Raw genomic sequence first — 121896 nt, forward strand, 5'->3', positions numbered from 1 at the left:
GGAGAAGAGAAGGTTAAGGGGTGATATGATAGCCATGTTCAAGTATATAAAAGGATGTCATATAGAAGAGAGTGAAAGGTTGTTTTCTGCTGCTCCAGAGAAGCGGACACGGAGCAGTGGATTCAAGCTACAAGAAAGAAGATTCCACCTAAACATTAGGAAGAACTTCCTGACAGTTAGAGCTGTGGAACAGTGGAATTTTCTGCCAAGGAGTGTGGTGGAGTCTCCTTTTTTGGAGGTCTTTAAGTGGAGGCTTGACAGTCATCTGTCAGGAATGCTTTGATGGTGTTTCCTGCTTGGCAGGGGGTTGGACTGGATGGCCCTTGTGATCTCTTCCAACTCTATGATTCTATGATTCTATTGCAGGCATGGAGAAACAGGTGATGTGCATCAGGTGAAAACATCCCTGACTGTCCCTGGTGCATACAGCAGCATAAAAATGTGACTTGAAATGCAATAAGACACTTCCCCCTTTCTCACTCTCTCACACATATACATACACACGCACAAAGCACCTTACTATGTTTTAAGCCAGTGATGTGTACATAGCCTACAATTCAGTTGAAATTATATTAAGTGGTAAAAGGGATTGTGTTTGGTTTTGACTACCTAACATTAAATTTTAGCAGGTTTTACAGGAAGCATATTTGCTTTGTTAAATTAAACACTATAAAATCTTCTTCTTCAATAAGAGAGAAAGAAATTCTGCCCTTGCAAAGTCTAACCCTTTCTAATTCTAAACATGCTTCATGCCCTCCACATATTTCTCCATGAAGTTCCATGGAACCCGTTCAGACATAGCACTGTACATCTGCTGACCTTTGTAAATGCCAGCCATAGAGACACGCTGTTCTATTGCTGTGAGTGTGAAGATCATGGTGAGGATGTGGGGGGGGGGGGATGGATCAGTGTTGCTACTTAACAAGAACCCTTAATAAAGCACATCTGAATACATGAGTGAAAGCATTCTGCATACTCTACTACATTCCACCAGGAGAAAACTGGCTGGTATTATACATCATAGCAAAAGTCAAACAAAATTTACAGATGGAACTCACCCATCAAAACTGTACATACATACTGTACATACATTGCTGCACAAGCAAAGGAACCCGTCGTTTCAATTATATGCTTGCTTCTGCTTATCAACAAAAACAAACTTGCTTTTTGTCTAATTAGTAATCAATACCATAAACCAGGCTCCAGATATTGTGACTTATCTTCCTCATAAATACGAAAAATCAAGAAGCGGTGAGCTAAATCAGGTATTTCCCCCCCCCCATATAATACAACCACAAAACCTCAAATTAAATACAATATTTAAGTGTCATGCCAAAACTGCAGAAGGCAGCTGCTGAAGACATAAACCTGGCCACAGTTATCCAAGCTCTGGTAGCATCCCATTTGAGTTACTGAAAAGTGTTGTACATGGGGCTGCCTTGAGTGACTGGACATTATATATAGTAGAAAACACATCGGAGAACATATTGAGAATGTATCTCACCAGTCTTAAAACAGCTGTACTGGCTTCCAGTATGTTACCAAGTGCAAATTAAAATGCTGATTTTGACATTCACATTACAGTCCTATAACATCCTGACTCAGCAGCAATCTCATTGAGTTCAATATGTCCTTCTTCCATGAAAGGGGATATAGGACTGCAGCCTCAAAATTTATAAGACTTGGAGTGAGACCTAAATTTCTTATGGAAGCCTTTATTCAATATGAGCACCCCACATAAGATTTTCCTCAAATGTCTCTTTCTGAGTTCCACTACTCTCTGAGACCAGGCATGTAGTGATCAGAGAGGGCCTTTCCAGTGGTGGCCCCTCACTGTGAAATTTTCTTCTCGGGGAGTTTTGCCTAGTGTCAAGTCAAGTTTTGTTTGCATAATCATTTGCACTCATCTCTGAACATTGGAAACAGAAGCCCTCATTTTTCAGTTGCATTTATTACTATTGCTATTATTATTTATTGTGTTTATATACTGTCCTTCGTCTGAAGTTTTCATTCCTGCATTTTAATTCTTTGATATGTATATAATGTATTTCATAGACTCACGGAGTTGGAAGGGAGCCTGAGGATCATCTAGTCCAGGCATTCCCAAACTGCGGCCCTCCAGATGTTTTGGCCTACAACTCCCATGATCCCTGGCTAACAGGACCAGTGGTCAGGGATGATGGGAACTGTAGTCCAAAACATCTGGAGGGCCGAAGTTTGGGTATGCCTGGTCTAGTCCAACCCCTTGCAATGCAGGAACATGCAGCTGTCCCTTACAGGGATCGAACCTGCAACCTTGGCTTTATCAGCACCATGGTCTAACTATGTTTCCTATAGATATCACTGAACACCACCTCAAGGGTTGAAGTTGATCACAACATAGAAATGCTGTTAATAGCAGTAATAAATATGAAGGACATTCTAAATCATCATATTTGTAATTTTTCTCCGAAGACTCCAGAAGTCAGATTCTGTACATCGAAATTCAGATGTAATGGGAGCTTGTTCTCATATAAGTGTGGACAGGACTGTAGCCTAAATGTGCCTGCATTTCCCCACCTCTTCAGTTGTGGTACCAAAAATGTTGATGATGTGTCAGTCTAGGCTTCTCTGTTGAGAAGAAGAACGCTATTAAATCCTATGTTAATTTTTAAGATGACCCAGAAACATTTGTTTCTATGCTGCGTGACATACTTCATTATGAATTGCTATTTCCCTTACTCTTTCCAAGTGACAACTACTGCTACTATAACAGGTGATTATTAGGTGAAGAGGATCAACCCTGAAACAAGGAATGGCACAGAGTGAGTTTTGCAAGCCAGAAATGGGGAAAACTGGAAAACTGAATGGGAGAAACAAGCTGCCAAGAGTCAAGAACAGAATTATGAACAACCTCTGCTCCTATGCAGCTTGGGAAATGAGCTGCAAGAACAATCTTGGCATTATATCACCCACCGAAACGGGGTTTTTTTTTGGGGGGGGTCCCTCCTGCTCTGTGATGCCGTTGTTGATAATGTACAGTCGAGGCACCCCTGTTCAAGGCTGAACTGTGCGTTCCTGAAAACCCAAACTAAAAAAATAAAAATAAAATAAACTTTCAAAGAACAGTCAAGTGCGTTCCTAGCAGCGCAGGGAACATGCGAGGCTCGTTCAATTCTCCATAAACGGCCCGGGGAGGCAGGGCAGCCGAGCATCTATAGCGAGAAGCCAGGAATCCCAGGAGGCAGGTGCTCCGTTCCTCTCCTTTCTTTTAGTTCTCGCTTTCCAACGTCCAGCAGCCGGAGCACCGGGCGCCAACGCTGCAATGCCCCTTCGGAGCAACCCTGAGTGGGTCGGCTCCCTCCCGCCGCTTGCTGGCCCGGCTGCCTCTCGGACTGGGACCTCCCCTCACGACGACCGGCTGGACGCTACTCCGGAGCGCTCGTCGCGCGCGCTACTCCCTGGACCTGCCGCCGCTTCCCCCAAGTCAGTAGTACTGGAAGCCCATCCCACCCTCGGAGGGGTTAAGCACCGCCCACCTTGCCCTCCCCGCGCGCCTCTCTTCTCCTCGCCTCTTCTCCCCCCCCCCACCCCCGCTGATTCTGTGTCTCTCTCTTTCTCTCTTTCACCCCGGCTCTTTCCTTTCCGTCCCTTGGCATTGCCACACAGCGGGCACGGCACCCTCGGCTTTCCAGTCAACGACACCCCACCCCACCCCCACTTCGCGCGCGCGCAGGACTCTTCCCAACCGGCCGGGCGCTGGTGGTGGTAGCACCGTCTGTTCCCCGGTCGTGCCTGGGCTGCTGAGGCGAGCGAGCTAGGGGGGTGAAGAGCGAGCTAGAGAGACGACTCCCGGCCCTCGCGCGCCCGCGCGCGCCCTCGCCCTCGCGCATACACACGCACGCGCGAGTGAGGAAGAAGAGAGCGCTCTGGTGTCGTCCTCGGTGCCCTCTGCAGCCTCTTTCTTGCCGCCGCCGCCGCCGCCGCCGCTGACGCCTTTCAGGGAAGCAGGAGGAGGAAGGTCTGCGCTCAGCCGAGGAAGGAGGAGCCCCGCAGCTACCGCCGCCAGGAAGAAAGAAGCCGAGCCAGGGACATTTGGAGGGAGCGGGAGAGCGCGCGCGCAAGGGAGAGCAAGCGAGAGAGAGAGAGAGAGGCTCTCCCCCCTCCCGCGCCTTCCTTTCTCCGTCTCCTTCTCTTTCCTCTCGCTCTCTCACCCCCCCTCCTTCCCCTCCCCTTGTCAAGTGCCCTCCCTCATCCCTGCGCTGCGGGCTCCCTTATTCCAGCTTCATGGGCAAAGTGTGGAAACAGCAGATGTACCCCCAGTACACCACCTACTACTACCCCCAGTATCTGCAGGCTAAGGTACGGTACTGCCGCCGGGCTGCTCTCCCTCTCTCCTCCGCCTTCTTCTTCTTCTTTTCCCTTGCCAGGGAAGGGCACAGGGGGGCGGCAGGGCAGGGCTGGGCTGCAGTTTTGCAGGCTTGCTAACTATAGCCGGGAAGGAGGAGGGAGGGAGGGAGGGGGCGCTCTGGGGGAAGGGGGAGGGGGAAGGCTCTTGGGGGTGGCATCAGGTTACAGTCACACACACACACACACACACACACACACACACACACACACACACACAAACAGAGGAAAGAGCCTGCAGCCCCTTTCCTGGCTCTGCCTATTCTCTGCTCCCTCTCAGGATATATATATTTGTGTGTGTTTGGGAGAGAAAGAAAGAAATGAGTGTCAGGCTTTCCCCTCTGAATCTGACTGGGTCACTGAACCGCAAGAGCTGCCTCTCTGTGCCCATCTCTTGCCTTGCTGCCATCTCCCAGGCTTCCCTCCTTTCTCATGTCTATCAGCGACTCTTGACCCTTCTCCTCCTCTGTTTTCTCCTTGTCTTCAGCTGTCTACTCTCTCCCCTCCTCTTCATCCCTCCCTATTTCCTCACTCTGTCTTCCTTCATCCAGGAAACATTCCTTCTTCTTTTCTTCTTCTTTTCTTTTCTTTTTTCTTTTTTTGCCTCCTCCTGAGATGTATCCTCAGCTGACAACCCTCTTTTCTCCCCTTCCACAATGTTAAATAGAGATCAGTGCAGGGATGGGCATTTCGCTGCCCCTGGGCTTTGGGGCTTCCCTTGGGGATTTAAGTGAAGCCTTCCCCATTTCCGCTCCTTCCATCTCTGTTTTGTGCAGTAACAAAATGGGATCAAGTTTAGCCAGCCCTCATCCCCATTCGGTTGCCTCCCCCCCCCCCCGTTATAAGCACATTGTAACTTGCAACTGACCTTAAAGATACTTTCAAGTCTGGAAACAGCTGGATTGCAACTGAAAACCCTTTTTAAAATGACGGTCATGGTGTGCATTTGAAAGTTTGCTTTTAGAAATTTAAAATGTTAGCCAGACTGTTTAAAATACTGTTTAAAATGAAATCAGTTGTCAGTATCTGTGGTTTACATTTTAACGAAGCTCAGATTTATCTCTCATTTATCTCTCATCACTGGATGATGAGAGTCAGAGGAATCTCTTTCAGTGAAAGTACAGCACTCGAAGCTAGTTTGATTGCAGATGGATTTGTTGTTTGCTGTTTTGTTTTGTTTTTCTGTTCAAGTGCATTTGACATCTCTTGTTATGCTCATGTCTGTGACTATGGATGCCTGTGGAATCCCTAAGGCCAGTCGGTACATCATGCTGCAAACTGGCAAATTCAGGGCTGGTTGCATCAACTGTCTGGAATATTTGGCATCCCAGATGTTCTCTAGCTACCAGCATTGCACACAATACACAAATTGTATCATATGTGAACTTTGGCAATCATTATACAGTAATGGATTTCTAGCTAACAGACCATCCAAAATGTGGTGAATGTGAAAATTCAGTTGTGAACATTGACAGTATCGGACAAATTGTCTTAAAACTTACATATAGGCAGGTGAATGTTGACAATCAATCACCTACTAATTTTTTGTGTGTGTCTATTTACATATGTTCTCAGAAATTAATTAAATTAATCTGAGACTTCTAGTGTTCACATGGGTATCCCCAAAGTCCACAAATCTTAGCATTTGTTTTATACAAACTAGAAGAGTTCACATGCTAGTTACCTAAATAGTATCTTGCTTCTCAGAGGGAAGCCACCTAAGCCTGTAAATTATAAAATGGAGCAGTGACCAGGCTGTGGCTAGTAGGCAAGAGTGCTGAGCCTATGATAAGAGAGAATGGGAAGGAACTCACACTTCTCCTAGCAACTATATTGGGAACCCTTGGCCTCCTGCTTTGAGAAACATGGATCTCTGAACTCTCTCTGGCTTGGTGTCTTTGGCAGCAGCAGTTTGAGCTTGGCAAATTCTTATCTGTTAGCAATCACACTATTTCACATCAAGTTGCTACAGATTAGCTGCATTTCATAAAAAGTAACCTCAAGTTGTTGTTGTCTTACTAAATGTATCAGCACTTTTGGATATTTTGAATTGAAACCATAGTAGGCTTTGGAATACTGTTGGTGCTTAGAAGCTCTGTGTCGACTCAGGTTTAAGCCAACGCATGCATATGAGACAACAGAATCATTTATTACCAAGTGTTATGGTTTATGACTGAAGTGCAACCTTCATTATTTCAGTAATGCAGAGTAGAAGCCTAAAGGGTTTGGTGTGTTTTTCTTTTCTGCACATAACAATATGAATAATAAATGAATGAGCTCAGGTGGGGGAAGCACGCTTTTGCACGGGAATATTTGCCTGAGCTTTTTTTTGTATGTTATTAATAATAGAGAAACAAAGCACACAATATTTTAATATAGCTAATGCAGTACCTCTTCCCTTTTTTGCCCTGTAAATAATTGAAGGGAGAGATAAACCGTAATAAGCTTGCACTTGTAATTAGGATATCATCTAGAGAAAAGCCTCAAGGACCATCTTCTGAAAGTATGCTTCCTGTATAAAGTATTTAATATTGATTTATTCTATAGTCAGTGACTTCTTCAAAACATGTCTTGCAGTTATTCCTATGAAATTATGGTCTGAAATCACATTAGTCTTTGTTTCATAAGGGAAGCTCACACGTCAATTTGACCTACATATATGAACTGCTAGATTTGATGATTATATCCAAATTTCCCGATTTAGTGACATCCTGCTCTTTGTTTTCTTTTTTCTTTTTTCTTTTTTTTGGGGGGGGGGAGGAGGGAGAAAATAAAAACAAATTATAGATGGTTCCAATTGAAAAAGGGCAGACAGCTACTGTACTTTGTATAATTCAGTGGAATAAGTAAGCAATTTCTTGTCTGTACATATATCTGGTCAGGACATGTAGGCAAATTGTTTCCATACACAAAAGCTCATTTGCCCTGTAATTTAGCTTAAAAGCGCACACTCACCCAAATAGGTTTAAATACTCCAGTAGTTCAAGTGGCTTCAGGTTTTGTTACACGGCAGCAATAGAAGTGCTCCACAGGTTTTATATAGCACATTTAGATATAATGCGATATAATAGGATTTTCCTTTAAAGCAGATTTAAATAAAAATTACACAGCCATCAAAAGAAGTGAATTGACAGGCTACTGGAATTAGTTTAAAGATCCCCATCTTTAAGCTAGCAAAAATGTTCATTATAAAAATTAAAAAAAACACCACTCCAAATGGGGTTGTAAGGTCAAATATCCCTATATGATATTTTAATGACTGTAAATGAATTCATCAGATTCAAAATGCATGAAGCAATTTAAACGACCCAATCTTCATTTTTAATGTGTTCATTGCAGTTAGTCATGAAACATTCTCATTATTTCTGCAATATAGTCAAATGATGAAAGCACAGAGTAGTGCAAGTAGCTGTGATTCCATCTCTTTTCTCTTCTCCACATTTAGATGGTAAATTTTGTGGATCAAGGACACAATGACTCTTCCCAAAATAGAAAGAGCTATCATGTATAGAATAGGTTTTGAATAAGAATTCTCCTCTGTCTATTACTATAAATAGAGACAATTTATTTTGTAATAAGTTATTGGGTAGGTTTCATAGGTGGTCATTCAGCCGAAGTTAAACTCTTTTAAGTACTACATATTTCCATGGGAAAAACCTAATATCTGTATCACTTAGCTTTGGCTGGACCCTGCCCATACCATTTTAATCCCTGCAGAATAAATGATCTGGTTTTACAATGGAGACATGATTAGCAGGTGATAACTGCAACATTAAGGCTGTGTCCACATTCATATAAAACAGAGGCCATTTTAACATGCATATTTGCACAGCTGACCTGTTCTACTAAGCAAAAGTTGTAATACAATGCAAGTGCAGAAATACTGTCTCCTTGCATTTTGTTGAATTCAGAGCTTCACGACAGTGGCTAAACGAGGCACCCCCAAACTGCGGCCCTCCAGATGTTTTGGCCTACAACTCTCATGATCCCTAGCTAACAGGACCAGTGGTCAGGGATGATGGGAATTATAGTCCAAAACATCTGGAGGGCCGAAGTTTTGGGGATGCTTGGGCTAAACCATCTGGAATGCAGGCAAACACAATAGCTTTTTACCTAAAGTATTGACCGTGTTTCTTAATATAGCTTCTCCTGGTTGAAAGTATTACAAAATGTTGGCATGTGCTTTATGAAACTTTAATTTTACCCTTATCTCCAGATCATGAATGGTACATAAACAAACTCTACTGGTTATGCTATAACATTTTGCTTTGAGAACACTTTAAATATAGTTGTTCATTCCTATTAATGCTGTGAAGTACCTGATACCTGGAATAAGGAGGCACATTCAAACACAGTAACTTCAAATACAAACACTCTTCTTCTTTAGTGTGCTTGCTTGGTGGTATAATAAACTTTGGAACAGCAAGACTGAATTTTGTTCCAGAATTCCTATAAGAATGCACTTGTAGCATTTGAATGATATGTGCAAAATTCAAGAATTATTACACATGCAGCTTTGTGAGTTTGATGCTAGACCTATATTAAGATTTTTCCAAGGAAAACCCACAATTCATATTAGTGGCTGGAAGCCCAACTGTATACCACAAATATTATTTGAATATGTTCCAACTGCAGCCATGTGCATACTATTTAAGTATTACAAAAATGGATATGGCCCTGTGATAACAGATTGTAAAGATACCAGAATGTATTTTTCTCTCATGGTCATTATTGTGGGTGGAGGTAGTGAAATAGCTATGTCAAGATATTATATATACCAGAATGAACAACAGTGGTTGACTTAGCCCAGGTTTGACCAACCTTTGTATATTGACAGCCTAAGCTGTATTCTATACAGTGGCCTGAAAAAAATAAGTGGATGAAACAAACAAATAAATAAACCAAATCCTCTTGTGGGTAGTTAGACCATGCAATCTTGGTTGATGGTCCGTCCACCAAGAGAATGGTATTCAACCTGTTTTGGAAGGGGTTGCTGTCTTCCTAAAACACCAGGTTCACAGTTTTCAGGGACTTTCAAATCCCATTGAATAAGTGAATAAATGATATGCTCTACCTCAATTTAAGACATGCATATTTAGTTATTTAACATTGATGAAACTGATGGGCCTGAAAATGGAAGTCTGCTTTCTTAAAATGTTCTCCAAAACACTTCCTAAAATCTGAGACATTTTCAAAGTGTCAGTGTATGCAACTAAATAGCTACTAGGTTATCATGTATAATTTCCATAGCAAGCTGGCTTTGCTTATCCACAGTTCCCATAGTAGCGTAATATCCACTTTTCCAGGATAAGAACTGCAAAAACCTAATTAGTGTCATGCAACAAGGGAATTCACAGACATACATTGATGGCAGCGTTCTCCAATGGCTCACTGTGTAAAGCACAGACTTGGAAAGCAGCAGGTGGAAGAGGGGAATTGCCCCACTTTACATTTGCATACCTGCATATCTTTCTATACTATGCTTCAATACTGGTTTCAAGGCAAGTTTAGAAATACAGCGATACATTATGCAAGATTTTTTTAAAAAAAAAACAGTAAAGAGAGCAAATTCTAAGGTTAAGCAACATTTTGAACAAGGTGCTTCCTGTGAGTTAACAATGTTTAGGGAGCTGGTGTGTGCAAAAAGGTGTATATATTTCAATTTATGTGTAAAATCCTACTTCTACCTTACTCTTTAAAAGGGGAAGAAAACTGGCTTAGGATAAACGCCCTTTAATTTAAAAAAAGCTTCATTTTTGTTATTTTCCGTCTCTAAATGTATTTATTTATTCTGTTAAAGAGAAATTATACTCTGGACTCCAATTGCAGGCACGACACTCAGGGTGATTTACAACACTGTAAAAACATTCTGAACATGTAGTTATAGTGGTCCTCCCCACCCCATCTTAGGTTAATAACAAAACAAAATTGTGAAACAAAGATGCTGTGCGAATGCAGCTTTTTTAAAGCTGGCTGTTGCATACTGTAAAATGAATATAGGATATAAATTATATCCTGCCTTTGGCCAGCCAAAACATAAAACTTGAGCTTCCCACACAACTGTCAGATTTGAAGTAACTAGACTACCAAGTTTTAGCCAAACTCTTTGGTTCTGGGAAGTGTTAGAGTGATAGGATTTCACAACAATGATGCCTAGTTCAGGACCACTTACCTCTGCATGGTATCTGTTTTCTTCTGTAAGGATGAATCAAACTTTCAGGCTAATCATAGTTTATTGTGAACGAGCAACTTGCTAAGTGCACACTGCTAAATCACTCCCACTTTGCTTATAACATTTGCACTAGTGGAGGAGCAAACCCAGAAGACTTAGCTTCTCATTATATCTAAACCAGGAAGAGTGATATATTGCTCTCTAGCAAGCCACGATGAGTAGCTGACCTTAAGCCATGGTTTGTTGTTGGCTAGCTGGTCATATGTGAATGTTATTTGGTGATTCCAAACAAATGTTGATTGTTATATCATATCAGTATGCAAAATCCATGTATCATTTTTTCTTAATTCGTTTTGGTAGGAAATTAAGAACTGCTAGGACATATTTTATCATTATGATATATAAACCAATAACGTTGATACAGGCCCAGATACAAGAGCCAGAAAACATATACATTGTAAGAGATTCAAGAAATTTATCATCCAGGACTGAATGGTTGAAAACAGCACTTCTCTGCTGTTTCTCTAGAAACTTGGAACAATTGAAATGATGCAGCTATAGGAGCTGACGGCCACCTATAATACTGCAAACACTTAGAACGGTCACACTGTACTTACGGGACCATCTCTCCCAGTATGCCCCACGGAGGACCTTAAGGTCCATGAACAGTAATACCTTAGAGATCCCGGGCCCGAAGGAAATCAGATTAGCCTCTACTACGGTAGAACCAGGGCTTCTCAACACTGGGCCTGACCTGGTGCAATGCTCTGTCTCCTGAGACCAGGGCCCTGCGGGACCTGATTTCTTTCCGCAGGGCCTGTAAGGCAGAGTTGTTCCACCTGGCATTTGGCCTGGAGCCAACCTAATTCCCTCCCCCATTTCCCCTTTCTTTTTCCCTTTTGTATTAGGCTGCATTTTTAATTTTTAATTTAATTTTGATGTATTTAGTCTTATTGTTTAGTTTTATTTTAACCAGTTGTTTTATATTTGGTGTTAGCCGCTCTGAGCCCGGCTTTGGCTGGGGAGGGCGGGGTATGAATAAAAAATTATTATTATTATTATTGTTATTATTATTATTATTATTAACTTAACATAAGCCATATTCACACCATACATCTGATACTACTTTAAACAGTCAATGTTTCCCCTAAAGAACTTTAGCAATGACTGTTTTAACCATTGTCCTTCGTAGACTTAATTCCGTCCCCCGAAGTAAATATTCCTCCTCATGGATAGGAATATTGTTTCCTCATTGAAAAAAAATAAAATGCTGTATAAAAGGCAAACCCCATTGGTAATATTACTCTGTTGCAGTGCAGGGAAACTTACGCATTTTCCTCAGTGGACACATAGCATTCGTAGTGTGTAGGGATTTGAATTTGAAGAATGACATGAGGAATAGATTACTGACCCCTTCAGTACCACAGAACAAAATCTGATAGAAATGTCAGGAGGGCTGACCATGGATCTTTTGTGTCTTTTCTACTTTGGTCCCCTAATATATCTTGTGTTATTCCTGTGATAAGTTTGAGAAAACAGGCATTGATTGTTCTTGGGTTGTTCTTTTATTTTAAATGAGACATTCAGTTCTATGTGAGCTCTCTCGATTTCATGTTGTTGTGGAGCTGCTCTACCCTTCTCACACGTCTTACGGAGCTATGAAGAGTGCTGTATCCATGATCTGAACCTGCATGTACAGCTTTAAGCTCCCTCTGGATGAATTTCCTATCCATGGTATGATGACTACACACTGGGGGACCTTAATGCAGCCTACCCCAAACTTGCTCCCCTCAATAAGTTTTGGACTACAATTCCCATCAGTCCCAGCTAGCATTTATTTCAAAGCAACCACACAGAGATCAGGCTTGAGTACAGCTAGCCAGCACACCAGTTCCATCCATCTTTCTATAATTCTGTCAATTATTATTATTATTGGGAGGGCGTTCCACAGGGAGGGTGCCACTACCAAGAAGGCCTTCTGCCTGGTTCCCTGTAACTTCATTTCTCACAGCGAGGGGACTGCCAGAAGACCCTCGGAGGAGGACCTCAGTGTCCCGGCTAAGCAATGGGGGTGGAGACGCTTCTTCAGGTATACTGACACCCTTCACCAACCTAGTATCCTCCAGATGTTTTGGACTACAAATCTTATCATCACTGGCCATTGACCATGCTGGCTGATGCTGATGGGAGTTGTAGTACAACAACATCTGGAAGACATCAGATTGGTGAAGGCAGCCTTTAGAGCTGGTGTAGTGCATTTTTATTTGTTTGTTTATTGAATTAATATACTGCCCTACACCCACAGGTCTCAGGGCGATTCACACAACCCCTCAAATTGGTTCTGGAGGGTAGATGAGAAATCCCAGAACAAATTGAGAGTGTGTGTGGAGGACTGAGGTGGTAGATTGTTCCATTGCATCAGGAGAAATCCTTGCACTGATATAACCGCAGTTCCCATTTATGGTATATGTTGACTTCGTGAACTTTTTCTCCCATTATCCTCTCAATTTTTATTGGGTTGTCTTGTAGTGTTTTTAAATGGTTTTTAATGCTTTAAATCAGGAACAACCTATCCTCTTAATGTAGAGAAAAAGTAAACTCCATGTAACTGAAGGGAACTTGGGCATAGCTGCCAAGTTATCCCTTTTTAAAAGGGATTTTCCCTTATGCTGAATAGGCCTCCTCGCGAGAAAAGGGAAAACTTGGCAGCTATGAACTTGGGATGCTTAAGATCCTGCTATAAGGATGGAAGCCCATGTTCTGAGTATGTTGGCTAGATAGCTGTATGTCTGGGTCTTGATGTTACATCACTATTAGCAGGCTGCAAGCACAGCAGGAGCACTAAATTGATATGGCCATTGATTACTATTCTAGAATTATATTTTTTTTCCTGTTTTATTTATATCTGAGAGATTGCTGGCCCTCTAGTCACAGTGATTTGAGGGAATAAATTTTATGGGAAATTTTCCAGGGCTTCGTTTTCATGCGGAACTTTTTTTGTTTGTTTCATAAATTCATTAGTAGCTATGAATCAATGCCAACTGCAAGGACAGCAATATGCAAATTTGGCAGTTTCAACGTTTTCAGCTTTGTTTTCTAAATACAAGTAAAATAAACCTGCTAAATTAGATCACTCTGTAGGCTCTGGACTCTAGAGTCTAGGGCCTATTTCATCTCACCACGGAATATATTTGCTCTGTCTGCTGCATAGTGTCTTGAGAAGGACTTCATGCCTAAATATAAGGGTAGAGGGAGACATGCTCCTTCAGCTACCTAGATCCCATGTTGTTTTGGGATTTCTAGGTCAATACCAGTACCTTCAATGCAGTCAGGACATTTATAGGCACCCAATGGTGTTATACGATCCCAGCTACTGCCCCAGGCAACATCCTCACAGCTGTATTTTGCATTAATTTTAGCATCCAGACCATTTTCAACAGCAGCCTAAAGTGTATACAGTAATACAGTACAGAGAGCAGATAACCAAGACCTACAGCTCTGGTAATCTCTGTTTAGGAAGATCAATCAGACCTGGACAAAGGTAACCTGTGGAACTGAAGCCATTTGAGCCTCCAGTAACAGAGTTGAATCAAGGAGTACCACCAGACAATGTACATGTTTTTTCAGGGGAGTGTGTCCCCATCCAGAACAGTCTGCCTACCTGACAATCACTCACCTACATGTCTTCCCTCTAGAGATTCATATTTAGTTTACTAGCCCTCATTCAGCCCATCCCTGCCTCTAAGTACTAGTTTAGCACCTATAAAACAGGGACCTTTTCTGTTTTAAAACCAACGCTGTTTTTAAAAGATCTATGACTATCAAGGGTAACACAACGAAATAAGGATAGTCATTACTGTATCTACAGGACTGGCTTTTCCAATATTGCTCCTAATTTCTTGTAGCAGTGCAGATCAAAGAGGGTTCCAAGCTTGCCACAGTTTTTTAAACAATGTTCTTTTTATGCCCCTACAGCAGGCATGTCCAACAGGTAGATCGTGATCTACCGGTAGATCACTGGATGTTTGTGGTAGATCACTGGCAGATCACTGGCTCCCCCCAAAGAAGCTCAACAACTTTGGCTCCCCTAAAAAAAAGCTCAACATTTTTGCCCTGCACCCCCTAAAAATGTGGCTTTCTTCCTCCCTAAAAGAAGCTCAACAACTGTGACCTGAACCCCTAAAAACAGGGCTTTCCTTCATAAAAAAAGCTCAACAACTTTTACCTGAACCCCCAGTTTTTAACTCTGTGAGTAGATCTCAGTCTCTTGGGAGTTGGCCACCCCTGCCCTACAGTATACCTAATCTTCATGGGTGGGAGTGGGATTATGATTCTCTTTTGTGTGGTTCTAATGCACAATGGAACAGCTCATCTGCCAGCAACCTTCCACACAGTGCCTTAAAGTATGTTGCTGTTGCAGCCACTGTTTTTATTGTTTAGTGAGAACAAATTTGGTTTATACCTGCCAAATAGGTCGGTCACTATCTAGTGCTGGAGTTTGTCACCTGATTCTGCCAAGGTGAAGTGTCTCCTTGCCCCAGAGAAAGAAAGAAAGAAAGAAAGAAAGAAAGAAAGAAAGAAAGAAAGAAAGAAAGAAAGAAAGAAAGAAAGAAAGAATCATAGCTAGTGCACACAAAGGCAACACTCCTGTGTTTGTCATGTTTTCTGTTTAAAAACAAGGAAGCTGAAGCAGGGTTTAAAATAATAAATAAATGAAACTTCAGAAGAGTGGCACAGAATGAAAAACCTGTATTTAGGGATATTTTAAACTTAAATAATGGAAAACACAATTTAGTGAATATGTAAATGAAAATGAAAACAGAAGGGTTCTAACAGCGTACTAATATTGCTTCTCTATAACTACCGGTGTATATTGGGTGGGAATGCAATCCCAAGGAGCTACGGATCATACCTTTCTAGTTTGATTAAACAGATGGTCAGTAAACAGTTACCTAGCACAGCAACAGTATATTTCTGGAAGTTAAATTAACTCCATTAAGCACTTTTCATACAATTTTGAAAGTGCAGCACTGGCCACCCACCCTCCATATATTCAGTTTCCAACTTGACACAATGCATTTGCAAACAGACAAGAGGGAACAAATATCTCAGCTAAGGTGTCATAATAGTAACTTGGATTTTTGGCTCCATTTGCACAATTCACAATATGTACAATATTCATAATATGCACAATATTCACACTTGCTGCCACAAGGGAATGGCAGTAGGTCAGTAGGTAGATCAGTTGCTCTCATGCAGAAGTCCTCCAGTTCAGTCTCTAGCATCTCTAGCTGGGATAGACCTTGGAAAGCCACTGCTAGGCATTTCTGACAATAGGAGACCAGATGGTCTGACACAGTATAAGGCAGCATCCTATGATTTTAAGTGGACAGGGCTATGTAAAAGTTATACCTTTGCAGCAATCCAGTTTGCACTGAAGTATTTAAGGAGTGTCTCCACCCCCAACATTCAGTCCAGACACTGAGATCCAGCGCCGAGGGCCTTCTTGCAGTTCCCTCCCTGCGGGAAGTGAGGTTACAGGGAACCAGGCAAAGGGTCTTCTCGGTGGTGGAACGCCCTCCCATCAGGTGTCAAGGAAATAAACAACTATCTGACTTTTAGAAGACACCTGAAGGCAGCCCTGTTTAGGGACATTTTTGATGTTTGATGGTTTATTGTGCTTTTAATTCTGTTGGGAGCCACCCAGAGTGGCTGGGGAAATCCAGCCAGATGGATGGGGTATAAATATATTATTATTATTATTATTATTATTATTATTATTATTATTATTATTAGATGGTGGTTCCTTTCTGAGTAAGAAAACCTCCAAGAAATATATTCTGTTACTGATTTTCATAGTCTCGGTGTATCCCATTGACAACAATGCAGCTACTGATAGTTTGTATCCGCAGTAAGGTATGCATTCTGAGGTGCTTTGGGGTGCAGAACTGCAGGCCTGCAGTTCCTGATCCAATAAGTGACTTGCAAGGATAAATCTGGGTCGATGTTTTGTGGAAGTTCATGGAATGTCTTGGGGGCTTCAGCATCTTGTGTTGTGATTCAGCGGAGCTTGTAAAAACATATTTTATTTGATTACGCCATTCTTAGGTTTTTCTCTAAGAAAGAGACATCTTAGTATCCAGAAGGTGTTTCATGTTGCCGGTGCATGACAGGAAAAGTATGCTCCCGTTGCCAAAATATATTGATTTGTTTTCTTTCATTTATACCCTGCATTACTTCCATCATGGACCCTTCTTTTCTCATTAGTAGTCCTGTATTGGAATGTCACTTGTATTATTTGGGTCCTTTTTACTTCAGTGGGCAGGGATCCTTTGTGAATCAGAGCTCCCTCAGATAGCATGCTGAACTTTGAAAGGGTTTTTGAACTGAGTGTGCTGGGTCAATCCACTACATATGGCTTCTTCAACTTCTTAGTTATTTCTCCCTGTGGATCACACCTGCCTGGAGCTCTAAACTCTCCTAAAAAGACCAGCCAGTGATCTTCATAACCTATTCCAAAAGGACTGTCCTCTGATAGCCCTTCAGATAGAGGGTTATCCTCTGTAAAGTAGGTTGAGCAAATGGAAATGGCAAGGAACATATCAGTGGGGCAGCACCACCAATGTACGTGAATAATCAAAGGTACAATATTAGCCACATATGAACAATATTGAGTATACTGTAATTTATTTGAAAGGACAGGATTCATCATGATGCTAGGAAGCACACATTTTTCTTCAAGAAAGCACGTCATAAGAATGGAATGTGTCTCGTGACGAACATGTTAAAGGGAATTCAAATCAAACGATGCAGTGGGAATGATTTAAACAGTCCTTTTCAAGGAAACATATTGCACTATGTGAATAATGAATGCTCTCTAGTTCTTTCTTCTGAAAGTCATATACTTAATGGGAAGCTTAGGTTGCAAGGATGAGCGAAATGAGTAAGTACATGGCATGATTAATACGGAGTGTTACAATTTTAGTTGTACTGCCAGTAAAAAAGATGCCTTTAAAGTAAACTTCCTTCAGAAACAAAATGAATCCTTCTCATTTTTAATTGGCATTAGCATTCACCCATCAACTTGGAAAGACATCGTATCATTTATTGTATTTTATTTTTTGCTATGAGATCAGCAAATCTAATATATCAATGTAACCCATAACAGGAGGTTACTGACAAGAAGAATCCTGTTACTAGTCCATCTTGTTTGTTGTCTTGGTAGACCAGATTCATGCATGGAAAGTTTTTGACAGATGGCTACTATTGTCTTTATCAAGTGGGGTACAAGTCAAATCTCAAAATATGACAGAGTGCCACTGCCAAGCATACTATTTAGCCCCTTCCTTCCCATGCTTTGGAATGATTTTGCCTATTGAGCCAATGGGCAGAACAGCACAAAGGATTCAGGCAGGAATGCAGGCCTGGGTTTGTTTGTTGCTGTTCCTAGGTCTACAGACTCTTCAGCACCTGTCCAGGTATGAAACAGAGCCTTAACATTTGGGATACATGGGTTACATATTGGCCAATGACAATGCTTCTCCAGCTGATAGGATTTCCTAAGAGCTGAACCAGACAATCAATGTTGGATGCCCATAATAGCTTATTTTTCTCCCACTCTCATGGTGGCTTTTTACAGATGGAAAACTCGTCATGTGAAAAGTTTGCTCTAAAGCTGCAGTTTTGCCCAGTACAACTCTACCCGTGTCTTAAAGGCTTGCAGTGGCACATAAGGCAGAACAAAATTACCAAAGGAAGACTCTGTGAACCTAAAGTGTCCTGCAGTTCAAAAGGTTTATAGATATTCCCAGATAAATTATAACATGGGGCAGAGAATTATCAAATGTAAATGTTTTAGATGCTGATATATTAAGCATATGATAACAGGGGGTTATGAACATTGTGTCTTTTGTCAAATTGATAGTTCTTACCAATGTTGCATAAATCATTCATCTAATGGCACACTTAAAGGAATGGTGGATGAAAGCCAACAGGACTGGTCTCAAAGCACAACATGGAATGTTGAAAGTCAGCTGGAAAAAGAAAACAAAAAAACTGGGGTGAGGAAGACAAGTGAATTGGCTTGCCTGAGTCTCTGTATCCCTGATGAAGACTACATGGCTGGAACCCAGAACACAAACACTCCTGTTTAGAGGTGATGGTACACTATACGGTAGCAATATTTCACTGCAAATACCATTTGTTATAAAGAAGTCTTGCTTTCATTTAATCATCAATATATATAATCAGTTATCTTTCTTGAGGTAGCCAAAATGGGCACACCTGCTCTTTGGTGAATGGTTCTGGCTTTTCGGCAATGGACTTCTTGAATCAGACAGAAATAATGCATGAGTTGTTTGCTGAAAGAGGAGGGAAGAATGATATGTCAAAACCAGAGACTGGTGCCAATGAAAAATTTGGCTTTCTCAGTTTTGGTTTTAAAAGAAGATACTGCACTGCAAAATCTAAGATATGCAAACATTTTTTGACCTGGTTGGGAACAACTTTTTACCAGTTGGGTGCTTTCTCTTGTTGTTTCTTTATAAATTGCCAGTCAACCACGTGACTCTAAAACATTTAATTGAGAGAATAGCTGCAGATCATAGATAGATAGTAGATATTTTGGGGTACTAGCTTCACTAGATGATGATGATGATGATGATGATGATGATGATGATTTTCTGTAGTTAACAGAGCAACTATACAATGGAAATTTGAACTATATAAATCACATTCTTTGAACAGTAAATTGTCTCTGTTATTTCTGCACTATTCTCTTTGTCCCATAACACCGTAACTATAAACCACTGTAGTTAATAGTGATAATATTCAAATGTGGGTAAACACTAGTTAAAAATACAGCAAACAAACACTTTGAGAAAGAATTGCACATTTTTGACTGCAGTAGAAATGTGCACAAAATGATTGCAAAATATGCATGTTTGCCTTTAATCTATTGCTTGTTGTCACATATTACCATACAAATGAATATTTTGGGGGAGTAAAAAGGCAGCCAATCCCAATATAACTATGAGTGCTTCTGTATTATTATTATTATTATTATTATTATTATTATTATTATTATTAGGTATTAAAAATATTCCAGTACATGAGCTTGGTATGAGGCTGGAGCTGTAAATGGCAGGTTTTAATCATGTCCATGGAAAGGTCAGTCAAAGGCATAAAGTCACAATCTGCAATCCAGAGTAAGAGAAATGTAAATGCTAAAGAAGAAGTAACTGTCACTTTTGGTTAGGCATATAAAGGCATGAGTTCCATTATTGTGCTGATCCTGGCAAATCTTATACAATGTTTACAATAAGGTTTTGGAGAGTTGCCTAGCACTGGAGAATACACAATTAAACAACATAGTTCCATGACTCTCTCGTGTCAGCACACTGCTAAAAGACCTCCATTGTACTCATATTATAGCCATTCTTGGAACTTTTCACATAAACAGGAGCAGAAAACAGTAATCTGTAACTGTTTCCTATGCTTCCTGAGTACACAGAGAATAAAGTTTTAGATATGATGGAACAGAAGCTAGAAATCAAGTAATGCAGAATAATGCAATTCTATGCACAATAATATGAAATGCTAATGGATTTATATGCCAGGCTTGTGGGTGTATGGCTGCATTTGTTAGCTGATCTGTAGGTCTGCAGGCAATATTCATCTACTACATATATTGCAAAATTAATGCTTTATTCTTTTGCTCCACCCCACCAGACCTTATCAAGTATAATTAAATGTTCAGCACATTTTTCCTTTATTCCCAAGAGTTCCTCAGTAATATAAAATGCAGGACTATTGGGGCAAAGTATTAATGTTCTATTCAAGATGTTTTAATTAAGTTCTTTTCCAGTAGTGTTGACAGCTGACAGTCCTATTGATATCTATTTTGTGACGTGTCAGAATTCCTATACAAACCCCCAGAAGTAGAGTTGTAAATCAAACCAGGATATGAGAACATTAAGTCTTAGGCATATTAGCCACTGGCTGTTTATAAAGAGGAAATGGCAGATTCTGCACAAAAATGAATGGTGAGGTTATACCCTATAATTCTTCTTCCTCATTTCTATGAGATTGAATTGATTTTAATGGAAAATGCATGAGCTGGTGACAGAACTATGACTTTTGAATTGAATTATACAAGCAATTCAGAATATTGAGAATTAAATCCTCATGGTTTGTGAGCTTTTCTGAAGGGCTGAACTGAGATTAAATATGTTCCCCAAAGAACAAATATATAGCCTGTGAACCAGAGGAGAATCAATTATAAACAAAATTCATTAATTAATATTATGGTCTGTTTGGCCCTAGAGATCAAAATGAGAATTATTAATTAATTAATTTCAAATAATTACCTATTTCACCAGTTATTGCGCTAGGATGTGCTAGAGCCACATTACATGTTTATCTATCTATCTATCTATCTATTCATTTATTATTAAATTTATATCCCAAAGGAGCCCAAGGCAGAAAAGAAGAATTGATAAAACAATAATGACATCTCAAACTCAATTCCTGTACAGATGCAGACTGAGAAATATTTCTACTTAAAAGTCTTGTTGGATAGAATTGAAATACCAAGAGAAAGCAACATGCAGATGAACAATGGCATGAATTTGGAAAATAAAACTACTTACTACTGGCAGTGCCATACTCTAAAACAGGCATCCCCAAACTTCGGCCCTCCAGATGTTTTGGACTACAATTCCCATCTTCCCTGACCACTGGTCCTGTTAGCTAGGGATCATGGGAGTTGTAGGCCAAAACATCTGGAGGGCCACAGTTTGGGGATGCCTGCTCTAAAATGATGATACTCCACCTTTCATCTTTCTTAATGAAGTCTCTCACCAGAAGTCTTTTATTTAAGAGACTTACAGCGCAACATTCCTACCCAGGCCCGCACAGAACTAATTCCCACTGAGTTCAAAGATACTGACTTCCGGATAAGTGTGTTTAGGATTGCATCCTAAATGACACTCGCTGGTATCTGCACAGCAGCACTCCTTTGCATTATTATCCTTCATCCTGTGTAGATAAGAAGCTGCCTTGTTTCCGTAATTAATCCCTATTAGCAAACGTAGGAGTGGAACCTTTTGAGGGATGCAACTCAGGAAAGCAGAAACCAGGTTGAAGAAAGAGTTACAAAAGTTAGGGAAATGTTTTGTTGTGTCTTAGTTAATAGATTGGACATGACTAGATGAAATGATTTTCAATATTCATTTGAGGGGGCAGAACCATAATACAGTAACTTTAAACAATGCTAGTTTTAATTAATGTGCCCAAACCTTTCTTAGTGGAAGACTAAGTTTATCTGAGAGATGGTGCGTAGTTTGTATCAGAATACAATACAGTGGGGAAAACCAACTTTCTTTCTCAGGTTGCAGGGAACTCTTTTTATGTGTTATCTGCCTATTCCCCACCTCTCTGAATTTACTCCATCAAAGCAAAGTCTAATCCTAGTCTAATGATCACTATCTAGTCTTTGAGCACCCAATATTAAGAATCAGGTGGGAAGATTTAAAAAATGCCTAGACTTTTAATTGTAATTCATTTCTTACTTGCTCTCAGCTTTAGGTATGTTGTCTTTTATTCTGCTATTTTACTGATGTTTTGTGGGTTGTGGTTTTTTATTTTTTTATTTTTGTTTTTAATTGTTCTTATTGCTATGTTGCAAGCTTTTGGTTGCAAATTTTTAGCATGAAAGTGGGATGTAATAAGTTATATATGTGTTTGAGAGAGTGTGTGTATCCATGTCCAACATACTAAACCAAGAAAGAAAATCATTAAAGCAAGGATAGAAGAGTTGAGTTGCACAAAAATAATGTGGACTCTTTAGGGTGCATAGCAAAGTAAGATATATATATAAACTTATAGTGTTCTTAGCCTACAGTAAAATGAATGAAAACCTCAGTTCTATCACATAAAATGTTTTTCTTCGTATGTCTGTTAACATGAAAGTAAGTCTAACCAAATTCAGAGTAATTCATTTCCAATTAATGAAACTGGGAGCAGTTTTCCATCTTTTTAATAAGAGGCAAAATCTTGTGAACAACCTGAGTATTATTTATTTACTTCTTAAGCTGGTGAAGATGATAACTGCAACTGTGTGCTTAAATCCGCTATTGTAAATGTGGATGGGGACTCAGTTTCTTGGTCTTAGAATGTTTCTAATATAGTGGGGAAATTGCCAGAAGATTTTGAAAATGAAAAGAAACAGATAGCAACTCTTCTTCTCCATCATCCTTTATCCTTCTCAGCAAAGGCGGATCTAGGGGAGTGCAACCAGTTTGGTTGCACCAGGCTCTAAGCTTCTGGGGCACTGCAGCTGGTGCTGCAGCAATGACGCCCAATGGAAGGCGAGAGGCAGGGGCTGCCAGATTCTGGCATCGCACAGGGTGCCACTGAAATTTGAGATGCCAAGATCCATCACTGTTCTAGGTTAAAAACACATTCTTTGAGTGTCAAGATATAATGCATATCTATTTATCTATCTGTCTATCTATCTATATCTATCTATTTATCTGTCTATCTATCTATCTATCTATCTATCTATCTATCTATCTAATCACCTTTCATTCAAAGATTATAAGGAGTACAGAACCAGTGGTCAGAGATTATGGTAGTTGCAGTTGCTGTTGCTGTTGCTGTTGCTGTTTTGTAAACTGCTTTGAGGGTTTTAAAAATAATCAAGTGATGTATCAATTTAAATGAATGAATGTCCAACAAGAGGGACACAGCCTTCCCAACTCTGGAATATATCATTTGCCTGCTGTTGTTTATCTTTCTAGTACTGAATCAGACCACAGGTCTCAAAGCCTATATTTTGACTGGCAGCATTTCTCCAAGGTCTCTCCTAGACTGGCTAATCTCAGAACCCTTAAAGTGGAGGTGCTACAGAATAAACCCAGGACGTTGTGCATACAGATTGTGTTTCTCTTCCATTATGGCCTGTGGGCAAAGGAGGGTCACTTGCTTTTTGGCAGCAGAAGCAAGTAAGTCTGTATAGAGTCTGACGTGGATCTGTTCTATACCGAAAAAAGACGTAATTGAAAATCCACACCAGAAGCATTTGTAAATTTCTTTTTTGGTTTAATGGAAATGCAGCCTAGAATGCTGAGCTTCATATCTGCAGTTACTATTTAGAAAGGCTATGGCAGACTCTGTGGCTGTGTGAGATATTGGTCTGCTTTGGGTACACAGTGGGGCACAGTGCCAAAGGAAGGGTTCCTTTCCTCCTACACTCAAGGTTGTTTGTTGTTTAGTCGTTTAGTCGTGACCCCATGGACCATAGCACGCCAGGCACTCCTGTCTTGCACTGCCTCCCGCAGTTTGGTCAAACTCATGTTCGTAGCTTCGAGAACACTGTCCAACCATCCCATCCTCTGTCGTCCCCTTCTCCTTGTGCCCTCAATCTTTCCCAACATCAGGGTCTTTTCCAGGGAGTCTTCTCTTCTCATGAGGTGGCCAAAGTATTGGAGCCTCAGCTTCACGACCTGTCCTTCCAGGGAGCACTCGGGGCTGATTTCCTTCAGAATGGATAGGTTTGATCTTCTTGCAGTCCATGGGACTCTCAAGAGTCTCCTCCAGCACCATAATTCAAAAGCATCAATTCTTCGGCGATCAGCCTTCTTTATGATCCAGCTCTCACTTCCATACATCACTACTTGCCAACCTTTCCTGCAATGGTGCATTCTTCAGAAGCTTTGAAAAAAAAACCAAACACCACTGCAAAATAGATCTTAGCATCAAGATTAGAGTTGATTGAATTTAGGTTTTAATACATTTGCTAGCAATTGAAAAGACAGACATTTTTAACAATAAAGAAAAACAGCAGTAGAAGTTGTACAGTTTAACATATTTATGTACCTATTTATTATATTATTTTAAGATCCAACTGTTCATCTTAGCAGGATCACAAGGTGACTAACACCATAAAACATGCACAATTGAATTAAACCAATTTTTAAAACAACCACAAAATTATTATTATTATTTTTAAAAAAACTCAGATCGGCAGCACTAATCAACCAACAGACCATATTGTTAATGGAACTTTTCAGATGTTATTACCAAGTCAACCTCATTGTCTTCCAGTTTAGTGTACACCCACATTCCCACCCATCATAGCTGCCAAGTTATCCCTTTTTTAAAGGGATTTTCCATTATGCTGAATAGGCTTCCTCACGAGAAAAGGGAAAACTTGGCAGCTATGCCACCCATTCCTTTATGTAACTATGAATAACACAATAAAGTTTACCCATAACAGCCAAAGTAATGCCTTGAGGGGTAATCCTAACCTTTTTATTTGCTTAATAAGAACTTAATAAAAAAGCATGCATCCTCCACTCTTACATTGCTAAATAAGAGCACTCTTTGGCCAAGTTTAGATGTCATCCTGGCTGAGGAACAGGAAGCATAACTGGACAGTTTTTTCCAATGGAGGGAAGTAGAAAGAAGATTCTCCCAAAGATCAGTATTGGGACAAACACGAGCTTTTAAACTTGTTCATGAATGATCTAGGAGGGGAGCCGTGAGGTAGCCAAGGTTACTGAGGATGCCAAATTCCCATAGCTGCCAAGTTTTCCCTTTTCTCGCGAGGAAGCCTATTCAGCATAAGGGAAAATCCCTTAAAAAAAGGGATAACTTGGCAGCTATGCAAATTCCCCAGGATTGTTAAGACAAAAAAAAAAGGAGTGTGGGGATCTCCAAAAAGATCTCTGAAACCTACTGTAGATAAATAAGCAGGAAAATGGCAAATGTGCTTCAATGTAAGCAGCAAATGTAAAATTATGCACATTGGAGCAGCCCTCCCCTTTATCATATACATTAATGGGGTCTAAACCTTGGGATTCTAGTAGATAGCTCCATGAAGATGTAAACCCCATGAGTGGCAGCTGTAAGAAGCCAAATTCAATGCTATGGATCATCAGGAAAGGGATTGAAAATCACACTGCCAAAAGTATGATGCCATTATACAAATATATGGTCATCAACACTTGAAATTGTGTGTACAATTTGGATCACCACATCTCAACATGATTATTGTAGAGCTGGAAAAGTTTCATAAAAGGATAACCAAAATGTTTAAGGGAGTGAAGCAAGTCCGCTATGAGGAAAGGTAACAACCATTGAGGATTTTTAGGGGGCGTTAGGGAGAGGCACATAATGGGGGGGCATGGTAGAATTGAATAAGTTTGTGCATGATGTGGAGAAAGTTGGCAGAAGTTTTCTCCCTTTTTTATAATGCTAGTATTCAGAACCATCCAATTAAGCTGAATGTTGGAAGATTTGGGACAGACAAAAGGAAGTACTTCACGGAGCTAAGCAGGTTGTAGGAAATACCACCATTTTGGATGGCTGTAAGTGAGAATTAGCAAATTTGTGGAAGATAGGGGTATCAATGGCTACTAGCTGTGATGGCTTTGTTCTGCCTCTAGTCTCTGAATACCTATTGCTGGAATCATAAGTGGGAAGAGTGCTGTTGCACTCAGGCCATGCATGAGTCTTCCCATAGGTATCTGGGTGGCTTCTGTAAGAACAATATGCTTAACTAGATAGACCTTTGGAATCATGGGATAATGTATGTGCCCCTTAACATTTTCTACCATGGGAGTTACCCTGTTTTCCAAAAGTACAATGTATTGTATTCCTGCAACACATAAATTGAGTGCTGGCACTGGTTTCGCAGGAGAATAAAGAGAAGGGAAATGTTTCTCTAGGTGCCTTGGATGGCACACATGGTGCTGCTGCTGGCTGCTTCTAATGTTACTATTTTTGTCCACAGAAGTGTTCTTGCAAGTGACCACTGTAATCAAAATAGTAACACTGAGCTTATACTTGACCCTTTAAAAACCATGGAAAGGGTTGGCATTCCCTGAAACTATAAGCATTTTCATCAGTTTATTAAACCCTTCACACCGTTTAACTTAGCTGCCTAACAATACTTAGTACATAAATTGAAATTGCTCCTGACTTCTTGGTTCTTATAATTGTTACAAGAGCAGCATTGTTCCAACTTTTCCTATGGTGTCCCTGCCTACTATAAAGGGAAGAGTGATTTCCTCTCTTTGGAGCACAGCACTCTTGTGGTAACTCTGCCTAGTTTAAGGGGCTGAAATGGGTGGGGATTTAGAATAATAGAATTATAGAATTGTCAAGCTGAAAGGTACCAAGGGTCATCTAGTCCAACCCCCATCCAAACTCTGCTTTAAAATCTCCAAGGAAAGAGACTCCCCCACCTATTGTGGGAGTCTGTTTTGCTGTCAAACAGCTCTTACTTTCAGAAAGTTCTTCCTGAAATTTAGTTGGAAATATCATTTCTTGTAACTTGAACCCATTGGATGCCTACTGTCACAGTCTTTAGGTGACTTATAATAAAATTTTAAGAACAACCCATTACAGTGCAATAAGAATAGCACAGCAAGATAAGTGACTAAATACCTCCCTCTCCTCCAGTACCAGAGGAGGAATCGCCATCTGTTTATAGGAGAGAAACCCCAATATGACCATCCTGGTGGCTTTAAAAATGAAAATGCAAGAATTATTTAAATCATTGCATTAATAAATCATGTCACCTGAATGGTACACAATTCTAAAATGACAAAATACAAATACAGCCAAAAATTAGCACACCACAGCCTTCTGAGTGACCCTTTCCATAGTACCTAACATTGCTGTATTTTGGTTGGTAATGAACACAGATCGGCTTGCTTGTTAAAAGTGGTATGGGATTTTCTGATGTTACTGATTGCATCATATGAGTTATTGGCAGAGGCCCTCCACAAACAAAATGGTTACATCAGAAATGGCTTGTAAGGGCTGATCCCACATTGCCCTTCCTCAGAGAACAAATGCTTTAAGCTCATTTCTCATGTTGAGAAATCCCATAGGAGGGAGCAAACTCTGCATATCCTAACCAAGGGTAGGCATACTTCAGGCTTATGGCATCTACTTAGTTTCTACTAGAACCCTGAAATCCACTAAACAAAGGAGCCAGGTGCAAATGATACCCGGTATACACTTAGAATTTTTTTTAAAAAAATCTGAGCCCAGGGATTTGTTTGTAGTTCCTTTCAAACAAAAAACAACAACACCCCACTTCTGGTCCCCACCCTTCTTCCTTTCAGTAGCATAATTTGGTGGGGGAACATTTTGTTGCCATTGTTCATCAACTGGGAGCTACAAATCCTTGCTAATTGACTTCCAATCACCAACCGATCTACCTGTAAATCCTGGTCTGCCTTCTGTTGACCTCTCCTTAATATATTGAGGGGTTGTGGGAGGAAAGAGGAAAGGAAAGTCCTGTTGTGCAAGCAAGCTGACTTAGAGGAATGGTGGTACCATGAGATTATTTATTCACACTGAGAACCAGCATAGCATAGTCACAGTAGATGGATTTTTGGGCTTCAACTGGTTGAAATCCCTATTCTGCCATAAACTCAGTGGGGAGTTAACAATCTTTCAGCCTAGCCTGCTTGTCTGGATAAAGAGAATATTATATGTATTCCTTGATAGAAAGAGCAAGACACAAAACTGATGAATAAAGACATTTATCTAAGTCCTTGTTTGTAAACTATTTAGAGGGACAAAGGTGGTGCTGTGCTGTGGGTTAAACCAATGAGCCTAGGGCTTGCCGATCATAAGGCCGGTGGTTCGAATCCCTGCGATGGGGTGAGCTCCCGTTGCTCGGTCCCAGCTCCTGCCAACCTAGCAGTTCAAAAGCACGTCAAAGTGCAAGTAGATAAATAGGTACCTCTCCAAGCAGGAAGGTAAATGGTGTTTCCTTGTGCTGCTCTGGTTCACCAGAAGTGGCTTTGTCATGCTGGCCACATGACCTGGAAACTGTACGCTGGCTCCCTCGGCCAATAATGCGAGATGAGCACCGCAACCCCAGAGTCGGTCACGACAGGACCTAATGGTCAGGGGTCCCTTTACCTTTATACTATTTATATGTAGTACACCTGCTCATGTACTCTTTATATACTCTGCTTAAAAGAGGCAAGTATGGGAAAACTTTCTTCACCAGTGGCTGTCTGTCACCATATGAATTTGTTGAAGGGGTCAGGTGGTATTTTTCTAAGGTGCGATCTGTGAGTCCTCCACACTTTGCTATTGACTAAGATGGAGGTTGAAGGGGCTGTCCCCCCACCCCCCCAACAAGGAATCCCAAACCAGCACCCACCAGCACCTCCTCCTTGGAACTATCCAGCAGCTAGAATAACTGAACCATTGCCTGCCGACTTGGTGGCATTTTCCTTGGCTGTGCCTTGCCAAGCTTTTCATTGTATATAAACCAAGAGCTATGTATGCATTGGTTTCCCTTGTTCAGCAGCAGTGCTAACTTCTTGCAGGGGTGGGATGTCTTGGAATCTTTCATAGTGCAAACAAACAGAACATAACAAGCCAGGTTCAAGATCCCTGTATTAATGGACAAAGCCCTGGACAACTTGGGTCCAGGGTACCCCAGGGAATGCCTGAACCCTTATAGCTCAGCTTGATCACTGAGATCATCTGCAGCAATGTCATTCCTCTTTTGACGACAACAATAAATGGAGCCTTTTTTGGCACGGACCCAGTATTGTGGAATACTTTGCCAATGGAAATTCAGCAAGTGCCTCCTGTTTCAACTTTCAAATGCTATCTGAAAACTTTTCTATTCTGCCAGACCTAGGCGGGCCATTAAAAATACATATTTCTGCAATAGTTAGCCGATTTCATATTTTACTTTTCTTATGCGGTTTTTACTATAAGGTTTTATTATTGCTATAGTAAACCTCTCTGAATTTTTTTATGAATAGGATTATATACATATTTTAAATACATAAATGAATGAATGAATGAATGAATGTATTTTTGGTTTAAGGAACCATGATCAAATGGAAACAAATCACAACAAGGGAAGCACAGAAATGTAAAATGTATGCTATGTTGCTGTGTCATTTGATAAGAGGTGCTCATAAACTTTTTAATCATACACTTTATGGCCTTTTGCCCAAAGTCAATATTTTAATTACTAAGATAGCTGTGTGCCAGGTTTGAAGCAAATCTTTGGCTAACAAAGTTTATGTTTAACTTCCTCCACTCTTTTTTAAAAAAAACACTGGGGTTGCAGCACTGTGGCAATTTCCCCCCCAGCAGCTCATGATGCATGCACTGAAAACAGGGTGATAACGCACATCAAGCTTTTTATATCATGGAAGAAAACATGATGCTGCATTAACTGCTGCATTAACTAATGCATGAACCTTCTCCTCCCCCTTTTTTGAGGTGGAAATCAAGGTTCCTACAAAAGCCTTGTGTTTTACCCCTTAAACACTCAATCAAAACCTTTCTATGTTGCTATGCCCATGCAGGCAATAAAGAAAGCGCATTTCCCTAGTTGGTCTGTGATGTTAACATTTTTACGTGGTTTTTATTGCATATATATTGTTGCCGTAAACCACTTTGATATTTTTTTTATGATGACATGGCAATATATAAATAAGTGACTTAAATATAAGTTATAGTTTTTAAGGTCCAGTAGAATCATCGACGGCCTGTGAATTGTAATGTATTTGACAGCTAGGTGAGTCTGGCACAATGCCTGTATGTGGGAGGTTAATTAGGAGAACATTGATCTTTAGTGGGCCCATTCCTACAGTATATGCAGGGTTGATTTTAGTGAACAGTACTGGGGGGCCTTCCTGTTGTCCCCTGGCAACTATGCTGTGGGATTCCATTGGGTACCATCTGGTCCCCACTGCTGTTTAACCAGCAATTTGTTGTTGGGTGTGCTAATTGGGAGACCTGGACAAAGTGTTGTTGGTAAGGTACTGACACTGAACTCTGCTTCTCTGAGGCAAGTGAATTAAGGGTGGTTGCAGAAGCCCAGATTTTCAGATTCTCATTTTCCCAGCACAACAAGATTTCTAGGAAGATAAAGTACAAGACTGGCTTTACTATGCAGTAAGGTGAACACTGTGGTGTAGTGTTGGACGCGGGTGGCACTGTGGGTGAAACCACTGAGCCTAGGGCTTGCCGATCAGAAGGTCAGTGGTTCAAATCCCCACGACGGGGAACGCTCCCATTGCTCAGTCCCAGCTCCTGCCAACCTAGCAGTTTGAAAGCACATCAAAGTGCAAGTAGATAAATAGGTACTGCTACAACGGGAAGGTAAACAGCATTTCTGTGTGCTGCTCTGGTTCGCCAGAAGCAGCTTTGTCATGCTGGCCACATGACCTGGAAGCTGTACGCCGGCTCCCTCGGCCAATAACACAAGATGAGCACCACAACCCCAGAGTCGGTGACGACTGGACCTAATAGTCAGGGGTCCCTTTACCTTTACCTTAAGGTGAACTGGTCACTTTGGGCATTGGATTCTAAAGAGGATACTGCTTCCTTGTATCCAGTCAGTATACCTTTAAAATAAAAATAAAAACCAGCCCTGGTCCAAACAGGATGGTGCAGAGGGACTATTACAAAAATCTAGGCCAGCAGAAATGACTAGATGTCACACAGACCTACAATATGTATTTGTGTATCATTAGAACAAGAGTATGAGATTATTTTAATTGTTTCAATGAAACAACCAGAGTGTTGGGTCCCCCACCCCACCCCATACTCAACAGTTAAAACAGTGTGTGTGTCTCTTGTGGTCTCAATTACATCCTGTGTTAGTAATTGGCAGCATTTCCTCTCTGAAGGCCCTGGTCTTTGCCAGGGTGCATTTGTACACACATTAAGAGAACACATAATGGTGTGTTTTTTTAAGGGTACTAGAATAAGAGGCAAAGCAATAAATATATCTATATCTACCAGGTGAGGGGAGCTGATGGGTCTCTGGCTGGTTGAGCAGACAAGACCTCTAGTGGGTCCAATGGTCAAGAAGGCGGTTTCTGCACATACCATAGTGGGAAGTGTGGGGCAGGTGGGGCTCATCAACCTGGGAAGCTTGCCCATCTAGGAGAAGGAAAACTCTGGTTCTAAACCTCCACTGCCTTGTGGGGTATCTTTGGGAGAAGAAAAGACTAAGGAGTAAACCCTACACAAATCCAGAGTCAAGTCCTTAAGACAGTTGGATGGCACCTTGTACGATACCTTCCAGCAACTCCTGCAGCCAAGCTACTGCCAAACATTGCTCGGTTCTCTGTGCGAGGTTGGGGGGGGTCTTGTCATCTGGGCAGCTCAGGACCTCCATACACACTGCCCAGGCTTGCTCCACTTCAGTGCTGGTGATGCAGCAGCTTGACTTCACCCCCAGAGGCGCACACTCCATTGTCTCTCAAGACAGATGGATGCCAACAACAACATACATCTCCCCATTATTCTGGATCTCTTTGGAGTTAGAAAACAACATGAAAGATAGCTGGTGAAAAACATTTTTAAAAAACAAAAACAATAACCTTTTATGGTAGTTGTATTATTTCTTTGGAAAGGTAATGAATTTTCTGCAGCCCTCATAAGAATGGGATTCTAAGGTTCTTTTAGAAATATATTATTATTCTCTCTGTTAGTACATGTGCTGGTGGTGTGTGCATGTTTCACAGAAGGAAGCATTGGCTGCTTGTGAAACATTTTCGGGCTATATTTATTAACAATGACAAATCCTTCAATCTGGACAAAAATGATTTCCTGGAAAGAGTGAAATCCATTCAAGACACGAATTTATTTCTGCCATATTTGGACAATATAAAACATGGACAATAACAGCACCACTTCCTGCCTGCAACAAAGATGGAAGAGGGGAGTACTAGCACGCTGGGAGAGAAGATTCTGGATGGTGAGAAGAAAGGCATACAGTGGGACTTGTTGATTTTGACAACAATTTTGGAAATGACAGAGGAGATTCGTAATTCTAAACTTGATATAAGGTGCATGGATGGGAGGATTCAGGGATTACCAGGAATTACCAGAACTGAACTGAACTTTGAAACAGATGAATCATTTGAATCTAGAGAGGAAGAAAAGGGAGAAGAGGAACGCCCAGAAGAAGACGCATGTTGTGATGTGACTTTTGGGAAATCTTCAGAAAGAGTAGAGGATAACCATAATTTTGAAGGACAGGTTGCTGAAATAACAGAATTGATTTTTGAGACAGAAGAGGTTGAAGAAGAAACTACTGTTCCACCGGTGGGAGAGGTGAAACAGGGAAGGGTTGGGATTCAAAAGCCCCCCAAAAAGGGGAAAAATAAAAAGGTTGTTACCCCAGTGAGAGAGGGGGAGAAGGAAGTTGAAGGGGGGCAGAAAGAGAAGGAAATTGGAAATAAAGTGTTGGAAATACAGCAGAGGGGGGGAAAGGGTTCAGCAAAATTTAGATTGGGACAGAGTAGGAGTGGGGTGAGGGAGAATTGTATTAATCTTTATTGACTGGTAAAAAATGGTCTGAACTTGGAATGTATTAAGGAGATGGCTGAACTCTCTGGAGACACCGACTCCAAGGAAAGGGGGGTAGATTTAGCTTTGTGGGTGGGAATAAAAAGGGGGTAAAAGAGTTTGCTAGTTAAGTTTGAACATTTTTGGGTAAAAGGGTAGAGAATATTGGGTTAAAAAGGCAATGTGAAGTGTGAAGTGTTAACAGTTAAGAAGAAGTTATAATCTAGAAGAAAGAATGTGTGTCTAGAGTTGGAAACTGCAATAATTAGTGAATTATTGAGAACTCAAGAAGGGGGAATGAGGAAGTCCGATAGGTTTAGATTTGAAGTTGAAAAGTATGATTATATTTCTTCTATTATCAATATGGGTTCTTTCTTTTTTATTTTCTTTGTATATGTGAAGAATATTCAAGAACAAGATTTGATGACATTGTTTTATATTTTTTGTATTTTCTTTTTCTATATGTAAAATCCAATAAAAAATATTTTTTAAAAAAGAGAGTGAAATTCAACTTAGTATGCAAACTTCTTTGGAATATAATACTGTAGAGTAGGGGAGCCTGTTTATGAAAATCAACATGTGCACCCTGCTGAGGTAATTTCTTATAAACAGTTCACTGTGGGAATACTTAATGTCACCATTTTTAGAGCTAAAGATTCACACATTTTAAACATGCTTCCCATTTTTCTTCCTTCCTAGACATGCACTTAAAAAAAACACCTTTCAAAAACAAGGTTTTTTTGGTGTATTCAATGAAGGCATTCAAACACCAACATTCCAAATGCAAGCTCCAATCCTAAGCATGTTCACTAAGGAGTAAGCCTAACTGAATACAGTGGGGAAAACATGCATACTGTAGGATTGCTCTGGCATTGTATTAAAACATCATGCTGCATCTCCAGCCAGCTACAGATTTTAGGTTGATTTTTGTGGTGTGGATGGTTTTTTGTTTTGTTTTTTAAGTAGTCAATCTGTCATAAGTAAGTAGTTTGCAAAACTGTAATAGTTTACAGATTTAAAGCATAATCCTGGTGGAGATTTGATGGAAGCTCCACTATACTAGCGGAAGACTGGATGCGCCATTAAAAATTTGCTTGCAGAAAATGTGGGGACATGTATGATGAACCAGTAAAGATATGCTGGTGGGTTGCCTGAAATGGTTCAGTTATGAGTGGGACTGAACTCAAGGGAGTAATAAGACTTAGTTCTCAGTATTAGTATTGTATTATAAAACTAATACATTTACTAGATGTAACATAGAATCATAGAGTTGGAAGAGACCACAAGGGCCATCCAGTCCAACCCATAAAAGGTTCTAGTGCAGGCACCCCCAAACTGCGGCCCTCCAGGTGTTTTGACCTACAACTCCCATGATCCCTAGCTAACAGGACCAGTGAATTGTAGTCCAAAACATCTGGAGGGCCGAAGTTTGGGGATGCCTGATCTAGTGCTTTATTGCAATAAATATAAAAGAAATAACTAAGGATTAACATTTTTTGTATTGATAGTTTTCATGGTTTATTTGTTGTGGTACACTGCTTTGAGTTTTTATTGCATTCAAGTGATATATACCTTTGGTTAGTAAATAAATTAAGAGAATTTTAAAAATGACTATGGAACTGGCCTTGTTGAAAAGTGAAACAGGTGTAAAAATACTGCTTACTCCCCAAGACTCATAGAAAAGGACCATCTACACAGAAAAAGAATTTATGATCTAGCCTGTTGCTTAATGGCTCCTCTATTGCCATTGTTTTATTAATGTGCTCTTTAGAATGTGCTTTAATCCTTGACAGATGTAGGGAGCAATTCATATTCCACTGCTGCAGTGCAACCTCCATTTATTTTGCTGAGGCTTGAATAGAACTGCAACAAACAGGGTTGTAATGCAACAGTTATTGATGTCTGGTAAATTGCATCAGTACTCAGTGCCTTTTAAGATCCACCGTGGGGGGGGGATAAAAACTACTGAATTTGCTCAAAAACTAGTCCATATTATTTATATTGTAAATTTATGAAATATACCAGAAGCTGAAAATAATAAACACGCTTACCTATGAGTTAAGATGCATTAAAATGCAATTGAATTAAGCCCATATATGATTCTGGAACGGAGGTTTACAGAACATGAGAAAGCAGTTTTGTGTTCCTCAAGTACCAGTAACAATTCTTCAAGTTTTGCTTTTATCTTAAACAATAAACTCAGGAAGATTAGGGCCAGCAGAACCATCCTAACTCCATTGCAATGGAGGGATTAGGATGCGGTGAAGACTCCTGAAAAGCAGGGTGATGATGGTGCCACTCATAATATCACCTCTAGTGACAGCCAGTGTAAACCTCTGCCTCACTATAAAATGGAAAAGGACTCATCCTGATCCTTGCTCACTGGCCCCACTCTTGCACCTTATAACACCAGCCTGACCCACATAAATTAAATTCCTTTATCCACAGTTCATAAAAATTTCACTTCAGTTTCTTTGGGCAGGATTCACCTAATGAACTCCATCAGCGGAAGGGCTTCCACTTGCACAACAAGGCTTCCCCCCCCCCCCCCCGGCTTGTTCTGTCTGGCAAGCTGATATGCTTGTGCAGACAGAACATTCAACATAGCACAATATTGAATTCCACTCTATGTATATAACTTCTCTTTTTTATTATTAAAGGCACAACAGCAGGACCAAAAAAAAAAAGTTGTGAGACTTAATGAAGCTTCTTTTTCCTATCTGCTCATTGGAATTGTTTCTTAGGGGGTCTTGAAAACCACAAGTAGATTATTCTCTATTCATTGAACAAGCTGGCATTTCTTGGATTTCAAAATTATTTTTCACTTTAGCTTTATAAAACCCGGCCGACATGATACAACATGATTTTTATGCATTCTGCTCCCTCTGTAGTACAATCTACAGCGGCGAGATGTAGCTGCTTGGAATAAGCTGTATAAGAAGTAGATATTATCGTCATCTACTTATAGAAAGTAAAACGAGAATTCTGATTCGGACAGGTTCAACCCTTACTCATTCAACTTATTTTAACCCAAGCTTTACCTGGATAATAATAGGAAGAGATGTTACAATTTTATTAATCTCTCTACCTTAAAAGCAACAGTGGCTCAGTGCAGGGGGCAAATGCCAAGGCAACCCAAACCTCTCTAAAGTTTGAGTTTCAAGGCCAGGCATAGGCAAACTCGGCCTTCCAGATATTTTGGGACTACAACTCCCATCATCCCTGACCACTGGTCCTGTTAGCTAGGGATGATGTGAATTGTAGTCCCAAAACATCTGGAGGGCCGAGTTTGCCTTTGCCTATTCGAGGCATACAAGATTGTACCCAATGAAGTGGCCCTATTTGTACAAGCACTTCAGCTTGTGCAGTGGGACCTCCATTCTCTCCCCCCCCCTCACATCCTGCAAATCTGTTCTGGAGGGTTGGAGGGGACACCCAGCACAGATTTTGTGATACCTCAGGGTAAGAACAGTTTCAGGTTAAGAACAGACCTCCAGAACAAATTAAGTTCGTAAACAGAGATACCACTGTATCTCAAAGCAGTATGAGAGTACATTTAAAAACCTTGAAAAGAGAACACTCAGCAAGATTAATTGTTTGTTAAAAGTACTTACACCTCTGTTGAAATAAAACACCCAATACATATTTATTTTGTTAAATAGCTACCCTGAGAGACAGTCAGGTAAATTTTTGTCACCTCTCTGGATATTAATGGAAGATTATTATTATTAGTCTATAATTAATGCAATGTTAATGATAGATGTGATCCATGATGATGCACCAAATTACAACAAAACTGAATGGGTGCAAGCCTATTGAAGTATTCCTTTTGTTGCCTTTTGTTATTTGTTTCTTTATTTAAAACACTGCTGTACTGCCTTGTTCAGAGCAAGGATGGCTTACATATATAAATAAAACACAAAAACTAAATAAACTCATTCTAATAAAACTGAACACTGAATACAGCAGTTGAAAAACATTTCATGGACTGGCACAATGCTAAAATCCAAAGTTGGAAAGCCAAATACAGTTGCAGAAAAATGTCCCTATGTTTTTGTTCCAATAGCATTATGCAGCTGCCCTCTGGAGTGTCTTTGCTTTCAGCTGTAGTGAACGTTTTATAGGTTTTAGGAGCCATCTGGAAACATTATTGCCATTGTAAAAAGTACCATTAATTAATGTTGATAGAACCGCTGTTTTTAACATAACTTGTAGTTTTTGTGCACAATCATGCAATTTTTAAATTTGCATAATGGTGACACAAATTACAATCACAGAGAGTATCAAATCTGTATCCATAAGTTGGGGTGTTTTTTTTTCATTTCAAGCGTTATCCCTTCAGTGATGTTCTTTACACAAAGAATCTCAAAATTAGTTTTTACTCATACTTCTTGCCAGCTATTATCAAGCATCAATGTTCATATCATGCACCCCTTTTCTTCACAATTTTTTTGAGGGGGGGGGGTCTGTCTGAAAACTTAGTCTACATTTGGCATTATACAAGGTAAAGCACTGGGATCCCAACCCCATGTTTCTCTTGTAATTCTGAGTGTGTAAGACGTTTACAGAGAACTGAAAGTAAAACACTTAAACCTTTTCCTGCAGTGCTCTCCCCCCCCCCCCCCAAGATGGGATCCAAAAGTGAAAGTGAGTGGTTGCCAATTGATTATCTTCCAAGTGCTCCACTAAGTGCAATCTTAGTCCCACCATTTCAGCAAATGTGACACTAGAAACAGGCATTTGCTGAGATCAGATCAGGTTTGGACATTAAGGTTTATAAACTTTCTGTAGTAAGAATAGCTCAACTACACTCTCACTTTACAATAGAGCAAAATGTCATCATGGACCATAGTGTTGCCAACTGAATAATAAATACAGGCAAAATCCGCATGATGGGATTGCTTCTCTGCAGTAGCTGTATATGACAGGCTGTTATAAACAAAACTGAGTGAAGCCAAGGATGATGACGGGTATTTAAAATTCTACAATTCACAATTTCTCCTCAAAACGACATGAGATATTATTGTTAAATGCCATGGTGATTTTTAAAAATGCATAAAATTAACACTGAAAAACTTTTGCAATAACTGAACTTTGTAAACCTTTTGTGGCTTGGGCAGGCCTGGAACTAGTTCCCATGTCTTGTTCCTCTCTAAGGAATCAAATTCAGCCTTCATGGCATTTAACCATGGCTCAGCATCCTCTGAGATTAAACTTTAGACCTCTTGGAAGCATAGAATTTTTTTTTTGCAGCTTAAAAAAAATAGGCAAAACCTCTGTATTGTAAATACGAATGCAGCTGTTTGTAGAATATGGAACAGAATGTCTGTGTATGAAGCATAAGCCACACAGACCTGCTGCACTACAAATTTCAATCAGTTTGGAAATAATGTGAGCATATATTTTGACTAGCATGTGAACCCCAAAGAAGCCTGGGAGCTGCACTTTTGAGGTCAATAGCAGTTCTTGAGGCTCTTCAAAGAGCTGCAAGTTTAAATAAACCGTGATTAGCTGAGTCTGCAGTGCAGATGTGTAGCTTAATTTGCAACACAGATATGCCTGCAGAATTGGTAGCATGTCAAGCAATGGAGCAGTTGTTCTATTTGTTACATAATATGGGACTATTCCTGGGTTCCAGGTTTCTTACTGGAGTCATAATGGCTTCTGTAGCTAGGAATGTTTATGCACAGTTTAGACTGGTTTGGCAGCTACAGCTGTTCCTGCTTGGCCTTAGCTGTCCATGTCCTCATGATCTCCCACTTGGACTACTGCAGTGCACTCTGTGTGGGACGTCCCTTGAAGGTGGTCTGGAGGCTGCAGCTAGTGCAGAATGTGACTGCTAGGTTGGTAAGAGGGGCAGTCTGATAGGACCATGTACCACCGACCATGAAAGCTGCCAATGAGTTACTGGGGCCAATACTAGCATACAAAGCCCTAAAAGACTTGGGACCCAAGTACCTAAAAGATTGCCTTCCTCAGTATCACATAATATCAAGCTAATATTTATTATCTTGGTACCCATATTCCTCTTTCCTCTATGGAGGAAGGGCAGTGTATAAACCGAATGAATGAAAGAAATAAAATAAATTATTCCAAGTTGTTGAACCAACTTGTTCAGTGGGTATAAGGCTCTGCAGCATGTCTAGGCCAATGGTTGGCTAGTGGAGTGTTGGCTTTCAGTGAAAGTTTAGTTGCCAAAATAATCTGAAGAAGTGTCCTAGACTTTTAACAGGCTAACAGATTGAGGTTGAAACCTGACAAGACAGAAGTACTGTTTGTGGGGGACAGGAGGCGGGCAGGTATGGGGGACTCCCTGGTCCTGAATGGGGTAACTGTGCCCCTGAAGGACCAGGTGCGCAGCCTGGGAGTCATTTTGGACTCACAGCTGTCCATGGAGGCCCAGGTTAATTCTGTATCCAGGGCAGCTGTTTATCAGCTCCATCTGGTACGCAGGCTGAGACCCTACCTGCCTGCGGACTGTCTCGCCAGTGTTGCATGCTCTAGTTATCTCTCTCTTAGACTACTGCAATGCGCTCTACGTGGGGCAACCTTTGAAGGTGACCCGGAAACTACAATTAATCCAGAATGTGGCAGCTAGACTAGTGACTGGGAGCAGCCGCCGAGACCATATAACACCGGTCTTGAAAGACCTGCATTGGCTCCCAGTACGTTTCCAAGCACAATTCAAAGTGTTGGTGCTCACCTTTAAAGCCCTAAATGGCCTCAGTCCAGTATACCTGAAGGAGCGTCTCCACCTCCATCGCTCTGCCCATACACTGAGGTCCAGTGCCGAGGGCCTTCTGGCAGTTCCCTCGCTGCGAGAAGCCAAGTTACAGGGAACTAGGCAGAGGGCCTTCTCGGTAGTGGCACCCGCCCTGTGGAACACCCTCCCACCAGATGTCAAAAAGAAAAATAACTACCAGACTTTTAGAGGACATCTGAAGGCAGCCCTGTTTAGGGAAGCTTTTAATCTTTAAGAAATTAGTGTATTCTAATATTTATGTTGGAAGCTGCCCAGAGTGGCTGGGGAAACCCAGCCAGATGGACAGGGTATAAATAATAAATTATTAATTAATTATTATTATTATTATTATTATTATTATTAACTTGATCTGCAGGCATGGTTTTTAATGGTGTGGAGATAAAATGATTTGTCTTGCTTGCAACAAACCATGAGCTGTAGCTGCATTTTTCCAAATGGGAAAAGCAGCAAAATGTGTTTCTTTACTTTTTTGTATTAATTTCAAATATGTATATACTGCCTCTGATTCACATAATACTAAGGTAGCATGCAACAAAATAATTCAGTTCTAAACAACAATTATAAGCGATTCAACACAGAATACAAACCATTCATGAAAAACAATGTATCACAATTCACAGTAACCAAGAACATTCAACTAGTGTCAGGTCACAGATTGTACCATACAGTACTGTAAATAAGCCACAATTAATACTCTTAGAAAGCTTTTTAAAAATAAAATAAAATAAAAATCACACACTTGAAGCCTAGGGCTATGCAATTTACAAAATGAGACAAGAGTGCTGGCAGCATGTGGGATTAGGAACCAAACACCGCTTTCAATTTAAATCTTCTTGTAACACCATCCTACCAAATATTAGATTAGTAAAGGTTACCCTGATGTCCTGAATTACTTTTAGATATTATGCAGGTTCACTCTTTATGAGGACTTCCTCGTTGTGGCCTCATCCCATCTTTCTCTTTCCCTTATTTCAGTGATGAGAAAAGAGGTGTATAAAACTTTGCATCTGTTGATGTCGAAGGCTAAGTGCCGTGCTAATGTGTCAGCATTGCTTGGCTTGCCAGTGTAGTAGACGAAACCATGACATGATGCAACAACTGCTTAGGGTTGTGCAGGAAAACTCTATTTCCTTTTCTGTCTCACTGGAAATGCATCTACCGGCTCAGGTCATCTGTATGTGATACTATAATAAAATTAAGGTGTGGAGACTTTTTCCATAAGGGCATATAGTCATTGTTTAGAAGTAAGCAGATGATGTGCTACATTGTCATTCAAAGGTCAAGTTTAATTTTAGAACAGAAGTGTAAATTCCATATTTAGGAGTTCTTCATTTATTTGCTGTTTAGTTGTGGCATGTTTTCAGTTGCACAGATAGCACGTTAAACGGGAGCCAGGGCTTGTGACTCTTCATTGTTCATGGTAACTGGCAAATGAGTGGACAGTTCCCAAGTTGTCAAAACCTGGAAGTTTCCATAATTGCTCAGTTGTGTAATATATAGGATAGTTGTGATGAGGAAAACCTAGGTTCCCTCCACCCAAGATGGGCATAAATCTGGCAGCTCATCTACCGGTAAGTACCAGCATGGTACTCTTGTGCACACTTAAAATGTGGAGTGAGTACCATTGAAAACAGTGTCTTACATCCCAGTAAACACATATAGGGTCAGGTGGTTAAAATGCAGTTTTTATTCTTGTAAAGCCAATATGCTTTAAAAAACTGGTTTGTTTCCTTCTACGGTACATTTCCATGCTAGAAAGACTTTTGGGCCACAGGGTTACTATGTTGAAACAAAGTAATGTTCCTGTGTAACATTTAAGTCTAGACTTTGCAGCCATAGTCAAATCAGTGCCCCCAGAGAAAAGAAGCGAAACAAGGTTGCAACCTATGGCCCTCTTACTCTGCAGAATCGTATTCACGTTTGTGGTTGTCTGCAGTCTAATCATCTAATTTTGTAGCCATTACAAACATACAACCCCATACTACTGTTGTTGTTTTTTGTTGGGAGTTAATTTTAGAGGGAAGATACAAGTAGATTTTTAAACTTCCTACTCCCAAGTTAAGATTCCAGAGTATCTCTCATTTTCGTTGTGCATTCAACGAATCAAATCCACCGCAAAGCAACTTAAGGGGGCATAAAAACCAGTGCGTCTACTTTACAGGTATCCATCCTTTTATTGGGCTGGCTGTTGTTGGCCGCCTGACTGCTATTGGGCGGGCCGCTCTGTATATGAAAATTAGGTCATTTTTAAAAAGTTTATCTCGTGGTTAATAAGAACGCATTTACTTGAAGAACGGGGTTTGGCGCTTTAATAGCAGTTTCACAATCTCTGTACGCGCCTGTGTCGGGAATCATATTACTGGAGATCACAAGGCTTTGGCACAAGCTTTGGAGTCCTCTGTCAAGTTTTTACGCACGCACATTCTTTCCTCTGCCACTAGGGTAGCTTGCAGTCTCCCCGGGGACAGCGGGGTAGGGAGGTGGGGTGGAGAGAGACGCGTTTTAGTTTCGTCCCTTGATGTGGCACGAGTCGAAAAGTTCATGCCAAACTCTGCAGTGAGTGGAGCGCGGTATTCGCGCCACCGCGAATTAATTCTCTGGCTTCTGAACCTGTTGATAAAAGTAGCTTTCTCCCTGTGACCTAAAGCGTTTGGGAAGACGTGAAGTGTCCTGGCTGCGCCCGCATGAAGGCTGGGCCCTTTCCAAGCCATCTGCAAGAAGCTGGAGTCGGCCACTGTATAAGAGACACAACTGGGCCTCTCCTTGAACGCAGAAACTAAAATGGTGCGCGGCTTTCCGCGCCCACTACGGGGCTCGGCGGCAAAAACGCAACGCGAGAGGCTTGGGAGGGTGAACTCCTTTGGCAGTTTCTCTCGTTTCCCTCTCAAACAGACCCGCATACACTTCGAGCTTTCCCCGTGAGATTTACAGCGTGAAAGAGCTCGAGTCCTTTGGCCAAGTTTGGGCTTCTTTGTTCTCCAAGGTAGACGAAGATGTCGGCGGGGGGCTCTCTGGGTTCCCCTTCCCACACACTCGCTCGCTCCATTCTCCCCCGCCCGCCACCGGAGAGCTCTTGGGCCAGCACGTAGAGAGCAGTGCTGCTGCTGCCGCCGCCGCTAGTGCGCGCAAAGAGGCGAGGGGTGGCCGAGCGCGCCGACTGACTGGCTGCCCCGAGGAATGCGCGGTATGCAGGAGGCAGAACCAACCATTCGGCGGGACGGGCAGGGGGGAAGGGAGCGGCCGACGCCTCCTGCCGGCGCAGAACCCCGCGCACTCGGGGGAGCAGCCCGCCCCTCGGGGGACAAAGGCAAGCGGCGCCGAGTGCCGAAGACTTCACTGTCGCCGCTGCAGCTTGGAGGCGTGTAGGCGGCGCGGTGCCTGCACTGGGCTGTTCCTTCCCCCCACCTCCTCCCTCCTCTTCGGTTGCGCGCTCTCAGCCTCTGTGTGTGTGTTTCTCTCTCCTTCTCTGGGCGGTGGTTGAGGCCGATAGTAGGTGGAGAAGTCGCCGCCGCGGATCGTAGTAGATCGATCAATGAAGTGACTTTTATGGCTGGCAGGCTGGGTTGATAGTCTGCGTTCAGCCTGGCTTTGCAGCCGCCAGTGATCCCTGGAGAGGAGGAGGAGGACGCGCGGCAGCAGCAGCAGCAGCGTTGCATGAGAGACTCAGCCAAGGGAGAAGAAGAGGGTGGAGGCGGCGGCGGCGGCAGAGGCGTCGAGCCAGCCAGCGGCAGGAGAAGAGGAGCCCAGTCCCAGCAGCCGGCGAGGGAGAGGCACTTCCCCGCGGCCACCTCCCTGAATCGCGCGCCGGCCAAGTTGCCTCCAAAGTTGCTTCCCGGGCGGAGGGGAGGCTCGCTGTTTGGCTGGGCGATGATTTTCCCCAACAGCAGCAGCAGCAACTCTGCGGGCGGCGGCAGGACTCCTTATAGAAAGCAGGTAAACGGGGGTGGGGGTGGGGAATCGCGTTATAATATTTGTGGGTGGGTATGGCAGGGGGAGAGGCGGAGGAGGTCTCGGGGAGAGGAAGAGGGGTGGGGACTTGGAGGCGTTGGGGCTTGCTCTTGAACAGTCTGCGGAGGAAGCGTCTTCGGGCCACCCCACCCCCAGCGCCCGGGGGGAGGGGGGCTACTATAGACAAGAAGTCTGTGTCTCTTTTACTCTTAAGTTTATGTCACGTGCGATCCTCTTTAACCTTCTCTCTCCTTCCCACCCCACCCCCGGAGAATTAAGAAAGGACATCTTTTGCCTCGTCGTAATTAGGTTGAGCAGGAGGTGCCAGATTGGGCAACTTTCCTAGGTTGTACAACCACTGCAGCCCAGGGGAAACTCCCTATCAGGCTCCGAGCAACAAGTTGGGGGGTTTTTTCCAAACCTTTGGCTCCCCCCCCTTCTTTCTTTTTTTCCTTTTGGCTTTCTACAGCCTGCGACGACATGATTTGGAAATCGAAACTTTGAGACCGACCGTTTCCGTTTTTACTGAAACAGCCAAGAAGGAGTGGGAACCCCTTAACGCGAAGCGACTCCACTTATATCCTTAAAATAAAATTAAAAGCCACCCCCAAAATAGTGCGGTCGCGGGGCTTGATGGCCCGTACTTGTGGGAAATATCCCCCCAGGTTAAAAAAAAAACGCACACATTTTGGATAAGACATCCCTTTCGTATAATAATAATAATAATAATAATAATAATAATGGCATGTAAGGTAAAAACATGTGTAATTACTCCCCTTGCCATTCTTTAATCTTAAGGAATAATGCTTAAACCGTGTTAAGGGGTAACTAGATGCAAAATTCTTACGGATTTGTTTCCCGCCCACTTCCTTCTCCATCCTGTCTCAGACTGTAGGAAAATTGGATTCTAATAAATAGGATGAATCTGCCTCAGTCTGACATGTTGATTTAATTATGCCGAAAAAGGACATTGTAGTAGGCAGAGTTTGTACAATGGTTGTACCAATAACCTGCTTTTATAAATAAGACGCCTCCTCCAACAATATTCTGAGCGCTACGCTGTTCATTATGAAGCAGTTGTGGGTTCATTCATTTTTTTACTTTGCCGCCTTCCACAAAGTTCTTTTGCTGTTGGATGTTTCTTTGTTTGGGTATGCATGTATTATTGTGTGTGAGTGTTTGAGAATCCTCTGTTAGAGGTGATCAGGAAGAAATTGGGTTACAAAATAAGAATCCCATGGTTTTCTTGTGGTGGGGAGTTGGGCCTGTTCTCAGTAACTTAAAGGAAGTGAATCAGTGGCTGTGATCACTTCAGTGAGATTACACCAATGTAAGTGGTTAAATAAGTTAATTATTGTAACTTTACAGGCATGGGGGGTATTGTTTTGCTGTTTTGTTTTACTTATTTACAGGTTTTTGTCCTGTATTTTATTCTGTGAACCACCCTCATAGCTTACAATGAAGAGTGGCATATAAATTTAATACAATAAATAAATAAATAAATTAGCAGAATTGGACTGTCTTTGACTTTATTGTTAGGCAGAGAATAGTTACTGTGCAATATATACTTCTGCCAATGATTTCATGGAGTACTGATTTAATTTTTAAAGCCACCTCACCAATAGTTTTTGAGGATATTGTGAATTCCATAAAGTACTTTGAATGATGAAAACCCTATCTTATTTTGTTTCATGTTTTACCAAGTTTTAAAGCCTTAATTTGTAAGTGTTGGTAAATTTTATTAGTTGGCATAGTTAGTGGATACTTTTGCTTAGCTGGTATCCTCTCGCTTTTTAATAGAGAGCTATTACTGTGTGGATGATACAGTAAAGGATAGCATTATTTGGTCTGCAAATACTATGTAAACAAATACTTAGGGAGTGTTGGGGTCTGAAAAGCTAGTTAATTAAGCCAGGCACTTTTTGGAGTCTTGTGTGTTCATTGATTTGTCAGTGGCACCATGGGCTGTTGGTGATGAAAGGCGGGGTGGGGGGTGGGGAGTGCAGAGGGCAAGCCTTTCACTTGGAAGGGGTGTATGTTTTGCATGCGGATGTGAGTCGGCCTGCTGGTCTGGAACACACTGATAAGATGCTCTTCTTTTCACAGTGCACTCCTTGAATTCAAAGACCCAAAAGGGCTGACTGAATCAGAAAAACAAACAGACTTCTTTTTCAATGGGGAGCGGAAAAAACGAATGTGTGGTCATTATGTGGTCCTAAGACCCTGGGTACCAAAGATTCCTTTTATTGGTGTCAAGCCATTCTTTGGTGAAACACTTCCCACACAGGGCAGGCTGAGTGTGCCTGCATTCTTGCCTGCCTAAGCTCCTATTGATTTTAATTGGGGACAACTGTGGCTCCTTGTCACTCAAAAGTGCTTTTTGTGATGTCATTTTCACAGATGTCTTTATGGGTGATAAAATAAAAGTGGTTGTCTGCTTTTTAATGTGCAGATAGTCTTATTTCACCCTAAAATTCTCCTAATATTTTTAAATAGAAAATTTAATGACCCATGTTAAGCTTTTCAGCACAGGTTCCACACACACACACACACACACACACACACACACACACACACACAACACTCCAGTATGTTTCCCAGCTTTTTCGTTAAGTTAGAAAAATCCAATTAAATTAAATACATTATTGTCACATTATATCCCCCTTTAAATAACTATAAGTCATAATAGAACATAAATGTGCCTTTTCATGAAGCATATATCATAAAAACACATATGCTTTTGTTGTTGATCAGACAAAATAATAGAATCCAAACAAAAAACAAAGCTTATATGTTAGTATGATATCATTCTACTGCACAAGATAATAAAGTCTGGGTTCCAAAATCTCTTGAACTGTCATCGAAGCGCTCTTAGTATATGTCACTGGGTAGTCCCATACCTGTCTACTCGAAATGAAGTTCCATTCAGCTCAGGGGGCTTACTCCCACCGAAGAGGTAGAGAAGGATGGGCTGTCCTAGGTCATAGAGCCTGGACAACCTTGGGACAATGCATAAGGCAAAGGGAAGACACTTTCTTGACAACTTTTGTAGAAAGAAATTGTGCATTAATTTCAAAACATTGAAAAAATGTTCATGTGTCTCCCATATGCGCATGAGTGTATTGCTACTTAAATAACCTGTTCACGTTACAGAAGAATATATAATTACAGTACTTTGAGTAAAGACCAGGTATACTGCTTTCTGCTTCTCGTTAGTCATAGGAACCAGTCAGCTAGCTCTCTCTTTTTTCAGGTCAGAAAGAGATAGGTGGTGCCTAATCTTTTTCCTGAGTCTACTGTTATGGTGAACAGTGAACACTGATCTCTGAAGTCATCTGTTTAAACAAGATTTTCCTGCATCGTGGTCAGAATGGAGCATGCTAAAGTCCCCTTTTGCTCAGGTCAGAATTACTTTGGAAACTGTGGCTAGGTACAGTAGTTGAAATGCGCAAGTGTTCTTTTTCTAGAATACTGTATCCAGATACAAATAATAATCTTCCAAGCAAGAGCAGTGATGTCTTTAAAAGTTATTGACGCTTTAGACAATATTTAAAATTAAAAGGCTGTTTTACCAACAAAGAGGCTATCATGGAGCACTATCAAATTTTAACTCTTACAAAATACATTTTTTTGTCTTAACTGTTTCAGAAACCTGTTTATGCAGTCTGGTTTTTCCTTCTCACTTTGTATAAATCAGAGACATTTCTTTGAGACTCATGGGTATTGCTATATGAATAGAGAATTGGGGTGTTTTCACAGGTGATGCAAATTTAGCCTGGAATTTTGTCTCTTGTGAATCTTAGTGTGAGACAGAGAGCGGCTTCTCAAATGCATTTGAATTGCAGATGTGAAAGCAAAAGCTGATTTAAGCTTTCCTTAGGAAAGCATGGTTTGCTGTCCATTCTGTATGCAGTTTGTGCCTCTGCAGAGCTGGTGGAGAAACTTGACTAGGGGAGGAAGTTGGTGTGTGTGTGTGTGTGTGTGTGTGTGTGTGTGTTGCCAGTCAGTACTGCTTGAAAATGAGTTGGTTGTAAGACAACCTGTTTTGTGAGGTGTTTGCTCCACTCCCAAACATCCACTTTTGCCAAGTAACAGTCATTCTTGTTGCAGGTTGTTACATTTTTGATGACTGTAATGTTTATCTCACCAGCATAAGTAGATTTACATAGTTTGCTGCTTTCAAGCAGATTAACTGGGCGTAGCTGCATGTGAGGAATTTAACACTGATTCAGTGCTTGGCCTTGTTTAGTGGATGACACACAAAACTCTTGATCCCGCGTCTTAAATTTTTTTAAAAAAGAAATTAAAATTGGCAAAAACTGGCTTTTTTGCTTAGAAGTGGTAAAAAGAAAAAAGCTATATGGGGATCCAAGTGTAAAATGTATGGTGTATGATTCTCAACATTTTGATTTTAAAGTACAGTGGAACCTCGGTTTATGAACACCTCGGTTTACGAATTTTCGGTTTACGAACGCTGCAGACCTATCTGGAACGGATTAATTCACTTTCCATTACTTTCAATGGGAAAGTTCGCTTCAGTTTATGAACGCTTCAGTTTTTGAACAGACTTCCGGAACCAATTACACCTATGCTTTGGGTTAAGTACAGGGCCGGCCCTACGGCCAGGCTGGGTGGCGCAGGGCACCACGGCGCCGGCCTGCCGCGCAGCTGCGCCCACGGCAACCGCGCTGTGCCTGCCCACCCGCTGTGCAGCAGCGCCTGTGGCAGCCGCGCTGCGCCCGCCCGCCCACCGCGCTGGGAAGCGGGGCGGGGGGTGCCGGAGGGATCCATTACACCACGGCGCCAGGGGCGCTTAAGACGGCCCTGGTTAAGTACGCTTCAGGTTGAGTACTCCACGGACCCGTCTGGAACAGATTAATCCACTTTCCATTACTTTCAATGGGAAAGTTTGCTTCAGTTTATGAACGCTTCAGTTTAAGTACTCCGCAGACCGTCTGGAACAGATTAATCCACTTTCCATTACTTTCAATGGGAAAGTTCGCTTCAGTTTAAAAACGCTTCAGTTTATGAACAGACTTCCGGAACCAATTGTGTTCATAAACCCAAGGTACCACTGTATAGCATCAAAGCATCACATCTGTTTGCCATTGTAAAATTTTGATATATTTTTTCTAATGTGGGTAGATAGTGATGGCATAGAGATTTGAAAGGTAAAGCCTTATTACAAGGGAGAGGAAAAAGCTTGGTGATGCATTTTATTTAGCTCAGTAATTTGCAGGAAACTAAAAACAATCAAAAGCACCCCACCAGCACACTTTGATCCTAAAAACTCTTAATATATTTAGATTTTTATTGTTGCATTTGAACTTGGAAAAGCATTGTATACAAATGCCTTCTGGATTAACATTTAGGCATCAGTCCACAATTAATTTACTCAGGAATAATCCTATTAAAAATGGGATTTGTGGAGTAAGAGATACTTCAGATATCAATTTTCTGCACACAGAGTAGTTCTAGGTACAGAATAATGTTTCTTATGGCTTGCAATACTGTAATTGCATACGCATGTGTTTCTGCATATGTACATGAAGTGCTTTGCACTTGAAGCTATGGCCTGTTGTAGTTAATGTGAGCATGAAGTGAAATGTATGTGTCACCATCTGCTTGCAATTCTTTTTTCTTTTTTAAATATAAAAAGTAACCTTCATGATAGTTTTCCTAAAGCCCAGACTGGAGAAGTAGATGAAAAAAATATCTAAAAATGAATCCTTTATAATTCACAGATATTGAACTTCTTGCAGTTCTAATACTCTATCCTGAATGCCTATGTAGGTAATTTAGAATGTGGCACTCCTCTCCATTCTAAGGAACAGATCTAAACATATTATTGTTCCAAATCTTAACTGAATTAAGTTGCTTTAAATCAAGTCAGGCTGTTTTGTCCATCTATATCCCATTATTGTCTAGTCTTACTGGCAATGGGTTACTGGCAAAAGACTTCAGTCAAAAGTCAGAAAGAGAACTGTGCCAAAGGAAAATGTCAAGATGGACTATTTCTCGTTTTGAAATGTATCTGATATATCAGACATTTCTCCTTTTTTATGTGGCAGAAGGTTCTATACACTACTTTCTCTTTCCTTTTATATTCAGTGACGTATTAGGCAGAAGTATAAAATCATGATGTGGGAAAAGTGGATAGAGAGAAGTGTTTCTCCTCCTCTCATTTTATTGATCAGTCAATGAATTCCAGAGAAACAAAAGGAAAGTACTTTCTCACACAGTGCAAAGTTTATAGCTATGGAATGCACTTCCATGAGATGGGGTGATGATGGTTTTAAAAGGAAATTAAACAAATTAAAGGAGGACAAGGCTTTCAGTGGCCCTACTCAGGATGGCTAAATTATCTCCAGTTTTGGGGGTAGTATGCATCTGAATATCAGTTGCTATCCACAGTGGGTAGGGGAATATTGCTGCACTCTGCTACTAAACTGTAAACGTACTTGAATTGCTTTATTTTCCACCATGTACTGGTTTGTCTTATGGCTGATAATATGATTTCAGCAGCCTCTCATATCATATCTTTAGTATACAGTAATTGCAGAAAAACGTTACATTTAGAAAATACTTTTATCTGGGCATACTGATTTAGCTCCACTTATTCCCCACTTATTTTTGATTAGTGGAAAAATGTGTTGCACGTTTTAGTATAATGATATATTGATGAAGCATAACAACCAATTAGTCACACACATTGTTACGGTTGATGAACATATTAAACTTGGCACTGAAATCCCACCAAACACACACAACAAATGACCCCTATCCCATCTGTAACATTTAAGCATGATGCATGTGGATCACAGTTGGTCTTCATACCCATGACATACATTTCTGGCAACAGCATAAAATACATTAAAAGATTCAATAAATTCATATTTCTTTTGAACAGCTGAATGTGGCAAAAGAGCTCTCTGTCCTTGACAGGACAACTACCATTGGTCTAAAGTGTGCACTTTTGCCGTAAGTTATAGTGGTGGTCCTTTTTTCAGTCACTGCTTGCTTTCCTCCCTATTTTTAATACATTGAGTTAGTAGCTCCCTTGCTTGAAATTCTTCCAGTTCTTCAGGTAGATTGTAAATTGTCATTCTCTTCAGGAGATGCTCAACATTTGTTTTCCTCTATGAGCATCTGTCCAAACATCTTTATTGTAGACTATTTCTGACACTACTTTATTCACACTTAATAAGGCATGAATCTTAACATGTGTGCAAATGTACTTAGAAAGATTGTTTTGCTAGCAAACCATAAATCTGGCTGACCAGCTTCCATAGGCTTGCCAAACATAGCAGTGAAATACATATATCATGAAGTGCCCTCTCCTTGCATTTCTTTGGACAGGCATTGGGAGGAGAAAACGGAATAATGTTGGCATTCATTTTTAGTGGTTTGAAATCAATATATTAAATCCAAGCAAGGTGACCTAATGTACATTGTAACACTGTGATTACTCATGGATGGAACTGAATCCTGCTGAGTTCTTTAGCACTTACTTCTAGACAAGCAAGTTTAGGGTTGCAGCCTAAATCACCCTTGTACCTGTATTAGAAGCATGTTAGCAAAAACTGCTGCTTAGTCATTTTCCTGTTTGTTTGGCATGCCATTATTTGAAACACCAAGATTTTAAAAATATGGAGATTAAGAACTATATAGTTCTTAGAAAATTCAGCATGCCTTCTTGTTCTTCCTCCCCCCCCCCTTCCCCCAGTTACCAAGGGATCCTACATCTGTGCTGGTGGTATATCTTTATGGATGGTAAATGCAGTTGCATGGCAAAGAGGATTGTAACTGGTGACAAGAGAGCAGTAACTGAGGCTGCTAAAAATGTGTAGAACTTCATACAAGTCAACTTGAAGGACAGTGGTACCTCGGGTTACAAACGCTTCGGGTTACACATTTTCAGGTTGCAGACTGCGGGAAGCATACTTCCGGGTTTCGCCACTCGCACATGTGCAGAAGCGCTAAATCATGCTTTGTGCATGTGCAAAAGCACCAAATCGTGTCACGTGCATGCGCAGACGTGGCACTGCAGGTTACGAACGCTGTGGGCTGCGGACATGCCTCTGTCATGGATTACATCCACAACCCGAGGTTCCACTGTACTGTAATTAGTTGTGCATAGCCCTAGCTTGGTAGGAGATCTCATGCATTGCATGTGGAAAGTCCCAGGCTCAATACATACCTGATATTTCTAGGTAACAGATGGGCAAAATCCCTGCCAGAGACCCTGGCAAACTGCTATGAATCACAATAATACTGAGCTAAGTGGATAAATAGACTGCTCTTGTATGAAGCAAATCCCAATGTATCTAAGGATGTGTACCATAATGTGAAATACAGCCATAGCTAACAACAGTCAATAAAGTTTTCATGTATAGGAGGCCTCTGTCTTGCTCTCTCAAGCAGCTGTTTTCACTTTATGAAGGGAGATTCTCCAGAGAAAAAAAATCTCAAAACAAAAGAATGTATTTCCAAATGAATTTCTCTCTCTCTCCACAATAACGAATGTTTTCTCCTTAAGGAAATTTGCCTGGGGTTTTGCACTTGACCAGATTCAAAGAAGAGGTTGAAGCCATTGCCATAGGGGAAGGATAAGTTAGATGCTTGCATTGCAGTGTGGTAAATTTAACTGCACCCTGCAGAAGCATCTCAATTTGCAGTTTCCTGATGCAACAGGAAAGGGAAGGGATGTGCTGCAGACAGATGAGAGAAGTGGGTGGAGAACCATTTGTTAATTCAGCAGGGAGTGTAAGACTGGCACTGTCTATTAACTAGAATGCTGCAAGCCTAGTACAGGTTTAATTAGTGTTGTTCTACAGCTGCATTTATGCTTACGCTATCCTCTCCTCCAAAAAAACCTACTCAGTCTTGTTCTGGTGAGATGTAGGAAAAGATAGCAAGGAGCCAGATTAAAATATATGCTTAAATTGCTTTAAGAACACCTGAACAATTTGGCAATTTTAGACAGTGCAAACTGTTTGTTGAGTCTGAGCTAGGTGTTCGCCAATATTGACTTTATTCTGCTTCACATAAAAACTGTAACTTTTAAAAGCCAGTTTAACATGGAACCTCAATATCCTAACAAAACGAAGACTCAGCTAAAATACATAATGCCCTTAACATTTGCAGTGTTTGGAAAGCCAGAAGGAGATGATGTTCACAAGTGCAGAGCAGTAATCGGCACACTCATTCATTATGACTTAATTGAATCATTGCCAATATGCCAACAAAAGTTGCCATGCCATAAATAATAATTACTAACCTGTCTGCAAACACAAAATTCTGTTAGCAATTTTGTGGTGGATTTGAAGGCCTGTTTTGTTTGGGCAGGGTGGCAGGGAACCGTGTCTCCTTCCAGATTACAAAAGCTCCTTCAGAGTTAAAAGGTAAAGGTAAAGGACCCCTGACAGTTATGTCCAGTCACGAACGACTCTGGGGTTGCGGCGCTCATCTCACTTTACTGGCTGAGGGAGCTGACATTTGTCTGCAGACAGTTTTTCCAGGTCATGTGGCCAGCATGACTAAGCTGCTTCTGGTGAAACCAGAACAGCGCATGGAAACACTGTTTACCTTCCTGCCAGAGAACTGCTAGGTTGGCAGGAGCTGGGACTGAGCAACGGGAGCTCACCCCATCGCGGGGATTCGAACCGCCAAACTTCTGATCCACAAGCCCTAGGCTCAGTGGTTTAGACCACAGCACCACCCGCATCCCCCTTCAGGGTTACCTGATGGCAATCCTTTCTTGGTACTAGTTGCCAGGCTAGTCTAGTGTACATCTTCAGCTCTTTTGGAGGAAGGCAAGTTGCTTTGCCTTCTGGAGATTCCCAGTACACTCTCTCTCTCTCTCTCTCTCTCTCTCTCTCTCTCTCTCTCTCTCTGTGTGTGTGTGTGTGTGTGTAGACTTGTTAGTGTAGTACTTTTAACTTGGTGACATATAAGCTTTCTCTTGTATAGTTACAATTTCACTCACAATGTATTATGCTTGACAATTGACACCCTTCATTCTCCCCCTTTACAACACTGTCACTTTTTGGACTACTTCCTTTATTGGTAATGTTAAGAGCTCTGTTGGGTTGCAAAACAGAAGACAGGACAGTCCTGGACTATGATGTATTCACTACACATGTGAGGAAACCTTCAGCCTCCTGCCAGCGAAAACTTCTCTTCAGACTGAGGTCTGAAAGTGGTGTTTTGTTTTGTTTTTGTTCAGGAAATTTGCAGCATGAAGTATGTGTTTTCCAAGACCAGTTCATCTCTCCCCAAAGCACATCCTTTATGCTTAGCAGGTGGCATATGGCATACATAACTGATTTCCATGGCCCCTGACTCCTGCAATGGCCTGTTATAGAAGCCTTGCTTATATTACCATCTTTTAGCCTGTCAAAAAAGACCTGTAACAGGGATGGTGAACCTTTGCCTTCTAGACGTTGGTGGGCAACAACTCCCATTATCCCTCACCATTGACCATGCTGACTGGTGTTAGAGTTGGAGTCTGACAACTTCTGGGAGCCCACATATAGTTGTTGAGGTGCTTTAATGGAAAACATGGCACAATTACATAATTAGATTTGCAACTGTTGATGGACATAGTTGTGTTGTTACTGGAAGATGGGCAGGAGCAGCAGGTATGGTAATTTCTGCAATGGTAAAAGGGCACTAATTCATTCTTTGGAAGACTACACGTATACCCTTTGATTAGGTGACAAAGCTGTCCTTGTACATTTATAATACGTTGGCTAATCAATGTTGGAGTAGCTAAATGTTCCAATGAAGGTTGAGGTAACCTAGAAACTGCACTTATTGAAAGGATTTATGAGGCTGACTTGGTTTCAATATGGTATTCTAGAATTTCTGGTTTTGTTTATTTGCATCAGATGATGTAAAGCTTCAAACCACAATTGACCACAGTTTTGAGGCAAGTGATGGGATCGTGTGGATTGTCTGACACACCAGCTTCTTACTGAATATTTGTATCTAGAGCTTGTTTTGTGATTCTGGCTGCTTATTCCTGAGCAGCTACGTCCCCTGTGTGGCTTGGCCAAAGTATGAACCCAGCCACTTCAGAGTAATTGCTTCCTTGTACCTAGTTAATTGAGGGACAAGTTGATCTCACTGAGAATTGCTTCTGGTCTGTTTGTATTACATATACATTATATTAGAATTTCTTGTTCATTGTAGCAAGCGCTTCTGTTTGATTAATTAATCAAAATATTTTAAATTTTATTTTTAGTCTGCCTTGCTAAAGAGCAGTGAGAAATAAGAATGATAAACTGCCAGTGTAAAAGGACCAAAGATATATGGTACTACCCATCTTCATTAGTAATCATTGTCCTCTAATCCTTTTCGCGGGTATTTTGAAACTTTTTGGTAGAGAATTTCCAAGTTAATTAACACTGAATACATTTTTGCTGAAACTGTCTCCTTTTACTAAATATTGATTGAAAAATCTGTTGCCCATAAATGAAGGTCATGTTGCCTAAGAGTTTTGGCACATGTATTTTTAACTGGATGTGTATATTGGATCGAATCCACAGGTTCTGGTCCTCCAGGGGGAAAGAATCTATTCCACAGGAAAGGAGCCTCTGGAGGTTACCTGCTGAGGGGCCAGAGGACAAAGAAACCACAACCCATTTCTTGAGGCTTATTTATAACGTTTCATGATAAGGAGATGCTTACTTCTAAACAAGTCGCAATATCTAAACAAGTTACTTTCCCTCCTACCCATTGTTTCTTTCATAAATTCCTTAACATATATTGGTGAAGCTGTAGATGGTGCCTACAGTTTAATGATACTTGGCTTTATCCCAATGTTCTCTCAGGTAGCACTGCACTGTCGGGAAAGAGACAGGGAAAATGTGTCCTTGTTAATTCTCCTCGACCTCTAGGAGGCTTTTGATACCATCATCCATGGTATCCTTCTGGAGTGGTTGTCAATGAGTTAGGGGTGGGTGGCATAGCTGCCAGGTTTTCCCTTTTCTCGCGAGGAAGCCTATTCAGCATAAGGGAAAATCCCTTTAAAAAAGGGATAACTTGGCAGCTATGGTGGGTGGCACCAATTTGCAGTGGTTCTGGTCTGTCTTGGGTGGGCGTTTCCAGAGGGTGGTGCTTGGGTGGTGCTTTTCGGTTTCGTGGAGCCTTCAGTGTGGGGTTCCTCAGGGATTGATTTTATCCCCTATAGTGTTTAACATCTACATGAAACCACTGAGTGGGGTTGTCTTGCTTCAGTAATGGACTAGATGAGAGCTGGTAAACCGAAGATAAATCCAGATAAGACTGAGGCACTGTTAGTCAGTAGTTCCCTAGACTGCATGGATGGGAGGATGCCTGTTATTGATGGGGTTGCAGTCCCTCTGAAGAACCAGGTACACAGCTTGAGGGTACTTCTGGATCTATTGCTGTCGCTTGAGGCTCAAGTAGCATCAATGGTGCAGGGTGCCTTACATCAGTTTTTGGCTGGTGGCCCAGCTGTGCCCATTTCTAGACAGGGAGAGCCTAACCTATGTAGTCTATGCTCTAGCAACCACTAGGTTAGTTTACTGCAATGTGTTATACATGGGGCTGCCTCTGAAGATGGTTCAGAAATTTTATCTGGTGCAGAATTCACTAGCCAGGTTGCTCACTGGGGCAAGATGGTTTAAGCATGGAATGCCAACCATGGTCCGACTGCACTGGCTGCCAATTATTTTTCAGGCCCAATACAAAGTGCTGATTTTGACCTACAAAGCCATAAACAACTCAGGACCACAATACTTCAAGGACCACCTCTTCTCATATGCACCTTTCCAGACCCTGTGATCATCATCTGAGACCCTTCTTTGTGTACCTCCTCCCCAAGAGGTCCAGAAAGCACCACCAACATGAGAGTGGGCCTTTCTTGCCGTGGATTCCCACGTGGAATGCTCTCCCCAGAGATGCTCGCTGGTGCTTTCATTACATATCTTTAGGAGCCAGGCTAAAACATTCCTATTTTCCCAGGCTTTAGGCTAATTTAACAATTTATGGCCTTTAAAACCATGTGGCAGGGGGTATTGTTTTTGTTTGTTATTATGCTATATATTTTTTGTGTTTTTATATTCTAAACCGTTCTGTGATCTTTGGGTGATGGGCAGTATAGAAATTTAATAAAAAGTAAAATAAAATATAGTTTTATTGATTTGTGATAAGTATAGGCACAGTGATATAGCAAGCTGAAGCAGCATGCAGTGCTTGGGAGATGGCAGATGCCAAGACTACTGTGATTACAGGGAAACTCTGGTTGCTACATCATTTCCCCTCCTAATACATCTGGGAATCACAATTTGCATCCGTGTGCAGTTCACAGATGTATACAAGACTTGTTTGGTGCTAATAAGATCACAACATCCCCATCTGCTTCTACTCAGCTGATTGCTTAGTGTGGTTTTGCTTCAGGTAATGCATTTTCAAATCACATGCACAAGATCTAGGAACCAAAGTAACTATTCTATGACTTTCCAAGTGTTTCTTGAAATTTGAATACTAAATAATTTATTCAAGTGAATGATAAATTTCAAGCAATCTGTGCTCATATGCAGGACATGTTGAGATATAATCACCTAAACAATGTCTTTAGAACATTGTTCTAAAGCATTTCTGAAAACTGGATAATAACTGGAACAATTACTAAATAGTGGCTGACATAACAAAATTGGGGGTAACTTTTCAACTAACGTGGTTCAGGTTGCCACTAATATGTGGCAAGGTTCTTCTGATTTGATGGTGCATTCCATCAATGACTTATTCTCTCACAAAACCCATTCATTAAAAAAAAGGAGTTGGTGCATGGCTGATGCTGTTTGGAATGGTATATTTGTGCAGAATTTGAAGCTGTTTTGCAGTTTGTGGTTCATGATTTCAGAGGAAAGAGGAATTGTTGCAATGTTGGAAAACAAGACATCACCAAGGGAGGAGAGGTCAAAAAATTTGGAATTTTTAGTTAGTACCAAAAAACAAAACAAAAGTCAGACCGAAAAGTAATAGTACCACATCCAGTCATATCACATTTTGAAAGCTAAATGATTTCATTTAAGAAATTTATAGTATTTGTAAGTAGACACGGGTGGCGCTGTGGGTTAAACCACAGAGCTTAGGGCTTGCTGATCAGAAGGTTGGTGGTTCGAATCCCCGCGACAGGGTGAGCTCCTGTTGCTCGGTCCCAGCTCCTGCCAACCTAGCAGTTCGAAAGCACGTCAAAGTGCAAGAGATAAATAGGTACCGCTACAGCAGGAAGGTAAACAGTGTTTCTGTGTGCTGCTCTGGTTCGCCAGAAGCAGCTTGTCATGCTGGTCACATGACCCGGAAGCTGTATGCCGGCTCCCTCGGCCAATAACGCGAGATGAGCGCCACAACCCCAGAGCCGGTCACGACTGGACCCAATGGTCAGGGGTCCTTTAAGTAGAGCAAAGATTCCAAGCTTTGCAAACCCTTTTGAGCAACCAGCTTTCCCAGAAAAACAGTACACTGCCAGTGAAATGATGGATAATTTTTTGTAATACATGACTAACATAACTATTAAAGCCTTTATTTAAAATACATCTGCCAAAAAGTGTTGGAGACATCTCTGACATGTTGTCTACAATTTTTCATGTTCTTTGTGTTTGACTCTGGATCCAAAATGTAAATGTAAATGGAACAAAATATAATGCTCCACCATCTTTTAAGAGAATGGAAGTTGGAGAAAACTATTTTAGCACCAGGAAGGCATGTTTAATTTGACAAAAAAAAAATTGGTTCAGGCACTCTGCTGTAGAACCAATGACAGTTTTGCTAAAGTGAAAATCTTGTTACAGCTGCCTAATGTGAAATTCAGCACAAATATTTACCATTCCCTAATAGTTCCGAGTAACTGGAACAGATTTGCTTTCAGAAAAATGGCAAAAGTCTAATAGCCTTTTCTGTGCCCATCAGGAGGAGGCAAAGGTTCCATGTTCAGTACAAACAAACATGATTGATTCAGAGTATTTTATCTGTGAAGTTTGTGTTGGAATTGTCTCTGAAAGAATTCAGATAGCATGAGCCACACTGTACAAGTCATTAGTGGGAAAGCTATAGGACAACTACAAATAGTCCTGCATTAGTGTACTTTTTTTTAGTACATTTTCTATGAATGACTGGCCTCCTCAAACTTCATGTACATCCTGTTGTTCTTCTCTTTCCTCTTAAAACAGCCATTATGAAGCAAAAATTGTGTGCCAAGGATATCTATTATAAGATGCATCTGCTTCTTTGGCAAACCCAGCCTATAGTATTGGTGGCGGTAGGATTGTTGCTAGGTTGTTTTGTCACAGGATTAGACCACAGATGGATTTTTCTGGCTGACACAGGATCTGGCTTGTTTCTATTTTGTTCATGCTTGGAGGTGGAAAACTTCGTTAAATTGTATTAATTGTTTTGACGAATTTGTTGTTGTTTGCTTTATGCTGTTTTTGATATTACAGTGATTGCAATGTTTGTTTTTTAATGCTATTGTGAGCTGCTTTGAGCTCAACATAGCTCAGTTGGTAGAGCATGCAATATTCAATCCCAGGGGCCATGGTTTCAAGCCCCATGTTGGGCAAAAAGATTCCTGCATTGCAGAGGATTGGACAAGATGACCCTTGTGGTCCCTTCCAACTCTACAATACTGTTGTTAATCTGCACTATCTGAAGGACCACCTAGATCTATACAGCTTACTTGATTATTAAGATCTGCATCCAAGGCCCTCCTGGAAGTGTTGTCACCTGCAAAAATGACAACCACCCTGGTCGTACCATCCCCAGGGACCCTCAGGTGGCACCAAATTTGGTGGCGCAGTAAGGACTATTTAAGGCATATTTATTTTCTCCTTTAATGAATACTTTATTTCTGCTGTTTGTCTTCTGTTGTGGTGCTTTCCTTCTTGTTTTTATCTGTTGTTTTTATTGTTGGAGTTAGTTTTCAAATGATATTTGATGTTAGCATTTTAAGATTAGTTTTATTTGTGTTTTGCTAGCCATCTTACAGGGAAATCCTAACCATTTCTTTTCAGAAACATATCTACTTAATTCAGTGGGACGTACTCCCAGGTAATTGGAGATAGAATTGCAGCCTTAGAATCAATCTCTTTAAATAAACACTCAAGGCTGGCAAAAGTCCCTTCTGTGAACAGACGAGGTTGAGATCCAGCAGCAGCTTCCCGGGGAAGAAGACAAGAGAGGCCATTAACACCACACACACACACACCATACCCGCCCTGCAGTCCTGTACACCATCTCTCACTCTGTTCCTAAGAGTTGCTCAACCCTCTGGATAATAAGGTATTACAGGGTACTGCAAGAGGAATCACCGAAAATCTTCTCCCCCATCCTTCTCCAGCAGCATTCCACAAGCAAAGTTCTACTCATCAGGAACTCTGTATCCAAGCCATACAATTCCTTTGAAATTTTGAACATTCTGTTTTTCTATTAGGTACTACTCTGTTCATCTCTTCCTGGTTTCCCCTTCATAATTATGAGCCATAGTTACCAGCACGGCACGCAAACCTCCGCTTTCTTGGTGACCAATGAATTTGCAACACCTGCCAAATGGAGAGTGCTTCAAATTGCTTCCAGTAGCAGTGGGAATTCTACAAGTAGACTCTAGTCCACAAAAGCTTCTGCCATAATAAATCCATTAGTCTTTAAGATATAACAAGGCTGAAGCAGACTAATGTGACTACTATGCCCTCTAGAAGCTGGTCAATTAGAATATTTGGTGATGTGTTTTGTTTTTTTAAAAAAAAAACTTTGCTAATTGTATCTGTTGGTGGTGTTTTATATTATTTTATGTACACAGCTTAGGTTTTATTATTATTAAATGGTTTACACCTTTTTTCTATTTTTTTGGATTTTAAAAAAGCTTTATTTAAATTTAGTTTAAAATACATTCAGGACATACTCAAAAAGAACACAAACATACCAAATAATAATATACAAAATCATATGTAAGAAATAATAATAAAATAGTCTAAACACAAGGATAATCATCTGATGATGTAAATAATCAGAAACAGAACCATAAGTGTTCTCAACAATACTTAAACACTAAAAAAAAAAGAGGGGAAAAGAAAAAGGGAGACAGAAAAGAAAAGAAAATAAGAAAGAGAAAGAAAAACAAGAAAAAAGAAAAACAAGAAAAAACATACATTCATTCCATCATTCATATCCACAAATCTGATATTAATATCCTGTTGATTAATCAGAAATCCCAATCCCATATCTATAATCCTCCCACTAAAGACTTCCACTTATCTCTACCTCAGATTTCTTTAGATATTTTCCTCTAAGCACTGCATTCCCAGTTCTGTATAATTAACTAGACATCTCCAACAGTCATCCAGCAGGATAAATTCATATAACATCCAAATTACAAAATAAAACATCCTAAAATAATATAATAAATTATCATTTTTCTAAATGAGCCAAATACAAATAAAATCAATTCTAATAACTTGAAGCTGTGCTAGGTGACAACTTAATAAAGCATGGACTGTGAGGTACAGGGGGCAACTGAACTGGAATCCTATGACCCACGAGTGGCTTTTAACTCACAACACAGGGATTTTCTCTACTCTGCACTCACATATGAGGCTGCTGCTGCTGCAGGGAGAGGAGACTTGAGCCTATGAAAATCAGGAAAAGAACATGAAAAACTTGAACAAATAAATAAAACACAGGAGTGCTTTCTGCTCTCACAGGTACCTCTTAGCTCCATACTAGCAAGTATCTAGTGTGGGAGTCTGTCCTTGGACAACGATGGAAGGGGAGGGTGCTTGGCATATCTGTGGTTAAGGATTTAGTTGGTTTATCTTTAAACGTGTTAAACCTTTCAGCCCTAATGTAAACACTGCCTCATAAGTAGAAGCTAAAGGTGAGGGGGGCTGCTCCTCCTCTATTTTTAAAACAAACAACAACCCCAAAATGGTTTTTTAAAAAACATTTGAAATCTGCATCAAAACAATTGGACAAAAAGTTACTAGAGTAAAGTTGTTACTGCTTCTTTCAGTTCTTAAAAATGCTTTCTAGCAAGAAGTAGTTACCGTGAATTGTAGTGGTTAGAGTGCAGGATGAAGTGTGGGGCAACCCAAGCTTTAGGTCTCACTTTGCCATGAAGCTTTTGAAAGACCACACCTCTGCTGCCCACGTGTTAAGCTATATATGAAAACCCTTAGTTTCATACCAAACGGTGTAAACTGATGAAGTGATCTGGCAGCATTTAAGTGAAGGGCAATTACTACTTTACTTCAGACATTTGTTCTCAAATTCAGGGGCATTTTGGACATGCAGACACTCACACTAATTTAGGTATCTTCGGCAAAACACTTCATCTCATCTTATATTTTAAAACTACACCTGCTGGTCTTTGTACGTCAAGACACTGGCTTAATGAAAGGCACAGAAGTTAAGTGGATTAAAGCTGATACTTCACGTTTAATTCCTTGTCGCAAGCTGAATGCCAATGGCAAGATTGTTCAGACCATCCAAATATTTAGCTAGTACTTCATTCTGAGACGATTTCCCCATAGTGCAGACTCTCCTTCAACCAAATCATATATTAGATTACTTGGATACTGAAAACAATCTCCTTACCAAAGTTAAGAAAATACAATTAGCCTTTATATCCAGCTTATTAAATGTAATAAACTAGCATTTGCTTTTGGAGAATGGTAGATTACTATCTATCCATGCTACTACGCAACATTTCAGATTTAATTCCCTAGTAAGGGGCAGGAGTCATAAATCATTAGCTAATTAACTTGGCTAACTTAGTGAATCTATTACATCTGGACATCTAACATTGCCTTCTTTCTTTCTGGAAGAGGGTGGCCTTGCTCTAGCGACAAGTTAAGTCTGGTGCATCCTCCTAACATCTATTGCAGGTTAGGTATACAGAGCATAATTGTGTCTGAGGTCTTAGCTTTACTACAAATGCGTGATGGTTTTCTTACATTTTTAACTGCTGTGGCTTTAAAATCCTGGAAATGAATGGCATACTGTGAAGCATGCTGAGAATATTGTTAGACCTCTAGACCACGGTTCAGGGTACAGAGTGGCAACCTTGTGCACCCTATGTAGGAAGCAGTGCTAGAAACTAGCCCAGGCACCAGGCACATTTTGTGACTGGCATTGGTCCAATTGCAATCATGTGGCGATCTCTGGATGCCAAGTTGGCGACCAGGGGAAGCAAAAATTCACTTAGAGAAGGATCTGAAATATTTACCTTGACGCTTGAATTTCTTTTGTTCTGGGTTGTTTTATTTGCTATTTTAATGTTTTCTAAAGATTTGTTCTTTGAGATTTGCTTTTTTAAAGTACAAAGCAGTATAGAAATGAAATTTAAAATACAGTGGTACCTCGGGTTACAAACACCTCGGGTTACAAACACTTCGGGTTACAGACTATGCTAACCCGGAAGTAGTACCTTGGGTCCGCCACGCAGCTGCACCCATGGCAACCGCGCTGTGCCTGCCTGCCCGTCGCGCAGCAGCACCTGTGGCAGCCGCGCTATGCCCGCCCGCCCACCGCGCTGGGAAATGGGGCGAGGGGGCGCCGGAGGGATCCGGCGCACCACGGCGCCAGGGGCGCTTAAGACGGCCCTGGTGTTTAAGCATAACATGGTCCTCCTCAATGGTTTAAAAGGGGGCATGTGTCTTAAGCAAAAGGGTTATCAAATCAGGAGAACTGAACCATCCCCCTCCTGAGGTTTATGTCACTGCAGCTCTGCTGTCTTAATCATTTTTCTCTCAACCAGGATCACTTTTGGCATCTGATTCCCTGCTAGGAGGAGAAAAATGAAGGGAGATGAGCCACAGCATAGTTGAAGAAGGGTGTGTCCTCCCTGGGTGCATGACTCTAAAATCCAGCCAACCCATTCCACAACAGGATCTGGCAATCTTTGCTGTGGGTCATGCTACTTCTGATAGAATCTGTTGGAGACTCTGTTGGGCAGAGTCAAAAGCCGTTTCTCTCTTCTGTCATCCCCCTCCCCCCTTTTTCCTCAATGACCTGCATAAATATAATAATAAAATAAGGTTTGAGGGCCACAGGTTACCTATGCTTTGGGGGGGGGAGGTCTGTGTTTAAAAACTATACAGCTGCCTTCCTATCTTCTTTGGCCTCTGTGTAAAAGGAGTAGCTTTCTTTTTCTCTTCAGATGCTAAAGGGTTGTATCTTGATTTCAGTAAGGCATTTGACAAAATCCCCCATGGTATTATTTTAGGGAAGCCAGTAAAATGTGGACTAGACAAGATAACTGTAAGGAAGAGGAAGGAGCTGCATTGATCCCAACCCGCCAGGGCACAAAGGGATTTGCCCCAGTGTCATACAGCTTGTTCTTCTGTGTGCTGGACACCGGTGGTGGAGCGAGTTCCTCTACTAGCAGTGCCCGGCGGTGGTTAGGGGACTCTTGCTACAGTACCAAGGAGTTGCTGCACCATGCAGATGAGTCCATTTCCTTGATTATGCAGTTCACCAGTATTACCTAGGCGCTTTCCACAAAGAGGGAGCTGGAATAATATAGGATAATCTTGACAGAGTCTTCCCACTTCTGCCCTATTGTGTGTCCTAATGCTCCCATCCTGAAACTTATTGCACATGTTATTTTGAATAAGGGACTTTTCTGCAAATCGGCCTCACTAGTGTTGAAACAGGACTCAGGTTTTTTACTTTGTGTTGACCAAAAATATCTTTGTCTGTAGATGATTTTTGGGAACAAAATTCTTTCATCTTAATGAAACCGTGTTATGACAGTCCAACCACCCTCCCATGGTTACAATTTTTTTTTTGAGATATTTAAAAATGAAATGTATGGCTGACTGCTGTGCTGTGGAAGCATATATATAGAGGGGGGAGAGATGTGTCTGCAGTATTAGAAATTTCCATGCCCACTTCAACAATTGAGTAGGGCTACAGTAGAAACTGGTTCTAATTTCTTATTCTTCATCCTACTTACTTGGGTTCAATTATCAAAGTAATTGGCTTTCAGCTGCTACAGTGGTACCTCGGGTTACATACGCTTCAAGTTACAGACTCCACAAACCCAGAAATAGTACCTCGGGTTAAGAATTTTGCTTCAGGATGAGAACAGAAATTGTGCGCCACAGAGGTGTCCTAGCCCACTTGGTACCGGGGGTGGCACATGTGTGGCAGCCCATGCTGATTGTGCATGCGAGGCATCCCGCGCATGTGCACTCACGGGGCGTGGCACATGCGCAGTCCATATGTTTGGAGTGCACACGCGCAGGATGCTGCACATGTGCAGTCCGTGCAGGGTGCAGCTGGCACACAGCAACAGCCCAGGTCAAAAGGCCAGCAACAGCCCGTACGGACCGTGTATGTATGTACAGCGCTTGCGGGCGGAGGTGAGGAGCGGGGAGGGGCACGCCAAGTGTCACCCTCCCCAGGCTGGAACCCAGGGCACCCCGCCCCCCCATTGCCCCTTGCTACGCCCCTGGTGCTCCGGTGGCGCAGCAGCAGCAGGAGGAGGCCCCATTGGCTAAAGTGGTGTCTCAGGTTAAGAACAGTTTCAGGTTAAGAACGGACCTCTGGAACGAATTAAGTTCTTAACCCGGGGTACCACTGTCTTTGTATATGCCATAGAAATGTCCATAGGGCTTTTGAACTTTAGGTGTTTCTCAAATTTTAAGTAGTCATGGGAGAAATTCAGCATAGCAGTTAGGACAGTCGTTCTGTCAGCACACACTTTTCAGCTTGCCAGATGGAATGAGCCCCCATTCCAACATACACTACTCTGAGAGTTCTCCCAAGCCAATTTTTTTTTGGGGGGGGCATCTTGGGTACAAGTTGAGAAGACCAGGGGAAGCCCCATTGCACTAATGGAAGCCCTTGTGCAGGCTTCCACCCGTGGAACTTTTCTGCCCATAGTGTCCATAAGCATTGCGCTGAAATATGTCATTTTTAACACAAATTATAGTCTCTTCTCTTAGGGCAAAGCACTAAGCCACTAGGTCTTTTCAGGGTTCAGACAGTACCTACTGGCTTTCAGGGTGAACAATTTTTGCATGTCTAAAAACATTGTTTAAAACAGTACTTACGAACAATTTGGAACTCTTGGAATTAAGACTTTCAATTTTTCCATTGCCAAACTTTCATGCTTTGTCTGTGCAGCTGGCTTAGACTTTCAAGCACCAGTGTTTTTGAAGATCTCAAGTCTAGGGCACAGTCCAACGCAAGTCAAACTCTTGGTTTCATTCATTTAAGTTGGAGTGATTTATGCATCTTCTTTACTCTTTCCTTTGAGCTTAAAACTGCTTAATTTTGGTTGGAACATTTGGCTTGTCCTCTAAACATTTTCCCTCATTTGGTAATATAAATATTTGCTGTAGAAATAGTGGTTGCTTTTAATATGCTGAGTGGTTTATATATACATTCTTTGTTTCAACATGAAAAATCCAAGTTAATTTTATAACTAGGAACACATGCAGAAAATATGACCTAATTTGATGCCTGCTCTTCTTGTCTATGGGTGTGAAGATCATTCACATTCATATTGCATTGTATATTTTATTCAACTGTTTAAAAATATAGGTATCCTAAAAAGGGCAGGAAAGCAAACATCACTGGGACTATAAAAATGTTGGCCAATAATATAATTGTGTAGTGATGCTTATATACATCATAACAGAATATTAGAAATATGACACTATGAAAACTGTAACTATATAGTTAAGGTCCAGTACAGCCTATGACCTGATTTTATGCATTTAACATATTATGTGCATTTGGGGGAGGAAAGTCACTCTAGTATTACTTGAACCCAGACCTTGAGGATATGTGTGGTAACAGTCAAAAACAAGGGAATCAGTTCTTATATCAGGGTTTTCACTTACCAGCTAATATATTTGTTAACAGAGAGGTTGTTCTTTTTGGCTTTGCAGCTGGGATGATTATTCTGGCCAGAGAAAACATAGAAGAAGCATATTACTAACTTTGAAGCTTAAACTTTTTTTTGGAGTAAACAGACTATGAGGTCTAGAATCCAACAGAAGAAAACAACATAAACATTTGCTAACTAGCTTACCCCATAACTTTGGCTAGCTGTTGCTGATCCAAGAAGAATGTTCTCCATATCCAGGAGGCAGGGCAGATTACCCTTGCAAGAGCCATGCTGGTTTTGCTTCAGCAAGACTTGTTATTCTATATGGTTGGTAATCCAGTACACTTATGATAATGGATGCCATAAATGCACATAGTACATTGCAACAGAACTAAAAATGTCAACTCTTGCTTCAAGGAGCTTACAGCTAGATCTTGGCGGGTGGGTGAGGAAGCAGAAGAGCAGTAACAAAAAGGAGAAGTAAATTAATAAAGAATAATTGTTGTAAATAATTAGTGTATCTGAAGAAGTGTGCATGCACACGAAAGCTCATACCAATGACAAACTTAGTTGGTCTCTAAGGTGCTACTGGAAGAAGAAGAAAATTATGTTGTAAATTCAGTTATGTATGTATTTCCAATGAGGACTAAGCCATTCAGTGGGTTTGAACTTAAATAATATATCATCAAGCATGTACATCGCCTCTACCTGAAAAATTTCTTCTTGCTTCCCCCTGCACAAAGGAGTGGATAACTTTCCATGATGTGACATAGAATCATAGAGTTGGAAGAGACCACAAGGGCCATCCAGTCCAACCCCCTGCTAAGCAGGAAACACCATCAAAGCATTCTTGACATATGGCTGTCAAGCCTCTGCTTAAAGACCTCCAAAAAAAGGAGACTCCACCACACTTCTTGGCAGCAAATTCCACTGTTGAACAGCTCTTACTGTCAGGAAGTTCTTCCTAATAGTGCACCACATAGTGCAGGATGTCTAGGGTAGACAAGTGCTGTAGATATAGTCAGCTCATGCTGATTCGACAGCCTTATTTCAAGTTGGAGGCTTAAGCCTGGTCAAAGAGAGACATGCCAATAATAATAGGTTTATGTTCTCTACATCTTCCGTTGTGCTTGTCTGCTTAAAGAGAAACATTCTACTTTGTACTACATGCCATCCTGTGAAAGGGCAATGTCATGTATTTGCACCATAATATGTGTGTCATCTACTTGCGTGCTCTGAGTGACTTGCTCTGTAGGCTTCCAAAGTGTTGTGCAAGCAGGGATATTTGTACCACGGAGTAATTCTCAGGATGAATCAAGGTGCTGTGCAGTTCATATTGTATGTCCTAAATGAGCTCCTCTGCTCTTACTTTCTTTTTCAGCAGCCCATCGTGCCTGCCCATCCAATGGCTCCTCCTAGCCCCATCATCACCAGCAGCAATAGCAACAACAGCAGCAGCAGCAACTCAGGATGGGATCAATTAAGCAAAACAAATCTTTATATCCGAGGTCTGCCACCAAACACCACTGACCAGGACTTAGTAAAACTATGCCAACCGTAAGTATACATTTTGAAAATTATGTCGTTAAAGTGAGAACGTGCTTTAAGTGATTTTGTGCAGGGCATGCAGACAACTCCTAAATAAATAAATACCAAAGCGTAGCACTATATGTTCAAGTTCTTGGATGCGCATTTGTGGAGCAGTGCTAGTGGCGGTTTTCCTTCCACTCACAATTATTTGGATCAAACCCATTAAGTTTATAACTGAATCAAGTGGCAACTATGTAGATAGAACAGGCCCAGATTTCTCTAACAAAAGATATCCAGATAGGGTGCATGAGGCTTGAGTCACTGCAGGCAACATATGTGGGTCTGTGAAAGTTAACTTCTTTCAACATAGTCCTTAACATTTAGAAGCAAATGGTTCAAGAAGATAAAAACTAGCTGGCCTTTGCCAAGTTGACACTGTATTAATTTTATAGATTGTGGAAAGTTAAGCACAAGCCAAGTTCTTCCCGTTTAATTTCTCTTTGGACAATGTTGTTCCCTGCTAAATTTCTCTCTCAGACAACACTGCCTTATTAATGTGCTTTTAGCAGCAATAACATACAAAGTGGTTTGATACCACAGCAGCAAATGTTGCACCCTGTACTTGGCAAGAGGGGCAAAGTGATACAAATCTCCCCAGTTTGACTTTAAAAATTACACCTAAACTGTTAATTTGTATTTCTGTTCTGAATTCTTCGGATATCATGGCCGCGGACTGTTCTGGTGGTGTGTGTAGTTGGCAGGTTCTGTGAAAGGCATGAGGTCCAAAGGGACACTATTACATTTTTCAGCAGAACGTGGGACTACTATGTGTGATCTTTGAATATAAGGATCAGAATTTATATTAAATATTTCAATTTACTCTCCCCTTTGAGCAAATCTTTTCAATGCTGTAAAAGTTACTTATATTTCTAAATAGATCTTCAACTGAATACAAAACTCTACTGAGACTATTCCGTTTTCAGTCCTGTATGTAGAGTGACACATTTTCTTGTCTTGTATAATGATTGCATGGCAGCAATAACCAATTTAATGATACTTGGAAAACAAGAGAGCTCTGTGGCTCCATGTAGACTGACTGGTGCATTATCACATGAGTTATTGCCTTGTGAAAACTTGTGTCACAATAAGGTACTCACAGCACAATCCCAACCGTGCCTACTCAGAAGTCAATCCTACTGAAAACCTTGTGGTTTACTCCCAGATAAGTTAGGATTGCAGCCTTGGTCTCCAAGGTAGGAAAGCAACACTGCTGCAAAGCTTCTAAAGAGATTTTCGTGCTTTGATTCAAAGGCTCTCATTACTGCCCAGCTTCGGGATAGTAGTAAAACAGTGATTGGAGTTTCAAGCTGCTAGTTTTGGAATGGTGTACATTAACGATGCTTTCTCAACTTGCTAGCTCACCTGCTAAGGCAGGTTTCACACAGTGCCATGCAGACTTTCCCATAATTTTAGTAATGTATGCTGTGCTTCATGAAAATAAGTTACCTATTTCATCTCCCAAAAGCCTAAAGTGTACAGCATTGGATTCTGCGACCATAATCTAATAGAAATAAGCAGCTAATAATAAAATAACAGTTGACCAGAACCAGGCTGGTTTTAAGAAGGAGCTTTTGCTATATTTGTGTAGCTCTTATTTCTGTGTCTATTTGTTTCTGCCCCTTATTGTTTTGTCCACTGCATTCAGCTCGGTTTTGGCATAGTGCTACTGGCAGTGATAAACTTGAACATGTTTGTATTCTTTTGGTTATTTTCTTCTTTTGGGAAGTTGCTTGAGAGAGCTCTTATCTAATTACAGGCATGTTGTGTTTTTTACCTCCTTATTTGTAGCAGTACAGTTATAATGTTTGCATTCTTTTTTGTACTGCTTTGGGTGCTTTTTAAACAGATTAATGTGGAGAAAGTACTTTTGCTGGGGAGACCATTTCTTGTTGCCAGTATGTTTCCTCTTTGGGTATCTTCTATTCCTCACCTCTATTCATCTGTTCTTTCTAACGGGTGTACAGCTTGTGCTTTTCCTGCCAGATTGGAACAGACTTCTGTATAGTGTATGTCAAACACTCGCTTGGGAGAGCAGGTGTTTTCAGATGGCATTAGTGGAGCTCTCATTGAAAGTGGGGGGACAGGACTCTGTTTTCAATAGGTTGCCCTATTTTGAAACACAAATGCACCAGTGTTGTTTTGCTTTAGGACAGCCAAGTCCTCCCTCTGCTCTTTGAGAGACTGTGGAATGATTTGAGGATTGTGCTCAATCGGACTTTTTGTTGAGGTGATTTGCAGCCAGTGCTTTGTATTTTCACATTATCATACAAATGCTTCTCAAGGGAAAAATATTACTGAACTATGAGCATCTCACTGAAGCAAAAGATGGATGAGGTGAATACCTATATAAGCCCCATGGTTCAGAACTTAAGAACATGTTGTACTTTGATCCAAGGATAGGAATTCTTATGCATAGCACTTTTTTGTGATGGTGGCCTTTTCTTGGCCGCCCCCCATTCATTCTATAGTTGGGTATTATAGAATAGAGATGGTGATGTTGAACTTTAGCTCCCACCATCCCTGACAATCCTTGCTGGGGCTGATGGGAGTTGGAGTCCAACAATATCTGGAGAGCCACAGGTTCACCACCAGTCATAGAGCAAAACCGTTTGTGGTAAGAACACCAGGCTGCTGCTAAGAAGCAGTGTAACTTACCAATGCCTGTGTCAGGAGTCCATTGGTTGGAGATATTCCAAGATAAAACTCTCTCTTTTTTGCACATTTATCTTTTTTTAGTATTAAGTGGTGTTCTGTTCTTAAGTGGCCCTCTTGCTGCTGAAACATGATTGACATATCTAGCTTTGAATATTCTATTCAAAATCTATTTTGATTTGTTTCTTTTTAAAAATCCTGTCAAGCATATATAATAAAATATCAGAAATAAAGCTTTGCTCAAGTTCTTCCTCTTCCTATAATGTTGCTGTTATGGCTGCCACACATAGACATTAAACTGAACTACAATTAGAAAAGCAGCTGTTCTTATGATAATAAAATTAGTGATATAATTACGGCCACAGATCACAGTGCTCTTCCAGGATTGATGTAATAATGGACCACAGTCTCTTAAAGACTAGCTTTGTGATACATGAACCAGAGAGACTGTAAATCTTTTGGATTTATGCCTTTATAACCCTACTTGAACTTCAGAAGATGCACATCTGGCCTTAGAAAGTTGAACACTTTAGCACCAAGGAAGCAAAACTCTTTTTTTGTAGGCAGGTAGTTTCAGCATAATCCAAGAGGTAGCTGAGTTGATGGCTTTAGGCGCAAAACATTTAGATGTAACAGTCCAGCAATAAGCTTTTCTGCTACACATGTAGCCTATTTCTGTATATTTGAGTATCACCAGCAAGCTTGCAGGTATTTCTACATCATTGTGTAGTTAGATGAATTGTCTTCATTTCTGCATGGGTAACTAAATTAATGAGGGACGCGGGTGGCGCTGTGGTCTAAACCACAGAGCCTAGGGCTTGCCGATTGGAAGGTCGGCAGTTCGAATCCCCGTGATGGGGTTGAGTGCCCATTGTTCGGTCCCAGCTCCTGCCCACCTAGCAGTTCAAAAGCACATCAAGTGCAAGTAGATAAATAGGTACTGCTCCAGCGGGAAGGTAAATGGTGTTTCCGTGCACTGCTCTGGTTCGCCAGAAGCGGCTTAGTCTGGCTGGCCACATGACCCAGAAGCTGTCTGCAGACAAACGCCGGCCCCCTCGGCCTATAGAGCGAGATGAGCACGCAACCCCAGAGTCGTCTGCGACTGGACCCAATGATCAGGGGTACCTTTACCTTTACTAACTAAATTAATAACCTTAGGTTTTCCTCATTTGCTTCCCAATTTCATGAATGCATAGTTCTGAGATAGTAGTTACTATGAAATGGTGTATCCTGAAAGAAGGCCTTGTTGCTTGACTACCTAGAACCCTCATGAAGAGCACTTCACATTCCCATTGTTACAGGTCTCTCTTGCCATCTGTAATTCAAGTAGGAGGCTTTGTTGGTGGTGGTGCCAAAGAGGGCCTTATCCCTAGTAATTTTCAGATTATGAAACACATTGCTCTTGATTATGGTTTGGCTCCTACTATCGCAGTGAAAACTGGTTTGTATCAGCAGGCTTATATGCCCAGCTGTTGTTTGTCAATGTACTTTGTTTTCCCATTTCTTCTTTGGAATATTATACATGCTGCACTGGTTCTTACCTGCTTATCATTATTACATTCAAATAGTTTAGTTCTAAGCTGATTTTGGCCACTCATAACAGCTGAAAAAGTGGGATGTAAAAAGTTAAAGTAAACAAAATTAAGATAAACACTTGAGTATTTGTTACAAACTTAGCCATAAGTATGGAAAACCAGCAAAGCAGGTTTTAAAATGTATGCCAAAAACAATGGCACCTTGACTTGGTACCACTGATTTTTTAGTTGATATGAGGAAAGTTGCATGTAGCAAGATTTAAATGCTTTATTGGCAAGAACACAGAAGACCTGACTGACAGTTTCCTCCGCTTTCTCCGCTGTTTCCATTCTTGTGAACCCCATCAATAAGATCTTGTTCCTTCAAGTCATGACTGAGTATTTTGTGTTGAGGAGATCATGGTGCAGAGCATGTGCATTCCATTCAGGCTAACATGTTGCTAGTTTCAACTAAGTAACCCTAATCATAATGATCACTATTGCCAATCTTACTACTGTTCTTAACTGAGTGGTGTAGTAATGCTGCACCATTAGTGGCATGGCACTCACCTCTTCTTACTCAAGAAGTATGCACATGTCTCTGAACTGGCAAGATCCTCATTCTATCAGAAGAACACTGGGAAGAAAGTTTTCAGTGTTGAGTTTTATGCACAAATGCATCGCTCATTCCCACTAGAACAGACATTTGCTTTAACAGCTTCTTCTCACTGCACCATGTCTCCCGCTAGCTGTCCTTAAAAAAGGAGGACTTGCATGCGGTTGGGAATTAAACTCCTTTGTCTCCTGCCTCCAAACAACAGCCACTGATGGGCAGGGCTGCGGATCTATGAATCTTCTTCTTGCTTGATCTTGGATTACTGAAGGGCCACAAAGAGATCGGTGTGCATCAGTGAATCAATCACACTTTCTTACTTTCTGGGTGGCAAAAAAAGATACTACAGTGGTACCTCTACTTACGAATTTTATGCGTTCTGAATGCACATTCGTAAGTTGAAAAAAATTGTAAGTCAAATCCCATAGGAATGCATTGGGAGAAAAAATTTGTAAGTCGAAGCAACCCTATCTAAAAATTCGTAAGTAGAAAAAATCCTATCTAAACCGCATCCAAGATGGCGGATGGAGCTCCGTTCTTAAGTAGAAACATTCGTAAGTAGAGTTATTCGTAAGTAGAGGTACCACTGTAGTTAGAAATTGAGGTACCTCAGCTGATTAGCAGATCTGTGTGCACTTATCCTATTCTCTGGTCTGGGAAATGGAGATATAGAAAGATCCTTCCCTTTGTGCCTAAGTTATTTTTTTTAATGCATTACCAAACAAGAAATAATAAAATCTTTCTGCATAAATATCTGAACATGTTCCCTGGCATACTCTTTGCCATACATTAGCATGCCTTGTACATCAAAAGGAAAATATGCAAACTGCTATGTTGTAGGAACATAGGAAGAAGCTGCCTTAAAGAGAATGCATCTACCTTAACTACCTTTTACTACTAGAGCAATCTTGCTCAGTGTAGTCTACAGCAACAGGCAGCTTCTCTGCTGCTATGCAGCATTTGAGACAGGAGTTTTCCACAATCCCATCTAGAGATGCCAAGGATTGAATCTGGGACCTTCTGTGCTCTGCTGCTAAGCCACACTCTTTAAGCAATGCACATTTGCATCATTTTATTTTTTAAAAAAATATCCTACACAGCAGGAGTAGCCCACATGGCACTTTCCAGATGTTGTTGGACTGCAGCTCTCATCAGGTGATCCGGGATAATGGGACCCAAGAGCATAATGGCTATGCTTGCTGAACAAAGATGGTAAGCAGTGTTGTGGGAATGAGACTCCACTGTTTGATGGTCATTAACTATTTCGGAAACCTAACCATTGATTCAGTCTTTAGAGGAAGGATTTATTTAAATTATCCCAGTACTTTTAATTTTATCATTCTTATTAAGCATCTTTAATGCCTTCAGTTTAATAATAACAATAATTTCTCTTCTCCCCCCCCCCCCCAATTTAATGACAGCTCTTTCTAATTCTGGAATCAGAGGAGGAAATGCTGATCTTTTTCAATTCAAGGAATTCCTTTGTGGTGTAAATTGTTACCACTTTGGCAAGGATCCTGTTTTGATCTTGATTAATGTATTTCAATATAGTCTTATCCAGTGTTGCAGCTAATATTGAAGTACTTGTTTTGAAGTCTTGGCTGAGTGATTATACTGGGCAGTAAGATTCAAGAGAGAAGCAACCTCTTGTTGCTCTCTCCTCTCCTCTGAAATTACTTTGGCCTTTTCCCAGTAGGGTGCTCCGAACTGGGCTTATCAATTAAGGTTGTTTGTTTGTTGCTTCATTTTGATATGTTATGGTTAGGCACCACCCCAGAAGTCCCTGGGCAAAACAGCTTCAGGTATCACTCCAATTCTCAGAAAGGTAATGCTTCCTATTAGGCCTGGTGGGAGAAGGGGAGGCTAGCTAGCAGTCTTAAATGGACATAGCGTTAGACCTGGAGTGACCAACATGGGAGGACTCACCTCTGAGATGAGGAAGCCAAGATAAGAATAAAGCCAACTGGGAGCATAATAAGTTTTTGTTCTGAAGATAAACGTTTTCCTTCTCTCTATTATCAGGGAGTTGGGGTTGGTAGGCACATTAAACCTGGCTTGTTTCTGAGGCCAAGCTTACTGTTCAGTTCAGTATTGGTGGAGGCTTGGGAATTCCCCTTGCAGAAGGGAAGCACTCTCCACACATCAGGGTGGGAAACTGTGACCCTCCATATATTTTTTGGATTGCAATTCCCATCATCCTTGACCATTACCTGTGTGGATTAAGATTGATGGGAGTTGGGGGTCCAACAATATCTGGAGGGCCATAGGCTCCCCACACCTGCTATATACATATTAATACTGTATATATTTGTAATATATTTGTAATCTTTAGTTATCTTGTCCTGGTGAGCTACTGTTCTTTAATTTTTAATACCTTTTGATGGGGCAGGCAGAATACTGGGATTCTAATAACTTAGCCTTTTAAAAGGGGGGAATGACATACTTTAAAAAGATAGTCACATACGTGTGTTCAGGCACTTCTGTGTTTTCCCTCGTGGTTTCCCTCATGTTTTATGCTAGCCTTAGTTTCTCCTGTTGAATCAGAGGCACTCTCCAAGTTTGAGGAAGGACCATAAGTCTGTGATACAGCAACCACTTGCATAAGGCTCCATGATCAATCCCTGGCATCTCTAAGGTAGGGCTGGGAATGTCCCCAATAGAGCCAGTCCCAACAAGTATAGACTGTACTGACCTAGATGGACAGCTTCCCATGTTCCTCCAACCAGCAACAACTTGCCAGATTAGTCTGTTGCACAGCTTTTGGGGGGGGGTGTTGCTACTAGATAGAAAGGCACAGCTTGGCTTAGTAGTTCTTGTTACTTCATTGGAATACTGTATGTGTAAATAATGTTAAAGACAATGCATTAGTGTGCAGTTAGATTTTAAGAGAAAAATGAAGCTATGAAAAAAGAATTACAACTTTGATTTTTAGATACAGTATCTTTTCTATTTGCTCAGTTTGTATTGTGTGTATAATGTTAGTGTGATCAGTTTTAAAGGTGAAATATTTTCCTATGGAAAACTACAATAATGGAAAAGTTTCTACACCATATAATGGATTCCAGACCATTGTTTTGGAGGGTAATTGACAAATTTACAATAGTTAAATAGAAGAGCATGGGAATATAAGGGCATCAATTACTCTTCTGTCCCAATTAAGCCTATTCATGTTCTTTCTTGTATGTTTCAAGACCAATAGTAATGAGAGGTAGAAGAAGAGCACATGTGTTGCTCTCAGATGAGATGATCCCAGTCTCCTAAACATGGTTAGGCAACAAGAACATTGCACCATCACCAGACCAAAGTAATCAAATTTTGAGATTAGTGATTGCTACACTCTCCTCTTGCTAAATCACAAAAAGCAAACTATGAATTTTGCTTGTATGAATGCCACATTAATTTTTCACAATTCACTGTTCAGTGTAATTGGCTCTCTTTAGGTGTCTGTCTATACTATTGATCTTGCTATGCCTATTCATTACCAGAGATCCTTGGTCAGTAAAGGGTCGCCTGCAAGCTTGGATTTTATTTATTTTATTGGATTTTTCATTCGTTTGTGTTCTGCACATTGCTGTGAAACACAGTAAATACTTGATTAGCTTAACCTTTTGGCCTTGCTTTATAAAGAAAACAAAATTATTTCTGTTCCCACAGGAAGTGTGTGTGCTTGTTCTTGGTGTATACATGGCAATATTCCTATGGCTTGTGGCATCCCACAGTTGGACAGAGTTCTTTCCTATCACCTGTTACCTGAGCCTTATAACCAGTGCTATTTTTCTAGAAAAAGAGGTGTTGGAACTCAACGTGAATGCCTCTCTTGTTCTCTTATAATGGGAATGATGCCCACCTGAGAGGTGCCAGAACTCAGTTCTGGTGAGTTCCCTGCTTATAACTCTAAATGCTGGGGATTCAACTTGGGATATTCTACTTGTAGAGCATGCACTGTGCCACTGAGCCATAGTTGCTCCCACTTTGTGATCTGTTTGAGTGTTGCAGAACAGAGCCAATGACTATTTTCTTTCCACTCATAGTTCTTTGGATCCAGCCCAATGACTAGAGCATGGTGTTGTATCACATGTTTTCATGGAATACCATATTCTTAAAATTAAAGGATGCTTTGATGTGTCTTGCCAGGCTCTGTCATCTGTTTGGTGGAAACTTTCACATTGAAACTTCTGTAACAAAAACGGTTGCTTTCCTCTCTGTAAACTAGTAACAGATCTTATAGTCATGATTAGGAAATGCACTTTGATGTGTTTATTCAAAATGTCCTAGAGATGACACAGCCATAATACACTTAATTCCCTATTCTTCTATTAGTATACCAAAATGCATTCCCCATAATGAAACAACTGAGTTTAATTTTGACCAAAAAATGCCTGTTCAAGGCTAGAAGAATGTGTGGGTTACTGCACTTCCAGTTGGATTTTGGACTACACAGGCTGGTACCCAGTCTCTACAAACAGGAGGAAAGAAACATTTCCTGACTTCTGAAGCATTTCCCTCCTTTCCTCTTGTTTGCATAGCCTTCATTTCATTTCCTATGCCAAAATTATTGCACAGCTGAACTTTTCCATAGCAAGCTTTGCATACACAAGACAATTTAAATGTCATGGGTTGGATCCAAAGATGTGCCAGCAAAAGAAATGTGGCGCTGACACAAATTGTTATGAAACAACCAGAAAAAGGCATTGGCTGCATCCACACATCACAGTAAGCCTTAAACCATGATTGGTAAGCCAATTTTTGTTCTTTGATCAAGGTTTGTTTGAATTTAGGCATACTGCTAAGCCAGACTTTGTTTCCTTTGCAAGCTAATAGGAAGGAGCAAAGTGGACACAATTCACTTGTATGCATTAAGTCATGGTGTATGACTTCCCATGGTGTGCAAACATGGCCATTGGGTGATACAATGCAAGAGAATTCATTCTTCTAAATTATAAATCTTAATATGGCTGATTTTGGGGTTTTTTGTATATTTTGTGTTTTTATGTTGTGAACTGCTCTGTGGTCTTCGGATGAAGGGCTGTATACACATTTAATAACTGAATTAAATTATTATTATGCATAAGTACTTCATAGAAAACAACCATGAACTTTCTTTGAAACTGTGAAGCATAAAGTTATATTTACCTGGTCCCAGAAGGGTCAAGCTTCATAGCAACATGGAAGTACAATTCAAAACATTTGTTAAAAGAATATAATTATTTTTATGTTGTGAAAATAATTTGGCCCTCTTCTATCTTTGAACAAAGTCATCTCACAGGTACATGCAAGCATATGTCAAAACACTCCAGAATAAAATCCTAAATTGGTTTGAAGTTCTACTAATGCTGCTGGCCACCAGGCGATGTGGACATTCCTATCACAGTGGGATGCACATCTTGCTGTAACCCTTCCCTACAGCACTACAGAGCCTCTTGGGAAAACACATGCAGGGTCATGCTTTGACACTGATGTCAGTACTTTGAAGGAGACTGAACTTCTGTCTTTGCTTCTGCTCCTCCTTTGCTTCCAGAATGCTTTGTTCACTTTCCCTAAAGGTATATAGCATCCCCATTATCCATAGTTATAGGCCTAGTCCATTTCTCTGTCCTAAATTAACAGTGAAGTAAGTCCTATTATATTCAGTGGGGTTTATTCCCTCATAAGAGTGCACAGAGTGTGACTCTCCTCTGCCTTTTCCTGAAAAGGGGGGGGGCATACTTATGAAAGGCCATTGACATTGGTGAAAGTAATTGAGAATGACAGACTTACAAAATGTAGTTTGAAAGTGAATAGAATAAATTGAACACTGCATAAACAAAATAGGGTTGAGTTCTGTCCATTTTATCACATGAGGCTGATAGCAAAAAGGTGAAGAGTGAGAGTTGAGTCTTTAGAGTTGCCTACATTTCTTACGTGTTCCTTGAAATACTTTGTGCAACAGAACCAGCTTCTACGTATGCTGCAGTGGTTAGAGTTTGTTGTTTTGTAGCTCAGATGAAATTCTTGCTTGAGCTATCAAGCTCACTGGGTGGCCTTGGATAAATTGCAGCGACTTGCCTCATAGGGTAGTTGCTGTGGTTAACAAGAGAGAACCCCCAACTACATCACATGGAACTTCTTAGAAGAAAGGTGGGGTGATAATGTGCCATAGTATTCCAGCCACATGCTACATACACCTGACTTGACAAAATGTTTCCCTTGGAGGATTTGGGAATGATTTATTGAAGTATGCATTTGTTGTTCTTGACTTGTCTAGATGCTTCCATTGTAAAAGGAATAGTGCAGGGATGTGGCTTCCCATTCACTTTTTTTATGTGATGTGAAACTGGTTTGACTTGTATTTCTTGTGTGATTAACACATTCCAAGACACTATGCTTATTAAAGTATTTAATTTAAAGTAAAGTACCTTGAGTGATGTTACTTAAAAGTAATCTGGACTTGAAAACAGCAGAAAGAGTTGCATATGCTGCTGTTCTATTGTGTTACATGCAGTAGAAAGTATGCTTACATATACAGCCTTCCCTTCCCCTTTTTTATTGAAAGGGTTGTAGAATGTGAAACAATCCATAAAGATTTATAGAGAGAAAAATATAAAATTATGAAGCTCAAGAAGAGGTGTGAAAATGTTAGCTATAGGGGAATAAATGAAAGAGCAGATAGAGAATGCATATGTAATAAACCCTTATTTACATTATATATGTACACACACACAAACACACACACCTCGGTTGTGTGATAAATCGCCATACTGTTGGATACCGGCACTGTATTGAAATAACATTGTGATAAGTGTTTTGACAAGGCAATATACCTTTGAACAAAAGGTGGAGACTTGACAGCTTCCCAGGGGGCAGCTCAGCTGAACAGAAGTGTGCATGCACACGAAAGCTCATACCAAAATAAAAACTTAGTTGGTCTTTAAGGTGCTACTGAAGGAATTTTTTTATTTTACTTCGACCCAGACCAACACGGCTACCTACCTGTAACCAGATATTTTGCAGATAATTTGCAGATAATTTTCAGGCACCTTGTCTCCTGCTTTGTTTGCACTCTCCCTCCTCCCTTCCTAACTGGAAGTGATTGTTCTGGTTTGCAAATGTTCTTTGGGAACCCCCAGCATCCGATGGGGCTTCTGCAGCTTCTGATTGGCTGCAGGACCTTCCTGCAGCCAATCAGAAGCCACGATTTGGTTTTTGAACGTTTTCGGAGTCGAATAGACTTTCAGAACGGATTCCATTCAACTTCCAAGGTAAGACTGTAATCATGGTTGACTGTTAAGGATCCACATCACCGTAAAATATTTCATGATGCTGATTTTTATTTTTTTATTTTTTTGGTATTTGTATAAAGCTGCTTCAAGACTGAATGTGCCCAATTAAATAAAAGTATTGCTGTGATGATTGGGAATGTGGTTTGTATAATACTCTTTAATAGATGTTGATTATGTTTTCCTTCCAATTTATTTAAAAAAAAAACAACTGAAGAGAGAGGTGGGGTGTAATCATGCTTGTTTATGGTAGCAGGGAACTTATGAAAAATACTAGAGGTTGGAGGAAATTCCAAGTGTCTAGGAGTGGGAAAACAAACAGGGCTGTCTTAAGCGCCCCTGGCGCCGTGGTGCGCTGGATCTCTCCGGCGCCCTCCCGCCCCGTTTCCCAGCGCGGTGGGCGGGTGGGCACAGCACAGGTGCAGCTGCGCGGTGGACCAGCCAGCCAGCGGGCCAGTGCCGTGGTGCCCTGCGCCACCCAGCCTGGCCGTAGGGCCGGCCCTGAAAACAAAATGCATGGATCTTCTGCTCTTCTCATAATCAACACATTCTGTGCAGAGAAGATAGATGATAGTGATAGAATCTTCCAAAGAAATTGACTGTTAATTTTATTGGGAACAAATGTACAACTATCTGTAAAAAAAAAAAGATGCTGGCCATATATTTGATTTGATTTATTGTATAGGTTTGTGGAGTTTCAACAAAGCCATTTAAAAATATATTTAAAACATCACTTCTGAGCGACATTGAACAGTCAGATTCCTCTGGTCTGCACCAGTTCTATGCCAGCTGCTAGGCACCAGCCATGGTTGGAGGCAGAATGCTTCTGAAAATCGGATGCTGGAAACCAAAGGGAGGGGGTGGAGGAGGTCTCTCCTGCTTGAATCCTGCTTGCAGGTTTCCAACAAGCATCTGTTTGCTTGCTGTACAAACAACATGCGGGACTAGATGGGCCATTGGCCTGATCCAGCAGGGCTTTTCTTATGCGAGATAATGTTAGCAGAAATGAGAGGTGGTAGCTGACGACATGGACATGACATTACCAGTTGGTGACTTGAGCAGTGTGAGGGCAGATAGGTCACCGTAGTGCAGGCACACAGCTGCTTATTGGCCAGCAGCATCCCATGTGGGCATGGAGCTATGACATAATAAGTCCACGTCCATGTGGGGTACATTGAGCTAGTCAGCAGCTGCTGCTGACCTGGCACCTCTTGCCTCCAGTCCCCCACCCACCAGAAAGGGCACAATTTCCTCTTGCAGGAATGTGCGCTGCTCCTTTGAAGAATTTATTTTTGAAGCAAGAAGTATGTGTAAGTCCAAAAAGTGTTTCAGAATGATCCATCTCCTCCCTAGTTCATTCATCATCCCCAGATATATATGCACCAAATGGCACCATAAACAGTCGCCAAAATGGAATGTCTAGGTGCCGTTTTTGTTTGTTTGTTTTTTCATGTGGTCTTTATTATTATTATTATTATTCACTTCATTTCTATACTGCTTTATATTTCAAAGAACAAATCTCAAAACAGTTTACAACACATTAAAACATGAAATAGAACAATCCAGAATAAAACCCTATTTTTATTGCAATGAAAGCTTTATGTCTGCTTGGCACTGTGGAGACTGTGTATTCCAATCATTATGTATTCCAAAATACATAATAATTTGTTTTAATGTAGGGATAAAATTGAGGAATTTAAATTGTAAGTATTGTATAAATGAACTGTACTTTTACTTTCCAAACATGATAATTATATGACAAACCTAGTGGCTTTTGATCTGTAAAAGGTGTTAAAAATGCATATTTTCCTATTTTCTCTAAGATTTCCATTCCTTCCCCCCCACAAACCAGGAGGGGAAATGCCCCCCTGGTTTCAAAATTTCTATAAATTTTATACATCTGCACCTAGCATCTGAAAGGAGACTACCACCCCTGTATTACTGGCCTGCATCTTCCTTGGAAAACTTGAAAGTGGGCATTATTATGCCACTAGATAAAAGATTTTAAAAAAAATGTTTATTCGCTCGTAGCCCTGAAAACACAGGTTTTCTGTTGCAGCAATGCAATGGAAGGGTTCCTACTGTGAGTTTATATTTTTAGTCTGCCTATTTCTTGATAAATTTATCAGGAAATAAAGGACAATTTTATGCTGTGTTTATTACTGTACCTTATTGCAGTGTACTATAAACCTGAAGTGCAGCTTTCATGCAACAGCCGCATGAAGCACATGTCTTAGAGCACATAAAACTAAGCAGGCTTCACTGTGATCAGAGCCCAGATCTTGAGTCTAATTGATGGAACATAAGAAGGACTTTTCCTTCTATCAAGTCGGATCATTTTTCCATCTAGCTACATAATGTCTATACCAGGAGTGGACATTCCCTCCAAATGTTGTGGACTGCACCTTCTCTCTACTACCCTCAAGTATCAAAAATGGGAACAAAAAAAATCCAAAATGTAATGCTTTGGAGTACTACAGATAAAATTTAAGGACAAAGGATGGAATCCAGCTGTTCTGGTCCACAAATGCAGTATTACATAATATAAAGGAGTTGAAGCATGTCCCCCCACCTTATGTTTAATAGAAAGTAGGCACAGTGAGTGCCACTATTGCTGGTCTGATCCAAAGCCCTGTTGTGTACTCAGGCCACTGCAGCCATGGGTAGGATTGGGTTGTTGGGCAGTACTGTTTTTCTATCTTTTTTTGGAGGTTAAAGCAATTGAGTAAATGTATTTTCACAAGTGCAGGGTTGCACAGTAGTACTGCAGTTTCATTCTTAGTACTGGAATTTTGTAAGTGTAACTTCTGCTTTCTTCCTTTTATGAAAAAAATTTTTAGATATGGGAAAATTGTGTCTACGAAAGCTATTTTGGATAAAACGACAAACAAATGCAAAGGTATGTTCCTTGTTAATTCTTTTTCAATTTTTGATTTAATATCCTTTAAAATTTGCTTTAAACACACCACACACACACACACACACACACACACACACACACGGTCTTGCCATGCATTACTCTGAAGCATTTGTTCCCTAGTAGATCTGGAATGTACCCAGCCCTACAAAGAGAGTGCCAAAACTTCAGATGACTTCAGTCAAATTTAACATACATGGCACTGTTTGCCATTTAGCCTCAGCTTCAAAGAAGAAAGGGAGGTTTGAAATGCTTCCACTCCCCCTTAGCCTGCCGAGATGAGAACTCTTTACAAAGGACCATTTGAAGGCAGAAAGTATCTGAAAAGATTACATATTGTGTAAATTGGCTTTATTAATTAGGACGAAGTAGTGTTAAGCAGTTCTTAATTGCATGTTCCAATCCTCTAATTGTATTTGTGTTCTGTTTCTTTTTGAATATAATGGAGCAGAGGGGGGGAAGGGTTTCATTTTCACTGACATAATTATAGCTGGGGGGGAAACAATAAACTTCTTTCTGAGACACCGGGTGCATTAATTTAGTTTGGTGACCTTCAGTGTAATTATGATTAGATCATTTCCTAACAGAATGAGTGGTGGGTGGAACGTAATGGCAAACACTGACATATCAGGTTGCAGCCCCTCTTTCCAAAAGGGGAGGAACACCACTCTAAGCACAGGAAAAACATCTGCCAACTTAGCAAGGCTAATATTTACTCCCTCCACTATTAGGGACAAAGTTGACAAGCAAGAACAAAGAAAGTGAAAGCTCATCATTAACCGAACCCAAACATTTTACTCAAAGGCTGGTGGTAAAAAGCCAGTTATTTCAGAACACATACAGAGGATTTTAATCTCAAAAGAGATTCTATTAATTGGATTTGTCCACATTATTTTCATGCTGATGCTAAACTTGATGCTCAGATGTATCCAGTGTTTGAAAACAGGAATTACTTAAACTGAATTAGGCTGCAGTCCTATACCCATTTGTGGGAGTGTCCCACTGAATTCAGTGGGACTTCACCTGAATAAACATGTATAGGATTGCAGTGTTAGGATGACAAAGTACCTTCCCACCTACATACAGCAGGCAACTGTAGTGAGCTTACTCAAGCTTCCGCTGGCCTTTGATACTAGTCAAATGAGTCCTGCTTACTGTAATTGTCATATGTTATCCTTCTTCTTTATTGGATAGTTTTGTACTAAATTGTTGTGCAGCAATCCTTCACTTCATGTGAGGGGTCTCTTCCCAGGAGGTTGTGTGGACCATCCAGAACAGTGTGGAAGATACGTGCAGATGGAAGGTGGAATCTGCACAAACCATCTCTCTTGCTCTTTCATTAACAAAGGCATGTGCTAGAACAAAGACTCTTCTGCGAATGGAAAGACTCCTTCCATTTGCAGAAGGCCACTACAGTCGTACCTTGGAAGTTGGACGGAATCCATTCTGGAAGTCCGTTCAACTTCCAAAACATTTGGAAAACAAAGCACGGCTTCTGATTGGCTGCAGGAAGCTCCTGCAGACAATCGGAAGCCTCAGGAGCCCTGCCGTACGTTCTGCTTCTGATAATAGTTCGCAAACCGGAACAGTCACTTCTGGGTTTGCAGCATTTAGAAGCCAAAACGTTCGAGAACTAAGCTGTTCAAAAACCAAGGTTGCAACTGTAGTGGAAACAGCATAGTATCTTCATTTTTCTTAAGAGAATAAAACTTAATCTTACAATATCTAAATATATTAAATATATATATATTTATTATATTATATATTATTTAGAATATATATACCATGTTTCTCATATTATAAGACATGTCTTATATTTATTTTTTCCTCAAAAAAACACACTATGGCTTATTTTCAAGGGATGTCTTATTTTTTTCCTCCTCCTCCTGCCGCAGCTGGCATTGCTACTGCGCCTATCACTATGTCTTATTTTCGGGGTATGGCTTATATTCCTTGAATGCTTAAAAATCCTGCTATGGCTTATTTTATGGGTATGTCTTAAAATATGAGAAACAGGGTATATATATATATATATATATATATATATATATATATATATATATATACACACACACACACACACACACACACACACACACACACACACATTCTAAATATTGGGGAAGTAGCTCTGTAATCACAAGGACTTTGGACTGCACAGTGAAAATTCACCTCCTGCTCTTAGCCCTGTATACTCAAGAGCAAAGTTGGGAATGTTACCCTAGGAGAAGAGATGGAGGGAAAGTTCCATTGAACAAATGGAAATCTTTGCACTAATGGAACTACTTTGTTGGATGCTATCTACTGTGATTTTTTTTAAAAAAAATCAAAGTATAGCTTTGCATTTCTTTAAATGTCATATTTGAGGCGTATAAAAAGGGCTTTGTTGACTTTCTCCCTTTTAATCAAATACTTAATTTCAAACATTTCTGATAGTTGGGAAAATGCACTACAGTAAAAAAAAAACACCAACAACAATGTACAATAAAATTAAAATCCAAAACACAACCTATATTCCAAATAGATTTAAACTTGTAACAATGGACATCAAGGGCCAACAAAGGCAAAAGTAAATAAAAGGGTATTCAGCAACTTATTGCTCAGGGAAGGGTATGGGTTCCACCATCGAAAAGACTGCTTAATCCCCTCTGTTTTACCATCACGAACTTCATCAATAAAGAACATATAATAAGTTGCAAAACAAGTCTCTTTAATATAGTATATGGGGGCACTCCCAGTTGCCATCTAATTCTTGACTGGGTTTAATAAAGATTTCCAAATTCCCATCTAGGATGACTGCACTGAGTGTGTCCACCCAAGCAGACAGCGTGCATTCCTCCTTTTAATTTAACTGCATGTAGTGAAAATCTGCTGGTCTGCACAAAGCACTCAAAACCATGAGCAAGCTTTAATGAGCTCGGACACATCCACTTCCTCACATCTTCCTGCATGGCTGCATCTTCCTAATTTACTTTTCGTTTCAAAGAATATCTGCTTCGTATTACACCCCGGTTTACAACAACCAATGATTAGTTGCTAAATAAGCCCACTTCAAACCATGGTTTATGAAGCTGGCTTGTTGTAACCGCCTGTTGCTTGTTTTAAACCAGGATTCTTGGTTCATGCATGTTGCTCACCCATGGTTCTTTCAAACTAGTCTTTGCCATGTGGGTGATGGGGAGCATGCAGGCCCTACTCCTTGCTAAATCTCTCAGAAGCTTGCCAACATAAGCACTAAACCATGAATACATGGTGCAAGTATGAACCAGCCCAAGAATAGCATGTTTATTTTTTTATTTAAAAAAATCTCGATAAGCAGATTGTTGTATTTAGTGATATTGCAGTCATATTTCGGTGCAAATAAGGGTTAGCAACAAATATGGGCTAAATACATTTGGGCATTGTCTTCATGATGAGATATCACCATTCATGGATGAATGCCCATTGTATATTGTATATTCAGTAGATGTGCGAATAATGTGCATATACAATTTTTGTAAAAGGCTACAAGTGATAGCCTTATATATGGCACTGAACAAGGAATCATTATAGGCAGTAAATGGAGCATGTGCCAATAAACAACCAAATCCAAACAAATGTCTCAGATATTTGTTTTTTGCAATATGAAATGTTTCAAACTAAGACAACATCTCTTTTCTAGTGAATTGTACAGTAGAAACTGTTAAAGGGAAAAAAAGCCTTCTGGAAGCTCAGGAAAACGATGCAGTGTGTGCTTTCATAGACACTATTTCCTCATCCTAATTTTTCAGGGGGTGGTTATGAGGATGAAATAAAACATGCACATTATAAGCCACTGCCCTTAAGCTTTCAGATGAAATTGAAAGTGAAGATTTAGGCTTTTCTCACCCAATAAATAAGCGATGTTTTAAATTCCAGGTTATGGTTTTGTAGACTTTGACAGTCCAGCCGCAGCTCAGAAAGCAGTATCCGCTCTGAAGGCCACTGGAGTCCAAGCACAGATGGCAAAGGTAAGATAAATGCATTTGGACCACTTTTAGAGTAACCCCAGAAACTTCTGGCCTCCAGTTATTGTTGGACTTTTGAACTCCCATCATCCCTCACTGCTGACCATATTGGCTGGGGATGATAAAAGAGTTGTAGTCCAGCAACACCTGGAGGGCAACAGATTCCTCACCCCTGCTCTACACTCTGGTGATAGTGGATCCTTCCTGGCATGAAATTAATGTCTTCTCATCATGGACCTACTCATGTGTACTTGAAGTCCTCCATCATTTTAAAAACAAAACATGCTCATGGGGCAAGGTCTTAAACCATCGCCTAGGATGACTTTTGACAGGACTACTCCTGGGGTAGTTAGATTTTGATACCATAGATCTATAGTGATGACAATTTGTCACTTGAAGAGAAACTAAACACTTTACTCAGGAAGTAGTCACCACTTTTGGCTACCTTACAGAGCATGCCTGGAATCTTTCCCTCTAATTCCACTCTTCAGGCATGAGTGTTGTTGCTTAATGTAGCCAAAACAGCACAACAACGCAGAGAAAGGAGGTATCAGTAGAGGAGGGGAAACCCCAAGGTTTGCAACAACAAACCTTTAGGAAGAAAAGTAAGGGAAGATGAAATCTCCAAACAGCCCAGTGAAGACAGACTGCTCAGCAGGTGCCACTTGTAATACTAAGCTAACCATCAAGACAAAAATTATGTCACTACCAGGCACATATTCTCAGCAGCTTGTTATGACAATGAAACATGCGTTGTTTCTTGTTTTCAAAAGATGGAACACAACAGTTTTCAACTCTGCTGTTTATGCTGCATTTATATTTGGGGGGAAGTGCAGTTGTCCTCGTTAAGGCCTATTTACCCATCACCCTTCTTACTCCCCCAAAAGACAGGTATGTTGACTTGGTTATGTGTATAATATGCAAGTTAATCAGGAACCAAAGGACCAAGCTCTATAGTATGACAACCAGTGTTCTGAGGTCATATAGTACTCCAGTATGAAGATGCTTGCAAATATAAAGCAGTGAGTGGCAAATTCTTGTAAATAATTGCAACTCCAGCCTAGCATATGGAACTTGGACTGGGAAAAATGGCTTACTTTGGAGATGGAGGAAGCCAAATGTCAGGCATGGTTCACTCACAAAAAAATAAATTGCGGTATTTTTGTCAGGTTCTGCTGATCTAGAACCAGCCTTTTCAGCCACCAAAGGAAACGTAATCTGATAAAACCCAAGTCAGCCTGAGTAATGCTACAAATGTTCCCATTTTACAAAGGCCAAAGATTGCCAACAGAATGCATATAAATTAGGAGAAAGAGCACTCTTGTGGAAAGAACTGAACAGCGGGGTGGGGGGTGGGGACTTTCTTCAGAATCTGAACTTCATTAAATAGAAAGTCCCTGCCATTTCCTGGAAAATTTTGTATTGGTTATAGCAGCAAAACACTTTACAGTATTTTATCTAAAGCATATTCCCCCACTTAGAATCATAGAATCATAGAGTTGGAAGAGACCACAAGGGCCATCCAGTCCAACCCCCTGCCAAGCAGGAAACACCATCAAAGCATTCTTGACATATGGCTGTCAAGCCTCTGCTTAAAGACCTCCAAAGAAGGAGACTCCACCACACTCCTTGGTAGCAAATTCCACTGCCGAACAGCTCTTACTGTCAGGAAGTTCTTCCTAATGTTTAGGTGGAATCTTCTTTCTTGAAGTTTGAATCTATTGCTCCGTGTCCACTTCTCTGGAGCAGCAGAAAACAACCTTTCTCCCTCCTCCATATGACATCCTTTCATATATTTGAACATGGATGAAATAAAACATGCATGCACTTCCAATGGTAATTCAGCGTTTACCTCTGCATTAATGGCATTTGAAATGAAAGAAGTAGAAAATGGCTGAAGAGTGTGAATCTTTGCAGAGTTAGAATAGAGCAGTGTAAATAGTCTTTATTTATATGTCAAACTTTCATAAGACCAGAAAGTGGGAGCCATTGGTGGTGGTTGCTCTTGTTGTTATCAAACTATAAGCCAGTCAAAATATAATTACAACCAAAGAGATACATTAATGGTATAGACATAATGGTATAGATATAAAGGTAACAGAACTCTCTGGGATGCATGGTCATCGGCTGCCAACACATTGTAATAGCAAATCTATTCCAACAATACTGTTGACCTAAACAGAATATATATAATTTCTTAAGTGACTTGCAACATCCTGAAAAGTATGTTCTCCTGTACTCTGGTACACTAATATATTATGCACATACCTCACTTTTCCACAAGGTTAGTTAACTTTATTGTATTTACTATTTCCCATGTTTTGATCCTCCAATCTTTTGCTGTCTGGGTCCTTATCTTTGTGCAGTTGTGACAGATTATAATACAGGCAGCTGTCAATAATGGGAACTATTGTAAACTATGAGTGATGCAGATCTTCTGCACATATATTGCAATTATTCATTAAAGCCTATCCTTCCAAGTTTGAAAGCATAGTACTTTCTAAAATATTCAAGTGACTAAATAATGTGAGAGCCCCTCAGAATGATTAAATATGAAACTAATCTGGCACACCTTTCTTGTCCATTCTGCTGCTTCTTGAGTAATGTATAAACCAGGGTGGCTTTTTTCAGCTTAGGCAATATTTTTCCAAATTCTCCACTGAGGAACAGTGGAGCTAATAACCTGAAATGTCCTTGGATTAGTTCCAGGACAGCAAAATGAAAACCATATGTCTATTACTTAATGCACATTTTATCACATGCATGTACACTTGCTCTTACTAGATTTTTTTCTTGCGTTATGGCTGTTCTGTGGGTTTCTGTGTTAATAGTGGTGTCATAATATTTAATATCTAGGGACGTGAGGGGTGAGAGGCACATACAAAACAAAAACTGGAAATAGTGCACATTTGTCTCCAATGTTAAGGAGCCCTCTTTGTGTGAATTTGGGTGGTGATGCTTTCAATAGCAGCAATGTGTTTGTGGGTATGCTCTTAAATTTCAAACAGAAGTTGGAGGTACAAGAGGATAGAAATCTGAAAAGGCAACAGTGCTCAGAACTATGTGTATGTGTTTCATCACCCTTATAATATATGAAGGGTAATAAGCATTAATGCCATAGTATTCGGAATGAGCAGAGTTTCTGTCAGCAAAGGGGAGAGAAAGGAAAATGTACTTCACATGTGAATAGCAGAGTTGGCTAACCAGCAGTGGCGTCGCAACGGGGGGGGGGGCGGTGAGGGCGGTGCGCTCCCGGTGGCACGTCTCCGGGGGTGACAAGGCGGTGCCCCACCACGGCAGCGTGAGCAGACATCACGCTGCCACAGCTGCATGTAGAGGATCCTCTATTCGTGGGTGCAGCCGCCAGCAGAGGATCTTGCCCCTCCCAGCCTCCCTACCTCCCTGGCTTGCTGTAAGCGGCTCCTGCTTTGCCGCTTTACAACAAGCCAGGGAGAGGCGGACCGGAGCCACTGCTCCCCCTCCCTGCCCGGTTTGCTGTAAAGCGGCAAAGCAGGAGCCACTTACAGTGAGCCAGCCCCCCCCTCCCAGCCTCCCTCCCACCCTGGCTCGCTGTAAGCGGCTCCCGCTTTGCCACTTTACAGCAAGCCAGGGAGGGATTGAGGAGGACGGATAGGAGCCTTGGCTCCCAAGAGGGTGCAGCTTTGCCAGCGCCTCGGCAAAGCAGCGTGGAGGGGTGACAAATTCCACACCAGGTACCACCTGGGCTTGCTACGCCTCTGCTAACCAGAGATGTCATCCTGGTTCAGGCATGCAGAGACTACATTTTCTAGATTATAGGCCTGGACCTAGTCTGACGGAGAGGATAAATCTGTGTGTGGTTTGAACCATTGCAGACAGAAGCTTACAAGGTTCAAGGTTCCTTTGCTTGCTTATTTTGAAAATCTCCTCACACAGAAAGCTAACATGTCAGAGAGAACACTAGCCTAGAACCCGTACATCTAGTTTGCTGTAGACTGAGCACCATGTTTACTAACCTGTGTCAAGAAGGAAATCTAGTTTTAGCCCATAGGTAAAGCTTAATTTTTTGTGTAATGCAAGGAACCATAATTTACCGTTATGTTGGCTGCTTAAAGGGGTCAGGGCTATAAAGTTAGACAGCTGACAACATTGTTATATAAATGACAGGGTTCAGGAGATGACATTTTAATGTGTTTGCTGTTCAACAAAACATTTCCTATTTTTAATAACGGCTATTGATGCTGTATCTTGATATCTGGGTGTGCTGTGTAATCTTAAAATATATAGTATGTTTGCTTTTATAAACAAATTGCTTATGAGACAGCTTAAAGTTTTCCCTGTGGGCCCTTAGCAGTTTCATTTAGGGTTATGGTATTTTCTGTCCTGTTCCTATGTTGCTTTTGTCATCTGGCAGACTAATCTCCTTACTCCCCTCTACCACCTTCTCATTCATTGCAAAGGGTACAGCTCTGAGCTGGGCTTCTAATGGCTTTCTGTAAACTCCCTTTAATCTTACTGCCAACCCACATACGATGTACCTGAATCCTTCCCATCTCTAATGTAATAAGTGGCATGTGGTGCAATACAATAATTTTATTAAAACAGAAGTTATGTGATCACTTAGTGCACAGAAGGGTATGGTTTCTGTTATGTTTTATCTTTTTTTTAACAGTACTTTGTTACATATAAAGCAATGGTTATGTAGTGCTAATACTATTCTATTCCACCAACCCTGCTACCACCACCCAAACACTATCTAAACACCTCCAGTTCTCACTCCAACTACCACCCAGTCTGAAACTCAACTTATTCTTTGAACAGTCTCGCACCAGTGTTGCGGCTCCTTCTCAAACTTCTATTCAGTCACCACTCACTTCCAGCATTCCAAGAACTCTCTCCTTCTCCCAGCCTAACACATACCTTAACTTACATACCATAAATACCTACGCATTTACTTTAATTACTCTAATATCATGACATACACACACAATTATATTTACATAAACACCAGAACATCACCGGGCGTAGACAGAAGAGTGAGATATCTCTTACAACATACTTACTCTGGACCACTGCTTGGTCTCTTGGATTCATGTTACGTGAACTCAAGTGTACTTCTTAAGTTTATTGTGTTAGTTTGCCTACTCCACCTAATTTCCATGAGCTCAATGTAATGTTAAAATGAGGTCTGAACATGCCTACAGTATATGCCCATCAATTTAATTAATTGAGAGTTCCTCTTACAAAATGAAAAGTATTTATTTTGATTTTTTTTCCATGAATGCTTTTGGCTTTTGTGGTCCTCTCAAATAAAGTTAGTGGAATACACGTGGAGCTTCTAAAAGGTCTCATTGCATTGTTTTCTTAACAAAGCCCTGAACATCTTCATACAAAGGGTTGTCCTCTTATCCAAAAGGCACTTAGGAATGTCTCCATTCTCATGAATTGAAAAGAAACCCTGTTTCAGATTTGCTCAGCTATGTTCTTGTACCATAGTCTAGCGAAAAATAAAGGCCCCTTTCAGCCATGCTGCTTGTCTTGTTTGAATGCTACAATAATCAGGAAGCAGATACTGTCTTTTGTGTTCATACATAGATTTAAGACCAGTATGAATGGCACACCATTTTTCTGTTTCAGTGAAGCTTTCTAGTAGCAGTGCTGAAAGTTCCGTGATGGAATTGAATCGAGGGATCTTGTGCTAAGCCAGGCACCGCCAAACTCCGGCCCTCCAGATGTTTTGGACTACAGTTCCCATAATCCCTGATCACTGGTCCTGTTAGCTAGGGATCATGGGAGTTGTAGGCCAAAACATCTTGGGGGTGCCTGTGCTAAGCTCTATGAGGTTAAGACTTCTCTTCCGGCACAGTCTTCCCTGTGAGGAGGAAGAAGAGGCTAGGGCAGGCATCCCCAAACTGCGGCCCTCCAGATGTTTTGGCCTACAACTCCCATGATCCCTAGCTAACAGGACCAGTGGTCGGGGAAGATGGGAATTGTAGTCCAAAACATCTGGAGGGTCGAAGTTTGGGTATGCCTGGGCTAGGGAGGCAGGCACAGACAACATTAGGGCCTGCTCCAGTGGGACTGTCCCCTCCCATCGAGCTAACTTTGTTTTAGTCCTTTAGAATCATAATCTGCCTTGGGCACCCACACAGAAAGGCATATATCTGTGAAGAGTATCAGAGCTGCTAAAGGGTTAAACAGTTCTGCTATGACGCCTGGCCCATGGGCCTTAGGTTGCCTACCCTGGCATATATGAATGCAGTGAATGAATGAATGAGGTACTAGATTGTGATTGTCAGCACTGAGTTGCAAGCTGGGGAATAATTTGGTCATGATTGAACTAATGTGCCGAAGACTCCCATATTATTGTTGGTTGCTACACACGTTTCCTCCTGCAATACTTAGATCATTTGGGGGATGGGGGCGCAATCTTTCCTCAGGTGGCAAGTTTTTGAAAGAGTTACATGAGCATCATTTCACTTCACTACCTATGTATATCCCTTGTTGGGAAGCAAGTAACATACTGAACCATGATATACATGGCACTTTCTCCCCTGCCATTGCAATGTAATCAAGTTCTATGAACCAGAAAGGATTATCAATCATTCCTACTGAAAATGTTGCCATACCATGTTAACTTTGCTTCTGCTGGCATTTTTTATATTTGACTAGATAATGCAAGGTGTGTTTCTTGGGATATTGTTTTGGTGCTCCCAGCATACTGAGAGCTTCTACTAACATGGGCTTTTAAGGAAATCTGCAATATGCCCCACTAATCTTTTGGAACTTCCTGAGGGTCACAGCCTTTCTACAGAGCAAACAGAATGCAAAACTGCTTGGAAGTATATTAAAACATAACAAAAGTTGTTAAAGCAACAGTTAATGTTAAAATATTAAGTGAGAGGAGAGGGACACCTATATGACAGCAGCCAGATTGGATTGGATCCAGCCTTGCTAACAGTAGACCTACTGAAATCAATAAGTTAGTTGTGGCTAATATAAGACCCATCAATTTCAATTGCTTTATTGTAAGCATGACAATTTATCAGCAGAAGCTATGAGAGGAGGCTACATAGCCAATGTTCCTAGACACAGAATTACACAATGTAGACTCCATGATAACTAGAAAAAAAGGCCCAGCTTCATATTACAACTTGGCTCTACAAATTTGGGAACATGAATGAAGGATTCACCCACAGACCTCAAAGGCCAAGGAGGTATACCCACGGTGGCTGCAATTCATCCATACAAATTTCTACAACATATGAATTTTGTTGCAGTTATGATGTTTTCTGCCTCTGCTTATCTTTCCTCCTATTTTGTGCACCTATTGCACAATATAGGCAATACGAGGCACCATTCCAAACTAAATAAATACAACCATTTTTAAAAAAGAGGCTTAGTATTTCAACTTGTTCAGGAGGAGGGAAAACTTCTAATTATAGAGATTGTGATTTCAAGGGTGAGCTCTGTGTTCTAAGCGGTCTTGGAGCACAATTATTTCAACTTCATGCTTCATGTACTTTTTAAAAGGAAAAACAGGATGTGCGTGAAGACGAAAACCATATGATTAAACAATTAATCGTGCTGTTAGCATTACAACAGCATTCATTGTAACAAAGTACCTTTAAATAGTTCCTTGTGATCAATGAACAAAAACAATAACCATGCTAATTTTATTTATTTATTTTTTTAAAGAGAGAGGGCCCTGATAATTAGCTCATGTAGACTTGGGAGTTCTTTTTTACTGATGCATTTTTGTGGCTGTTCCAGACCAGAAATAAAGCAACCTTTTTGCCATATATGGATGCCTAGTTCAACCCATTTGCTGAATGGGTCAGAGCAGTAACTGACAGCACTGCAGCTGAAGCTGAATAGTTTTACTTTTAACTCTGTATCATGTGTATCATCTTCAGTGATACACATGAGCACTGCTTCCATGGGAAGCCAGGCCAGCTAGGAATGAATCCCTTTTGCCAAAAGGGTCTTCCATACAGTCCTCGGTCACATGTTTTCTGAATGGCTGTCTGTTAGCCGTGACCCTTTGCAATGGAAGAGAAAACAGATGTTTTATCATGCTGCCAAGTTGTTGGGCCTTTTTTTTCCCCTCTTGCATGTTAGGAACAGTTCTACACACAGGGAGTTTTTGTTAATTAGTTTCAGATGATGACTGGGAGTTTTACACCATGCAGTTACTACTCTTCTCTCCAACTCCGCACCCCCATTTGCCACCCCTGCCCTTCTCAAGTCGATGCTCACGGCTGGCTGTTCCCATTTCTTAATAAATGCTGAACATAGCTTTATGCTTATTAGATACTTAACCCCTTGAGTGCCTAAGGAATAATAACATGCATAATACATACAGAAGAACGCTAACTTAAAATCAACCTTGTTTTGATATGCTTGAGGAAAAGCAAATAAGTGAATTCAGCAGACTCAAAAGCTTTTAGTTCTAAGTTACCTTTCCCTCCATTTTTGTTAGCAGAAGCCCAACACAGGAGATCTTCTTTTGCAAGGACCAGTTTACTTCTTGAATTTATTATTCAATGCGGTGCAGTGTTAAACATAACTATAATAAATGCAATAAAATAATACAGTCCCTTCAAAACAGAAACATAGCAGCACATCTTGATACATGATCTCAAAAATCTTTACAGGAAGAGCAACAGGACAACAGTATTATAAAATATCATAAAACATCCACAATGCAGTGTGGAAGGTGAAATAAAAGCTGGCATCAATGATCTGGGAATGCTTATCCAAAAATTTTTTTTGTTATTTAAAAGGTAACTGAGACAAACCACCGTTGGTGCTTTTTGTATTGCATAAAGTGGATGCCATCATTGAGAAACCCACTGCTGTGTTCCTGCCTGATGCATTTTTTGGACAGGCCAAAAAGTGTTCTCTACCTAAAAGCATTGCTATGTTATTCTTTTCTCTTTCTTTCTTTCTTTCTTTCTTTCTTTCTTTCTTTCTTTCTTTCTTTCTAGCATGTGCTTCTCATGAGTCTTTGCTAAATGGATTCTCAGAGCCTGATCGTGCATGGAAGTTGCCCTCACTTTAAATTTGTTACGGCTTTGTATGAACGCCTTGGGGGTGTTTGTACTATTCTGTTGTCATGTGTTTATTCATAAATCTGCATCTTTATATAATGTTTAAATAGAGCCAATGACTTCTTAAGTCTTCCCTGTCAAAGAGAGAATGAGATAGTGTATATAAATATGGAAGGCAGCTTCAGGAGACAGAAAAAGAGCTCCTGATCATACATGCTCTATTTTATTTTATTTTATTTTATTTTATTTTATCTCAAGCTCACTCGAACATGATTTGTAAAACAAGTTAGAGCCAAATACTCCAGTGCAAACATACAGATTCCCTTTCTGTCTACAACTGCCCTCGCTTGCTTCAGGGGGTTGGACAGAAGTCCTGAGGTGGATTTCTAGAGGGGAAATTGGCAACAGAAAACCTATGAGCAGAAGGGTCTCCTACTTGTACATCAGAATCTTTGAATCCGAGCCATGGTTTTTATTTACCAACTCTGAGCAAAGCCACTTTATTCTGCAGAACTTTTGAAATAGTGAACTTGTGAACTGATTAAAATTGGGATAATTTTTTCAGGGATGCAGGATCCAGCATGGCAAAAGCCCTTCCATTGTGCAGCAAATATATTCCTTTTTATCTATTGATTTTCCCACGAATGTAATTCTAGAGATGATAATGGCTTATGTTGTCAGAAGAAGGAAGTGCTTATTCTGTGAATGATAGTAACGATGAATAGATGTAATCATACATTTTGGCCACAGCCGTTTCTCTAGAAGAGTTTCATTGATCTCCTAGGGAAGTCTTGAGAGACTGCTATTCAGTGACTTCAAAATTACATATTTAGCTTTGACTGCTGTTGGTACCACTTTATTGTGGAGACTTTCACAGCAAAGTAAGTCTCATGGGTACAATTTTATGTTCAAAATTTCCAATATTCTTCTAAAAAGTAATAATATTATTTTTATTGCTTTTTTTTCAGCAACAAGAGCAGGATCCAACTAATCTATATATTTCCAATTTGCCACTTTCAATGGATGAACAAGAGTTGGAGAATATGCTGAAACCTTTTGGGCAAGTTATCTCTACAAGAATACTTCGTGATTCCAATGGCACAAGTCGTGGGGTTGGCTTTGCAAGGTACGATGGTAGCTGTCTTTTATAAATCGCTTCATGAATAGTATCTTCAGAACAATTATAGTTAAAGTAAAATGAAGGTGCTTAGCAATAGAAAACAGTATTTTACCATGACAAGAAACTCAAAACAAAGATGGTAGGACTGATCATTTAACCAAAATATTAATTCATCAAATAATATTCAAGGATGCATGGCACACACCTATTAGTACTGTAATAGAGAATTGTTCAAATGTCAAATATTGACATCAACAGCTTATTATTAAAGTATCAGCCATAAAAGACAAAAGTGTATATTTAAAGGTGGTTGTGGTTAAAGAACATGAGATGTTATACTCTAAATCAGCATGGTGGCTGGGGCTGATGGGAATTATAGTCCAAAGCTGCTGAAGGGCACGAGGTTTGTAAAGACTGAGCAATGGGTGTGGGGCCTTGACTTTTGAAGAAAAAAGGATTTTCACACCACCTTTGCTTTAAGGTGAAGTTTGAATTTTATTGCTCTCTTGCAATTAAAAGGTGGGACACGACTGACACCAGGGCAATATTGACTTATTAGACAATATTAAACTGCAATCAAACAAGTTGTTAGTTACCTTCTATTCCAATCCTAATATTGCTGCCTTATTCTTTGCATGTTTTTAATTGGCTCAGTTGTTTTAAGGGTTCTTACACAATGGGTACTCAGAAATAATTACCCAGTATTGCCATATCCATACAAAGGTAATATACGAAGTTGAATTCAATTAGTAATTACAGACACAGGAATCCTGTTAAACTAAATAAGGAAAACTGTACCCAAGACAAGTTGAATTTCCTTTTTAGATAGTTCCAATGTGCAATGAGAAAAACATTGTCATTTGAATGTTTACTTTCAGTCTTTAATAGTGGAGCAATGATTGGGGGAAAGCACAAAACATACCCCAAATTAATTTTTTTCAAAAGACACAATTAAAGCATCCTTCTCACACACATACAACAATGTTGCAAGGACTGCATAGAGCTTGTAGGAGGAGCCAGGGAGAGACAGTGAGATAGACAGATATGGACACAGACATAAACCATAGGAAGCTTCTTAATAATGAGTCAGATCACTGGTCCATCCATCTCAATATTGACCAATAGCATCTCTCAAGGAGATTTTCCAGCCATACATTCTGGGGAGTGAACCAGGAACACACTACATTCAAAGCATGTGTTCTATCACTGAGCTATGGCCTTTCTCCCTGGTTTGGCACCACAGGAACAAGCCTTGGGTTCATCTACTAAGATTCACCGCCTCCCTTTTTGTCAGAAAACTGCAGTTGGCCCTCTTTGCATGTGCTGGCAAACAATGGCCAGCAAGCCATGAGGAAAGACATCATAGTGCACAAAGGGATGAAAGGAGTGCACAAGTCATAAGTTTATTCACATACTGCCCAAGCCTTATTTTGTCATTACGATTGAACTGGGCTGGAGGCTTTGTCATTGTGACCTAATAAGAAAGCAAAACATGTGCAAGTTAATATTACACAGTTATCTCTTTTTTGTCTTTTACACAGGATGGAATCGACAGAAAAATGTGAAGCAGTAATTGCTCATTTTAATGGGAAATTTATTAAAACACCCCCAGGAGTTTCTGGTAGGTCTACGTATTCTTCTGAAAATGTTACAATCTAATGATTCCTGTAACTAGATTATGCAAGTGGTACCTGCATAACACCACTTCTAAAAGGAGGGTGAACAGCACTACAATAACCCTCTTACAATGTTACATACTGTCTGGAGCCCTGAGGAAGGACACTCTGTGCTGTTCAGGCCCTTGGGGGGTCGAGGAAGAAATTTCAGGAATGTGGAAACATCTCTTCTTCCTTACCTTTCCCTTGAGTCCTTCCCCTGTGGGCTAGTGGGCTTCTAGATCCAACACTACCGGTAATTCACACACCTTTACTTGAACATCCAAGCCATCATCCCCGGAGTGCATTCATGAGGACACATGCAACTTGTGAACTGAGCAAGTGGACATAGCTGGTAGTATTTCTGTGATCACAGCAGCATTTACTTTACATTATAGAGGTTTGCATATAATAGGAGAAGCACTGAGAATACTGTAACTCTGACAAGGGAAGGTAGCTCTCTGAATTTGTCTTACACAGCCCCAGTCTGCTGCTGAGTATGGGCAGATAGATTAAGGGTGCTGTTGACTCCAGTGATCCAACTACTGTGCTTGTAGTTATCCCATTTTCTGTAAAACCATGTGAGCCCGGACATTGAAGACCCTGAATATAGGCCATTGCTACTCTGAGCATTGTAACATTCCACTGCTTTACAAGGATTGCTCTGAAGCTTTGGGCACAGGTCCTCCCAACAGCTGTAAATAGTTCTACATAAGGTGTGCAGGGAGGGGAACAAATAAGGCTTCTATTTTTAATTAGTCCCCTTTTCCTGTGGCTTTGCGAGCTTGTTCAGTAGCGCTGAAGGTGAATGAATCTTGATAGGAAAACCTGATACCCAAATATAGAACCAGATGAAGATGATAATTTTAGATCCCCCCTCTTCCTGCCTAAATTAGCTTGCATCTTTCTAGTGCAAAAAAATTAGCAAGGAAACAAAGAAAGGTCCACAAGGCGTTCTCCTAATGCAGCTTAATTTATTCATTTGCTGCTGTGAGAGTCCCAACCCATCTTATGAGGGAAAGCTGTCAGCTCATGATAATTGATTGCACTTCTTACTATGGGCTCTTTTGAAGCCAAGAGTTAACACCCTTTTACTATCAGCCTCTGCCAGGGAGTAGCAGATTATTGCTGGATAGGATTAAATTAATATGACCAGAAAGACAGAAGACAATAACAAAGTGAGAGAGGAAATTTACTATACAATAAATAGTGCTTTTCTTTGACTTTCTGGGGATGGTAAAATTGTATCCTATAAGAAAGAAGAGACATGGTAGCATGCATGGTCAGAATTCAGGTGAAGAAAGAAATCAAAGGTAGGGTATTCATACTTATTTATTTTTCTTACATTTATATCCTGTCTTTGGTATCTGAAGAAGTGTGCATGCACACGAAAGCTCATACCTATGACAAACTTAGTTGGTCTCTAAGGTGCTACTGAAAGGATTCTTTATTTTTATTTTGATCCTGTCTTTGTTTCATCATGGAGCCCAAGGCTGCATACATGTGATTCACTGGTGATTGTTCATCCAGGCAATGGCCATCCTCAGACCAGCTGAACTTCAGCAAGGTCGTGACCTCATGTACCTTCAGACTATATCCCATGTTTTGGTTCTCTCTCCCTCTCTCGCTCCCCCTCTCTCTCTGGTGTGGGTGGTAGCCACACATTCTTCAATATGAGGTTTCATTGTAGAATTTCCCAGGATGCCCCCAGTGCAAAAAAAGAGAAAGATAATATACTTCCGATGTTACTGCAAACACCTGTTGTTTAGGTAACTGGGCTGACTTAGCAACCAGCCACTTTTGAGCAGCCTGACTTTGACCAGCAGAATACACAGTTTGATGGGACAAGGTAAATTAATCCTTGCCGTGCCATACTCCTATCATTACTAAGAAACTCTCAGTTCTCATATTACAGGAACTAGCCTTTAACAATCTCCAAAGCCATTAGAGGCCATTTGGGTGGAGCTATACAAATAGCAAGGGACCCAGGTGGCGCTGTGGGTTAAGCCACAGAGTCTAGGGCTTGCTGATCAGAAGGTTGGCGGTTCGAATCCCTGCAACGGGGTGAGCTCCTGTTGTTCGGTTCCAGCTCCTGCCCACCTAGCAGTTCGAAAGCACATCAAAGTGCAAGTAGATAAATAGGGACCGCTCCGGCGGGAAGGTAAACAGCGTTTCCGTGTGCTGCTCTGGTTCACCAGAAGCAGCTTTGTCATGCTGGCCACATGACCCGGAAGCTGTCTGCGGACAAACGCCGACTCCCTTGGCCTATAGAGCGAGATGAGCGCCGCAACCCCAGAGTCGGACATGACTGGACCTGATGGTCAGGGGCACCTTTACCTTTACCTATACACATAGCAGCAGACTTAGTGACAAATCTGGGTTGAGGCTATTAGGAGGGACATGGCTAATTCTTCATAGTGGGGCACTGGAGGTACCGAGGATTAAACCTGGGACTTTCCTGCATGCAAAGCAAATGCTGTACCACTGAACTATAGCAGTTCCCCAGATGTTATAGAATTTGCAGCATAATTTTGAATGGTTGGTTATTTGTGGTGCCACATGGAGGCCTCTCCCCTGACCACCCCTGACCACCACATAATGTATGCTACCCAGCATGAGCATTTTCTCAGAGCAGGTTATCAAAGCCATTTTCCACTACACCACATTCCTTGCCTCATAATTACATGTGCGCGCACACACATATGCCTTCAGCTGACCTTGTTATATTACTGGAGCCCCATGTGTCTCTTCGGTCATCTGTCTCATTTGACCTTCACTTTGTTTCTTGGGTTTGTGAGAGAGGGCAGGCATTGCTTCACCCCCAAGTTCATGAGATGCACCATTAGCAAAGCTCTTCCCAGGTAAAGGGCGAGTAATAATCTGCAGCATGAAAATGTAACGCCAACTTTAATAGAAATTAGGGTAAATTGGCAAATGTGAGTTGGATGGGGGAAATGCTGTAATGGACGGAGAATCCAGAAGATGGCAATGGAATAGGTGTGGGAGGAAGAGGAACATCTGTTTAAGAAAAGCATGTTGTCATGGTGCAGCTTAGCTAAAATAACAAGAGTCTGGAACTGAAAGTGGAATAGCTAAATAGTTTTATAGGAAAGGAGGTCTGGCCTCCTGGATAGTGCGAAGCAGATCAGGAAATTCTTGTGCAGACCCAAGGAGACTAGACCAGCTGGTAAAAAAATATGTGCATACTTAGTTTTAGTAGGGTTTGAAACTTCAGAGTGCACAAACAGATCGACTCTGAAGATTGCACTTCCTGCCATAGTCTCAGGCACAGGTTACATTAAAGCAGCTTTCCACTACCTGGTGCTCTCCGGATGTTTTTACATCCTGTTTCCTTCAGAGGCCAACCAGATGCCTAAGGGAAGTCTGCAAGCATAGGAGCCCAACAGCTCTCTCCTGCTGTTCTTCCCCCATCAGTCATCACTCACCACCAGATCAGACATCATCCATGTATATGTGGAGCTAGAATATTTTTGCCTCAATCTTTTCCCCCCAACTTGACTAGCAGCCATTGCATTCTCCTCCATTAACTCATGGTAGCAAATTCCATAGTTTTAACTGTGTGCTGTTTGAAGAAGCACTTCATTTTTGCCATTTTGAATATCCGAACAGTCATCTTCATTAGATGACTCTGGGGCCTAATACTGTATGAGTGGGATAAAAACGTACCTCTTACCTTCTTTTTTTAATGTCTATCATTTCCCACTTTACTCACTCCCCTGCCTCTCCCCAAAAGATATTGTAACTTTTCCTCATAGTGGGACTAGCCCAGTTGCAGCCATTTTGGTTTTTGGTTTTCTGCACTTTTCCCAGCTCTATAATATCCTTTCTGATCCAGATTGTACACCGTATTCCAGGTGAAGTTATACCATAGATTTGAATAAGGGCATTACGATAGTGGCAAATTTTATTTTTGATCCCTTTCAAATGATCCCTAACATAGAATTAGCATTTTTCATAACTGCCACACTGGTTTGACATTTTCATTGAACAATTAATTCATCACAATCAATGTTAGAAATGTGACTAACAAATATTAATAATAATAACAATAACAATAATAATAACCTCATCCCTGTCCTGATCATTTACCACCATCCCAGACCCCCATCAATGTGGGGTTAGTAAATTTTTTGCTTCAGTGCTCACCATCTTGCACTTACTTATATTGAATAGCATTTGCCATTTTAATGCCCATTCACTCAGTTTATACATTCACTTTTGGAACTGCTTGCAATCCCTTTTTTTGCAATCTCTTTCTGGTTTTAAGCACCCTGAATAATTCTGTGTCATATGCAGACTTGTCTGCCTCACTGCTTATGTGGATCATTTATGAACAAGTGTAAAGGCACTGGTCCTAATACAGGTCCTTGGGGGGGGGGGATTCCTTCCACTGTGAGAAAAGTCAGTCCATAAAGGGCTTGTCCTCTTATCCTGTGACTGCTAATTTTACTCAGGAGCCTTTAGTGGGGAACGTCATCAAATATTTGTTTGAAAACCCAAGTGTACATTGCTGATTCAGTCCAAAACAGCACATAAGAATGTGAGTTGCCATTTTAAGTGCAACCCAGAATGCTGTCAAAACCACAGCACAGGCATCCCCAAACTTCGGCCCTCCAGATGTTTTGGACCACAAATCCCATCATCCCTGACCACTGGTCCTGTTAGCTAGGGATCATGGGAGTTGTAGGCCAAAACATCAGGAGGGCCGCAGTTTGGGGGTGCCTGCCACAGCAGGAGGGGAATTGTCTGGGATGTTACCTAACTGTAGATTTGTGAGGAAGGAAATTGTTAGCAAAAAGTGTGACAAGCCAAGACTACAAAAGCATTTCCACTCAGTGATTAGGAATAACGAGGAAAAAGAGAGAAGGACTTTATTTCAGCCAGATGCAGGTGGTGCATTTAGATAATGGAGTATGACTGAGACAAGCATTGCCACTCCTGAAATTGTCCTGTGTTAAACTTCAAAAACAGAACAAGAACTATAATGAAGGACATGAGCACTTGAACCTTGGAGAGTGGGTTATTGCGTTTTACCAGCTTGCTTAGTAAATTCAATTCTTCAGCCTGGGTTTCATGTCTGTAAAATAGGAATAATGCTTGCATGGATCACCTGCATATGTTATCAGATTAAGTAAATGCCACCTGCCAGCTCATCATGCAATGATACTTGTATAAAACAAGACAGAAAATGCTGAAAGTCACCTTTCTGGCTTCCGCAGTGGAAAGAGTTAAAAAAAAAGCACACAAACCATTTTGCAGCATCTTTGTATCTATGCCCTTAACCATTACTAGTTGCACGGTTGTCAAAAGTAATTTACTCTCTCAGTGAACACTTTTCTGTAGAAATCTGTGGTACTGGAACAATACGTAAGTTAAAGGCATAGCTGCCAAGTTTTCCCTTTTCTCGCGAGGAAGCCTATTCAGCATAAGGGAAAATCCCTGTAAAAAAGGGATAACTTGGCAGCTATGGTTAAAGGAATGCTGTTGAAACACTCAAAGGGTGTTTTCATTTAAGGAAATGACCAGACATGGAAACCACAGAAATGGATTCAAGTGGCTTCTGCTCATAACTTGCCACTTTTTCTTTTGAATGCAAAGCTCAGAGTTAGCCTTCCAAGATTCTGCTGGCTTATGAAAATATGAAATGCAGGGCAGAACATATATTGTGTGTCCTGAGAGCAATTTATAGTGTCCTCATTTAAAATTTATATAAGTAATCCAACCAGAGCGCCTATGTAAATAATGTTCAGTGAATACCTGTATCTAATTAGTTTCTCTCATGTGTTGCATAAAGTAGCACAATAAACATGCAGCCTTTTTTTATGGCCAGCCCTAAAGCTGTTTGTTTGGAAGTTAACCCCATTGGTTTCAGTAGGGCCATTGCACATATGCACATCAATCACTTAAGTGCATGAGTGAATAAACCAAAGTAGATTTAATACCAGAGGCAAAAAAATGTACTTTTGTTTCAGATACAGTATTTTTGGATGAAGTTGAGTTGGACTAGCTGCTAGCAATGAAGTGACAGAGCACGTAGGTGTGACTTCGTATATAACACATCTGCAACCAGAAACTTACAATGAAGGAAGAATTCTGTGTAAACCATTTGTCAGCTTATTTTTTTTTTTTTGATCAAAACAGATTCCACACTGCAGGCCCTTCCTTCAGTCTAGAGCTCAGTGTACTCTGATGCATCCTAAAGAAATCAGGCTTTCCAAATTACGTCAATTAATCTATGTATCCATCCTTTTTCAGTTATGAAAATAATGAAGAAGAAGGTCACATGTAGTTGTGTTGGAGTGCTTGTATCTACTAAAACACAGCAAATCTTTGCAATCAGGATGTTTGGGAATGCATGAAAACACTGTAAGGAAGGATCACTGGGTACTATCGAATGTATCTGAACGTTACAGTTTCCAAGCAAAATAATTTGGGGGAAACCTACTACGTAACATCTTTTCACAAGTGGCAACTTTTGAAATGCACTTTACTTTTATATCACAAAGGTTATTATTTAGACTATTCCTAAATGGTTTGGTTTGGGTTTTTTTAGCTCCTGCAGAACCTTTGTTGTGCAAGTTTGCAGATGGAGGACAAAAAAAGAGACAGAATCAGAACAAATATATACAGAATGGAAGAGCATGGCACCGAGAAGGCGAGGTGAGACTTGTAAGTCCTCCTCTCAACCTTTAGTCAGTGTGTGTGTGTATGTGTGTCTTTGGATGTGCATTAAGAAAATAATAGTTGCAAAGAGTTGTGCTGCCTTGACGTCCTCCTGCATTGTTCAATGGAATATTACAATCCTTCATTCCACTTCATTACTTGACATATTTAAATGCACTGTTTAAAATATTGGGCCATATTCAACCAACTTACTGTGTTAGTGGAAACCAGTGCTAGGGTTCCCATGAGTGCAATGGGACTTCCCGCCAGCAGTACTTCTCCCCCTACACACCCTCCCCCCAATCTGTTCTTGAGGGTCTGGAAAACTACCAGAACAGTGCACTATGGGAAGGGAGGGGAGATAATTCAATGAACACACACATTTCTATCTCCTTAGCCCTACACTGAGTACAACCCATTGTAATTATATGAATGCAACCCATTGTAAATATTTTATATGAATGTATTTTAATTTCCCTTTATGTATTTTTTAAGGCTGACTTTTCCTAAATAATTCATAGTAGCTCACAAACAGACTCAATAAAAAACACCAGCAAAGTCAGTAGATAAATAGTCAAATATCTGTAACCAAATCAGCATGATATAATCTAATCAGGGGAAATCCAGGGAAGCAGAAAACCATCCATTTTAGAAAAGCAAGATTCACTGACCCCAGAGCCCTTATTTTATAAAGCCAGCTTTTAACCTGGTGTCTGAAGGCAAATAACACTGAAGCCAGTTGGGCGTCCCGATGAAATGGCTGCAAATAACTGAAATTGCCACTCTGCTAGTAGAACGCTCTAGAACATATTGCACATAATTTAACATCTCAACTGTGTTCCTGCACATTGTTTCATGTGCATGCAAGCTGGGCCTTTTTGAGTCTTCATCAAGGCAGATTTTGCCAACAGCCTCTCAAAAGAGATGGTACTTTCTTTATTTAAGGTATTTATAAGCTGCTTAATTACAAAAGTTTCTTGGTGCACATAAAAATAATGAAAAAGTATACAGTGGATACACACATGGGTCCAATGGTACTTTGGTGTATAATTGCAGAGTGGCCATTGCAATGTAGCAGAAGCAAAACTGTCCTTGTGTTGTACGGAATGAGGAAGCCCTTGTGTATTCAGAAGCTCCGTGTCCATGCAAGAAGCCTCTGGATTGGGTCCATAATCTTTTAATGCACAAGGGAGATCCAAAGCAGGTTACTTACTGCATATCACTTGTGCCAACAAAATTTCACAAAACATAAGGCAGTGCTGGCATTGGAGCAACTTTGACTATTTCAGACAGATGGGCTAGTGCTAATGTTTTGGTTTGGAGTGGTAGCCAGTCTTTTCATTGATTATATGTTTTGTCCCTTCCCTAAAGGCTGGAATGACACTTACGTATGATCCAACTACAGCTGCTTTACAAAATGGGTATGTACAATCAGAGACTTAATAAACATAAGTTATTCCATGGTAGGCTACCCTTTTAAAGGTATTAATAAAAGTGTTTGTGCTTTTAGATTTTATCATTCGCCATACAGTATTGCAACAAACAGAATGATCACTCAGACGTCTATCACGCCATATATTGCTTCTCCAGTTTCTACATACCAGGTCTGTATTTCAAGACGGAAGGATAAGCTATTAAAATACTTAGTAGGAATTTGTGTAGAGCTCACATGAAGGCTTTGTGGAATGCAATACCTTACCATTTTTGTCATTCTATGTATAAAACAGCCGGAGACAGAAAGGGAAACACAAGAAACTTGCTTTTGAAGTATTCTTGGTTTCCTGTAGAACAGAAATCAGTGTGTGGAGTATGATGAAATAGAAGCTTGTGCTGCTTAGTTTTACTGCTAAGGCAGATGTCATCGGTGGTGGGTTTTTTTCAGTGAGGAGATGAGTAATGGTAAGACAAGCTTCTGTGAAAAAGAGCTTGCTTACCACTTTCAAACATATCCTGCTAGTGCACAGTAAAGGTAAAGGGACCCCTGACCATTAGGTCCAGTCACGGACGACTCGGGGGTTGTGGCGCTCATCTTGCTTTACTAGCCAAGGGAGCCGGCATACAGCTTCCGGGTCATGTGGCCAGCATGACTAAGCCACTTCTGATGAACCAGAGCAGCGCACGGAAATGCTGTTTACCTTCCCGCCAGAGCGGTACCTATTTATCTACTTGAACTTTTGATGTGCTTTCGAACTGCTAGGTTGGCAGGAGCAGGGACCGAACAATGGGAGCTCACCCCATTGCAGGGATTCGAACCGCCAACCTTCTGATCGGCAAGTCCTAGGCTCTGTGGTTTAACCCACAGTCCCACCCGCGTCCCTTGCAAGTGCACAGTAAACCCCCCCCCCAAAAAAAATCTGGTTCAGGTCAACAGTTATAAATACATACTACCTGGAGGTGCTGGGACACTCTGAAGAGCACTACACAAGTGAAAGACCTCAGCCAATCTCCATGGGGAGAGATGGATGGCTGCAAGGAAGCAAATGTCCCACTGTTTGCTTTCCTTTGACTCAGCTCAATACCCCACCCATAGAGGATTTGTCACTGAAGGGGGGGGGGGAGAGCTTGTGTTCATCCCCTGATGCCGTTGCTACAATGGCTCAGAGTTGATGTGGTGAGCAAGCTCCCCCTCTAGCCCCAAACTCTTAACAGGGGGTTTCTGTGGAGGTCTGACCCTACATCCCATGAGTTCTCAGGATACTTTACCAGCCTTTCCAGGATTTATAGGCCACTAGCTTAGGAGAAATGGGTGGGAACTGGTAAGGGGAATTCTGCTATGCCACTTACTCTCAACCCCTCTTGAGTCCCTTTGTGAATCTCTTTGTCTTTCTCTTTCTAAAGACACTGAGCATGGGAAAGAGGCATGGTTTGGGAAGTGGGGTTGAACTGTGGGTGAAGGTTGTACATGCACACTTCCCCTCATGCCTCCAGGAAATATCGCTGGTAGCAAAGGTCAAAGTTGTGTGTGTTAACACTTGGCCCATTGGAAGAGGAAACTCTTCTGGTTTCAGGGAAGAGAGCTTTGTTCAGCCAACACAAGATCCTGCTGCTCTCCTCAGGGTTAGGATAGGCTGAATGCTGGGCTGGTCACAAGGAGAACAGTAACCCCCCTCTGCCGCCGCCCTCACTGGAGCTTCCATACAGAGAAGGGATTCTGGGGACATCTCCACCACATCTCATTTGGGTATGTTAGCCACTTCCCCAGAATCCTCCTGCCTGCAAGTTCCCAAAAGCAACCGAAAAGGAGGGCTCAAGAGAACATATGGTGAAAAGTGATAGGTGAGATCAAAGAACAGAGTCTCTATCCCTCTGCCTCTCCACTTCTCCACTAACCTCCCCAGTTAGGTACAGGAGGGAGTGGTAGAAGGGAGCATCACAACTCTCCTCTTACTTCAGGTCCTCAGTTTGATTTTTTTTAAAGGCAAATGTTACTTACACTTGGTTTTCCAGTCAGTCTCTAAACCTACCGAACTGCCAACTCAGTATGTTGTTCTAATTCTAATCAGTACTTATTGGAAAAGGAAAGCAGCATTTAAACACTCTTGTTTAGTTATCGAAACAAAGAAGGATCTAGGGCTGCAGTTGTATGTTGTGGAATAGCTTCTTCTCTGTTACCCCGCCTCCCAATTTCCAGCTGTTCCTTATTAGACCTAAGGAACAATTTCCCCTAGTTTCTTGAATCTCTACTTTTCACAACTGGCTGTTACTTTTACCTGTATAGCAGAATTCCCCCTCCCTTCCGAAATAAAAGCAGAATGGCTGTTTAGCATATTTATGAGAATCTTCTGCAGTTAACCTGCCATCACAGTTGGGCATTCTACCAGGGCTCAAGCCATCTCTGATAATGCAAATCTCAGTCAGTTGGAGAGAGAGGAAACAGATGTTACCACTTAGCAGAACCACTCCCTCTCCATGCTCTCTGAGAAAAGCACACAGAGAAGATCACATCCTGTACTCTGGCTGTCTTTGTGATGTCAGAATAGGATTGTCAGCGTTCAGTTTGCTTCATGCTGAGTCAAAGTGAATATTGAACTGATCATACTTTTCATGCCAGTTCTTCCTAAGAGTGAACTTGAGGAATTGGAGATTTCTCTCTTTCCTCTCTGTGCCATACTACCACCATCTCAGATCCTCAGAGCTTCTGTTGAAATAGTCTGTAAATAAGAATTTGGGGGGGTGGACTTAATAAGTTTTAAAAGAGAAAGGACAAGGCTGTGATTTAATTCGGGCTTTTCCCATTCTTGTGCTTCAAAAAGGGTTATTGTGATTCTTAGCACTTGTAGGCAGCAATGAAGGCCAGAACAATGAGTTAAGATGAAAGCACGATGCTTTGAAATGTGTGTAAAATATACATTAAAGTTGTGAAGATTGTTTTCTTAACAAAACAAAACCTTTTCATTATTTATTATCTAGGTGCAGAGCCCTTCATGGATGCAGCCACAACCATATATAATGCAGCATCCTGTAAGTTTGCATACTTTCGCCTATGTCAGCTTAGGGTCAATATTCTTACTTGTTCCTCATTTTCATTAGCTATTCCTTTCTCTGGTGGGCGCTATTTCTTAATGCCCACACTAAATAATATCCAACTGGTATGGCTTTCTGCAGCCCAATAATAGACAGCCTAGCCTTATGCCAAGTATTCCTAGCGTGAACAGTGGAATCTTGATAGGTGGCTATTGAATTGGTTCTGGAAACATCCAATGGAATGAAGTAATAATTGGGAGTGGTAGAGGGGGAGAGGAAAAGCTGTGCAATGGGGGCCAGGAACCTGTGGCCCTGCAGATACTGTGGATGACAACTTCCATCATTTCTGACAATTGGCTATGTTGGTTGGGGTTCATGGAAGTTAGAAGTCAAATTTTGATTAAAAGACAGAAGTAAGGAAGAGGTTAATTTAAACAAAAAATTGCCTGGTCCTTCTAGCTCAGTATTGTCTACACCAGGCATCCCCAAACTCAGTCCTCCAGATGTTTTGGGGCTACAACTCCCATGATCCCTAGCTAACAGGATCAGTGGTCAGGGATGATGGGAATTGTAGTCCCAAAACATCTGGAGGGCTGAGTTTGGGGATACCTGGTCTACACTGACTAGCAGTGGCTCTCCAGGTCAGGGTCTCTCCCAGTCCTACCTGGAGATCTAACCTTGGACTTCTTGCATGTAAAGCAATTGCTCTACTAGTAAGCTATGGCCCTTCCCCAGGTATAAGAGCCAAGGTAATTAAGAGTTTCTTTTTGAAGAAGCATATGCATTCACCTGTACAGAGCAGGGAAGGAACAAAGCTCCATTAAAATATAAATATTGCACAGACTATACATGCCTCTCAATCTCCTACATTGTACTACCCCTGGCAGATGCAAAAGAGAACCGTATTCATACAACAATGACAATACACATAAAGGTTTCTTGTGTTAATGTATGCAGTGTCTCAGCTTGCAAAGAATAGCACTTTAGAATCTAGCATAGACAAAGTATTGGTGTTGATCTCCGTACAGCTATCAAAATCCGAATCACCTTTGATTATGCCTTTTCTACATATGAAAGCAAATGCAATTGTCTTGGACACTTAGATTCTCTTGATACTTCCTATTAGAATAATTAGAATAGCTGGATTCGTCTCTCACAAGTGCAATGATAGCACTTAACAAATGTTCCAAAATAATAAACAATATGCAAATTGAAAGCAAAGCAGTTAAAGCCAAGGCACTGTGATTGCTGGGCTATTATGCTGCATCATGTAAGCCCTCCACAGATACATAGTTCTGACACACAAAAGCTCCCTGTCTGTGGTCTCTAAAGGTTAGGGTTTGACTTTTTCTATGTGCACATTTTTGACACTGAATTTAATTTAAAGAACCTTGAAACCTATGGGGCAGGGATATCTCCCCCCTCCCCGTATTTGTGGAACAGTGCTTGTATTTTAATTCCTTACCCCAGTACAGTCTGCAGTCCTCAGATGACTTGGTCAGGAAAAAGTCCGATTGGCAGAACATAAAGAGTGCTGCCAGATTAGACCAAAGTTCCATCTCGTTCAGCCTCCTGTTTCTCACACTGGCCAGCCAGATGCTTCAGGGAAGCACATAGGCAGGAAGGACATGGAGGTCATAGTTCTTCATTCCCTTACTCTTTGAGAGTTGGGGGTACTTCAAGTTGGGTACTTAAAGAAAAGCAAGTTTAAGCCATGGATGTTTTGGGTTGCCTGCAGTCTATCACTGGCTGCTGAATTTTTCACAGGTAAAATGCCAGTAGAGGTGTGATTGCAACTGATTTTCTCAGTACCAATTAAAATCCATGCCCACACTTGAAACGCAGTAGGCTGAATCCAGCATTACAAAAGTAGGAGTGAGGCTTTCCTGCACACACACACAACACAACAACCACCTGCAAACCTCCCCTGAGTGTCAGAGGAGCCGCACTGAATACTTGGAATGTGCCAGGAGAAATTGCTGGTAATTAGGCAAAGCAGCTTGTGCAGTCAGATATCTGATTTGGTGAAACTGGGCAGAACCCCATATTCTTCTGTATAGTGCTCGGTATAACATTAATCTCCTTTAAAGTCCCAGCTGGGAATAACTTTAATAGCTGATTCCAAAATTTCTCCAGTTTAATATAAAAGAAAGACTTTGTTGGCATTGCATTCCAAACACATAGTCTTAACACAAAACCTTTTGGAGTATGTTGAACCCCACAAAGTTAACTCAAATTCCTTAATTGGATATCAGAAAATCCTGGAGGAAGGAAAATGGAGGTGAGGGTTGGTGAAATACTTGGTTCATAATCGGGGGTAGTGGGGTGGTGGGTGGGAAGAAACAACAAAAATGCCTAAGGGAAATATTAGGTTGCAAATAAAATAATGGAAGGGGTCCAATGTACCATTTCAATACCCTAATAGTGTTCTTTTCCCCTGGAAGAATGTTATAAATAAAAATCAGTGTTGTTTGTTAGCATCATGAGAGTGTTAAGATAATGTCAATTTGGAGCAGAATTAATCTCCTAGGTTAAATTTTGTCCTCTACCCCAACAGACCCATGCAGTGCTTTGTAACAGGTGTTTGTCTTGAGACATAAACAAGCAGGGAAGTGAGAATATTTCAAGGAATGTGGGGAGGGGGGAGAATCCCAATGAGATGCAACTGCAAAACATGGAATTTGATACAGGATAATGAAGTTGCTGGTGATAGATTGGGTCCCAATTAGCTTTGCTAATTTTGGTTTTTTCCATTCATTTTAGTAGGGGAGCCCCTGATAACTAGAATCTCTAGGCATTGAGAGGGTTAGACTGACATCATTGTAAGATGTTATCCCATGAATGAACTGTAGTTTCATAAGAGAGCTGCAGTTTAGAGTAGAATTTTTTCACCTACAAATCACAGGGGTTCTTGGTGAAAAACTCAAACTAGAGTGATTCATGGGTGCAGGATTTCATGAACACCCACAAGTCTTTTCTGACCCATAGATTGATCTTACTATTACTGTATTTGTCACATCACCATGTTTTGTTATCAATAAAGTGTTTCAATTGCATGCACCTTTACAAAAGAAAAATTGAACATGTGTCAGTAAAACGTAAACCAACAGAAGCTTCGTACAACTTCACTGCTTTAATCTGAAACAATTTTATTTCACTCTTACAGGGTACTGTATTAACTCCTTCCATGGACCACACCATGTCACTGCAGCCTGCATCAATGATAAGTCCACTGACACAGCAGATGAGTCATCTTTCATTGGGCAGCACTGGAACAGTATGTGGCAATTCTAATAACAACGATAACACCCAGAAAGAACTGACATATTTACTGTATATTCTGCCCATAGGAAAGACATTTAGAGTATTCCATCTGTCATATTTTGTTTTCACTGACCAGTAATTGCATATACATTATAAATTCATTTTCTATTGCAATGCAACTTAGTCACTTCGGGAAATTTTACTTTTAATATTAAAGAGGTAAAACCTGGCTACCATTGACAGCTTTGAGCAGTGTAAGGCTGAATCTTGCCAATCTTCCCTTATCTATCAGAATAGAGGAGATGGGGGGCTTGGACGGGGTTCTCCACCAAAATGTGTGATCTGAACTGTCAGAGCTGATAGCACTACTGTAGATGTATGTTTTTCGATTGCAGCATAAATCATCCTGTTGTCTCCTTGTCCCTAGGCTGGGGATAAGAATTGCCGTTGCCAAATGGACCCTCTGTCCTAAAGGGAAGATGTATTGCCAGTGTCTTTAGAAATATCACTCTTAGCAAGAATTTTGAGAAGACCCAACTCCCTTTCTTCTTACATCCTGAAGCAAAAACAAAACCCAATGCTGTTGGCCTTTCTATGTGTTTTGAATTATTTGGGTGGTATCATTGAAGGGCTGCATTATGTTTTATGCTGGAATGCTGCATAAGGAAAGTGAAATTCAAAGGTGGTCTTCCTGCAGAACCTCATGTAAAGGAAGTGTTGTGCAACCTGTTTATTAGATCACACTTTTGAAAGCATTTGTGGAACACTACTAGTGGCTTAGGGATGTGGGTGGCACTGTGGTCTAAACCACAGAACCTAGGGCTTGCCGATCAGAAGGTCGGGGGTTCGAATCCCCGCGATGGGGTGAGCTCCCGTTGCTCGGTCCCTGCTGCTGCCAACCTAGCAGTTCGAAAGCACGAAGTGCAAGTAGATAAATAGGTACCGTTCCGGCGGGAAGGTAAACGGCATTTTCGTGCACTGCTCTGGTTTCGCCACATGACCCAGAAGCTGTACGCTGGCTCCCTCAGCCAGTAAAGCGAGATGAGCTCCACAACCCCAGAGTCATCCACGACTGGACCTAACGGTCAGGGGTCCCTTTACCTTTACTAGTGGCTTATCTCCCTTCCTTTCACATTTAGTTTGGGTCGAACCATCTGTTGTCTGTATTAGTTTCATTTAGCTGAATACATTAATCTGTTTTTCCTTTGCAGTACATGCCTGCCACAACAGCTATGCAAGGAGCCTACATACCCCAGTACACACACGTTCAGACAGCAGCTGTTCCAGTTGAGGTAGTTTTCCTTTTTAATTAACTGGAGAGTGTTTTACTTAAAAGCCATTATTTTCATCATATGTAATGTTTCAATAAATTTAACTTGCTGAAATGACATCAGTGCACTGCAATATAGGCAAAAGATGGCATTGGTGTGAATCCTACATCTCTCCCCCCCCCCAAGTGCTCTTTAGGAAGGGATATAAACTATGGCAGATGCGCATGCAGTCAACAATTAAAACTCAAGACAAATTTACCCTTTGTAATCTCACAGCTGGTAATTAGCCGCTGTGTGTCTCCTGCTTACAATCTCTTCTCTTACAGGAAGCCAGTGGTCAACAGCAAGTTACAGTAGAGACGTCCAGTGATCATTCGCCATATACTTATCAGCAAAACAAGTAATTGTGAGGTAAAGTTGCTGTCATGTTTTTTTTTGGGGGGGGGAATTATTGGAGGGAAAACACTCTTTATGTAGTATATTCAGACACTTCCAATCATTTTCTGGAGCCTTTTTGGTGTTCACTTAATGATGCAACAAACTGAGAAGCTGCATACATGTTCCATAGATGCCATATACTTGGTACATTGAACGTCTTCAGAATATCTGTGACTTATCAAAGTTGGCTTGTATGAACTATCAGTTTGTCAAACCTATTATAAAAGTGACTTAACAACTCCAGATAAAGCGATTTACCAAATTCTCTGTTTATGGCTGTTGCAGCAAATTGTTTAGTGCCCTGAGCTACTGGATCTATAATTTTCATTGGATCATTGACCTATCCCCATATACATGTGTAGCAGCTGTTCCAATTAGTGCCATATTACTATATTTTATTTAACAGCTTTACCTGGAATCATTAAATCATTTTTACAATAAGCTTTTAGGTAAAGGCATCACCTAAATATCACACATTTGTTATTCAAATAATAATTGTATTACTTGTACCCTACCCATCTGACTGGATTACCTCAGCCACTCTGGGCAGATTCATTGCTTCATACATGAGATAAAAGATAAAGGTACCCCTGACCATTAGGTCCAGTTGCGTACGACTCTGGGATTACGCGCTCATCTCGCTCTATAGGCCGAGGGAGCCGGTGTTTGTCTGCAGACAGCTTCCGGGTCATGTGGCCAGCATGACTAAGCCACTTCTGGCAAACCAGAGCAGCACACGGAAACGCTGGAGTGGTACCTATTTATCTACTTGCACTTGACGTGCTTTTGAACTGCTAGGTGGGCAGGAGCTAGGACCGAACAACAGGAGCTCACCCCCATCGCGGGGATTTAAACTGCCGACCTTCCAATCGGCAAGCCCTAGGCTCTGTGGTTTAGACCACAGTGCCACCCGCGTCCCTTCATACATGAGATACTTCATTGCTAATTGAAGATGGCAGCAATATTTTAACGAGTTAGTGGAAGAGAAGCACAATCCTATAGGAAAGTATGTGCCTGTGAATAGGAGGACAACAAATAGGTGCCAGGCAGATCTCTCTAGGGAGGCCAGAGAGTACCACCACTGAGAAGGCTGCTGACCTTGCCTCACAAGGCAAGGGAACCTGCAGAGCATCTCAGCTGTAGCTATAGGAATGCACATATGGAAACAAGTGGCCCTTCAAGTATCATCATCCTAAGTCACAAAGGACTTTTAAAGGTCAAAATCAGTTCTTTGAATTGACCTGGAAATGGATGGGAACCACTGCAACTGGCATGGTGTCAGTGTAACATGATCCTAATGCCCAGTGTCACTTAGTTATCTTGCAACTGCAATCTGAACTAACATCAATATTCAAGGTATCTTCAACATGTTTGAATGTTGACACTGAGAAACTTGAGTCTTTTTGAAAACCTTATCTTATTGTAACTTGGTCATGAATCTGCCCCACAACAACATCCTCTGCCCTGCACATGAGGCCTATTTGAAGGATTCAGCCTGCATTTGTGATTGTAAGTTGTTTTTAAAAGCTTGTAATGTGTTTTAAATTGTTGCAATGCGCCCTGGAATCTTAGGGTGAAGTGGAGGCAATAAATTAAGTGGATGATACTGATGTGGGAAAGTATGTCTCCTTCCTCTATGCTCAAATCAGTATAGCTTCTCCATTCTATATGCTTAATGCAGTCCCAGGAACTAGAAGTACAAACCATTTGGCCAAAGTAACCACATGCAGAAATCTGCCTGTACATACACAGGCACAAAGAATATGTAGTTATCTGCTCTTTTCTATTTCTAGACTCGCAGAGTCAGGTCACGCAGGCTATAAATGCTATGAATCAGAAGATTACAACTGAATTCTACCTTTTCTTTTTCTCTCCCTTTCAGAAATGTGTTGTTGACCTCGCCTGGAGAAGGATGCAAAGGCTGAAACAATCATGGATTTTACTGATCAATTGTGCTTTAGAAATTATTGACAGTTTTGCACAGGTTCTTGAAAACGTTATTTATAATGAAATCAACTGAAACTATTTTTGCTATAAGTTCTATAAGGTGCATAAAGAAAAACAAAAAAAAATCCTTAAATTCATCCTAGTAGCTGTTTCCCCCCCTCCCCCCTTGAACAGGTTTATTTTAGTAAGAAATTTTTTATCGAGTATTAACGACGCAAAAAAAATAAAATAAAGGTAAATAATTAAATAAATGGGGGGTGGGAATCTGTCCATGCACAGATTGCAATGAAGACATGTTCACGTGCATGACAGAATCAGTCTCTTGGTTTGTTTTTGTTTTTTTGTTTTATCGTATTAAGATTTTGTTTTTGTTTTTTGAAGTTTAAACTAGTAAAACATCCATGCCGATGTTCTGTGCTTGCCGTGTGAGTGTCGCTATAGTGCAGTGTTGCAGTTGTAGGGTCTATTTTCATAGCTTTCTCTCTCTCTCTCTTTTCTTTTAAGGTAGTGTGAAGTGTCTTATCCTTTTTCTATCAATTCCAATTTGCCTTAACTCTTTTAATGCTGTAGCTGTTTCAGTACGTAGTCCAAACTAATGGTGTAGAATGCTTTTGACCAAATGAGCTGGTCTATTATGCCTTGTAAAACAGCAGGATAGGGCTTTTAACAGGTAGTCGATTAAAATTGCTGAAAAATTTGGCTTTTTAAAATGTGTAGTAGGTGTTTTTAATGATTTTGTTTCCCCTCACATAATAATGTAAGGTTGTGAAATGCAAGATTGGGGGGTAGGGAAATGTTTTGTGTGAAACACATTTTCTGACTGGGGAAATTTTAATAGGATAAATTGTTTGTAAGGCCTTATGCCAATTAGTTTTCCTCTGCTAGTTAGGAACTCTGCTGTATGATGCAATGTAAAAAAAAAAAAATCTTTTTGCCTTTTTCCAGAAGCTAATTGATGTTCTAGTTTTAGGGTGGGGGAGTTTGGGGGATGGGGAATCCACAGAATGTTTCTGTCCTTCCTTTCTAGTAATGAATAGTGCTTTAGAATGATGCTGTGCAGAGAAAATAGCAAATAGAAGCGTTTGCTTTTACAGCAAATGCAAAAGCTAAAAGACTTTTTTCAAAACATAAGCTGAGATGTAAGTAGTAAACATACTAGATTGGGTACTAGCTCTCTATATTAGGTAAATAAAGACTTGGCACTTTTTAAAGGTAACTTTACCAAAGAACAAAGAGCCAGTAACCAATAATTCTGATTTTGTCTCAGCAGTTATGTCTTCTGTACTCTTTTAATTTTGTTGCCGGACCAGTTTGCGGTTAGAAGAATGTGCCTTTTTTTGTACATTTGCATTTAGGTTTTATAATTTTTAATTGATGTATGGACACAAACAAACAAACAAAAAGCATGAAGGAAGACTTGGATCCAAGCAGTGCCACACTTTACATCATCACTACAAGTGTTAAGTGTAAAGAAGAAGAAGAAGAAGAAAATACAATTTTGAAACTATGAAATTCCTGATTTAACAAATACACTGTTATTTGTACTTTTTACATATTAGATGATAAAACTCACTGCTATTAAAAGCTCATTTTATTATGATCGCATGTGTATTAAATCAAACGGTAAATTAAGTTGTCTTCCAAAACTGTGTACTTGTCTGGTCAGCTGTGTATGATCAGTTATCTACCTCAAGGCTTATTTCCTTTTGTAATGGGACAGGTTGCTGGCCCTCCCTGTTACCACAGACCAAATCATCCTAGCTCAGGAGCTAGGCCTAAGCAATTCTTTCTTTTCACTTATTTTTTTTTTAGTTTTTAAATTTTATGTGAGTATTCAAGTACAGATGTCAGTGACATTTCATAGTTTCAAAAGTCAATGCTGCTCTGAGAAGTGTAGATTCTAGTAAATTACATAGTCATAAGAAATGTGTTTGTTTCTTTTTGTTTTCGTTCTTTTGTTTTTTTTAAAAAAAGAAAAAAGTTGTGGTATTATTGGTTCTATGCTCCCTTGAATTGACTGCTTTGTCAAAGTTCAGACTTCTTGCAACTCATTCCCTATAGCTGGTGTATTTCCAGATGTGGGGGAGAAAATGTGGGGGCAGATATTTGCTACTTGATGTTTTATTTCAATTAGCTAAACATTAGGGTTAGAGGGAGGGAATAGATGCTGCTAGAAAAGTCTGAACTAAGTGCCATACTCATTATCTGGGTAAGATTTGCAAAATGTAACCTCTGTACATAAAGAAATAATCAGTTACTTAAACATCACATAGTAGACAGCCATTAAATTATAAAAAAAAATAATTTATGAAGAAAGACCTTTTGTACAGATTGAAAAAAAAAGATTTTCATAGAGATATCTATATGATCAAGAGAGTTAATTTTTTATTTTTGTTTTACTAGTGCCACAAACTTGCCAGTGGTAACTTATTTGTCCGGTTCAAGATACTCTGTCATTTTGTTTCCTAGGACTTGTTGTTAAATGCCAAAAGACATTTTTGAACTGTAAATTTGATTAGATCATTAGTTTTTTTCTGTTTTGTTTCTTTTGAAAACTTTTGAATAAAAAAGATCAAAATATAAACTTTTAATGTGTGTTTTTTAACAGTGGGTGGAAACAAGCAACTGAACTTTATAATTGAAAAAATGGGTTTGGGGGGGCTTAGGAAAGCTATTACTTCTCAGGTGAATTTACTTAGGCTTTATTGAAATGAATAGTAACTTTCTCAAACTGTAATATATTATTCTCAAGGAACAAATGCATAGCTGCCAAGTTATCCCTTATTTTAAGGGATTTTCCCTTATGCTGAATAGGCTTCCTCGCGAGAAAAGGGAAAACTTGGCAGCTATGAACAAATGCCACATAATATAAAATGCCTGAAAATGTAACTAACATAAATGACCAGCTGCCATAAATGAAACAAAGGGTATTTGTCTCTTCAGTGTCCTTCCATTCCAGACCCAGCAATATTTTGGAAGATACGGTATCAATAAGCCTCTCGCATAATTCTAACCTCATCTAAAATAGTGGCAGTGTTTCCTCTTTATCTTACAATAGTAAAAAGCACGTCAAAGGATGTTGGCCAAATATGTAGGAGGAGTTCTTTCAACTTGCCAAGCCAGCTATGCTGCCTCTACTCTGGGTGGTACCTTCAGAGAAGTTGTTCCTTGCACCAGGACATATGATCCCTTGTGTATAGGAAGGCTCAAGAAAGGACACTCTCTGTATCAGTCTCTTAGCTGTCAGATCAGATCAGAGCACAAATTCAGTCAAGCTTGCTTTGGGAAAGTGTGTGAGGGAAATTACCTAATGACCTGAAGTGAGCCCTGGTGAATTGCCTGTGCCACCTATAAGAACTGGCTTGATAGGACAGTTGCTACCTGTTTGGAGGACTTGCCAGCTAAAAAAAAAAAACAATGGGAGGGGGGAAACCCTCCATGCTTTTTTTAAAAAAAATGGAGGGGCAGGAGGACTTGGTGGGCACCAAGAGGGTGTTTAGGATGCCAGTGTGCTTATAGGTGCCATGTTAGATACCATGTTAGGCTTAGAGTTAGATACTTGTCCATTGTACATCTAGTAGATGGCCATAATACCTTACAGGAAAGCGTTTGTCTGTAAATGTATAGCAGACACGTCTCTGAGATCATTGGCCAAGAATTGGTCCCTGCCCACATACTGTATGCAGTGGCCCCCTGTATCCCCTTCTGTTTACAACATTAGGATATCTAATATAATACAAAACTCACCTGCCACGTGAAGTGTGAGTTGTCCATCAGAGGGGAAGGGAATTTATTTTGTATATTCTCAGTGGCTCTTCCAACCGTTATGTGTTCATAAGGCCCACCCTTTGTGCTTTGTTGAAATCTTCTACTCCAACTCTGATTATTCACATTGCATTCTGAAGGGCAACCTTAGAAGTGAGGGATTTGCTGGTGGGAGGATATTGCTTCAGTCTGAAAGGGTGTGGGGGAAGGAGCTTCTGATCAGTTCCAGTCAATTCCCTTCCTGAAAATATTTTGCTGATGAAATAATCCACCAGTTATCTCTGGGAAAACAGTTCAGGACAAAAAGAACACACCACCGCCTGTATTTCAGCCAGTGAATGGGATCCTCATTGATTCCAGATGGCAGTCACATGACCAGCACTAGTTATGCACAAAGAGAAAGATCCTTTATGAAAGCTGCTCTGAATTCCTGAACATAAAAATGGGGGAGTTGAGGGCAAATGTACAAATGCTCTGCTCTAAAGGTCCTCTTTGCCTTTAGGGCTGCTTATCCCAGAAGTGTCTTCATTTTAGTAGCAGCCACAGAATTTTCCTCTGAGCTATTTTGGGACCAGGGTTGGGGAGGGGGAAGGGGGGAACAGACATGGAACAAATTCATTATCTTTCCCAGAAGGGAATGGGATTTCAATGGCTTTACTCTCATTAGCCACTAGAGGGCAACTTCATTTTGTTAATATGCAAACAATATGCTATTTGTCATTTATATGTCTGGAATATATATTTAAAGACCTGTTGGGAAGGAGACTAAAATGTAGTTTTTAGACAGAACATTTGTTACCTTCCACTGCCTTCAGAAGCTTGAGGCATCCATCCTTAATTGGAGGGGAAAGGTTGCCTTGGTGACATATATTTAGAAGAATTTTTGAAATAGCTTAACTAATTTAAAGGACATATTTTTTCCGACTTGATCCCGAAATAATAAATAACACAGGATTGTCAATGAATTTTATCATTTACTGCAAAGTGGACTGCTTCAATAAAAATAGTAATTAGATTATTACATTATATCTCAAATGCCAAATAACTGAGGGTCTCTGGGCACCAAAGCAGAACAAAGTAATGGTTCCAGTAAAACTAGCATAACACCACAAGAAACTTCAGCAGAAATCACATTACAGCAGACCATAAAATCCTCTTAAAGGCAAAAGCACCATCACAAAACACAGAAGTTAGGATATTAACAATAAAGATGTTTTAAAGATTGAAATC

At 40.7% G+C, this 121896-nt stretch overlaps 1 protein-coding gene and 1 pseudogene across 7 annotated transcripts; both read left to right on the forward strand.

Annotated features, from left to right (window-relative positions):
* Positions 1-3577: 3577 nt before the first annotated feature.
* On the forward strand, positions 3578-119485 carry RBMS1 (RNA binding motif single stranded interacting protein 1). Of its 6 annotated transcripts, none has more exons than XM_035132425.3 (14): positions 3578-4341; positions 67880-68055; positions 82964-83022; positions 86938-87029; positions 97027-97184; positions 98720-98799; positions 105408-105523; positions 106889-106938; positions 107028-107121; positions 109928-109978; positions 113148-113258; positions 114457-114537; positions 114843-114927; positions 116837-119485. In XM_035132425.3, exons 1-13 carry the CDS (start codon positions 4267-4269, stop codon positions 114918-114920), a joined length of 1221 nt encoding a protein of 406 aa, XP_034988316.1. In that variant the 5' UTR covers positions 3578-4266; the 3' UTR covers positions 114921-114927; positions 116837-119485. The 6 variants fall into 6 exon arrangements, with proteins under 6 accessions (XP_034988316.1, XP_034988325.1, XP_034988299.1 ...); XM_035132434.3 differs by having other exon boundaries at positions 105408-105514; XM_035132408.3 differs by lacking the exon at positions 3578-4341 and adding an exon at positions 41357-43616.
* On the forward strand, positions 54230-57522 carry LOC148687511 (uncharacterized; annotated as a pseudogene). The gene is made up of 2 exons (XR_015951254.1): positions 54230-54274; positions 55856-57522. The product of XR_015951254.1 is annotated as an uncharacterized LOC148687511 (transcript).
* Positions 119486-121896: the final 2411 nt, after the last annotated feature.

Source organism: Zootoca vivipara, chromosome 1, assembly GCF_965207765.1.
Source record: "Zootoca vivipara chromosome 1, rZooViv2.hap1.1, whole genome shotgun sequence".
NCBI classification, from domain to species: Eukaryota; Metazoa; Chordata; class Lepidosauria; order Squamata; family Lacertidae; genus Zootoca; species Zootoca vivipara.

What these genes read in the sequence shown, in the direction of transcription:
- RBMS1 (XM_035132408.3), top strand. Translation starts at nt 43,338, where the DNA reads ATGAGAGACTCAGCCAAGGGAGAAGAAGAGGGTGGAGGCGGCGGCGGC. An exon ending in AACACCCCCAGGAGTTTCTG is followed by an intron (nt 98,800 to 105,407) that starts GTAGGTCTACGT and finishes GGGTTTTTTTAG; the next exon opens with CTCCTGCAGAACCTTTGTTG. An exon ending in GAGAAGGCGAGGTGAGACTT is followed by an intron (nt 105,524 to 106,888) that starts GTAAGTCCTCCT and finishes CCTTCCCTAAAG; the next exon opens with GCTGGAATGACACTTACGTA.